Below are 140,423 nucleotides of genomic sequence, written 5' to 3' on the forward strand. Positions count from 1 at the left end.
CCGGCTCATCTGGTCAATGTCAGGAGGAGCCAATCCCTCTGAGCCACCAGCCCATTTGCCCACTTGGCTCGACCCCAGCTAACAGTCAGTGCAGGGGTTACTGCTGCTTGGGAGACTCAAGCTGTTTTTTTGGCCAGCGGCAAGCTTTTGTAATCTTCTATGTGACTGTATTCACTTCCATCTCTGACTCAGAACGAAAGGGAAAGGCGTTGCTGGAAGCTGACTTGCCTCAAAGCCAGCCGACCCTTTGAATAGTAATGAGAGCATTCATGGGCTCCTCCACACCTCACCTAAATAGGGAGGCCCATTTGTTGTCACTCTTTGGCAGATGAAAGTATTATTTTGCAGAGGTTAAGTGATTAGGTCTGGATAAGCAAGCGGATAGCCGAACCCATGGAACCTGACCCTGGGCCTGGCGCTGTTAGCCCTGAGGCTGCCTTAGGGGCCAGAAATTATGTTATCAGGCAAATACTAAATAAACTAAGTGCATTTAATTGCCTTCCTACCCCCAGAAAACAACGATGACTCAATCACTTTATTTATTTATTTATTTATTTATTTATTTATTTATTTATTTATTTATATCACTCCATTCTGCAGATAAAAACCGCCATTGAGAATCTCTCTCTCTCTTTTTTTCGAGACAGGATCTTGTTCTGTTGCCCAGGCTGGAGTGCAGTGGTGCAGTCATGGCTCACTGTAGCCTCCACCTCCTGAGCTCAAGCAATCCTCTCTCCTCAGCCTCTCAAGTAGCTTCAATGATTCTATTTTTAGTTCTTTCTGTGGTCACCCCACACCTCTAAAGGCAGGTTTGGGCCGAGTATGATGGCTCACGCCTGTAATCTCAGCCTTTGAAAATAAACTCACGCTCATAGCTCAGTAATTTGCCACTGCTGAGATGATTGAAGAGAATGAACCTTGAGTTCTAACTGTTCAGTCGTGGATGTCACTTAAAGGTCCAGCCTGCTGGGCTTTCTCTAGAGTGCCGAGGTAAGGGGTGCCCCGTCCTATCCAAAATTCGTGTTAGGAGTCAGAAGGCAGACGCCAGCAGTCCATGGGGCAATTCCCAGTAGGAGGGTTGCTCTGAGTGACATGTCCTCTTGCCTCTGTGAACTTCTCACCTAGAGGGAGCATCCAAAGACAGAATCCAGGATGGTCAGGCCCAATGAGGAGTTCCACTCATGGTGTGACAGTAAGATCCAACTAGACTGAGCTCCCTGCAGATTCCAACTATTAACTCAGGGAAAAATAAATCAGAAGCACTGGTGATTAAATAAAAGCAGGTAGATTCTGAAGAGGAGTCAACACTTGGAAGAAGGAAATGACACAGGATGAATTTCTCATTTTTTAATTTAATTTTTTTCTTTTCTTTTTAAAAAATGTTTATTTACTTTAAAAAACTTAAGATGGGGTCTCACTATGTTGCCCAGACTGGTCTCAAACTCCTGGGCTCAAGCGATCTCCTGCCTCAGCCTCCCAAAGTGCTGGGATTACAGATGTCAGCCACTGTGCTTGACCTGTCTTTTGATTTTTAAAACCTATCCTGAAAATTTTTCCATGTTGCTTCTTCTTTTTTTTTTTCACCTCTCTGTCACCCAGGCTGGCATGCAATGATACAATCTTGGCTCACTACAAACTCTGCCTCCTAAGTTCAAGCAATTCTCCTGCCTCAGCCTCCTGAGTAGCTGGGATTACAGGCATACACCACCACAACTGGTTAATTTTTGTATTTTTAGTAGAGATGGAGTTTCACCATGTTGGTCAAGCTGGTCTTGAACTCCTGGCTTGAAGTGATCTGCCCACCTCGACCTCCCAAAGTGCTGGGATTATAAGCGTGAGCCACTGAGCCCAGCCATTTTTTCCCCCATGCTTCTAAAATTTTTGCTCTCTCTCACTATATGTATATATACATATATATATAGCAATATACGTGTGTGTGTGTGTGTGTATATATATATATATATATATATATATATATATGTATAGCTTTTTTGAGACAGGATTTTGTTCTGTCGCCTAGCCTGGAGTGCAGTGGTGCAATCATGGCTCACTGTAGCCACGATAAAGAACTGGGATATCTTTATCACGAATTGCACTCCAGCCTGGGTGACAAGAGGGAAACTCTATCTCAGAAACCATATATATATATATGTTTTAGACAGGACCTCACTCTGCTGCCCAGGCTGGAGTGCAGTGGTGTGATCAAGGCTCACTGCAGCCTCAACCTCCTGGGCTCCAGCGATCCTCTCACCTCAGCCTCCTTAGTAGCTGGAACTACAGACATGCACCACCACACCTGGCTAATTAAAAAAATTTTTTTTGTAGAAACAGGGGCTCACTGTGTTGTCCAGGCTGATCTTGAACTCCTGGGATCACCTCCCAGAGTGCTGGGATTACAGGTGTAAGCCCCCATGCCCAGCCATGCAATATCATTGTTGGTGATTATATACCAGTCGCCATGTGATTAGATTGTAATTGATTATTAAGTGTGTTAGTCTTATATTTTCCACATGAACCACAAGCATTTTTCTCAGTTGGTTTCCACTTTTCAACTTTATGGTGAGCCTGTCCTTTCATCAGTTGGCTATGGTCCAATAAAACCCAACCCCCATCTCTCTGGGTAAACATCTGATAAATGGCATTTCTGATGTGGGCAGGATCCATGTCTTTTTTTGTTTACCACTGCATTGCCAGTGCCTAGCATAGTACCTGGAGCAAAAGAACTACTCACAGATTTGTAGCCAAGTGCGGTGGCTCAAGCTTGTAATCCCAGCATTTGGGAGGCCGAGGCAGGTGGATCGCTTGAGCCCAGGAGTCAGACCAGCCTGAACAATGTGGCAAAACCCCATGTCTATAAAAAATACAAAAATTAAGCTGGGCGTGGTGGTGCACAATCTGTAGTCCCAGCTTCCCAGGAGGCTGAGGTGGGAGGATTGCCTGAGTCCCAAGAGGTGGTAGCTGCAGTGAGCCAAGATTGCACCACTGCACTCCAGCCTGGGGGACAGAGTGAGACTCTGTCTGAAAAAATAAATAAATATAGGCTGAGTGTGGTGGCTCACGCCTGTAATCCAAACACTTTGGGAGGCCGAGGAAGGCAGATCACCTGAGGTCAGGAGTTTGAGACCAGCCTGGCCAACATGGTGAAGCCCTGTCTCTACTAAAAAAAAAAAAAAAAATACAAAAATTAGCCAGGCTTGGTGGTGGGTACCTGTCATCCCAGGAGGCTAAGTTAGGAGAATCACTTGAACGGGGAAGGTGGAGGCTGCAGTGAGCTGAGATATCTTTGTCGTGCCGTTGCACTTCCACCCGGGCAACAAGACCAAAACTCTGTCTAAATAAATAATAAATAAGCCGGGCGCGGTGGCTCACGCCTGTAATCCCAGCACTTTGGGAGGCCGAGGCGGGTGGATCACGAGGTCGAGAGATCGAGGCCATCCTGGTCAACATGGTGAAACCCCGTCTCTACTAAAAGTGCAAAAAATTAGCTGGGCACGGTGGCGCGTGCCTGTAATCCCAGCTACTCAGGAGGCTGAGGCAGGAGAATTGCCTGAACCCAGGACGCGGAGGTTGCGGTGAGCTGAGATCGCGCCATTGCACTCCAGCCTGGGTAACAAGAGCGAAACTCCGTCTCAAAAAAAAGAAAAATAATAATAATAAATAAATAAATAAATAAAATTTGTGTTAACATAAATTGATCGTGTTTGTTTGACTAACTTGTGACCTGTGTTTAAGGGGAAGGCTCAAGGTATCATCACTGGTTATTGGCCTCTGTAAGTCTGTTGAATAGCTTTTAATTTAGTAATTCGTGCTCTTTGACCTAGTAATTCCCCTTCTAGAATCTATCCTAAAGAAGTTTTCAGAGCTGCAGGCAAAATTTATATATAAGGATGATCATCCCAGTTTTACAGGGAAAAAATTTGAAATAATTTATAGAGATATGAAAATAATGCATAATTACAACACAAACACTAACATGGGGTTTTGGAATGTTTTAATGATGGGAGAAAGTTCTTTTTTTTTTTTTTTTTTTTTTTTTTTGAGACGGAGTTTCGCTCTTGTTTCCCAGGCTGGAGTGCAATGGCGCGATCTTGGCTCACCGCAACCTCCGCCTCCTGGGTTCAGGCAATTCTCCTGCCTCAGCCTCCCGAGTAGCTGGGATTACAGGCACGCGCCACCATGCCCAGCTAATTTTTTGTATTTTTAGTAGAGACGGGGTTTCACCATGTTGACCAGGATGGTCTCGATCTCTTGACCTCGTGATCCGCCCGCCTCGGCCTCCCAAAGTGCTGGGATTACAGGCTTGAGCCACCGCGCCCGGCTGGGAGAAAGTTCTTATGATGTCATGGCATATACAGAACCAGTGTTCAATTGTTCATAGGATTTTTCAACTCTGTTAAACTTAGCAGGAAATACACCAAACATGCTAACATGTGGTGTGTGAGTTGGGGACGATTTCAGCACCAAGGAACAGAAAACCTAACTCACAGTGGCTTAACATAGAGGGGTAAAGTTTTCTCTCATTGGCTGGGTGCAGTGGCTCACACCTCTAATCCCAGCACTTTGGGACGCTGAGGCAGGTGGATGACTTGAGACCAGGGGTTCAAGACCAGCCTGCCTCACATGGTGAAATCCCGTCTCTACTAAAAATACAAAAAATTAGCCAGGCATGGTGGCAGACGCTTGTAATTCCAGCTATTTGGGAGGCTGAGGCAGGAGAATCCTTGACCCCAGGAGGTGGAGGTTGCAGTGAGCCGAGCTCACACCATTGCACTCCAGCCTGGGTGACAAGAGTGAAATGTCATTTAAAAAAGAAAGTTTTCTCTCATGGGTAACCTGTACCCTGGAGGTGGGTGGTTGAGAGTCTGATGGCAGCAGTGTGGAGATGTCAGGGCTGGACTGCTGTGATTCTTTTTTTTTTTTCTGAGATGGAGTCTTGCTCTGTTGCCCAGGCTGTAGTGCAATGGCCTGATCTCTGCTCACTGCAACTTCCACCTCATGGTTCAAGCAATTCTTCTGCCTCAGCCTCCTGAGTAGCTAGGATTACAGGCATGTGCCACCATGCCTGGAGGATTTTTGTATTTCAAGTAGAGATGGGGTTTCACCATGCTGGACAGGCTGGTCTCGATCTCCTGACCTTGTGATCCACCCTCCTTGGCCTCCCAAAGTGCTGGGATTGCAGTATGAGCCACCGTGCCTGGCCTGCGATTTTCTTTTCTTTATAGTTGGGTTGCCATAAAGAAAAGTGAGGGCTGCCGCGGCTCCAGGACACCCACACTTGGGTCAGGAAGGAAGAAGGGGAATTGTATGGTACCTGCAGTTTCTGTCCATTTGATCAGGAACACCAAGAATCTACCAAGGTGCCCCAGCAGATGCTGGCTTATTTCTCTTTGATCAGAATTGTGTCCCTTGGCTACCCCCAGCCACAAGATAACTTGGGAAAGTGAGCGTTTAACGTCCCAGTCTCTGGAGTGGAAGTAGCAATGGGGAATTGGGAATATCTGTTAGGTTAGTTGATAAGTGATTTCATTTGCACTGTACTGCTTTCTGGCTGGTGGGTTTCTGGGTGTTTTTTCTTCTTTTCTGTCTCATCTAATTTTTCTGCAACAAGCATTTCTAATTTCTGTTGTTGAAAAACTATGACAGCTACTACTTTAAAAATCCCTTGTGAGGTTGTGGGCTTTCATTTCTGGAAGCGTTCATACTATCATCAGTCTAAATTGTGCAGAAGGAAGGAACTGTTGAATTCTGTGGGGGTTGGATTGACACCTCTGTCTTTCCCAGTCGACTGTGACATCCCCAGGGAATGGGTGGGTGGGGAAATCTATCATTTGTTTAGCTCCTATCAGGTACCCTGCTGGTTACTTGGCAAGCAAGCATCATCTCATCTAATTCTCTCTCTTTTTTTTTTTCCCATGAGCCCAAGACAATCTCATCTTGGATCATCTAATTCTCATAGCAGCCTTGCTTTTACAGATAAGAAGCAGACAGGCTAAATAAGTTAATCAAGTCATACATTGAGTAAAAGGAAGCTGGATCTCAGAATATAGTACCAGGCTTTAATTTTGTAGGTTTTGGAGACATAGTAATCTCTAGAAGGTGTGTGTTGAATGAATGTGGAGTCAGTGAGTGCCTTGGATGTGTAAGTTTCTAAAAGAAAACTGCAGCCATTACCTGATAATTATTTCTTGTAGAGCAGCCATTCATTTTAACTTGCGAAACTGAAAAATAACAGGTTATGTAAATTGCCTGTGGGAGAGGAACTCTGTGCACACTCTCCTGTATCTAGTATCTTTGACTAATTGCTGGATATAAATAACAAGCATGATGCCTGTATGAAAAGACTGTTGAAGATTTGTTTCTCATGGGGTCTCTAAAATTTTTTTACTATGAAAAAATTCCAAACATATTCATACATAGAATGGTAGTGTGAATTCCAAGGCACCCATCACCCAGCTTCAAGAGCATCACTATTTTGCTAACTTTTCCATTTATCTCCCCTCCTCCCACTTTTTTGTAGACTAAAGTATTTTAGACCAAACCCAAAGACTCATTTCACCATGAACATTTCTATAATTGGAATAAAAGGGATTTTGTGTGGCCCTGCGTTCTTCTTTCCTTAGATCTGCTAGTACAGGAAGTGATGACGTAAAAATCATCCCAGCACACGTGGATTTCTGGAGGCCCAGGCGAAAAGAGGCACATTCCTCACAGGCTATGCAATTCGTTTTGCCCTTAACTGAAACTCCGGCTCCAGCAGTAATACTTTTCTCAAATGCCAAAAATCAAATATCTGGCCTCTCTCAGCTAGAGATTTCTAGGGAGTGCTGCTTTTGAGACTATTTTTGGCATGAAAATATCACTCAAGTTGCTTGAAGTTATTTGGAATTTTTAAAGTATGGAAAGCATCTCACTAGAGCCATGGCTGAGGCTGAGTGGGTAAGTTATTACACAGGCTGTCATTTCCCGTCCACCTTCTTGCTTTCTGTGCCCTTCTGTTTAATGGTTTTTTTTTTTTAAATTGTATTTTAGGTTTTGGGGTACATGTGAAGAACATGCAAGATTGTTGCATAGGTGGGCCAGGCGCGGCGGCTCAAGCCTGTAATCCCAGCACTTTGGGAGGCCGAGGTAGGTGGATCACAAGGTCAAGAGATCGAGACCATCCTGGTCAACATGGTGAAACCCCGTCTCTGCTAAAAATATAAAAAATTAGCTGGGCATGGTGGCGCGTGCCTGTAATCCCAGCTACTCGGGAGGCTGAGGCAGGAGAATTGCCTGAACCCAGAAGGCGGAGGCTGCAGTGAGCCAAGATCACGCCATTGCACTCCAGCCTGGGTAACAAGAGCGAAACTCCATCTCAAAAAAAAAAAAAAGATTGTTGCATAGGTACACACATGGCAGTGTGATTTGCTGCCTTCCTCCCCTTCACCTATATCTGGCATTTCTCCCCATGCCATCCCCCTCCAACTCCCCACCCCCCCGCTGTCCCTCCTCTATTTCCCTCCAACAGACCCCAGTGTGTAGTGCTCTGTTTAACGGTTTTAATGCTTTAGGCCAATGTGGGAAGTAGAAAAGTTCCTTTTTAAAGTTTCCTTTCTTGTTAAATCGTAAGTGTGCTAAAAACTTTGTTAAGCCCTATCCTATGTAGCTGTTAGACATGCTGTGCATACAGGCACGTAGTACATTCTAGGTCCTTGTACTTAAACCAAGATATCTGTGCTGGACGTGCTCACAGTTATGCCCTAGCTCTCCATTGCTTTTACCCATTTAGAAAAGTTTTAAGTTGTTGCCAGTCGAGTTTTAGTTTAGATTGTGAGGTCTGGCTCCAGCCAACGGAGGTTAGGCACAGCAGTAAGGACAACCCCAAATGCATAAGAAATAAATTTGTGTGTATTCTCTTTGTTCTTTGTACTCTCGTGGCAAGATGGCTAGTGAGAGTACCTTTCCTGCAGTCCAGGAAATAAAAATTGTGTTGCTGAAAGATCTTTTGTCCCAGTACTAATTTTTCTTTGTGGCACCAAGCATCTATTTCCAACAGCGAAAGACTGCATCCTGGTTGGAATGCGAAAGGTGACCCAGGAGGTGTAGAGGAGGAGTGTAGGGGAAACTGCCTGGCTGGCCAGACTTCCTTCCAGCTGTGTGCCCTGCCTAGGCTCCAGCTGTGAGTCCAGCATGCTGGGATGTCCATGGCAAGTTTCTGAGAATGCTGGGATTACATGTGTCTTTTTTTTTTTTTTTTTTGACAAAGTTTCGCTCTTGAGGCCCAGGCTGGAGTGCAATGGCATGATCTCAGCTCACTGCAACCTCCACTTCCCGGGTTTAAGCAATTCTCCTGCCTCAGTCTCCCGAGTAGCTGGGGTTACAGGTATGTGCCACGATGCCTGGCTAATTTTGTATTTTTAGTAGAGACAGGATTTCTCCATGTTAGTCAGGCTGGTCTCAAACTCCCGACCTCAGGTGATCTGCCCTCCTTAGCCTCCCAAAGTGCTGGGATTACAGGTGTGAGCCACCGTGCCCAGTCTATATGTGTCTCTTAATCCATGTTGTGTTGCTATAACAGAATACCACAGACTGTGATTTATTTATTTATTTTGAGACCACGTCTCACTCTGTCACCCAGGCTGGAGTGCAGAGTGCAATGGTGCAATCTTGGCTCACTGCAACCTCTCTGCCTCTCAAGCTCAAGCAATTCTCTTGCCTTAGGCTCCCGAGTAGCTGGGATGACAGGTGTGCACCTACATGCCTGGCTAATTTTTGTATTTTCAGTGGAGACTGGGTTTCACCATGCTGGCCAGGCTAGTCTCAAACTCTTGACCTCAAGTGATCTGCCCACCTCAGCCTCCCAAAGTGCTGGGATTACAGGTGTGAACTACCACAACTGGCCCAGACTGGATGTTTGTAAATAAATTTAATTATTACAGTTCTGGAGGCTGGGAAGTCCCAGGTTAAGGGAACATATCTGGCAAGGGTCTTTGTGCTGCATCCCCACGTGGCAGAGGGCATCACATGGTGACAGAGTGTGGGAGAAGGGGGAAAAACTCATCCTTTTATCAAGGATCTATGATAGCTTACCCATTCCTAAGATCACTAACTCACACCCATGATAATAATCCATTATGGATCAGTAATTAATTAATGGCTGGGCATGGTGGCTCATGCCTATAATTCTAGCACCTTGGGAGGCCGAGGAGGGTGGATCACTTGAGATCAGGAATTCAAGACCAGCCTGGCCAACATGGTGAAACCCCACCTCTACTAAAAATTACAAATATTATTGAGGTGTGGTGGCAGGTGCCTGTAATCCCAGCTACTTGGAAGGCTGAAGCAGGAGAATCGCTTGAACCTGGGAGGTGGAGGTTGCAGTGAGCCGAGATGGTGCCACTGCACTCCAGCCTGGGCAACAGAGCAAGATAAAACAACAACAACAACAAAATTCAATCTTGAAGGCAGAGCCCTCATGACTTCATCACGTCTTCTAAGGCCCCGCCTCTCAACACTGTTGCACTGGGGATTAGGTTCTGACACATGAACTCTGGGGGACACATTCACATAGAGCGTTTGCCGAGACCTGGTCATAGACTCTAGAATGCTTCTCCTCCCGCACACCTCACTGCCATGTCACTAAAGCCCATTTACAGCCTTTCCTTTTTATGCTGTGCCTGCCTTTTAACAAGGAGTTACAAGGCATGCTGAAAGGTAAAACACACAGAAGAGAAAGATCAAACATTAAAACTAGACTGAGATACGCCAAGCGTCCTGGAATTATTAGGCCAGGATTGATTGATTGATTGACTTACATTTTTGAAATGGAGTCTCACTCTGCTGCCCAGGCTGGAAGTTTAGTGGTGCCATCACGACTCACTGCAGCCTCAACCTCCTGGGCCCAAGCAATACTCCCACCTCAGCTTCCCATGTGTCTGGGACCACAGGCACATGCCACCACGCCTGGCTAGTTTTTCTTTACTATTTGTAGAGACAGAGTCTCGCCATGCTGCCCAAGCTGGTCTTGAACTCCTAGGCTAAAGTAATCCTGTCGCCTCGGCCTCCCAAAGCGCTGGGATTACAGGCATGAGCCACCACGCCCAGCCACGTCAAGAATTTCAAAAAGTCATGATTCAGCTGGGTGTGGAGGCCAAGACGGGTGAATCATGAGGTCAACAGATGGACACTATCCTGGCCAACATGGTGAAACTCTGTCTCTACTAAAAATACAAAAAAAAAAAAAAAAAATAGCTGAGCGTAGTGGCGGAACCTGCAGTCCTAGCCACTCAGGAGGCTGAGGCAGGAGGATCACTTGAGGGCGAGTTTGCAGTGAGCTGAGATCACGCCACTGCACTCCAGCCTGGCGACAGAATGAGACTCCGTCTCAAAAAAATAAATAAATAAAATTGTGATTCATATGTTGAGGACTCTAATGCACCAGACCAGGGACTGGCTTCTGCCCCCAAACTGGCTTATCAGCAATCACAAAACTCATGGCATCTCCAGCCCCATGAAGTGCAGCTTGCAGCTTCTTAGAGTGTAAGTGCAACTTGCACCAACAGGGATGCTCACGTCATGTTCCACCAAGACCAACAGGTCATCCTATTTCATTGAAATTTGTGACATTTTCTCACTGGCACACCAAAGCAGCCAAGACCTTCCTCTGATGTTGGGAGTAGAAGAGTGGGAGGATGGATAGGATGGTGTCTTTTTGTTTACTACATATTCATAGGAAGAGAAAAGCAAAAGAGAATGGAGTTCTGGGAAGTAGTAAAATGATCTGGCTGGGCAAGGTAGCTAACGCCTGTAATCCCAGCACTTTGGGAGGCCAAGGCAGGTGGATTGCTTGAACTCATGAGTTTGAGACCAGCCTGGGTAACGGTGAAACTCCGTATCTACAAAAAATACAAAGCATAGCCAGGCACGGTGGCGTGTAGTCTCTGATACTCAGGAGATCGAGGTGGGAGGATCGCTTGAGCCTGGGAGGCAGAGGTTGCAGTGAGCGAGGATGGTGCCACTGCACTCCAAGCTGGGCAATTGAGCCAGGCCTTGTCTCAAAGAACAAAACGAAACAAAACAAAAAATTTGTGTCCATTGGAAGGGCCCTCAAAATGACCTTCCAGCCTGCTGGTTTTACAGATGGGAAACCGAGACCCAGAAAAAGCAAGAGTATTGTGCAAGGTCACACAGCTAGTGGGTGCTAGAGGGGTGCTTGGAACCAGCATCGTTTGCCTCCGTGATCTGCGTGAAGCCCCAGCTCCTGTCAGGTGACCCTGATCCCCGCTGCTCCCTGCAGAGGGCTCATCAAACACATCGCCTGCCTGCACCACGCAGCCTGGAAGGTGAGCTGCTGCGGGATATGTTACCCACCACGCCTTGATATGTGCAGAGGTTGGGGCTGTAGGGGTGATTCACTTATCCTTCAGTTCAGAAGCCATTTCAGAAATCAGAGGAGGTGTTACTTCCTGGTGTTGGGAGTGTAGGTTATGTTTATTTTCTCATCTGTAATTTCCAGGGTTTTCCAAAATTTTACAACAAACATCTATAATTTTATGAACCCTCCCCATCTAATTTTTAAAAAGAAGTTGAGAGGCAGAGACACGCCCAGCTCACTACTGAGATCCATCAAGTGAGACCAGCCGGTATCTGTCACACCAGGCAGAGGCCCCGCGCTGGAAGCCCTGGAGGTTACCAGCTCCGAGCCTGGTATCCAAGGCCACCTGGGCAGCCTCAGCCTCCTCCTTCCCTTTGCTCCCACCAAACCCTGCTCCTGAGATGTCCTTTCCCCATTACCACCACAAAATTGGACTAATTTTTCAGGGCCCAACACCAATTTTGCTAATTGATTGAAGGTGTGTGGTTTTTTTCTTTTTTCTTTTTTTTTTTTTTTTTGAGATGGAGTCTCACTTTATCATCCAGGCTGGCGTGCAGTGATGCAATCTTGGTTCACTGCAGCCTCTGCCTCCCAGGTTCAAGGGATTCTCCTGCCTTGGCCTCCTGAATAGCTGGGATTATAGGAGCCTGCCACCACCCCTGGCTAATTTTTGTGTTTTTAGTAGAGACAGGGTTTTGCCATGTTGGCCAGGCTGGTCTCGAACTCCTGACCTCAGGTGATCCACCGTCTAAGCCTCCCAAAGTGCTGAGATTACATATGTGAGCCACCTTGCCTGGCCTGGATGAAGATATTTTAAAAGCCCTACGTCCCCCTGCTGGGACGACCCTCTGTCTCCCTCCTTGGACCACTGGTGGCACTTTCCTTGAACACACTTTATCATGTCCTGCCCTGTCCTGGAATTGTTTGCACCCAGGTCTGTTTCTCCTACTGGACTAAGCCCTCTTTGCAAGTAGAGCCTGCTTATCAGTTACCTTTGTATTCCCAGTTCCATCCTCAGCCTGCCACATGCTAGACTTCAGATAAATGTCTATTGAACTTATGTGAATTGAAACTATGGTATACTAAAAGAGGGGTGTGTATCAGTATGTGGCAGGGCTCATGACCCTTGGCACTTTTGACATCTGGGTTGGGATAATTCTATGTGGTGGGAGCTACAGTGTTTAGAGTTTAGTGTTTGAGGTAGAGGTTGCAGTGAGCTGTGTTTAGTATCTGATTAGTCTTTAGTGTTTAGTACCTGATCTCTACTTTTTAAAATTAAAAAAAAAATTTTTTTAATAGAGGTGGGGTTTCACCATGTTGGCCAGGCTGGCCTTGAACTCCTGACTCGTGATCCACTGCCTCAGCCTCCCAAAGTGCTGGAATTACAGGCGTGCGCCACCACACCTGGCCCTGATCTCTACGTATTAGATGCCAATACCGGTAGATAGCACTAGTGAAGCCGGGTCTTCTATTCTGGTTCCAGGGTTCATCGGCTCTCCTGGAGGCCTCTCAGGACCCCAGAAGGATTTTTGCTTCATCGCTTTGTGCATCCGCTCCACCCCTACCCTCACATCCTGGGTTCTATCTTGTCCCCTTTCTTTCTGCCCCACCCCTGTAGCCTGTGCCAGGCTGTGACCCACTGGTTGTCCCTACTGGTCCATGCAGACTAGACTGAGACTGTGCCCAGACACACGCTTCACATGCTCTTCAACTCCTTGGGCTCATCTCCGTGCTTGAACACACTGATGGTGACCTGGCCCGTTTCAGAGCCATACTTGTTCTTGACGAAAACACCGTAGCGGCCGCTGTCATCACTGTTGACCTTCTCAATGGTGATGGTGACCTCCGTGCCCCTCACTTCCATGTGGTATCGGTCAAGGAAGGTGACAGGCTGGTCATTCTTCAGCCAAGAGATTTCAGGCGTGGGGTCTCCTGAGATGACGCAAGTCAAGCACAGGGTCTGTTTGAAAAGGCAGGAAGAGAATAGTCTCACTTCCTTGTAACTTGAACTTGGCATTCACTTTCATGCCCCCAGAGAGGTCCCAGTTTAGGTTGCTCCCTGTGATAATTTAATAAATGTGTTTTTTTTTTTTTTTTTTGAGACGGAGTTTCACTCTTGTTACCCAGGCTGGAGTGCAATGGCGCGATCTCAGCTCACCGCAACCTCCGCCTCCTGGGTTCAGGCAATTCTCCTGCCTCAGCCTCCTAAGTAGCTGGGATTACAGACATGCACCACCATGCCCAGCTAATTTTTTTTGTATTTTTAGTAGAGACGGGGTTTCACCATGTTGACCAGGATGGTCTCGATCTCTTGACCTCATGATCCACCCGCCTCGGCCTCCCCAAGTGCTGGGATTACAGGCTTGAGCCACCGCGCCCAGACAGTAAATGTGTTTTATTGTAATTTATAGAGGGGAGAGATTTTATTTTAACCCCACATCCTGCATCCTCAAACTTTTATTTTATTTGTTTGAAATGGAGTTTCGCTCCGTCACCCAGGCTGGAGTGCAGTGGCGCGATCTCAGCTCACTGCAACCTCCACCTCTCAGGATCAGGAGATTCTTGGGCCTTATCCTCCCGAGCAGCTGAGATTAGAGACACATGCCACTGCGCCTGGTTAATTTTTGTATTCTTAGTAGAGACAGAGTTTCACTATGTTGGCCAGGCTGGTCTTGAACTCTTGACCTCAAGTGATCTGCCTGCCTTGGCCTTCCAAAGTTTTGGGATTACAGGCGTGAGCCACTGCTCCTAGCCATCTTCATCCTTTCTACAGGAATACTTACAGTTAGAATCTCAGACCTGATTACTCTAGCAATTATCAGCCCTAAAATGGCCTTCACTTTGTTTTATTGCTTTTTTTTTTTTTTTTTTTTTTGAGACGGAGTTTCGCTCTTATTACCCAGGCTGGAGTGCAATGGCGTGATCTCGGCTCACCGCAACCCCCGCCTCCTGGGCTCAGGCAATTCTCCTGCCTCAGCCTCCTGAGTAGCTGGGATTACAGGCACGCGCCACCATGCCCAGCTAATTTTTTGCACTTTTAGTAGAGACGGGGTTTCACCATGTTGACCAGGATGGTCTCGATCTCTCGACCTCGTGATCCACCCGCCTCGGCCTCCCAAAGTGCTGGGATTACAGGCTTGAGCCACCGCACCCGGCGTGTTTTATTGCTTTTTAAGATATACATGTCACTGTGATTTTACTGTGCAAGTAAGATTATATTGCTTTAGTACATAGATTTATGAATTAAAATAGAAAATTATTGAACAAACAAGCTCTAATGCAGAGCACTGTAATATAATAATTAAACATACAGGCTCTGGAGTTCAGCTGTCTGGGTGTGAATCTCAGCTCTGCCCCTTCAAGCTGTGTGACCTTATGTTCCTCAACCTGGGTTAAGGGACTCTGGGTTTCCTCAGCTATAAAGTGTGATTAGTAATAAATATAACTCTATTTCTTTCATTTTTTTTTTAAAGATGGAATTTCGCTCTTATTGCCCAGGCTGGAGTGCAATGGCGTGATCTTGGCTTATTGCAACCTCCACCTTCTGGGTTCAGGAGATTCACCTGTCAGCCTCCCGAGTAGCTAGGATTACAGGGCGTGCCACCACGCCTGGCTAATTTTTGTATTTTTAGTAGAGAAAGGGTTTCATCATATTGGTCAGGCTGGTCTTGAACTCTTGACCTCAGGTGGTCTGACTGCCTTAGCCTCCCAAAATGTTGGGATTACAGGAATGAGCCACTGCGCCCTGCCGCCATAAAACCCTATTTCATGTGATTGCCTTGATGGTAAATAAGCTAAAATAGGTAACATACATGGAATCGTGCCTGGCACAAAGGAAGCACCACAAAAATGTCAGCAATTGTTTTCAGAAACACTAGCGTTGCATAAATAAGTTCGGTCCTAGGTGGGCTTTTAGGGATCATGCAGTAGACATTTCCTATGGGTGCTGAAAAGTTCACAGGCAAAAGTCTATGATGCCCAGGGCTGTCTAGACAGATGGAGATAGAACTGGGTCAAGTACCCACTGAGGGTGGACACCAGGCCCAATGGCTTTCCTTTGTACCACATGTAATCACTGAGGTGTGGTCACTTAGCCACGCTTTGGCTTCTAATCCATAGCACTGCATTGTTTCGTGGTCTGTGATGGGCGCATGAGGAAACACAGCAGGGGGCTGCTGGCTGTGGGCAGGGAAGGGTCAGTACCTTATCTTCCATGATTGTGGCCACATCCGGCAGACCCCTCACCACTTTGGCACGATCTGAAAGGGAAATGAGAGACCCCAGCAGTGAATCTTTTTCTGCCAGCTGCTTCCCAGAAGTTTCATAGAGTTGAGGGTTTATTTTTAAGCAAGTCTTCTTTTATTTCTTTTTCTTTTTTCTATTTTTATTATTTATTTATTTATTTATTTTTATTTTTGAGATGGAGTTTCTCTCTTGTTACCCAGGCTGGAGTGCAATGGTGCAATCTCGGCTCACCGCAATCTCTGCCTCCTGGGTTCAGGCAATTCTCCTGCCTCAGCCTCCTGAGTAGCTGGGATTACAGGCACGCGCCACCATGCCCAGCTAATTTTTTTTGTATTTTTTTTTAGTAGAGACTGGGTTTCACCATGTTGACCAGGATAGTCTCGATCTCTTGACCTCGTGATCTACCCGCCTCGGCCTCCCGAAGTGCTGGGATTACAGGCTTGAGCCACCGCGTCCAGCCTCTTTTTTCCATTTTCATCATTTTGGATAGAAATCTTTTTTTATTTTATTTTTTCAAAATTAATTTTTTGAGACAGGGTCTCACTCTGTTGCTCAGGGTGGAGTGTAGCAGTACAACCTCAGCTCACTGCAAACTGCCTTCTGGGCTCAAGCGATCCTCCCTCCTCAGCCTCCTGAGCAGCTGGGACTACAGGCATGTGCCACATGCCAGCTAATATTCGTATTTTTTGTAGAGATGGGGTTTTTCCATGTTGCCCAGGCTGGTCTTGAACTCCTGGCTCCAGCAGTCCTCCTGCCTTGGCCTCCCAAACTGCTAGGATTACAGGCATGAGCTGCCATACCTGGCCTTGGGTAGAAACCTCTAGAACTATATTACACACTTCCTCGTATTCCTAAGTAGAAGATATGGGACATAAAGTGTTTCTGTTACTGATCTGAGGTCCTCTGCTATGATTGGTGATACCTGGAGGAGACCATGCAATACCCCTGCCCTCAAGAGCCAGGAAGAAGGTAAATGGGACTACTCTGGGACTTCAACTGGCAAAATCCACACAATGGGCGTGACCAACAAGCTTAGGGAGAGAACCAAGAGGGGTCAGAGAAAGCCAGACAGAAGCTTTTGGGACACTTTGAATCTGATCAAGCAAAGGACCTTGTGGCCATTGTGGGTGGGCAGGAAGAGTGTGGCTGTCAATCACTAAGCAGAAAACCAGTCTACTTAGGGGAAGCTGAGGGAATAGGAGGAGTGGTCAGCATGGCCTGGACCAGGGATCAGGGATGTGTAAAGAGCCCGCCGCGGGTGGTGCCTTTCCAGTGGGTAAAAGGGGAGTGGGACCCTGGCTGGGGTGGGGAAGGCCCCACAGATGGATGCAGTGTTGGGCAGAAAGTATCACCAGCCCTCCACAGCTGGGCGAAATAATCATTTCCCTCTGCTCTGATTCCACACACCCCAGCAACCCAGTATTGGTGAATTCAGCTTTCTTCTATTAGGGTCCTGGATGGGGCTCCTGTTCAGGATGTGGCATTCCAGGAGGGACAGGGATATTGTCACTGGGTAAATGATTAGATTTATGATACAAGAGCCTCCTCCTGGCCTGAGGCTGAGCTGGTCTTGGGCTGTGCTGCCTCCACCAAGGCGCCCCCAGTCCCCTGCAGGAGCTTCTTACTCCATGGCCACTTACACCCTCAACTGCCCCTTCCCGGTAACATCTATGAGCCTGAGGCCTGCACTTGCTGTCAAGTGGAGACACTCAGGCACAATGATGCCATGCAGAGCAAATTCCCCCTCCCACAAGTGGCCTCAGGCTGGCCGTGCGAGTTTTCTTGTCTGTTCTTGGAGCTGTGCAGTCTCCTTCTATGGCCGCATCTGTGCTCTGTTGCCTGCCCGGGTCTTTCCCTCACTGGAATCCCTCCTCCTCATCTGCTGGGGAGTGAGAACGGACAGCCACACTCCTACCATTGGGCCACTTAGAACTGGCTTGGGTTGTAGGAGCTGATGAATGGGACAAGCTTGAGCTCGTGGACTTGGTGGTGGCTCCCCTGGTGGCCCTGAGGCTTTGGGTTTGGTGGTGCCATGTGCCTCTGGGTTTGGGGCTTCATCCTGGATTCAGTGAGGCTCCCATGCCTTGAGAGCCACAGCTGTTCAGCTATGAAGTATGATGCAATTGTGGGCAGAAAGCGATGACTCTTCAGCTTTAAAGTCACCCTGTCCCCACAGATCACTAGGGAAGGCCTGCCCAGCCTCATTCCTGTCTGTCCCCTCCTTTCGGGTCCCCCCAATGTAGTCCATGTGCCTGCAAGGACCAGGCTCGTGCTGGGCGCTTCCACAACACAATCCCAGGTGTCCTCGGACTCTGTATCTGTCCTGCCCAGGTCTCCCCTGCAGCTCTGTAAGACCCTAGAGCCCCACAGACCCCACTGCAGAATGAGGCCCTCAGCGGTCCCACCGAGAGCCTTAAGCTTCCAGGAAATGTGCCCCAAATTCAGAAAGAAAAACAACAGAAATATCGGCAGACTTACTCTTCTCGATGATGGCCAAGGCTCTGAAAGACAGAAATGAGAACAAGATGTGAAATTCCACTTGCTAAAGGACAGTCCTGCCCATGTGGAGGTGAGGGGTGATGAGGGAAAGGTGGAGCTGGCTGGGGCTCCCAGGAAGGGGTCCTGAGCCTAGTTCATACCACACCCTGGAGGGTCCTGTAATTCATACTGAGAAATGTGGAGGAAACTTACTTCAGTCTCTGGTGTTCAGCCATGGCATCATCAAAAGCTGTAAGAAGAACAGAGGAGAAAGGGGGACATCAGGGCCTCTGCTGTCCGATGGTGGGGACAGGGTGACCCCGGGAGCAGAGCTTATCCCTGACTGTCTTCCACTCTCTTCCTCATTCCGATGTTCCTTTGGTTGACTGCCCGGATTGGGTGGGAAGGTAGTCGTCACCTCAAAAGACCATGGGATTTTCTTTTTTCTTTTTATTTAGTCAAAAAAAAAAAAACAAAAAAACTTTCTTTTCTTAACACCTATCCCAGAGTAATCTTTGTTACTGTTCTTTTATTTTTTGAGACAAGGTCTCACTCTGTTGCCCAGGCTGGAGTGCAGTGGGTGATCTCAGCTCATTGGAGCCGCTATCTCCTGAGCGCAAGCAATCCTCCCACTTCAGCCTCCCGAGTAGCTGGGAATATAGGCACGTGTCACCATGATAAATTATTTTTATTTTTTGTAGAGATGTTTCCCCGGCTTGTCTCAAACTCCAGAACTCAAGCGATCCTCCCACTTCAGCCTCCCAAAGTGCTGGGATTACAGGTGTGAGCCGCTGTGCCCGGCCTAACCACGGGATTTTCTAAGCAGGTTTCTCTGCAGACATACATGGATGGCTCACCTTGCCCTGAGAGATCCGTCGAGAGCTGCCGGGCTTCCTTCCCTGCAGCTATTTCCAGAGTGTATTTGCCCTTGTCTGAGTCTTTGGGATCCAGGATGTGAAGCCAGATCTCATCCAGGGTGGTGCCCACCCTTATGCGATCACCACTCTCCAGGCGTCTGTCTCTGAATATGAGGGCAGAGCTATAGTTAAGGCTGCCTGTCTGCAGGTCAACAGACACCCCTGCCCCAAAATCCTCACCCGTGGTTTTGTTTCGAGATCCATGGGCTGTGGGTGGTGGCCATTAATGAGGCACTGGATAAATGTCTATTCACTTTCTCACTCATTATTCAACCTTCCATTCATCATTCAGTACTTCATTCATTCATTCATTCATTCATTCATCAGTTCTTGTGGCATGACAATTATGTGTGGGTGCTGAGTCTGCATGTGTGATGTGTACCGTAGGCAGGGACCCTAAGGAAATGATGCTTCAGGGTAAGTGGCTGCCACTTCTCTCACTCTCAGGAGCCAGTTCCTCACCTCTTTATTCTCCTCCTTTTAACCCTCCCAGGCTTTCCTCCCGCAAGCATTCTCCTCTAACCTTTAGAAACCATATAAGGTGAGACTTCTCCCCTTCTTTACTTAAATTTCATTCCTAGAGACACTGTCCTCTGTCTCCAGTGTTGTGTTGCAGAGGTGACACCTCTGTGCTTAGTCCCAGGGCTCAGAAACTCTGGCTGGGGAAGGAACCTATTGTCCTGAAATTCCATGTGTCCTTGGCTCTCACTCATTTGACAGCCTTGACCAAATCAGTCTTGCCTTCTCCATAGAATGGGTGTAGTAATGTCTGCTCCACAAGGCTGAGGCATGCCCATGATAAAAAGCACCGGGAAAACTCTGCTGCCGAATTATCTGGCGTCTCTCAGAGAGTGGCTGAGTCTCGGTAGGCACCTCGTCTATCCTGCCGTCAAGCCCTGACCCTCAGTGAGAGATCAGCCCCACACATCCTTCTCCTGCATGTTTCTCCTAAGCCTGGCTGACCAAGCTTGCTAAGGCTGCAGAGGCCCACAAAGGCGCCCCGACCTGCCTGACCACTTGCCCCTTCTTTGTCCCTTCATCCTTTCTCCCCCAGATGCTGCTCGGAGACTGGCCCTGCTGTAGCCATAGAGTTTCCAGAAACACGTTGTCCCAGCAAGGTTCCCATCTTCCCTGGGGGATCTCGGCAAAGCCTTTCCCCTCTTCCCACTGCTCATCTCTATCCTCAACTCCTCTGTAGATAGCAGGACCAGTGAGAGACCCTGTCTGCCAACCCCCTGGACTGGGCTTTGCTTGGAGGACCGGGCAGGGAGAAGGGATGGGAACCCTGTGGGGCAGGTGCGGAAACCTTTCCTGCCTGACTGGGGCTCTGGGGTAAGGCGGACCTACTTGTGGAACCACGTGGTTTTCATGTACTCCACGTTGTAGTACTTGACCTTGCTGAAGATCCGGATCCCTTCCTCAGTCCCCTGGATTTTCAGTGGCGTTGCAGAGAGGGCTGGGGAGACAGAAGAGAAGGGTGAGTCTTCCCTGAGTCCATTTGGGCATCACATTTTGGGACCAGCTTGTCTGCCTCTGCTCTTGGGGAGGGGCAGGTGCTATGTGTCGGGAGGGATGTAGGGCTGTGAAGAGGCAGGATTTTCTCCTCAATGTTTGAGGTTGGAAACTAAACCCACTCCCGATAGCCAAGGCGGGTGTTAGGCTGCTTGGAGGCTGCTGGGCATCAGGGCAGGGCTGGGCACAGAGGCAGGCTACTTACCACCAATCCTGCCCAGCTCGGTGAAGATGGCATCCAGGGCTGGAGGAAGACAGAGAGAAGGGTGAGTTGGCAGAGGGCTCCCCTAGGGATGTGCTAAGAGTGGGGACATCCTTGGAAAAGGCTGGTGGAGTCCATGAGCTGCTCTAGGGGTGGACAGGGACCTCTGAAGGATGACTGTCATGGCTTGGGGATAGGAAGGTTCAGGGTACTTGGAAGTGGGGTGGGGAGAAGGGCACTAGGTGTGGAGGACAAACATGCACACCTGACAGATTTTTGCAGGCTAAGCCGATCAGCCTGATGAGGAGCCTGGGCCTGCTGTGGGACGGAGGAGTGAACTCAGGCTTCAGGTCTCCAAGCCTGGGCTCACTGTGATATACTGTGGTGAACACAGGCATCAGAGTTACACAGACCTGGTTCCTGCCACTGACTAGCTCAGGAAACTTGGGCAAGTCACTTAATCTCTTTGTGCCTTAATTTCCCCAAGTGACATGGGGATCCCATAAATCTTACTGCACAGATCACACCACAGTCTGCTCCACTGCACTCCCTCTGCAGCCCCTGACCCAGCACCAGCTCCTACCGTCACCCGTGAGGTCCAATATAGTGTCGTCTTCCCCTCGATCGTCAGAAACCATCGCTCTGTAAATCCCCTTGTCCTTTTTGGACAACTGGAAAGAAAGATGAGCGATGGTGCTGTCAGCATGGGCTCCAGAAGGAGAGATAGATACCATATCAGGAGGCCTGGGCTCCAGGCGTGCCCCTAGCTGTCTGCATGACCTCAGGTAAGACCCTTCTCCTCCCGGGGCCTCCGTTTACTCATCTGGGCTGGGTGATCTCTAAGGCTCCTTTCAGCTCCAGAGCCCTTGGATTCCTAGCTTGGGGTTTGTCTGGGCCTGGGGAAGGGGTGGAGTAGGAGATGCTGAGTGTCGAACTAGACACCTTCGTGTGCATTCACAGGCAGCTTCTCTGAGCACTACAGTGAGCCTCACTTTGGGAGCTTGTCTGACCTGGCACGGCTTTGGCTCCCTGGTGGCTCCTGGATGGAGGGACCCCTACCGCCTGCAGCTCCCAAGGAGGAAGCAGGTTTTCTCTTGCCTAGGACAAGGGGGTCCTTTTGACCCGTGTTTGTCAGCCCCAAATTAAGTCTCAATCTCAGCAAAGCAAGAACTTGAGTTGTGCTTTCAAGGCAAGGTCCAGAGATCAGAAGTGACCTCTCATTACACAGCAGCTTCCTTGAGGCCTGGGAGTAATATTTGTCTTCCCAGCCCCTCATTTCTCTCTCTCTTTTCTTTTTTTTGAGACAGAGTCTTGTTCTGTCTCCCAGGCTGGAGTGGAGTGGCATGATCTCAACTCACTGCAACCTCTGCCTCCCAGATTCAAGTGATTCTCCTGCCTCAGCCTCCCGAGTAGCTGGGACTACAGGTGCATGCCACCACACCTGGCTAATTTTTTTTTTTTTTTCTGTATTTTTAGTAGAGAAGGGGTTTCACCATATTGGTCAGGCGGGTCTTGAACTCCTGACCTCGTGATCTACCCGCCTCAGCCTCCCAAAGTGCTGGGATTACAGGTGTACGCCACTGCACCTGGCCACTCATCTCTCAATACTTCCTACCGGGACCATCTCTACACAGTGGGTTTGGGGCAGGGTCCAAGACAGAGGCAGCTTTTAACCTGAGGATTGAGGTACTGAGCCCTGAAGTCCTTTCTTATGTCTCGCCAACCCATGAAGGCTCCAAGGTCTCAGCCAAATCCAGAGTGGGTGACTGGAGTGGCTTCTGACCCCACCCTCTAGGCTTGTGTCTTTGTACTGAAATCCTCTGAGCCTCAGTTTACTCATCTGTAAACTTAAAGCCTCATCCTTGCCCTGCCTTTGTGCTACAGGCCCTCAAGCCTGCACAGTCATTGGCAGGGTCAGTAATGGAGCTAAAGAAGAAAATCAGTAATACTGATTCTGTCTCTATTGAACATTTAGGGTTTTTGGCCGGGTACGGTGGCTCACACCTGAAATCCCAGCACTTAGGGAGGCTGAGCCGGGTAGATCATGAGGCCAACAGATGGAGAGCATCCTGGCCAACAAGGTGAAACCCCGTCTCTATTAAAAATGCAAAAACTAGCTGGACGTGGTGGCATGTGCCTGCTACTCAGGAGGCCGAGGCAGGAGAATTGCTTGAATCTGGGAGACGGAGGTTGCAGTGAGCTGAGATCGTGCCACTGCACTCTAGCCTGGGCAACAGAGCAAGACTCCATCTTAAAAAAAAAAAAAAAACTGAAAAGTTTAAACATAGGTTTTTGCATTAATTTTGATTTTTTAAAAGAATGTTGCATACAATATTATTTACCTTGATCACTGAGTTTTTTGGTGCCCCTTAAATTTTGTGCTCAGGGCCTCACTTGCATCAACCGAGCCTCGGCCCTGCTTCTGACTCCCAGCCCAGAGCTCTCGGCCTTCCCTGGCTCGCAGCCGAAGGAGAAGGTAAGCCCTGAAGCTGGAGCCACACTTGCCTCTTCAATGCAGAGAAGTCCCGTTCCCGTCTCTGGGTCATACTGACCATCTGGCATCTCTGCCCTCTGGAAGAACCACTGAAAGCGAGTCTCCTTCTTGGTGTTGGTCACCTGGGGAAGGTGGGGAGTGAGGAGACTCTGTCAGGCTTGCTCTCTTTTTGAGTAAAAACACACCTGTGTACCCTTTCGGGCATCTCGGCCGATTCTTTTCACATACCGTGTCTCCTCTGCTGGATTCTGGCTAAGAATTTTCCCTTTGCCTCTTGATGCCTGGCCTACTCTATTTTGCTTGTAAATGTCCATACGCTTCTTATCGACTCAGTTAAATGTCATCTCCAGGAAGCCTTTTTTGAAGCACCCCGTAGTCACCCCCCATCACGATTAATTTCCTGCCCCTCTCTGGATCACGCATGAGGCATGCTGTTTCCCAAGGATCCTGCCTTGACCCACAGAGACCAACCACTTCTTCATCTTTGTATGTTCAGTACCTTGCAGAGTGGCACGTAACAGATGCTCTGAGTTTACTGAATGAATACGCTCTGGGAGAGCACCCACCCTCCCCTTCCCCAGTTATCTAAAGGGACTGGAGGGTGCCAAGGAGGACCTTAGGCTTTGGGGTCAGATAGACTTGGATCAGACCTGGGCTCTACCTCTTACTGTGTGGTCTTGAGCTATTTCCCCGTTTGTTTTCTCATCTATAAAGTGGGGAGATAATAATGTCTAGCTCACAGATGATTGTGAGGCGATGAAATCATACTGTGAGTCTCTGAGCAAAGGCTGCTAATAAAAGGACAGGGACACTCTTCAACATATAAACCCTCGAAGTCTCCCATATCCCACGACCCCTCGGAACCCCTTCTGGCGCCACTAGGATCTAGTTCAAGGCTGGCCCATCTCACACTAATCCTATCCCATGGGTGCTGGGAAGGTGGGTTTGTTTTTGGGGTTAAATGTAGTCTCTTTGGGGGTACTTCCTGTGTGTGGGATCAGCCAAGCACAGAGTATGGAATTTAGGGGGAGGGGTGGGCAGGGACAGCCACTGGGCTTGGGGGACAAGCCACAGGTTGCCCCCACCCCGCCCCGCACTGGGCCTGGGGGCAGGGCAGGAGGAAGGGCAGGACTTGCCTTGCATGTCAGCTGCACTTGGCAGTCCTCCGTGATCTTCCATTGCAACGGCTGCTCAAAATAGGGGCCTGTGTGTGCAAAACAAATGTGCCCATTGTCAGAGAGCCAGGTGCCACTCGTGTCCAGGTGGTGGTGGGGGGAGCGGGCAGCTAATGGCCATGGGCTCCTTAGTGCTGCTCTGCCAGGGCTGGGACAGGGTTGAGGCCAGGGGGGTGCTCAGGGTGCAAATTTCTTTCTTTCTTTTTTTTTTTTTTGAGACACAGTCTCACTCTGTTGCCCAGACTGGAGTGTAATGGCACAGTCTCAGCTCATTGCAACCTCCGCCTCCTGGGCTCAAGGATTCTCGTGTCTTAGCCTCTTGTGTAGCTGGGATTACAGGGGTGTGCCACCATGCCCGGCCAATTTTTGTATTTTTTGTAGAGAGGGGGTTTCACCATGTTGATCAGGCTGGTCTTAAACTCCTGGCCTCAAGTGACCTGCCCGCCTCGGCCTCCCAAAGTACTGGGATTACAGGCATGGGCCACTGCACCTGGCCTCAGGTTGCAAAATTTAAGAGGGCTTGGCTCTCACCTTCAGGTTAGCCAAGAGCTGTTTTGATCTGGCACTGGGACAGAACTAGACTGAATGGCGGGCACTTCCCCTGGGGGCCCAGCAGGGCTGGGGGTCCCATTAACCCCTGGTCCAGCATCTTTAGCATGAACCAGTGGCCAGGGATTTTGAACTTCCTTTTTTTTTTTTTTTCACATTTTCGCCATTTTATTCGTTAATGTTGTCAGATGGTTTAGTGGGGCATGTGGGGAGAGAAGGGCAGGAACTGTGCCCCCACCCCCGTGCACAGGTTAGGACATGCTGGGGGCTCCTGGAGGGAGAGGATGATGGGGTCAGCCTAGCACCCCCTCCCCAGATTTGTGCGAGGACCCCCAGGATGGAGGGAGGTGGGGGGTGGGCAGACCCGTCAGCCCAGGATAGGGAAGGTGGGATTACAGGTTAGAAACCCACATCAGAAGCAAGTTACAAAGTTAGAAACCTGGGGTTAGGGGTCAGGGCTCAAGAAAATACAAAACAAGGGATTTGGCTGGGCCAAGATCCAGTGAGGATGAAGGGAAGGAAGGAGGGCCCCTCCCAGCTGGCGCTCAGCAGTAGCTTCGGGTCTGGCCCTCAGAGTGGAGGGACCAGCTGGGAGTGGGGTAAGGGGGTGGGGGACCAGCCCCCTCCCCTCTTTGTCCTCCACTTCTGTACAAGGACCCTCGGTGGAGCTCACCCCCCGTCCCGTAGGCTGGTGGGGCTGCCCTGTAGAGCAGGAGAGGCTCAGGGGGGCCCCAGGGACTGGGCACCCTGTGAGGGGTTCGGGGGCCCCAGGGTGCCCGTTGTTTCTGGGGAAGGCGGGGAACTGGGGGAGCGGGATCTGAACGGCTTCGCGGGTGGGCAGGAGGAGAAGAGGAGGAGGAAGAACTTCACCCCAGCAGCTCTTACCCTGTTTTCTCTTCCAGTCCCTTCTCTTAGCATCTGCCTTCCTCAGAAGTTGGTCAAAATCTGTGAACACAAAGGGAGGAACGGGCATGAGCCGAGAGGAGTGTGAGTCCAGAGAGGGAAGATGGCATGGACAGAAGGTGAGGGGTATGCCCAGCAGGCTGCAGAGCCGGGGGTTCAGGGCCACGGGGCAGGCCGGGTGTGCGGGACGGGCCGGTGCGGGCTGGGGCGGGGCTGACCGTCATCCACCAGTGTCAAGGTGATCTGGTTTTTGGCTTTTCCGTCTTGGAGTTGAGCGGTGTACGACCCTTTGTCCTCCTCACACAAGTTCTGGATGATCACTTCCACCAGGCCCTTCTCTCGCTCAAAATTGATTTTGCGGTTCTGAAAAGGACAGATTCCAAAGTCCTTTTTGCACTTTCCCTGTTCTGGGAACGTTGTTGTGGGGCACACATCAGGGTGTAGTGGGCTTGGGGTGGCAAGTGCAGAGCTGTCAGCCTTCAGAGACTAGGGCGGGGTGCTGGATAACCCTCTGTGGCTCCCCCCACACCCAGTCCCTGGATGCTTGAATCAGCTACAATTTTGTTGTTGGTTGTTTGTTTTGAGACCGTCTCACTCTGTTGCTCAGGCTGGGGTACAGTAGCGCAATCAGTTACAATTTAATCATAAGCCCCCAACTCCTGCTGTGCCATGATTTTGCATTTTCTTTTTTTGAGATGGAGTCTTGCTCCATCGTGAAGTCTCACTCCATTGCCCAGGCTGGAGTGCAGTTGCGCAATCTTGGCTCACTGCAGCCTCTACCTCCCGGGTTCAAGCACTTCTCCTGCCTCAGTCTCCCAAGTAGCTGGTACTACAAGCACATGCCAACACACCTGGCTAAGTTTTGTATTTTTAGTAGAGACAGGGTTTCACCATGTTGGCCAGGCTGGTCTTGAACTCCTGGCCTCAAGTGATCTGCCTGCCTTGGCCTCCCAAAGTGCTGGGATTACAGGCATGAGCCACCATGCCCAGCTACTTATTTTCTGCTTTTTTTTTCAAATAGGAAAAAAATCCCATCAACATGTGTAAAGGATAATGGAAAAAAATAGCCCTATAGTTGCTACCCAGAATTAACGCTCATTTACATTTTACCATATTCTAACAGTTATTAAAGTTTCATTATCCTCATCTAGGTTCTTTCTTCCTCTGGCTTTATTTGTATGTATGATTTGGGGGAGTGATCTAATTTTGTTTTCCTATAGGGACAACTGATGTTTCCACCACTGAATATAATGAGTCCTGACTTTGTAACACTTCCTATACCATTTGGTAAGGCCACTGCATAATCTTTATGCAGAACTTTCAAATCAGTTTTCTGACTCTCACCTTTTGATCCTGGGACAACCAGCCTCATTGCACAGATGCAGAAACAGAGGCACAAGACAGGTGAAGAGACCTGGCACGATCACATAACCCACAGGGGGTGGACATGAGTCTCCCGTCTGAACTAGCGCCCCCTTTCTATAAGGGGGCCTATATTATTATTTTTTGTCATTGGACCTTTGATATATATAACACACATTTTCTTTTCTTTTCTTTTTGTGACAGTCTCACCCTGTCGCCCAGGCTGGAGTGCAATGGCGTGATCCTGGCTCACTGCAACATCTGCCTTCCAGGTTCAAGTGATTCTCCTGCCTCAGCCTCCTAACTGGCTGGGAGTACAGGTGCATACCACCTTTTTTGTACTTTTAGTAGGGATGGGGTTTCATCATGTTGGCCAGGTTGGTCTTGAACTCCTGACCTCAGGTGATCCACCTGCCTCGGACTCCCAAAGTGCTGGGATTATAGGTGTGAGCCACCCCACCTGGCCACAACACACATTTTCTAATGGCTGCTTTGCCATTTGGAGATGAAATTCACAAGTAATGTGAGATTGGATCATGAATTTGAATCTCTCATGAGATTGAAATTGCCACATCAGCAGGCAAACAGTTGAATATCAACAAATCATGTGGTTCAATCTAATACAACATATTTACAGATATGATTTACAAAATAATATCAACTGTAATACTTATAAAATATTTACAAAATAATATCAACTGTAATATAAAGAAAAAATAAGTCATTTAAAATAAAATAAAAATATTTCAACATAGAGATGCTTGGATATGACCTCAATCATGCTGCACTGATATATAATGAATTGGTTTGACTTTAAGAGAAGAAAAGCAAAAAATCAGAAGCTCTTCTGCACAAAAGCAGGAAAATGAATGAGCATAGGGAAAGTGGCCAGCAGAATACACATTCTCCATTCAGTGTATAGTAACATTGCACACTTTCGGAGGCTGAGGCAGGAGGAGCGCCTGAGTTCAGGAGTTTGAAACCAGCCTGGGCAACAAGGCAAAACCCTGTCTCTACAAAAAAAAAAATACAAAAATTAACTGGTCGTGGTGGTGTGTGACTGTGGTCCCAACTACACAGGAGGCTGAGGTGGGAGGATTGCTTGAGTCCAGAATGTTGAGACTGCAGTGAGCTGAGATTGTGCCACTGCACTCCAGCCTGGATGACAAAGTGAGATTCTGTTTCAAAAACAAACAAAAACAGAAAACAAAAAATAAAATTGTTTGGGAGGCTGAGGCAGAAGGATTACTTGAGGCCAGGAGTTCAAGACCAACCTGGTCAACATAGTGAATCCCCATCTCTAATTTAAAAGATTAAAAAAAAAAAAAAAATTGGCTGGCCAGGGTGGCTCATGCCTGTAATCCCAGCACTTTGGGAGGTGGAGGCAGGTGGACGGAGGTTGCAGTGAGCGGGATCGAACCATTGCATGCCAGCCTGGGCAACAGAGCAATACTGTCTCAGAAAAAAAAAGAAAAGAGAAGAAAAAAAAGAAAGAAAGAGAGAGATAGAAAGAAAGGGCTGGTCGCGGTGGCTCACGCCTGTAATCCTATCACTTTGGGAGGCCGAGGTGGGTGGATCACCTGAGGTCAGGAGTTCAAGACCAGCTTGGCCATCATGGTGAAACCCCATAAAAAAAAATTAAAAAAAGAAAGAAAGAAAAATTTCAACCCGCTGAAACTAAAGAAGAAATAGAAAACCTGAATAGTCTGGCTGGGTGCAGTGGCTCACACCTGTAATCCCAGCACTTTGGGAGGCTGAGGCAGGCAGATCACAAGGTCAGGAGTTCGAGACCAGCCTGGACAACATGGTGAAACCCTCTCTCTACTAAAAATACAAAAATTAGCTGGGTGTGGTGGTGGGCACCCATAATCCCAGCTACTTGGGAGGCTGAGGCAGGAGAATTGCTTGAACCCAGGAGGTGGAGGTTGCAGTGAGCTGAGTTGGTGCCACTGCTCTCCAGCCTGGGCGACAGAGTGAGACTCTGTTTTAAAAAAAGAAAAAAAATTGTACAAAAATACTTTGTATTTATATCTAAAACGGAGTTAGGGTCTAGGCTTGGATACTTACAGGCATGAATACAGGTTTTTCATCTTAAGAATGTCTGGTGGGGTAATCAAAAATAGGGGACGTGGAAGTTCTTTGTTTGTGGGAGTGTCCCTTGCATTGGCCAGCCTCTAGTGTCCCTGCCAACCCCTGGCCCCAACAACAGCACCAATACTAAAAGCCAAACGTCCCCATCCCTCCCTCATCACTGGACAGCAAAAGCACACTGTCATTTCTGAAATGCCCACTAGGGGGAAGTATCAGCCCGTGCAGAATCACTGCCCGGAGAGGCCACCTCCCAGGCAGGGGAGCCTCACTTTAGGGGTTGTGAGCATCCATTTACCGGAGAGCTGAAGATCTCCTTCTTATTGAAGATTAGATGTAGCTCAGCGGCGGGAGATAACTTTTCTACTTCCAGCCAAAGCCGCACCTCCCCTCGCTCCAGGAGGTCAATGTTCCAGCCCGAGATCAGTTTGATCACTGTGGGAGGCACAGGACGGGAAGGGGGTGGGTTGAGCCCCCTTTCCCCTTTCCCCGTCCCTTCAGCCCCACCTCGAGTACACCCTTCGCATCTGACATGCAAAACACTTAGAGAACCCGAAGGAGACGCCAGTGGGTGGGGCTCAGAGGAAGGTTTTTCCGAATGCCCACTCTAGATTTAATTAATCTCAGCAAAGCGTTTCCTCTTCTAAGAGCTCTGGGGCTGAAGTTCTCACCCTGGCAGGGCATTGGATCCCCAGGGACTTTGAAAAACCCTGAGCTCCACCCTCAGAGATTCTGATTTGTCTGGCGCCTCGCCTAGGTATTGGGATTTGGACAGGGGTCAGCACGGTTCTGCTGTGCAGCCAAGTTTGTGACTTCCTCTGCTCTAGGGACTGCACACACTGTCCCTAGCCAACAGAGGAAAGCAGAGGTTTAGATGATCCCAAATCCTAATGGCTAAGGAGCCAGTGATAATAATTATAAAAAGAGGAACACGCCCACATTTCCCTGCCCGGAATCCCTTCCCTTTCCTGATGCTCTTTTCCTTCCGTGAGCTTCCTGGGTGGTCTCTGACCTTCTAGCCCCATGGCTCCCCCACGCTCCGTCCCTCTGGGATTGTTTCCTGGTCCTTGGCCTGATTCTGCTCTGCTCAGAACATGCCAATGGGCAGGGTGGGAGCTGCACAAGCAGGGCTGGCAGAGTGGACTGCTTACCTGGGTTTCTGATCTCATGACTCAGCTTCTTTAGCCTCTCCAGCTCTGGGATGGGGGGAGTAAGGAAGAAACCAGAGAGAATGAGACATCATGGTGGGGAGTGGGGGGCCCATGGGAGCCATCCTAGGATTCTGTGCTGGGTCAAAGTTCCAAGAGACACCTCCCCCCAACATGGGGTCCCTTGGCTTCTTAAGGGCCATGATGAGCTCTGTGGGCCTTTGCCCTGGGGCACCAAGGGTGATGCCAGCGCTACTGCTGGTCACCCTGAGATTGCGTCTTCTTTCTGTCCTTCAAGGCCTAGATCAATCCCAGCCCCCTGGAGGAGCATCTGGCATGTGCCTGGCTCTGCACACCTCATTAGTCCTCTGCAATGCTGTGGGCTGAGCGTTACCGTCCACCTCTGGTCACTCTAGGACCACTGGTGCCAGGGCCTCATTGCTCATCCCTGTCATATGCTGTCCCAGGGTCCCAGGGTCTAGACCACACACCAAGCATTGCAGCCCAGAAGTCTCGGACTGTTCTAGAATGCCGTCTCATTGGCTGACTGCTTCTTCTTTTTCTTCTTTTTTTTTTTTTTTTGAGACGGAGTTTTGCTCTTGTTGCCCAGGCTGGAGTGCTCACTGTAACCTCTGCCTCCCTGGTTCAAGCGAGTCTCCTGCCTCAGCCTCCCAGGTAGCCAGGATTACAGGGCATGTGCCACTGCACCTAGCTAATTTTTGTATTTTTAGTAGAGACAGGGTTTCACCATGTTGGCCAGGCTGGTCTTGAACTCCTGACTTCAGGTGAGCCACCCCGCTCAGCCTCCCAAAGTGCTGGGATTACAGGCGTGAGCCACTGTGCCCGGCCTGCTGACTGCTTCTGTGTGTTGCCTCTCCTGCTAAGGCGAGCTCTGAACCAACATGAGTGTCTTGTACACGGTAGGTGCTCAGGCAGTATGGACCATGTGAATGAATTGGCAAAGCCCATTCCTCATTTTCCCTAGTAAGCCCCAGAATCCTTAACACAATGAGTCTAGATTCATGGGAAGCACACAGCAAACAAAACCAAAAAAACGCCATCATTTTTGTGGATGGCTTTAGTTTGGGTAGGATGATCTGATTGTATCTGCAGAATAATATTGCTTCAGGTGGGGGCAGCCAGGGATTATAATCCCTCTTCACGCGTGACGCCCAGGAAGGTGGCATGACTTGCCTAAAATGAGCCAGCAGATTATGGAACTGGAATTGGAAACTGGGTTTCTCTGGCTTCTGATTCTTAAAATCAAAAGGCCTCATGTGCCGTGAGCAGGGCAGACAATGGGCAAGGGCCGTCCCAGGTGCTATGGAGGTAGCAGAGTGTGAGTCTCATCGGTCATGAGCACAGGCTTTGGTTCAGTTTAATTTATCAAATATGGATGGTCCTTTGGACATGCTATTCACTCTCTGGTTACCCACAGTCCCCCACGCTCCCTATTGTCACCCCATTTCTCAGACCAGCTGCTGTTTGCAATTTATCATCACACTTGCACTGTTGTTTTTGGGGCTATAGAAGGAAGCAAAACTAATTCTAGTACCTTCGCGTTTACTAAAAGTGGGAAAACAGGCCAGGAGCGGTGGCTCACTCCTGTAATCCCAGCACTTTGGGAGGCAAGGCGGGCAGATCACTTGAGGTCAGGAGTTTGAGACCAGCCTGGCCAACATGGTGAAACCCTGTCTCTACTAAAAATACCAAAATTATCTAGGACTGGTGGCACGTGCCTGTAATCCCAGTTACTCAGGAGGCCGAGGCAGGAGAATTGCTTGAACCCAAGAGACGGAGGTTGCAGTAAGCTGAGATTGTGCCATTGCACTCCAGCCTGGGTGACAGAGCGAGATTCTATCTCAAAAAAAAAAAAAAAAAAAAAGGAAAAAAAAGAGTGACCAAAAAAATGTGAATTTCACTGGATAGGGATTTTTGTCTGTTGAGTTCACTGATGTAATCTCCAGGGCTCAATAGGTATTTATTGATGGAAAAATGGGCGGCTGAGGGCCGACTTCTCTGTGGAAATTTCCACTTTATTCATTTGGGCTGCTTCTTGCTGACCTCTGTGGGCATTTGTGTTTGAGACTCTCTCTCTGGGGAGGTGGCAGGGAGCGGGGCAGGGGCATTACCTTCCTCGGTCAGCGTGTGGCTTGCTGAGATGTCTTCATCGGCATCAGTGACTATGACTGAGTAGGTGCCCAAATCCTCGAGGCCAGGTTCTTTCAGGATGACCTTGGACCTGGCAGAGAGAGGTGCGCAGAGGCTCTGAGAGGAGCTTCTCAGTCCTGTGCGCTTGAGGCCTGGGAGCCAGGGAGTCCGGGTTGCCTCTGGTGAGCCTGTACCCCACGCAGACCCTGGCCAAGTCAGGAAACAGGGGCAGCTGGCTCCTTCCACCTTCTCAGAGTCCCCTCTGGCCTGGCACTTCAATGGTGCCATAATCTGGGTTCTCTGGCACTGGGTCTGCACTGGCCACACCACCCTGACCTCCTCCAGGGCTTGAGGCCTAGGGTTTCTGCCTTGCTGAACACAGCTGAGGCCATGAGGTGCTGGGGGAGGAGTGAGACATGGGGCATTTGACAGGAGCCCTTGTGGTCATCTGGTCCAACTCTTCATGTTACAGATGAGGAACCCGAGTACTGACAACTTGCAACAGCAAGTCCCTGGCACTCAGACTAGAAACCAAGTCCTCCTTGAAGGTCTCCTTGAAGGTCCTGAGTTAGAGGCACATATAGTTCCCTGCAAAAAAGGAATCTCCAAAAGAATGGTGCCATTGACTGAGTGCAGTGGCTCATGCCTGTAATCCCAGCACTTTGGGAGGCTAAGAGGGGAGGATTGGTTGAGCTCGGGAGTTAGAGACCAGCCTGGACAACATAGTGAGACCCCATCTCTACAAAAAATACAAAAATTAGCTGGGCATGATGACACGTGCGTATAGTCATAGTCGTAGCTACTCAGGAGGCTGAGGCAGGAGGATTGCTTGAGCCTGGGAGGTCAAGGTTGCAGTGAGCCGAGATCATGCCATTGCACAGCCTGGGCAACAGAGCAAGACACTGTCTTGAACAACAACAACAACAAAAAAAAATAAGAAAAGAAAAAATAGCATCATTGCAGCCCCTTAAATGCGCCCTCCACTCTTCTCACTAAGGTGGCAGTCAGCATCTTCAGTGAAAGACCGGGCAGAGCCTTTCAACCATCGCCGATGAGTCCTGCCCTGTGGCCTCAGCCAGGAGCCTCTGCCAGCTCCTCTGACAGCGTTTGGGTCCCGCTGAGCGGTTGTATCTCCTCTCCCCTCACTTACTTGTTAACTTCATCCTCGATCTTGACCCTCTGGGGGTCCAGTGGACCCTTGTAGTCTTTGGACCACTGAAACTCTGAGGAATCTGGGGCTTCAGGGGCTTCGAAAGCCAAATAGATAAATCCCTCTTCATCCACACCAACCTCGATCTCATGGGCATCTAAGGGCGAGATCCAACAGAGGGCAGTGGGTGTTTACACATAATAAGCCAGGTCATACCCCTCCCGTGCTTAAACCTCCAGGGACTGCCCATTGCACTTAATAACAATAAACTTGGCTCCTTCCTGCAGCTGCCAAGGCCTTGCATGATCTGGCTCCTTCTCAGCACAAATGTCACCTCTTCAGAGAGGCCCTCCTTGACTGCCTTCGCTAAGCAGCCTTGCCCCTTTCTATCACCCTGTTTTATTTCTTTTATAATAAAGCACTTATTCCTATCTTAAATTGCTTTCCTCATGCAATAGTTGACTTGTTCACTGTCCTCCGCTCCCCTGACTCCTACACTTTCTCATTCACTTCTGTATTCCCAATGCAATGTGGGGATCATTAAATATTTGTTAAATGAATGAATAATTAAAAGAATGGAAAGAGAACGTGCTTTGTATAGTTGGGAGAGCTGAGTGATTCTGTCATATACCAGCGTGTGACCTGGTTAAACTTCTCCGACCTATAATAAGATCAGTGCCAACGTGGGATGACGACCCCTCCCTCAGGGGTTTGCTGGAGGGCCAGAGAAGGTGTGAGGACCTAGCACAGCATCAGGCTTCTCCCAACTTCCCTTGAACCCCACCCGTCCCGATGGCACAGCCCAGCGGCCGAGCTCTGGCCTCTCCGGCCACCCCTACCTGGCTTGTCCTCCAGGAGCACGGGATCAGTGGGCATGGACGGTTGCCCCAGACCGGCTGAATTCATGGCCTGTACCTGGAACACATAACTCTTTCCTGGCTGTAAGTCAGAAACCTAGGAGCAGAGGGCAAGAGCCAGCAGTGAGGACACCAGTGACTCTTCCTGAAACCCGGGACCCGGGGTGCAGGGAACCACTCAGGGAGCCGCTCTCAGCAAGAAAACCCTCTCTCTTCCTGTGCCCCTCGTCTTTCCGTGTGACACAGACGTCCGTTCAACATCCAGAGATTGCCTTTGCCATCCCTTTCTCAGGCCCTCCCTACAAATCACCAGGTTCCATCTGTTTTATTTTCCTAATGCTTCTTTTTCTTTTTTCTGAGGAGTTTCATTCTTGTCGCCGAGGCTGAAGTGCAGTGGCGCGATCGCTGCCCACTGCCACCTCCACTTCTCAGGTTCAGGTGATTCTCCTGCCTCAGCCTCCCAAGTAGCTGGGATTACAGGCTCCCGCCACCACCCTCGGCTAATTTTTGTATTTTTAGTAGAGACAGGGTTTCACCATGTTGGCCAGGCTGTCTTGAACTCCTCACTTCAGGTGATCCACCTGCCTTAGCCACCCAAAGTGCTGTGATCACAGGCGTGAGCCACTGTGCCTGGTCTTCCTAATGTTTCTTAAATGTGGCCACTTCCCTCCGGGTCCCAGCCACAGCTGTGATGAAAGCTTCATTTCTCCTCACCTGGGGTAATCCAACAGTTTCCTAAAGGACAGTTCTGCCATGGGACGCTTCTCCCCCTGTCTGTTTTCCCCTCTGCCAATCTGATGATGCTTACATCTTTTAGTGGCCTTCATGGTTGAGTTCAAATTTCAAGGTTGGGTACCTCTAGACTTCCTAACATGGCTTTCGCCTGTTGTCCTCTTGCCCCTCCATCTGTCCCCTTCACTCCACAGCTCTCTCAGCGTCCCCACATCCATCGCGTCATTTCACACCTCCCTGCCTTTGCCCTTGCTGAGTGCACTGCTGGAACGCCCTCCCGCCTCCCTCTCTGACTCACTCCAGTGCAGCCCGTGCTTCACCACCCAGTTTGGGCAGATGCATGGATTCCAGGAAGCCCCTTGCACCTTCTCCTTTGAGCATCCGGAATTCCTGAGACCCCCTCCATTGCAGCATTTGTCACATAGCATCGTCAGTGCCTGCTTCCCAACAACTGTGACTTATTTAGCGTCTCATGCCTAGGAATTGGTCCAGGCCTGGTATTAAAGCAGTGTGAAGAAGTGTTTAGCCAATAGCTTCCCGACCGAATGGCAGCCAACTGTCCACATGCAGAAGCTGGTGCCAGGTCACCTAGGCTGTCCAGCCCCGGCCTGGGCCAACCTACATGCAGACGGGACGAGACCTCTCATACAGGTGAAGACCTCAAGGTCTCAGCAGAGTCCCCTGGCTGAGACTCATCTTCCCTGATTCTGTCTGAGGCGACCTTATTTCATTGTTTTGTAAAATGAAAATATTTTAACTTTTTCCAATTATAAAAGAAATACACACTAGTTGGGAAAACTTTTAAGTAATAGACTAGAACATGAAATGAAGGGCTAAAGCTCCCCTGACAGGCCTTCCCCCAGACATGACCAGAATGAACAATTTGGTAAAAATTTTCGTAGACTTCTTTTTTTTTTTTTTAGACGGAGTCTTGCTCTGTCACCCAGGCTGGAGTGCAGTGGTGGGATCTTGGCTCAGTGCAACCTCCGCCTCCTGGGTTCAAGTGATTCTCCTGCTTCAGCCTCCTGTGTAGCTGGGATTACAGGTATGTGCCACCACACGTGGCTAATTTTGGTATTTTGTTTTTTTGTAGAGATGAGGTTTCACGATATTGGCCAGGCTGGTCTTGAACTCCTGACCTCAGGAGATCCGCCCGTCTCAACCTCCTAGAGTGCTGGGATTACAGGCATGAGGCCCCTGCACCTGGCCAAAATTTAGACTTTTACCAGCCCATAATCCGCCTAGAAACAGGACATGCATGATACCCTATTTGTGAATGTCTTATTCTTTCCTATTGTTTTGGGCTTCTTGAGCCAGCCTTCTTTCCTCTGGGTGCTCCCTAATGAAATGCTGACCAGTGAGCTTGGAAACTGCATATCCTCCTGCCAGCTGGGGAAAAGCACCCAGGAAAACAGGCTGGAGAAACGCTTTCCTTTTCCCTAGGGCTGCAGAAAATGGAACCTAATCCACATTACATTCTTACAAATGTTCCTCAAACAAAGGAGGTCTCTGAGACACACTGGCCTTAGGTGCAGACACTATGGCCTGTGAAAATGGCCTTTGGTCACCTGGAGGTCTCACTCTGACTGGCTAAGTTGGTCATTTGTGTCTGCTAATAATGCTTCAAATGACATCTTTGTTTCTTGACATGTGTAAGTATTTGTGAGCTGTCTTGGTGAGGCCAGAACACTATTTGTGATTTCCTTCCCTCCTGCATGTGTGGAAGTTAAAACCACCACCACTCCAGGAGAACAAAATCAGCGATTCTGCTAGACTTCCATTTACACAAAGACTGTAGAGTTTGTTTCACATTTAAATTAAGGAACATGTATCTGCATACATGTTTAGTTATCTATATGATATACAACATATTATATATATCATATACTATTAATATATAAATATCCTACTCTGTATTCTGCTTTGTTTTTCTTAGCCACATAGGATGGATATCTTTTTGTGTCAGTACATGCACAATACATGCAGGTCCACCTCATTCATTTTGGTTTTTTTTTTGAGACAGGGTCTTGTTCTGTCTCCCAGGCTGGAGTGTCATACAATCATGGCTCCCTGAAGCCTGGACCTTTCTGGGCTCAGGTGATCCTCCCACTTCAGTCTCCCAAGTAGCTGGGATTACAGGCATATACCACCATACTTGGCTAATTCTTAAACTTTTTTTTGTAGAGATGAGGTTTCTCCATGTTTCCCAGGCTGGTCTCGAACTCCTGAGCTTGAGCAATCCTCCCATCTTGGCCTCCTCAGAGTGTTGAGATTAAAGGAATGAGCCACCAAGCCCTGCCCATCTCCATTCTTTATACTGTTTTGTTCCTTTAACTGCCTTATTCTTTGTACTGCCTGGCACAGGATTCCACTTTTTTTTTTTTTTTTTTTTTTTGAGACGGAGTTTCGCTCTTGTTACCCAGGCTGGAGTGCAATGGCGCGATCTCGGCTCACCGCAACCTCCGCCTCCTGGGCTCAGGCAATTCTCCTGCCTCAGCCTCCTAAGTAGCTGGGATTACAGGCACACGCCACCATGCCCAGCTAATTTTTTGCACCTTTAGTAGAGACGGGGTTTCACCATGTTGACCAGGATGGTCTCGATCTCTCGACCTCGTGATCCACCCGCCTCGGCCTCCCAAAGTGCTGGGATTACAGGCTTGAGCCACCGCGCCCGGCCAGGATTCCACTTTTAAGGTGCACCGTGGTTAACTTAAGCAACCCCCCTACTAATGGCTGTTTAAGTTGTTTCCAGCTTGGGCCATTAGCAACAAGGTTCAAGAAGCATCCTAGTCCTTAGGTCTTTGCACATTTGCTAATTACTTCTCTATAATTCAGTCCCAGAATCGGAATTCCTGGATCAAGGGTATGCTTGTGCAAAGGCTGATATACCTGGCTGATAGCAAGTGAGTCTTTTTTTTTTTTTTTTTTTTTCCTGAGACAGAGTTTTGCTCTTATTGCTCAGGCTGGAGTGCAGTGGCGCGATCTCAGCACACCACAACCTCCGCCTCCCAGGTTCAAGCAATTCTCCTTTCTCAGCCTCCCGAGTAGCTGGGACTACAGATGTGCACCACCACGCCCACCTAATTTTTGTATTTTTAGTAGAGACGGGGTTTCACCATGTTGATGGGGATGGTCTCGATCTCCTGACCTTGTGATCCGCCTGCCTCGGCCTCCCAAAGTGCTGGGATTACAGGCGTGAGCCACTGCACCTGGCAGCAAGTGAATCTTTAGGGAGGTGTCTGCCTAGCATCAAGCAGGATATGGGCACCAGCTAGCCAGACCTACTACCAACTTGCTGTGTGACCCTAGGTAAATCGCTCTCCCACTCTGGTCCTCTGCTGCCATTAAGTGAGGGCAGTGATGTCTGGTGGTCATTCCATCTCTGATGCTCTAGCGGCAGGGCACGAAGGCACAAGAACTTACCCTCAGGTGGGTGCCAGAGATGGGGCCTGGGGTAACCGGCTTCCACTGCTCAGAGCCTTCCTCCTGGACGCTGATGTGGTAACCTGTGACAGGCCCAGCCCCTGTGTACAGTGGGGGTTCCCACTGCAGCAACAGGGATGTGGCCCGCACCTCGGAAGCCCGGACATCATACGGGGGACCTGTGAGAAATGAGAGATGGGCAGACATGTATGAGTTGGGCAGCCAGGCAGCCAGCCAGCCAGGTGGGCAGCAAGCCCAGTGGTCAGTCAGCAAGCTTGTCAATCCATCAGTCACAATCAAGCCTGGAAGGGCCTTCTCTGGGTGTCACCGAGCCCTGGTCAGCCTTGGCATCATGACAAAGCTTGGCTCTGGACCTGAAACGGGGTTAACTTTTCAAAATGTGCTCAGCCTCCCCTCCTCCCGGAAGCTTCCCTGACCTTCCCTGTCCCCATCCCAGACAGCATTAATCCTTCTAAAGTGCTTCTGTGTTTAGTGTCGGGGCCAAGGGTGTGACTTCCAGAGTCAGACCTCTGGGGTTCGTGTTGAAGCTCCACCTTTTCCAGATATGGGGGCTCTGGGTGAGTTAGCCTCTATGCTCCTGTCCCCTCATCTGTAAAATGGGCATAATAAGAGTTCTTATAATACAGTGCTTCTGTGAGCATTAGTGAGATAATTTATGAAAAGTGTCTGGTACCTAGTAAGTACCCAATAAATACTAGTTGTTTATAACTGTTGCTGTCGAAAGCATCATACGTTGTAATTATCTGTCACTCAGGTAGAGGTTTTGTGTAGAAAACAGAACTGAGCTGAACAAAGTGATGGAAGGGTATGGTTCTCCTTCCTCAGCGGGAGGTGAGGGGCTCATCTGTGAGAAGGCTTCCAGGGTGATGGGAGCAGGGGTAGGGTGGCCAACTGACCATCTGTCCAAGAGCAAGAGAGTTCCTGGGACACGGGATTTTCAGTAGTGAGCCGGAAGTCTCAGGTCAACCAGGACTAGCTGCTCACCCTGGCAGTGCGCTATGGCGATGGTCTATGGACCGAAGCAAAGCTCAGGCCGTGTCTCGAGTTAGGCAATAGTTTGTGCTGGGGATACAGGGCCAGTTGATGGCTCAGGTCAGGGGTCCTTTTCTTTCTCTTTTTTTGTGAGATGGAGACTTACTCTGTCACCCAGGCTGGAGTGCAGTGGCGCAATCTTGGCTCACTGCAAACTCTACCTCCAGGGTTCAAGCAATTCTCGTGCCTCAGCCACCCAAATAGATGGGATTACAGGCATGTGCCACCATGTCTGGCTAATTTTGTATTATTAGTAGAGATGGGGTTTCACCATGTTGGCCAGGCTGGTCTAGAACTCCTGACTTCAGGTGATCCACCTATCTCAGTCTCCCAAAATGCTAGGATTGCAGGTGTGAGCCACCACGCTCCGCCAATCAGGGATCTTTTAAGACAGGCTGAGGACTCTATCTGTGTCAGGAATTATAGAGTCAGTGTGTGGAAGGGCCAGGGGCCTGGGGTGGGGCGAAACAGTGCAAGCCTGAATGCACAGAGGAGTGCAGTGGCCTTCATCTCATCGGGTAGGTTTGGGCAGGGAGGTAAGGGCAGGCACTGGACTTCAGAGCTTCAGGCCTCTCACCTGGCTGGGGCATCGTCCACTCTTTGCACTCAAACAGGCTGCTGGGTGCTGACAGCTCGCCAACACCTGCCCAGTTGGCAGCCCGGGCACGGAACTCATAGAAGTGGCCTTCATGAAGGTCACTGACCTTGAGGAGCAGAAACACAGACTGTGAGGCTGAGGGTAGGGGAGGGATGGGGAGCAGGGGCAATGGTGGGGGGTCTGTGGGGACTTTGCTTTTATTTTTATTTTTTGAGACTTGGTCTCATTTTGTCACCCAGGCTAGAGTACCGTGGCATGAACATGGCTCACTGCAGCCTCAACCTTCTGAGCTCATGCAATCCTCCCATCTCAGCCTCTTGAGTAGCCAGGACTGCAGGGACACGCCACCACACTCAGCTAATTTTTGTATTTTTTTGTAGAGTCAGGGTTTGGAACATGTTGCTGGCTGGTCTCAGACTTTTGAGCTCAAACAATCCACCTGCCTCAACCTCCCAAAGTGCTGGGATTCTTTGTTTTTTGAGACAAGAGCTTTGTTCTTGCTGCCCAGGCTAGAGTGCAATGGTGCAATCTTGGCTCACCGCAACTTCTGCCTCCTGGGTTCAAGCAATTCTCCTGCCTCAGCCTCCTGAGTAGCTGGGAATATAGGCATGTGTCACCATGCCTGGCTAATTTTGTATTTTTAGTAGAGATGGGGTTTCTCCATGTTGGTCGGGCTGGTCTCGAACTCCCAACCTCAGGTGATCCTCCCACCTTGGCCTCCTGAAGTGCTGGGATTACAGGCGTGAGCCACTGCTCCCAGCAAAGTGTTGGGATTCTTGGGGACTCTAAACAGTTCTGTTCAAGGTGGGTCTGCACTGGAAAATGAGTTGGATGGCTGAGGCAGGGGAACTTGAGAACTCTGTCAGTCTCTGTCAGACTCCATGACTCAAACAGTGGCCTCCGGTTTCTGCTGAACAAGTCACGACACAGGCTGCGGACACCTTCCAGCCTCACCTTGCAGACCCGGGTGGGGATGGGCTGCTGATTGACCGCGTGCCAGTCCAGCTCCTCCGAGTCATGCTGGTCCAGGAAGTAGCCCAGGATCTTGCCACCTCCACGACGCGTGGGGGGTTTCCACCCAATGACCATTTCATTCTTCCCGCAGTTCAGGAGGACAAAGCCATATGGGGCAGACGGGGTAGCTACAGGGAGGTAAGGAGATGGGGACAGCTGCTCCCTGGGCGTGGCTGGATTGGACAGTGGAGTCCGAGGGAGCCAGTGAGCCTCCCCTAGCGGGTGCCCACCCTACTCCAGATGGGTTTCCCTGAGCCAGCAGTGTCTGTGCCCGGGGAGGGCATTGGAGCCTCAGGTTTCTGGGCCTGAGTGCTTCCCCACCCCCTGAAGCTACTAGGGCCTCATTCCATGGCCTCAAGCCAGGGTTACTTCCTCCCCAAAGGAAAGGGTGGCCAGGGCCAGCTCCAGTTCCCCTCAGAGGGCATATGCGCCAATGGCCACCAGGACTGGGCCCTCCAGGATGTGGTCTATGAGCCCCAGCTCCCTGCCCAGCCCAGGGAGGTTTGCAGGCTGGACCTGCCCTTGCACTCACCCAGAGCCTGCTTGACCCTGATGGGCTCCGTGGCGGCTGAGCTCTCGCCTACCCCAGCCTCGCTGACTGACCTGACACAAAACTCGTACTCCTTGCCCGTCCGCAGCCCAGGAACTGTAAACCTGGGAGAGAAATGGGCAGGTTTCACGGATGTACAAACAGCCTGGAGATAGTCCCAAACTTTCCAGAACAACTTTGTGGAATAAGACGTCCCCAGCGTGGTGGAATGTGAAGGTGCCAGGTCAATGCTTCCTGAAAGTATTGCCCTGGATCCCATGGCAATGCCCGAAATGGCACTGTGGAGGAGGTAGTCCTAAGGGTTTTAAAGGATGTTTGCTTTTCCAGATCCACCATTCAAATGCAAATACGCTAGGAAAGGTACTAATTTAAAGCAAAGGCAGCCAACTCCTGACCCAGTGCCACGTGGTACATCTTCAGGACTTTGGGCTTTGTCCTTGAAAAAGAAGTGGCTGTTAATACCTGCCACCCAGGCTGTGATGCGAAAACATAAGGGTCCTTTCAGAGCCCCTCAGAGAGTGCTGTCATCCAGAGACATGCAGGGGTGCTCTGGCCTAGAGAAAAGTGTCCTTCTCATCCTGTCCCTTTTTTGATAAAACCCAAATTGTGGCCCTCTTTCTCTCTCTTCACCTACCAACATTCTCTGAGAGCAAATCTGTACTCAGAACTCCTCTCAGCCAGTGGTCCCCGAGCAGTCCCCAGGACTTAAATCACATCGAGTGTGGACAACGGACAGAGCAGCAAGCTCTCTGCCTGGGGACGAGTGCATCGAAGCGGGGAACATGCCTTTACGGGATGGAGGGAGCACTGAAGGGGGTGATGGTCAGGGAGCACCTGAACAGGGAAGGCTGGGATGACACCCAGACCAGACCCTGTTGACAATAGATGACGATGATGATGACAATGGCAGCGTGCCCTTGTCTAGAACTCACTTTATGTCTATCCACCAGGTACTCCTCACAACACCCTCTGGGGAAGACGCTGTTACGTATCCCTCTTTTGGAGATGAGGGCAAAGTCTGGGGTGTTGGAGGGGCCCTTAGGGATGAAACGATCCAGTTTTTTCGTTTCGTGTAGGGAAGCATTCCCACATCAGGAGAGATGGCCGGGAGTACACAGCCAATTAGGGGCTCAGCCCAGAGGGTAGCCAGGTCTCCCGAGCACCAGTGCAGCACCTGCCCACTCGGCACTCATTCATTCACTCCTTCGGACATTTTTGTGAGCCAGGCTCTGTGGCGCCTGATGATTCCACAGTGACCTGGACCACCGCAGCCCAACTGAGCTCTCTTTCTGTTGTCGCCCAGGCTCCAACTCCCGGGCAGCACGGTGTAGCCTCTTTCCAGCCATGACACATGTAACAGATGACAGGCACTCATGGGACAAGTTCTCTGGACACGCCAGAGCAGCATGCCGCCTTCACCTCTGTGTGCTACTTCCCCGGGTCATGCTGCTCCATTCATGCCAACCCTCCTTCGACTCCAGGTCTCCCCTTCAGGGACGCACAGCTGAATGCAAGTAGGGGAAGAGGTCTTCTTCTAAGGATAAGGTTGACTCTGAGTTAATTAGTCCAAAACCTGATTATTCTCCAACTTGGGAATTTTAACTGCTTCTGGTAACAAAGTACAAGGGACTACTTGCCCCTGACCGTGAGGCACCAAAGACCAGTGGGGCACCGAGCCTGTTCCTTTTTCTTGGCCAGATGACCTTGGCTCATGGCCCAGGGTGAGGGCAGCCCGGCCAGGTGTGCTCAAGGCTTGGCCAGTTGTCTGATGGAAAGGGAAGGAAGAGGTATCATCACCTACGGTCCCTCTCCTACAGAGCTCCTAGATCAAGGGACGTTACCAGCCCAGAAGCCCCAAGACTCACTGTGCCTGCTAGGATGAGGGTCATTCCGTCCCAGGCTGAGGAGGGAACCTCAGAGTGGAGGGCGAGTTGGAATGTCAAGAGGCCAGGAATGCATCCCCACCCTCCCGGTTTACGGAGGAGGGAACTGAGGCTCAGAGGGTGATGGTTAATATTGAGTGTCGACTTGATTGGTTTAAGGATGCAAAGTGTTATTCCTGGGTGCGTCTGTGAGGGTGTTGCTAAAGGAGATTTAACATTTGAGTCAGCGGACTGGGAGAGGCAGACCTGCCCTCAATCTGGGTGGGTACCATCTAATCGGTGCCAGCATGGCTAGGATAAAGCAGGCAGGAGAATACGGAAGGACAAGACTGGATGAGTCTTCAGGCCTTCATCTCTCCGCCACGTTGGATGCTTCCTGCCCTTGCACATTGGATTCCAAGTTCTTCAGCTTTTTTACTCGGACTTACACCAGTGGTTTGCCAGGAGCTCTCAAGCTTTGGCCACAGACTGAAGGCTGCCCTATTGGCCTCCTTACTTTTGAGGTTTTGGGATTCAGACTAGCTTCGTTGCTCCTCAGCTTGCAGACAGATGGTTGTAGAACTTTACCTTGCGATTGTGTGAGTCAATACTCCTTAACAAACTCTCTTTCATATATACATCTATCCTATTAGTCTGTTCCTCTAGAGAACCCTAACTATTACAGAATGGGTGAGGCGTGGTGTGGAGCCTGAACCACGCCTCCCTGGCTCCAAAGCCCTCCACTGCTCTGCTCTCCCCACCTCTCTCTGGCTCTAAGCTCCTAGAGCAGGGGTCCCCAAACTTTTTACACAGGGGGCCAGTTCACTGTCCCTCAGACCATTGGAGGGCTGGACTATGCAAGGTGTGACACACTTCACAGCCAGCACTGCTGCCTCCACTATCCCAGACAGCGGTATACGGTGTCACAGGCCCAGCACCGCCTCCAGTGCCATATACAGGGATGGCGGTGATCAGCCTGTGACACTGTATACAGCATCCTGGACATCTGCAGCAGCGGTGGGCCTCTTCTGTGGGAAGCCCACTGCTGCATGTTTCCCCTACTATAAGACACCTCCTGAAAATAAGACAGCCCCCATCTTTTGGGGGTAAAATTAGTATAAGACAGGGTCTTATAATAGGGGGAACACAGTGTGTAGTAATGTGGGGGGAGACTTTTGGGCAAAGGGAGGTTATAGGGGCCATTATGTTGTTGTACATTTGGGGGAGTATGGGGGCCATTGTACTGTGTAGTAATGGTTAAAGTGCTTTGCCTTTCTTCCTACTTCTGCTGTTATTTCACACTGCTTCTGGTGATGTGGGGCTCCGCAGCTGTAGACCGGATGTGCGTCATATGATACGCTTCCGGAGCTGTGACACATGCGTCCCGCGTCACTGGAAGTTGTACTGTACGTGGGCGACGCTGTGCTTTGAGGCGCCGCCACATACAGTACTCCAGGAGCACAGGATGTGGATGCATCCTGTGCTCCTTTCACTGACCACCAATGAAAGAGGTGCCCCTTCCTGAAGTGTGGCGGGGGCCAGATAAATGGCCTCAGGGGGCCACATGCGGCCCGTGGGCCGTAGTTTGGGGACCCCTGTCCTAGAGGGATGAGACTAAGGCATGGTCATCTCTGTTCACGGAGTCCTACAAATAGCACATTCTCAGCAAGCGTTTGTTGACAAAGACCATCTGGGTTCAAGTCCCAGTCCTGCCACTTACTAAGCTACAGGAGCTTTGGCAAGTTACTCAAACGCTCCATGACTCAGTTTCTTCATCTGTAAAATGACTATAAAAATAATAGTCCTACACATATAGGCTTGCAGGTGGAACCAACTGAACCTCCCATATGAAAAATACTAGAACAGTACCTGGTGCAGGGGAAATACTGTGAAATGTGGGGCTTCATCATCATTATGGCACCCCCCCACTTCAAGGATGCTCTGGTGCAGAAAGCATGGTGATCTGGTTTGGCTCTGTGTCCCCTCCCAAATCTCATGTTGAATTGTAATCCCTAGTGTTGGGGGAGGGATGTCGTGGGAGGAGACTGGATCATGGGGGTGGGTTTCCCCTTTGCCACTCTCAAGACAGGGAGCAAGTTCTCATGAGACCTGGTGGTTTGGGAGTGTGTAGCACTTCCTGCTTTGCTCTTTCTCCCTTTCCTGCTCCCACCATGTAAGACATGCTTCCTTCCCCCTCACCTCGGCCATAATAGTTTTCTGAAGCTTCCCTAGAAGCAGAAGCCTGTACAGCTCACAGAACTGTGAGCTGATTAAACCTCTTTTCTTTATAAAAGACATTACCCAGTTTCAGGTATGTCTTTATAGCAGTGTGAGGACAGACTGATACAGGTGGGCAGACGTACCTGGTGTCTTGGATGGGTTTGTTGTTAACTGTTTGCCACTCAGATGACCCCACTTCCCGGGAGTAGATGTAATAACCCAGGAGTTCTGGGTCTTTCACGGGATCCCATGTCAGGGAGACAGAGGTCTGTGTGTCTCGGAAAGCTTGAACTTGAGCTGGAGGAGGGAGGGTAGCTAAAAAATAGAAACATGGGCCGAATTAGAAGGCTGAGTTATGTGGCTCTCAGGCTAGGGAAGGGGAGGAGCATGTGGGGAGGCTAGGAGGAGCTCCCATAGCAATCAAGGTGCATGAATTCCTGACCTGTTGGGGACTTTGGGCAGCTCATTCCTAGGCCCAGAAGTGTATCCTAAAAGTCCTCTCTCCTCTTACCTCTGAGCATCTCTGCTTTCCCCCTAAAGCACAAAAGCATACTCACTCATTCATCCTTACACACACACACTCTCTCTCACTTGAAAGTCACCAAATCTGACAGCTTCCTTCAGTCCTTACCTTTAATCTCAGTTTTCTTTTTTGAAACTTCTTTACTGATTTTCAGGCTCCCTGAAACTAAGCTCCTTGAGGTAGGGGCTGCTGTAACTTGTTCAATGGATAGATGGATGGTTGGTTGAATGAATGGATGGATGGATGGTTGGTTGGGTGGATGGATGGATGGTTGGTTGGATGAATGGATGGTTGGATGAATGGATGGTTGAATGAATGGATGGATGGATGGTTGGTTGGATGGGTGGATGGATGGGTGGTTGGTTGGGTGGATGGATGGGTGGTTGGTTGGGTGGATGGATGGTTGGTTGGATGAATGGATGAATGGATGGACGGTTGAATGAATAGATGGATGGTTGGTTGGTTGGATGAATGGATGGTTGGATGGATGGATGGATGGATGAATAGATGAACGGATGGATGAACAGGTGGATACATGGATGAATAAACGGATGGATAGATAGACGGATGGATGAATAGATGGATGGTTGGTTGGTTGGATGAATGGATGGTTGGATGGATGGATGGATGGATGAATAGATGAACGGATGGATGAACAGGTGGATACATGGATGAATAAACAGATGGATAGATAGACGGATGGATGAATAGATGGCTAGATGGACTGATGGATGGCAGGTGCATGCTCTTCCTAGTTCTCTTTTTACTTCTCAAACTCCTTACCCATCCTTTGGTGGTTCTCTATTTTCTTTTGGCCCTCAAACATTGGACTCCTCCAAGCTTCTGTTTCTTGACCTGCTCCGTTTTTCTTCCTCTCTTCTTTTTCCTAAGGTCCTGCCTCTCCCAGGCCTTCACCTCTCACCTCTTTGAAGGCTTTGCCTCTAGCTCTGCTCTCCCTTCCTTTCTTCCCTTCCTTATACCAGAGCCTTGCCTGGTGTAATTTAAGACTGGTTTATGGTCTAGGGACTGCCCACATCTAATGACAAACTGCTCACGGTCCAGGCCCAAATTAGATTCAAATGCTAACCAGAATTAAAGAAAAACACCACTGGCTCACCAACTTGTTCATATGTGCCGTGTGTGTGTGTGTGTGTGTGTGTATGTGTGTGTAGTGTTTTTCCCCTCTAAATTACTGAAGTAGAACAAATCTAGAACTTTGAAATCTTCCCCAAATGGGACCTGCAGCAAACCAGACTTTTCTTGCATAGGTGGCACTGTAGCAAATTTCCTTAAAGGGCTGGTTGGTGATGGCAGCTACAGGGAACCTTCTAATCTCATGGCAGGGTAAAGAACCTCAGAATCCAGAGGCCTCAGAGGTGGGAGCCCTGGGAAACTGGAGTCAGAATGGAGTTGTAATTGGGAAACTCAGGAAGGAGCCACAGGTGGGAGTAGTAATGAGGGTCTTTGGAACAGTGGGTTTGGCCACTGAGGACAGCAAAGTGTGCAGCTTGGAAATGACTCTCCCAGGTCCCCGTCATGCTGCAGATGAGTGGTGTCCTGCCTGGTAAGCCAGGGCTCAAGTGGGACAGCTCAGCCTCCACCAGGCAGTGAGCAGACGCCTGCTCGGGAGTGAGGTGCAGGATCTAGGGGCAGGCCAGAGACCTGTAGAACGGAGAGACCACTTGCTCGCACAGCCACTGTGCGGGACCCAGCTGCGCTCTGTAACCCATGCATTGCTGATCTGGAAAAAGGCAGAAGGCTCTGGCCAGGCACAGTGGCTCACACCTGTAATCCCAGCACTTTGGGAGGCCGAGGCAGGTGAATCATGAGGTCAGGAGTTCGAGACTAGCCTGGCCAGCATGGTGAAACCCCATCTCTACTAAAAATACAAAAATTATCAGGGCATGGTGGTGCATGCCTATAATCCCAGCTACTCGGGAGGCTGAGGCAGGAGAATCGCTTGAACTTGGGAGGTGGAGGTTGCAGTGAGCTGAGATCACACCACTGCACTCGAGCCTGGGTGACAGAGCGAGACTCCATGTCAAAAAAAAAAAAAAAAAAAAAAAAGGTCAGAAGGCTGTCTCCCTCCATGAACCTCCTACCCAGAGAAATGTGGTTTTTGATGTCATAAAACTCCCCAGGCCTGAGATTGAATTGCTTTTCAGCTTCCTGATGGGTAGAAGGGAGCGGGGACAGGGAAATGGGCAGGGCTTTGTCCCTGTAGCTTCGGGTCCTGAGCCTGACCTGGCCTGCCTCCTCCCCGACCCCCACCCTATGAGGGTACCTGGCTTGCCCCGCAAGGCGATGGGCTCGCTGGGCTCTGAGGGGTCACTCAGGCCATACCGGTTCATTGCTCGCACTCTGAAGACATACGACTTCCCTTTCTCCAGGTTCAGAAGGGCAAATCTCGGGGATTTCACAGGGCTTTCTGAGGTGATGGCTTCCCAGGTGCCGCTACCTATGACTGACTAAAGAAAAAGAGGAAATCGTATTGGCTAGGAGGTCGTGCTGACCAGCTCTGTGCTGGTCACCTCCCACGATCTCTGTCCCCAGCCCATGTGCTCTCATGATCCTCAATATTCAGCCTAGGCTGCCCTGAGCATGGGGCTGTGTCCCATCTGCACCCCCGCACCTCTCCACCTAGACGCCTACCGAGACCTCACGTCCAGCCTGTCCTGATGCAGCTCCTGAGCTTCCCATACCTACACTGCACTGGTGGCTGCCATCCTTCCAGCCCATCGCGTGAAACCCCTGGAGCCACCCTTGGCTCTTCCTCTCTTTCTCTCATGCCCTAAATGTGCTCCATCAATGAACCCAGATGGCTCACTCTTCAAAATGTACCCAGAGCCCAGCCATGCCTTACTGCCCTCCTGATCCCAACCATAACCTTGACGCATGCCGCCAGTGCCTCGAGGCCAAACGATCTGACTGGTCTCCCCGTTTCTGCCCATAACCCCCTTCCATCTTGTCTGAAATGGCCGTCAGGGGGATCCTTTTATGGCACGGGTCAGCCCAGGTCGCTGTCTGCCGAGAACACTCCCAAGCCCTGCATCTCCCTCAGAGCAAAAGCTTCCCCATGGCCTGACCCCTCGGCCTGTCTGGCCACCGTTCCCTCTGCCCTTTGTCTCTGTGCCTCTCTGCTGCTCCCTGAGAGCCCAAGTCCCACCTCCGGGCCTTTGTACTTGCCAGTCCTTCAGCCTGGAATGTTCTTCCCCCAGAAATCTCTTGACTGGCTTCCTGTAGGCCTTTATTTAAAACCCACCTTCCTGGGGAGTGGGGAGGCCCTCCCAGCCACTCCACCTAAAAACGTCAGCAGCCCCTCACCCCACACTTCAAGTTCTCCTCCCCACTCGATGTCTTTTTCCTTAGTGCCTACCACTCACTACTGTGCTTAATATTTTACTGATTTATCCCATTTATCGTCGGCACCCCCTCCTCTCTGACCACTGTGTCCCCAGGAGCAAGAACAGGACTGGCACGTGGCAGGTGCTCCATCTATGTTTCTGGGACAAATGAATGAACAAATGAATGAATGAATGCTCACAATAACCCTGCAGGGAAGGTGTTAATTTCCCTGCTGATGAGGAAACTCACATTCAGAGAGTGTCAGTAACGTGGCCAGAAGTCCTACATCTATGGTATTTAACTTCATTCAGGTGTGGGTAGGTGACTGCAAACCTGTTTACTTTCCACAGTGTCAGGGACCCAGAAGGCAGCCAGAAACCCCGAGTCTCTGGGCAGATGGAGGGTGAAGAGCCCAGGGTGGTAGAGATGAGTGAGGCACCCAGAGACTTTCTGGTGAGCCCAGGTGAGAGAGTTAAGACCTAGAAGCACCAGGGGACCCACTGATTCCATCCTCGGCGATCTTCCCCATCCAAGCCCATCTGGCTGTCAGTGGCCTAGAACCCAGGTAGCACAAGAAATCGCCATAAGGAACCATGAACACTGCTGAGCACCTACTATGTGCCAGGTTCTATGCTAAGTCTTTATGTGCTCTAATTAATTTGATCCTCAGATTAACCCTATAGGATGTGTATGATTATTATCATTATCATCATTTTATGGAAGAAGAAACAGAGGCACAGAGAGACTAAGTAACTTGCCTAAGGTCACACAGCTGGTAAATAGCAGAGATGGGATTTGAACTCAAGTAGTCTGACGCCAACATCTTCACCGTGATACACTACTACCTCGCAAAATCAGTCCTCAATTATCTGTAGCTTGCCTATGTCGGAGATAAAGGATTACCCATGAATGTGAAAAGAGGGTCTCGTTTGGATAACCGGAGACAGAGATTCCTCCCTGGAAATTTTAAATGCATTTATTCCCTAAACCTTCTCTGTCCACCCAGTTTGTGCCAGGCACTGTGCTGGGCACAGAAAGTATTGAGAAGATAAATGGAGTTTCTGGCTTCAGGGAGATCAGTCAAGGACAACTTCTCGGGAAGCACTGACAGATCGTGAGGGCTGGTCCTGGCTGGGGGCTGTTTTTTTTTTGACAGAGTCTTGGAGTCTAGCTCTGTTGCCCAGGCTGGAGTGCAATCGTGCAATCTTGGTTCACTGCAACCTCTGCCTCCTGGGTTAAAGTGATTCTCCTGCCTCAGCCTCTTAAGTAGCTGGGATTACAGGCACTCACCACCACACGCAACTAATTTTTGTATTTTTAGTAGTGAGATGGGGTTTCTCCATGTTGGTCAGTCTGGTCTTGAACTCCTGACCTCATGATCCGCCCACCTCGGCTTCCCAAAGTGCTGGGATTAAAGGCACGAGCCACCATGCCTGGCCTGGAGGCTGTGTTTTATTTCATCTTCACATTCATTCTACGCTGAAGGAAACTGAGGCTCAGAGAAGTTAGGACACTCACTCGGGGTCACACAGCAAAACCAGGATTTGAATAGATTGTGACATCCATGCTGTCTTCTGCTCCGCCATACCGCCTTCCCTCACTGTGAATTCCACTCCACAAGACCTGCCTCATCCCCAGCGGGTCCTCCCCTGCCCTCACTTGGTCCCCAGTGAGAACCACCTCCTTGTGCTAATCACTCCGTAGGCCCTGCAGTGCTGCTGGTGCCTGTCCCTGGCTGGAGGGTACCAGCCTCACTTCCCTCCCAATATAGTCCTACCCAGAAGTGTCCTACCCCAATGTGTGGCCTGATGCCAGCGGACTCGCGGGCAGGGAGGTACCCAGGGGGTGGTGGATCGTATTGTCATTGTTGTCTGTGCATTTCAGCCTCAGGAATGACCAGCAGCGACTGGCCTCCCAGGGCTAGAGGTAGCCTCAGAAGGTTGCTCAATCCATCCCCATGCCTCTGTGTAGAGCCATGCCTGCGCCCTTCCAGGCAGGGAATTCTCTTTTATTCTCCAACAGCCTCCCCAGGGGACACTGCCCAGGGTCCTGCCGCACATCTGTTTCTCAGGCTGGCCTGGGGCTGGGGCCTCGGGATCCCCTACCTTCTCCAGGGAGTATGTCAGCGGAGCTCTGCCCCGGGGTCTCGGCTCCTCCCAGGCCAGAACCACGTAGCCCTCTCGGATCTCGCTGGCATGGACATTGGTCGGTGGTGAGGGGATGGTCACAGTTTCTGGAATCAGAGTCACCTGGGGCTGAGAATGGCTGGGCCTTCAGAGACCCCCTAATCTCAGTGCCTCATTCCATGGAAGAGGGAATTGCACCCCCCACCCATCCCTGCGAGACGGGCAGTAATTGGCTCCGGGTCACCCAGGACTTTTCCCGCCCGGGACTTTTCCTGATGTGTTCCCTCCTTCAGGAGGGCCACAGCCAGATGGGCCACCGTGACCCAGCACTTTGGCTACCTCTGACTAGACCCCACCTGCCCTCACCCCCCACACCCTGCACAGGGACAACTTCTGCCCCCTTGCCAGTTTGAGTCCCAGAGTTTCCACAACTATGTAGGAGGCTCAGTGTGTGGGAGGGGCCCGAGTACCTTCAAAATCATCTGTGCTGATGGTGATCTTGTTTCCCAGATCAAATGGGATCTCTAGAATGAGAAGGGAGCATGGAGGACCGGAGGAGGTGGACCAGGGCCGACCCCACACCAGGCTCTGCGTCCTGCCCCCATCCCGGTCCCGGCCTGGCAGCCCTCGCTGTGTGACCGCAGGCAGGTGCCCTCTGGCCTCAGCACTCTCAGGAGTCCCAAGTGGAGCCCTGCTGCTCTCAGGCCCTGGGAGATGCTCTGTCTCTTGGGACACATGGAGACAGAGAGGAGGTGCCTGGGGCCAGGTACCCTGGCATGGTGGAGCTTCTGGCCCACCCAAGTCAGCGTGGCTTCAGAGGGCTGAGAGGCCATGTCCCCACACTCAAGCTTAAGGACATCTGAGAGGTGCTGGGGTGCTCCCTCAGACTGCTCTCTCCCATGGACAGGTTTGGTTTCTTCCATTAGATTAGCTGTATCTTCCTTCTCAGGCTAGGGGTTCCTAAGGACAGGATTGTGCCTCCTCCATCAGACTGGGGGCTCTCCGGCGCTGGCCTTTGTCTCCTTCATCAGACTAGCGTTTACTGAGGGCTGGGTTGTCTCCTGCGTGAGGTAGTCCTGAGGGTTCCCGGACTGATGCTCTAGAAAGTCGCTTAGGACCTCGGTACCCACCTGTCTGCCTCCGGGCTGCATCACGGTCGCCCATGACAACCACCTCTGAGGCTTTGGAGGGGAGGCTGCTGCCCGCCCTGCTGATGGCTCTCACCCGGAACCGATATCTCTGACCTTCGACGAGGCCTTGGATTGGGCACCGACAAGTCCCTCCGGGGGCCTCATGGCAGGGGACCCATTCCCCAGAGTCACCCTGGCACCTGTGGGAGACAGGTCCCCTTTTAGCCTTCAGCCCCTGCCTACATCTCACACCTTCCCAGTTTGAGCCTCTACGAGGGCCGTTCTCTGACCGGGGGGGAGGCTGCCCGGCTCATCTCTGCCAATGAAAGTCCTTCTCTCTGGCCTGGCACAGTGGCTCATGCCTGCAATCCCAGCACTTTGGGAGGCCAAGGTGCGCGAATCACGAGGTTAGGAGTTTGAGACCAGCCTGGCCAACATGGTGAAACCCCATCTCTACTAAAAATAGAAAAAATTAGCTGGGTGTGGTGGCGGGCGCCTGTAATCTCAGCTACGCGGGAGGCTGAGGCAGGGAATCACTTGAACTCGGAAGGTGGAGGTTGCAGTGAGCGGAGATTGAGCCACTGTACTCCAACCCAGGTGGCCCTGTCTCAAAAAAAAAAAAAATAAATAAATAAATAAAATGTCCTTCTTTCCTAGGGAAGAGCCTGGCTCCAACCTCGGACACCTAGGAGGCCTTCAGCATCTCCGACGCGCCCAGCAGCAGCGCCTTTCCCGGGGCATCGTGGTGAGCCTGCACACCCAGCCCTCGCTTCATCCGTGCTGTGCCCTCCACACCCAGCCCTCGCTTCATCTCCCTGCCAGTCCTGGGGGCACATGTGGCCACCTTCACTGTACACATGGAGAATCTGTGGCTCAGAGAGTGACAAGACCTGCCCAAGGCCACACAGTGTTAGGAATCACCTGAGATTGTCCCTTCCCTAAGTTAGCGTGCGTTCTAGGTTGATCCTCCAAGCCTGGGCTCACTGTGCCCTCTTGGTACTGATGTCCTAGGCAGTATGACAGTGCACATTATCCTTATTGTCACCGGCTAATTGGGGCAGTTGTCACATGTGGGTCCAAATCTTGTCTCTACCACTGATGACAAATGTGACTTTGGGCAAAGTCATCTCCCCGCATACCTCGGTTTCCCCATCTGCAGAAGGGGGCGTTAGATAGTGCCCCTCCCCTTTAGAGAGGAGGCATGCCGTTAGGACGGTCATGGGCCCATCTGTGGCAGCATTAGCTATTTTCTCAAGCTGGGCCTTCAGAGCGGGCAGCATGGGAAGGAGGCCGGAGGTTCTGGGCCCTCTACCTGTTCTGTCCTGTGTGCCTTCCCCACTGGGGTCAGTGCTATTCCATCTCTCTCTCTGTCATTCAGGAAGGAAAACGGCCCATGAATTCACTGTGCTCAGAGGTTTTGCCCCTCTGGGTCAGCTCATACCATAAAGGGTCCACAGGACAGGGGCCGACTCCAGCGTAGAATTCCAGGTGTCGGCATGACTTGGAGGCATGGATGTCCCTCTGTTACCCTTAAATTACACTGCACAGCCTGCTCCCTGTCCTGTTCTGAGGAGTAGGGGTTTGGGGGTTCCCTGAGGCCAGGTGTGGGGCCTCCTCTTTGCTGTGGCTCCCACAACCAGACAGAATTCTACCCCTAGGCCTTCCAGCCCCCCCAAGAGATCGACTCACCGCTCGATGGAGTAGGCGATGATGGGGTGGCCCCGGGTGTCGCTGGGCGGGGCCCAGGTGAGGATGAGGCAGTCTCTGTTCACATCCAGGCATCGGACGTTCAGCGGGGAGCCTGGGGCCCCGGGGTTCTCGGCCTCGGCATCTGAAACCGGGGGTGGGGTGAGAGCGGAGGTCCTTCTAGTCAGTGGCCATTTGGTGACAAGCCCTTCCCACTCCTACCCAGCATCCTCTTCTCATTCATCCTCCAGGGGCTCAGTTTTGATCTTGAGGACTGGGGTCTAAATATTAGGCCCCCACCCCCATAACAGTCTCTGAGGGACAGATGACAGTATTATTTTCTCGGGGGCCCATTTTACACCAAGTACCTGAACAAGTGGAATAGTTAATTCCAGCCCCAGAGCAGCCTTCTACTTTGTGAATGGGGAAACTGAGTCTCACAGAGGTGAGTGACCTGCCCAAGGTCACCCAGCTGGTGAAGTGACAAAGCCAGGATTCGAACCCAGACCCTAAGCAGTGGCCGGAATCACTCCAGCCTCACACTCAGTTCCCCGCCTCCCCGGCTCCAGCCGGGCTAACCCTCAGGCCATGTCCCTTTGGAGGGTCATAGGATGCCATGAGGATTCTTGGAGACACCAACCCGAAGCCCTGATTTTATGGTAGAGAAATTGAGGCCCCAAGAGAGCGGGGCCCTTGCCTAAGCTTCCACAGCAATGCAGGGCAGAGCCCTGGTCTCTGGGCTCCCGCTGCCACCCTGCGCCCACTCACGCCCTCACCTCTCACGAGCACGTAGGTGCTCTGTTCCCGGGGTCCGAAGGGTGAGGGCACTCGGACCATGTAGAGCCCCTCATCCTCCTTGTAGCTGCAGGACACCTTCAGGGACGCCTGGCGGTCTGTGTAGAGGATCTTCCGACGTCTCGAGGACCTCAGTAGCCTCCCTGTGGAGGGAAAGTGGGGTGCCACTGTGAATTTGTGGGGGGCCCTGGTCTCACCTGGGAAGCACGGAAACTCAAGGGATCTGGAGACCCTGGCCAGGCAGAGGGAGAGGCTGGTGAGGCTGCAGCCTGAGGCTCAGCTCGGGCCTGGGGTGGGGGTGGTGGCTTCCAGGACTTTGCCAAGGTGGCAGGGAACGCTCCTCTGCAGAGGGCTTGGGGAGTAGGGAAGGGCCAGTGTGGGGCTGGGGCTCAATGAAGAAGTGAAGGTTTAGGGACATAGCTGGGGACAAGGTGAGGAGTTGTAGGTTCTCTGAGGAAGTAGGAGCAGGAGAGATGGGACTCTGCGTGCGGTCAGGGGACTCGAAGAAGGGGGGCGTGGTTGGGTGGGTGGGAGCTCAGGAAGGGGCCCAGGTCTCATTGAGAGAGCTGGGGCCTCGGTGAGGTGGGCAGAGGACTTGTCGAGGGGTTGGGGTCAGGGAGGGGAGTGAGAACTCACGGGATGGGAGCTTAGGAGGTGGATGGGGACTCAGAAGGGGAGTCCAGGGCTCAGGGCCCTGCCCCGTGGCCACACTGTGGGGCCAGCTCTTCTCTTCCGCCCATGCGGAGGCCTTGCTCTCTGGTCAGCACCTCCGTTCTGGAAGATCTAGAGCAGGCGTCCCCAAACTTTTTACACAGCGGGCCAGTTCACTGTCCCTCAGACTGTCGGAAGGCCGCCACATACTGCGCTCCTCTCACTGACCACCAATGAAAGAGGTGCCCCTTCCTGAAGTGCGGCGGGGGGCGGGATAAATGGCCTCAGGGGGCCGCACGCAGCCCGCGGGCTGTAATTTGGGGACGCCTGATCTAGAGGTTTGGGAAAATGTCTGAGCCTTGTTACTGCAGCGGTCAGGGATCCTGACGGCTCCCCCACTCCCTGCTCCCAGCAGGTGCAGCCTCCCTGGGCTCAGAGCTGGGGGAGCCGGAGGCGCGCTGTGCTCTGGGTCCTTACGCTATAGGCCTGGTCACGGATGGGGTGGGAGGTTCAGCCATCCGCCTCCTCCCTCTCTAGGCCACGTCTTCCTGCCTTGGCTCTGACCAGGCCTCTCCAGGCCCCACCTGAGGCCTCCCCAGAGGCCTCCCAGCCCACGGGTCAGCAACTGTTTATCTGCACCTCCACCTGCCTCTGAAGAGCAGCCCGCTCCGAGAGCTTGTGGTGCCCTCCTGCCTCCTGGCCTTGGGCTCTGTTCCCATTGCTTTGGGTGCCCTCAAGCACTGCTCTTATTTTTTTTTTTTTTTTGAGATGAAGTTTCACTCTTGTTGCCCAAGTGGTAATGCAATGGAGTGATCTCAGCTCACCACAACGTCCACCTCCTCCCAAGTAACTAGGATTACAGGTGCCCACCACCAACCAAGCCCAGCTAATTTTTTGTATTTTTAGTAGTGATGGGGTTTCACCATGTTGGCCAGGCTGGTCTTGAACTGTTTTTTTTTTTTTTTTTGAGACGGAGTTTCACTTTTCTTACCCAGGCTGGAGTGCAATGGCGCGATCTCAGCTCACCACAACCTCCGCCTCCTGGGTTCAGGCAATTCTCCTGCCTCAGCCTCCTGAGTAGCTGGGATTACAGGCACGCACCACCATGCCCAGCTAATGTTTTGTATTTTTAGTAGAGATGGGGTTTCACCATGTTGACCAGGATGGTCTCGATCTCTTGACCTCATGATCCACCCGCCTCGGCCTCCCAAAGTGCTGGGATTACAGGCTTGAGCCGCCGCGCCCAGCCTTGGTCTTGAACTCTTGACTTCAGATGATCCCCCCGCCTCAGCCTCCCAGAGTGCTAGGATTACAGGGGTGAGTCACCACACCCGCCTCCTTCACTCATTCTTAAGGAGGTAACGATGCATGTAAATGGTTGAGCAGATGCCTGGTCACTGCCAGCGGCTATAACTGTCCCCTCTTCCCAGGTGGACACAGCCCCCAGGGCTCATGCATGTCTGCATCTACCCTTCACCCTAGCCCCAGCCAGGGCCTGGCAGCCCACAGATGCTTGGTGGCCATTTGTGAGTGGCATGGTCTGCCCACACCCGGCTGCACTCCCGCTCTCCTCTGCCTCTTCAGCGCTTTAGCTCAGCTGGTACTGGTTGGGGAAGGTCTCTATCTGCTAGGGGTCCTCTCTGGCTCTGAGTTGAGCTTCGGAGGGGCTAACTCTAGAGGCTGGGGGCCACAACTGGGGGTCCTCACCGTCTCGGAACCACTGGATGCTCTCAGCATCTAACACATCTTCCGAAAGCAAGCATGACAGGGAGAAGGGTTCCTTCTCACGAGCAAAGACTGGCTTCAGCACCGATGTGAACTCCACGTTGGGGCCAAACATTGATCCTGGGGTGGGATGAAATTTGGGGCAGAAGTTTTTGAGACAGCCAGCCTGGCCTGGGTCTTAGATGGGAGTGAGAATTTTTATGGGACATCCCCTCTCTTCTGGGTCTTGACTGAGAGAAGGGGACCTGGCCTTGGGGTAGGAGGGGAAGAGACTTATCTAGGAGGGGCCAGGGAAGCCGAATGACAAACATATGAAGGCCAAGCCCATTGGTTTTTCTGGCTTCTGGCTTTGCCTTTCTTTCTTTTTTTTTTTTTTTTTGAGACGGAGCTTGTCACCCAGGCTGGAGTGCAATGGCGCAATCTCGGCTCACTGCAACCTCTGCCTCCTGGGTTCAAGCGATTCTCTTGTCTCAGCCTCCTGAGAGGCCGGGATTACAGGTGCCACCCCGAACTCACCCATGCTCTCACATCTCACAAGCACATAGGTGCTCTGTTCCTGGGGTCCGAAGGGTGAGGGCACCTGGGTGAGGGTGCCCGCCACCATGCCAGGCTAATTTTTGTATTTTTAGTAGAGACGGGGTTTCTCCATGTCGGCCAGGCTGGTCTTGAACTCCTGACCTCAGGTGATCTGCCTGCCTCGGCCTCCCAAAGTGCTGGGATTATAGGTGTGAGCCACCGCACCCAGTACCCCCAGCTTTGCCTTTCTAGCCCAGTTTGGTCAGAGGACAGCTCAGTAGCTGGGGGACACCTCTGGGGTACCCTGGGGCCCTTAGAAATCAGGTGAAAGTGTTACCAGCTTGTAGATAAACCCCAGTGGACATCGTCTCATGGGCAGGAGATGGCTCTATTCTAAACAGGGACCATGGGGCTGGAGGAGCAAAGCCTGAACAAAGAGTCCAGGTCCTCTTCTGCTCCAGCCGACTTACTTTTGAAGATCTCTGAATCGAAGCCGGCGTCCTTCCCCAGGTAAGCTGAAAATCAAAGGCAAACGGAGTTGGCGAAGGTTCAGACTCCACATTCCTATGCTATTTTGGGGACATGGGCTTTGGATATGGGTTTGAGACCTGATCTGTCGATGGCTCCCCCTTGTGGTTTTGGGAAAGTTCCTTCACCTCTCTGTGCCTCAGTTTCTTCAGCAGTAAAATGGGACAGTAATTCCTACCTGTTGGTGGTGGGGCTAGGAATGAGTGGGTTCACATGAATCAAACCCCCAGCCATAGCCTGACACATGGAAGCTTCTCAATACGTGCTGGTTTTCTTTCCCTACCCAAACTTGCCCCCAGGATCACACACTGTCTTCACAGTGGTCAAGCCTGGTCAGAGACGCCGGGATTTCTGGTGGGATCAGGGAGAGCGGCGGGGGAGGGGCAGCACTGCGAGGCGTCCAGGGGCTGAAGGGTGAAATCCAAGGTACTGTTGCCACAGACCACCGGAGAACAGTACCACCAGCTCCGGCTCACACAGCGCTTGCCCCGTGCTGTGAGGATTAAATGAGCCAATTAAAACATAAACACATGGATTCATTTAATCTTCACAACAGCCTTGTTAGTCAGTACTATTATCATCCTCTCAAACAGATGGGGAAACTGAGGCACAGTCAAGAAACACCCCAGCAGTGGGAAGCTTTGACTTGATACTGGTCCCTGGAAAGGCTCTTCCTTGGCAAGGTCCAGAGAAGGGCAGGAGGCTGCCCGAGACCACGCAGGTCAGTGGAAGAGTCAGGATTGGAACCCAGAACTCCTGCCTCCCAGGCCACCAAAACCACCCAAATGGCCACAGAGATGAGAGCAGAGCGTGGTAGTGGTGATGAGTGGAGAAGGAGGAGTGAGAATTGGCTGGAGTCTGGGGCCAAGAGCAAGCCTGGTCGACTCAGGAGTTGCCAGCCTTGATGGAGGGAGGGACGAGGATCGTGAAGAAGTGGTGGGAAGGATGGTTGGGCAGAGGGAGGCAGGGCCCCAGTGCCTGACCTTGGGCTTGACTCTGGGCACGGTCTATGGAGACAGCTCAAATTTCCGCACAAGAGCTTGGCCTGGCAGCAGATCTGCCTCCTAAGAGCTATTTAGGGAACAGGGCAGTGGGTGGAGAGGGCTGTGCAGGACAGTTTAACGAGGTCTGATGAGAGGCAGGGAGGGTGGGCTGCGCTCCACCTGTCTACTGCCCAAGACAGCTGCCCTAGGAGTGTGTGTATGAGTGCACATACGTCTATGAGTGCACGTGTGTGTGTGTGTGTGTGTGTGTGTGTGTGTGTGCACGTGTGGGCTTCTCTTTCCTGGGGGTCCTGGAGCTCGGGGCATGACATTCTTCTGGGCACAAAGGTGTGATCCCCTTGGGCAGTGCCCTGCCCTGGACATGGGAGTGGGTACCATGTGCCAAGGCTTATATGTATCATCTCATTTAATTGATGTGAGCATCTGAAAGAGGTGGTAGGAAATTGATGTGAGCAGCTGAAAGAGGTGGTAGGATTGTTGGATTCTCCATTTCACAGATGAGGAAATAGAGGCTCAGAGAAGTGAGGTGGCTTCCCAGGATTACACAGCCAGTCAGCGGCAGGGGCAGGATGTGAACCTGGGTCTGGCTGACTCCTGAGTATCTCCCTGCTTTATGCTGTGACTTCAGATGCCCATGGGTAACCTCCAGGAGGGGCCCAAGCCCAACTGGAAAATGTGCACCAGAATCCACATGGGACAGTGGGGATCAGGTGGGGAGTTGCTGGGGTTTGGCCTTTGCCCTGAGGACCCCTCAGCAGGGTTGGCAGGACCAGACCGCCCTCCCAGAGGCCCTGAGATGGATCCCGACCTAAGTGCGATCTGGTGGGCCAAGCATGCTCTTTGGCATGGCAGGCAGGTGGGTTCACCTTGAACAGTTGTATAGGTTGTGCATTGTGCAAAGGTATCCCTGAGAGGGCAATTTGGGGGCTAAAATTCAGTCTGTTTTCATTTGCCAAGCCATGTGCCCTGGAGTGGAAGCTGCACCTGCCTGCAGAATTCAGGTGCAGCTAATTTTGCTAATTCATCCACTCAATTCACACCAAGGTGCCCACCATGCCAGTGATGACCCTGCAGAGAGAGCTGAATTCAAGTCCCAGCCCTGCTGAGGATAGAATCAGGCACTACCAACAGTGTCTGGCACACAGTGAGGACTCAGGAAAGGTCAGTTCCCTTCCCCTCTCCTGGTTGCTCTTGACACCAATCTACAGGGACAGGTGATCTGCCTCTCTCACCTTCCACCGCCAGCCCCTACCAGGCTGATGGAGGAGACTACCACTCACCCCCAGGGAAGTGGGGGTCTCTCGGGCTGCCCTGATCACCCAATGCCAGGCCAAACAGCCCTGTGCCAAGGGCCCTCCTCGGGTCTCACACAGACCCATGCCCTTGTCTGCTCAGCTCGGGTTTGTTGTGGCCCAGCCTGCCTGTTGTGGAGGGAGGACTCACTGCGGACGAGGACTTTGGCGAAGGAGGAGGCCTGGCCGTAGGCATTCTTCACTCGCACGGTGTAAGTGGCTGAGTCCTCAGTGGTGCATCTGAAAAGGAGGCAGGGAGAAGTCCCTTCCAAGGCTGCCGGCTCCATGGGAAACACAAGTCCCCATATGTGGGTGGGAAAGGCTGGAACTAAGGGAAGCCTCATGGTGCCAGGAAGAGACTTTGGCCACCGTGTCTGAAAAACCGTGTGTTTTCAGGTTGGCCACTGCACCTTTCCATGCTTTGGTGTCCTCTGAAAAACTGGGGATACGACACCACCTAAACCAGCTCAGGAGAAAGTGCTTTGAAAATATAATACGCTACATTGCAGTTATTGCTGACTCTGGAGGATCAGAGAGGTTAAGTGACTTTCCCGGAGTCACACAGCGAATGGAATTTAACTCTGCTTCAAACGAGAATTCTGAAGCAGGATCCTCTTCCTTTCTCAGAGAGCAGCAGACAAACTTGGTCAAGGCAGACTGCAATCTGGGTAGAACTGGGCCAGACACCAGGTAACTGCTTCGCCTTACATGTGTACGTCTGTGAATACAAGCACGTGTGTGCATATGTGCGTGGACGGGGCACATGTGTGCGTGTTATGGTGCTTCCTGTCCCCCACAGGGAGCCTTCCCAGCATGCCTAGCTCAGCATCCAGTCCTCACGGCTAGCCTCTGAGTTCAAACTTCTCACCGTGTATCCCAAGGCGCTGGAATCACCCAGTGGGTGTGTGTGTTCAAGATCGATTCCTGGAATCTGAATCTCTGGGGGCCAGGGGTCGGGCGTCTGTCCTGTCTCAGGAATCAGTATTTTGACCAGCACCCCAGACACTTCTGAAGAAGGTGAACTTGGGCCGCAGCTCCGAGGTTGGGTTTGGGATCCCGTTCTGGCCTTGGTGGTGGCAGGGCCCGGGGTCATGGGTCTCCCGGGTCCCCAGTCTCACCTTCTGATTTCTAAGGACAGCAGCCCGTAGTTGTTGGTGATTCGGTACTTTCCGGCAGGAAAGAGGCGGGGATCAATCCGTGTGTCATTTTTGTACCTGTGGACACACAGCAGTCTGTGGCAGAAGGTGTGGGTCCAGGCAGGAGGGGTCTGGGGCCTCTTGAGCTGGGATTCCAGCTGCAGGTTTTGTGTTGATTTTTTTTTTTTTTTTTTTTTTTTTTTTTTTTTTTTGAGACGGAGTCTTGCTCTATTGCCCAGGCTGGAGTGCAGTGCTGCGATCTCAGCTCACTGCAACCTCCGCCTCCTGGGTTCAGGCAATTCTCCCTGCCTTTGCCTCTCGAATAGCTGGGATTACAGGCGCCCGCCACCAGACCCAGCTAATTTTTGTATTTTGAGTAGAGATGGAGTTTCCCCGTGTTGTTTGGGCTGGTCTTGAACTTCTGACCTCAGATGATCCACCCGCTTCAGCCTCCCAAAGTGTTGGGATTATAGGCGTGAACCCCCACACCTGGCCTCCAGTTGCAGTTTTGTGTTGCTCACTTGCCCGTGTGATAGGAGCAGCACTTATGCCACTCTGAGCCTCAGTTGTCCTGACCCGTGAAATGGGGGTACAAGAGCACTGGCCTCACAGGGCCGCTGTGACTATTAAATGGGATGAGCATGTAAAGCCTTTCCCCCGTGCCCACACTGCAGGTGCTCAAGGGTTTGTTTCCCTTCTGGGGGCAGAGAAGAGGGAGCCTTTAATTAGGAGCAGGTGCCCCTCCCTCTGCCAAGCCATCCCCAGGGGTACCCTAGGACCAGGCCCCAGCTATTCCCTTCCTTCTGAAGGGGCTTGCCAGGGAAGGAACCCCCGACCCCTGCCTCTCTTCCCAGTCCCTCAGGTTGGCTGTTCTTTATTTTGGCTCTCATTACAGGAGCCGGAGGAGCTTTCAAAAATCTCCATGTCCAGTTTTTGAACAGAAACCTGTGGAAATTTGTGTTGGAAACTGCTAATTGTGCTCCAATAGCCATTTTCAGGCTATTGAATATGGAATTTACCCATGAGCCACCCAATATGTGACATATCTCCTTGCTTCTCTTTCTGCTAGGTGTGGCCGTATGACTTAGCATTGTCAACATCAAGCCAGGACGAGAGTCATGTGGCTGCTCCTGATGACACCCTTTGCCCCTTTTACGTCTTTCATGCCATTGTTCCCTCTGTCCTTGGTGGTGCTGGCGGCTGTCTCACACCCCAAAGCTCAGAGCCGCCCCTCCAGCAGCGATGCAGAGAAGCTGGGTCCCTGGGGAATCTGTGCAGCAGCCTGTGCCGTCTGCATTCAGAAGGAAGAAAATAAGCTTCTAGCTTATTTAAGCTGTTAAAAACCAAACCAAACTCCAGGCTGCATCTCAGACCAATGAAATCAGAACTTCTGCGAGTGAGACCCTGGGGATCAGTATTTTGAAAATCCCCTCATGAGGCTGGGTTCGGTCAAATGCCTGTAATCCCAACACTTTGGGAGGCCAAGGCTGGAGGATTGCTTGAGGCCAGGGGTTCAAGACCAGCCTGGGCAACACAGCAAGACCTCCATCTTTACAAAATATTCTTTAAAATAATTAGCTAGGCATGGTGGGGTGTGCCTGTCATCTTCACTACTCAGGAGGCTGAGGAAGGAGGATTGCTTGAGGCCAGGAGTTTGAGGCTGCAGTGAACCATGATTGTGCCACTGCACTCTAGCCTGGGTGATAGAGCAAAATCCTGTCTTGAAAAAAAAAAAAAAAAAAAAATATATATATATATATATATATATATATATATATATATATAGTTTTTCTTAATGTCCTTTGGTGATCCCCAAGGGTAGTCAAGCAGATCACCCTGTGCTGGATGCTGCCCTCTTTTCTGAGATCTCCGGTGTTGTTCCCCCTGCTGTGTGGACAGGGCAGGGGCGTGGCCTGGGGGCCTGGAGGCCTAAGGAGTAGGGGCTGAGGAGTGAGGGTGAGTGACACACTTAGGATGCCTGGGTTTTGACACAGCTTGCTGTGTGACCTTGGGCAACTCAGTACCCCTCTCTGGGCTCTGTGTCCAGAGTCTCACGGGGTGAATGCTTCTCTCTGTCCTGGGGCAGCGGCTGAGGCTGAGGAGGAGGTCTCCCAGAGAGAGGGCACCCCAGCCTCAGCCCGCTTCCTTCTGAACCTGGCCTCACCCACGCCCTGTTGGTCTCCAGGGCAACCAAACATAGCCATACCCACACCCTACCATGCAGCCCCCAGCCTGGCCCCCTCCTGAAAGGAGCCTGAACCTCCCAGAGGGAGGGTGCTGCCTAATCTCGGTGCCCAATCTCTCCAGCTCTCCCAGGCCTGGGGGCCAGAGGTCGGCCCCCGACTACACACCTGTCAGGAACCTTCCAGACACCTCAGCCTGGCCAGCTTTGCTTTTCCTGGAAAAAGCAGCTGCTGTAGCTCTGGCATGGCCGAGACGGCCGGGGACTTCAACGCTCCCCGCTCCCTCTCTCTGGGCCTCAGTCTCCGCCTGTGCAGTCAGGCTCTTGACGGCACGGGCAGAGGACCACCGAAGTGGCAGCCAGTGACAAAACAAGTGACTGAGACAGGGGAGGTGAGGGGCCTGCCCAGGGCCTGGCTCAGCAAGGACCCCCTGAAGGAGTGAGATTTCTGTTATTTACCTAGATCTTTGTTTTGGCCTTACATATTTTAGTGTTAGATTCTAGTTTTTGAGAATGCTTTAGGGAGGCCGAGGCAGGCAGATCACTTGAAGTCAGGAGTTCCAAACTAGCCTGTCCAAAATGGTGAAACCCTATCTCTACTAAAAATACACCAAACAAATTAGCTGGGTGTGCTGGTGGGCGCCTGTGATCCCAGTTACTTGGGAGGCTGAGGCAGGAGAATCATTTGAACGCAGGAGGCGGAGGCTGCAGTGAGCCGAGATTATGCCACGGCACTCCAGCCTGGGCAACAGGATGAGACTCCACTTAAAAAAAAAAATTTTTTTTTTTTTTTTTTTTTTAAAGAAAATAAGGCCAGGCATAGTGGCTCATGCCTGTATTCCCAGAGCTTTGGGTGACTGAGATGGGTGAAATACTTGAGGACGGGAGTTTGAGATCAACCTGGGCAACGTCACTGAGACTCTGTCTCTACAAAAAAATTAAAAAGTTAGCCGGTGTGGTGGCACATGCCTGTGGTCCCAGCTACTTGGAGGCTGAGGTGGGAGGATCACTTGAGCCCAGGAAGTTGAGGCTGTAGTGAGCTGTGATTGCACCCCTGCACTCTAGCCTGGGCTGCAGAGTGAGACCTTATCTCTAAGTAATAATGACAATTGTTGAATGAATACACTTGCCTACCTGAACACTCCAGGTGAGCTGGAATATTCCTCTAGTCCTGGGGCTGGACAGAATCTCTGGAGGTCAGTCCTGGGGCAACCTGTGGTCCTGCCTGATGTGATTGATGATGGAAAACCAGATCCTTCAAGCCAGGACTGCCAGGGGCCACCTGAGCTGCCCGGGTTGGAGGTAGGCCTGGGCTTGGCTTATGCCACTTGTCAAGAATGCTCAGCTCCCTGTTGTGGCAACGTCGTTGGCAGGGGTAGAAACAAGGTCCCCTCCCAAGAGGCTTCCAAGAATGCCTTCCATATGGGGCTCAGTGCCAGGGCCGAGCAGAGCTTGGCTGCGGGGCCAGGACAGCTGAGATGCTGATCTCTACTTAGCCCGGCCAGCACTGGGAGCAGGTCCTCCTAGCGGAACCAGCAACCTGCACTCAGGGACTGCCCAGTCCCCACAGAATCTCAGGGCCCAGCAAGGTACTTGGCATACTTTTTGGAATAAATGTCAGCTGGCAATGACCAGCCCTGATGCCAGCTCCCCCAAGATAGCTTTCTTGATTGCTCCTGGCCTGAGTGATTTCTATTTCTCTGCTTTCTGAAGCATTATATGTGCTTTAAGGAAAGTAACACCACTCTCCTACTCTCTAAGCCAGTGGAAAGCGTTATGGGCTTAGAGGCAGGAGACCTGAGTTTGAATCCTGACTCACATTGGCTGTGTGACCTTAGATAAGTCACACTACCTCTCTGAGCCTTGACATCCTTACCTGTGAAAGGGGCATAGTAGTTCCTACCTCATGAATGGCCCTGATACCTCAAATGAGAGTGAAGTTCTGAGTCCGTGTAATGTGGGTTCAAGTACAAGAGGCTGCTGTTTTCCATTATTTGTGCCTCTGTTCTCTCTCCTGCTAGACCATGAGCTGTTCCCCATCAAGATCTGACTTATATGCAACCTCTTCTGAGAAGCCTTCCTGGATTCTACAGGCTGAGGCAGCCACCTCTTCCTTTTCATCCAGACTCTTTGATCTCAAATATCACCCATGAATATACTTCTGTATATGTTTTTTTTTTTTTTTTTTTTTTTTTTTTTTTTTTTTTTTTTTGAGACAGAGTTTCGCTCTTGTTACCCAGGCTGGAGTGCAATGGCACGATCTCGGCTCACCGCAACTTCTGCCTCCTGGGTTCAGGCAATTCTCCCGCCTCAGCCTCCTGAGTAGCTGGGATTACAGGCACGTGCCACCATGCCCAGCTAATTTTTTGTATTTTTAGTAGAGACGGGGTTTCACCATGTTAACCAAGATGGTCTCGATCTCTTGACCTCGTGATCCACCCGTCTCGGCCTCCCAAAGTGCTGGGATTACAGGCGTGAGCCACCGCGCCCGGCTACTTCTGTATATGTTGATGTTTCTTTTCTGGGCTAAGAGTTAGTTCCTTGAGGGTGAGATTGTGTCCAGTTATTTCTTATTTTTTTTTTTTTTTTTGAGATGGAGTTTCCTTCTGTCACCCAGAGTACAGTGACGCAATCTCAGCTCACTGCAACCTCCACTTTCCGGGTTCAAGAGATTCTCCTGTCTCAACCTCCCAAGTAGCTGGGACTATAGGCATCCGCCACCATGCCCAGCTAATTTTTTGTATTTTTAGTAGAGAGGGGGTTTCACGATGTTGGCCCGGATGGTCTTGATCTCCTGACCTCGTGATCCGGCCGCCTTGGCCTCCCAAGTGCTGGGATTACAGGCGTGAGCCACCGCGCCCGGCCCCCAGCCCTTTTCAAGTTCTGAGGTTTCCATGTTGTGGGATTAAATCCTCATCATACACAAGCTGGACGGAAAGGTCTTCAATCCAGGCTTCAGAATAGGAAATTGAGGCAGGACAAGGTAGCTTAAGGGCATGGCTGAGACCTCACACGAGTTAGAAGAGAGAGAAGGCAAGGCTGGGAGCACGAGGCTCCTGCCCAGGCCTGAGCTCCTTCTCCATAGGCCCTGCCCCGCCCACCTCCTCCCTGCCCCTTTGCCCCTGTCCTGCCTCTCACCATCATCCGTAACCCTGGAGCCGCCCAGCTTGCAGCACCTGCCTTCTCATGAGACCAGAATCATATTTTTACAAGGGCTGGCTCCCCAGGGGTCCAGTCTTCCAGCCCCAGGCTGGCTGGGATGCAGCTAATAATAACCCAGGCCTAAGCTGGGCGTGGTGCCTTGTGCCTGTGGTCTCAGCTATTGGGAGGCTGAGGTGGGAGGATCACTTGATCCCAGGAGTGAAGACTGCAGTGAGCGATCATCACTCCACTGCACTGAGTGAGACCTTGTCTCTGAAAAAACTAACCCAGGCCTGGTTCCCCGGCAGCTGCTCTCTCCGGGGGCTGGGCCAAGCTCAGGGTTCATGAGTCTACAACAAGAAGTCCTGGTGGACGTGTGGGACGTACGGAACTTGCTTGTGACCCCAGAGGCCCAGACCCCACTCCTGCCCCAGCGACTTACCAGGTGACCTGGGGTGGTGGCGAGGCCTGGACGGTGCAGGTCAGCAGGACTGTAGTGTGCTCCCAGACGGCATGGGAGCGAAGAGGGATCCAGAACCAGGGCCCGCGGCCAGAGCACAGCTCCCTCAGCTCCCTGCCCTCCTGGACCTTCTCCTCTGTCTGGAGGCGGGAGGATGACGCTGTGAGCTAGGGACCACCTCTCTGCCGTCTTTGCATTCCCTCCCCGCTGACACCCAGTGTCTGCAGTCAGACCCATGTGGGCTGGAGTTCTCGGCCCCCTCAGCAGCTGAGCTGTGTGGCACAGGGGGCAGGGCATGGGCTTTGGAGCCAGCTGGCCTGGGGTCAAGGTATTGACTAGCTGCGGGACCACAGGCAGGTCCTCAGTGTCCTTATCTGTAAAATTTGGATGATAACAAAATCCCCCGCCCACTGTGGGGGTGTCGGGGTGAAAGACACAGCACTGAGAAAACCGTGTAAGTGGGAGCTGAGGAGGGGGTGTGGAGAGGGGCTCGAATCCTGAGACTCATCGGGGCTAGTGTTTCTTGAGGGTCTTCTGTGTTCTAGGCACTGGGAAAGCCACTTTCCAAACCCGGTCTCATTTAAATCCCACCTCAGCACTGAGAACTGTTACAATAACGTCTACTTTATTTTACGTATTTTGAGACAGGTCTCACTCTGTCACCCGGGCTGAAGTACAGTGGCGTGATCTTGGCTCACTGCAACCTCTGCCTCCCGGGTTCAAGTGATTCTCCTGCCTCAGCCTCCTAAGTGACTGGGATTATAGGTGTGCATCACCACGCCCGGCTAATTTTTGTATTTTTTGTAGAGACAGGATTTCACCATGTTGGCTAGGCTGGTCTCAAACTCCTGACCTCAGGTGATCCACCCACCTCAGCCTCCCAAAGTGCTGAGATTACAGGTGTGAGCCACCGGAGCTCGCCCTATGTTACAGATGAGAGCACTGAGGCTCAGGAACAGGGATGTGCATGGTGACACATGCTTGTAATCCCAGCTACTCAGGAGGCTGAGGCAGGAGAATCACTTGAACTGGGAGGCAGAGGTGACAGGGAGCCAAGATCACGCCACTGCACTCCAGTCCCGGTGACACAGTGAGACCTGTCTCAAAATAAATAAAATAAAATATTCGTTATTGTAACAATTCTCAGTGCTGAGGTGAGACTGGGTTTGCAAAGTGACTTTCCTAGTGCCTGGACCCTATAGGGTCACATCACGGAGCGTGTAGGAGCATAGATGCAAACCCAAAGCCTAGACTCTGCCCTGGGCGTCCTGCCTCTTGGGAAGTGGGTGAGGATGGCAGCAAGCAGTGCGTTGTGGGTCCCAGGCCCTGGGGGCTCCACAGCCCACCCCCTTACCCGCCGCCTCAGCATCTTCCAGTCCCGCCTCTGGCGCAGCAGCCGGTGGGTCCGCAGGAAGGCAACCTCCGTCCTCTCCCAGTCATTGCCGAAGCCCACCCGCTTCTGCCCTCGCTCCTCCAGCTCCACCGCGGAGGTCTGGCGTCTCAGCTGGGCTTCCCTGCCGTGACAGAGGCCATCGGAGCTCAGGCAGGGATGGGCGGCCAGGGGCATCCTGGCCAGGTCCATGCCCCATGCCGAGCAGTGCAGGGTGCTTTAAACCCTTGGAGGACACGCATGACTTTGCCCCTTCCCTCGCCTCCGAAACAGCCTGGAAGGGCCCTGCTTACAGCCGGTGCTTAATAAACAGTGGACTGTTTTCATCGTTTTGGAGGCTCTTTCAGAAACCTTTGTTCATCTCGTTTTCATGACAGCCAAGTGGCCAGGCCTTAGTGTCCCTGTTTGACAGGTTTACAGGGCAGGGACTGAGGCTCAGTGACTTGCTTCAGGCCAGCAAGGACCATGACCCAAGCCTCCTAGCCCAGGGTCCCGCCCCCAAGCTGGACGCTGCCTCTCGACGGCGTCACGCTCAGAGGTCTCGTGGGAAACGGGGACCTGGTTTGCTTGCTCCTTCTGTCCCATTCCCCCTCCCCTACCACGGGAAGCCTGGAAGCCTGTCACTGAGGGGTCCCCACCCTCTCCCTTGGGGATGGCTGCTGGCTATCTCCCTTCCCGAGGGTGGCATGGGGGCTTTGCGGGCAGGTAGCTCTGGGCTTAAATTTCTGTCTAGACCCTTATTCTAGAAGTGGGATGTTGGGCAGGTTCTTTAAATCAGGGTGAAAGCCCAGCAGGGAGGCCGGGGGCTGCACAGGACCCCCCCCCCCCCCCCGCCCCAAGCCAGGGCTCCCTGGGAAGGTCCTCTGACTCACCACGACAGCTCGGAGGAGGCCGTGAGAGCCAGGGCCGCTGCCAGGGCGTAGTCCGCCGCGCTGAACTCGTGCTCTTCCTCGCTGCTCCCGGGAGGAGGGGAGTGAATGGCTCCTGCCGGATTGGGCTGGGGGCTCCCTGAGATTAGGGCTGCAGCTGCCCACCTCAGCCTCAGGAACCGGCAGGCAGGGCTGTGCCTCCCCCCTTAGACTGTGGTCTCAGAAAGCAAGGCTGCACCCCCCCAACGCTGCCAGGGGCTTCGGAGGACGAGAATGTGCTTCCCTCCTCGGACAGGGTGTCCAGCGGACAGGGCTGGGCCTCTTCCATCACACAGGGGTCTCCAAAGAGCCGATTGTGTCTCCCCCCTCAGACAGGTGGCTCAGAAAGCAGGAATGTCCCTCCCCCCTCAGACTGGAGCCTCCAGAGGGCTAGGCTGGGCCTCCCTCCTCAGCGCGGGGGGCCCCGTGGGCAGAGCAGCGGCGGGGCGGGACCCCGGGCTCCCACCTGCTGCGGAAGGTCCTCCTGCGCACCGAGGAGCCCATGCGCAGGCTGTGCTGCCGCTCCTCCTTCCGCTCCTCCTCCTGCCGGTGCTCCAGCCTGTGGACCTCCACCGTTTGAGGGGGGCGGGGGCCCCCCGCGCTTCCCGAGCTGTGTGGCAGAGTCATGGCTCCGAGAGCAACAACCTGTCAAGGGAAGGTCCACGGTCATTTCGCCAGGCTTCCGCCGTGCCCTCCCAGGCAGGCTTCCCAACATCTCCAGGAGGCTGGCAGGATGGGGGGTGTCCTCTCTCTAGTGGGCAGACAGGGAAACTGAGGTCTGATAGGGAGAGGGACCTGCCTAAGGTGACAGAGGCAGGCTTCGGGCTCTGAGCCTGGCTTCTCCACCCCACGTGCTCCCGGACTGCGTGAGCAGCGCCGCACATTAGGGAGGAGGCCCCTGGCTCCCAGCTGCTTCCAGCCGCAGCCCTGCCCTTGTCTCGCTGTAAAGACATGGCACCGAGAAAGCCTGTGTAAGTGGGAGCTGGCTCTCCCTTCTCTGGGCATCAGCTTCCTAGACAATGAGTGATTGAAACTGTGATGTCCACGGCTGTGTCTGTGACCCAGGATGGGCAGGTGTCCCCATTCTTCCTGCATCGGCCACACTCAGTCCTACCTCTGAGCCTTTGCTGGCACTGGTTTCCTCTCCCGACTCCCACTTCCCTTCTGCCTGGCCCATTTAGCTCTAGTCATGCTTCAAACCCCAACTAAGGGCCCAGGTGGGGCTATCCCCCACGTCCCCACACACTGCCCCTCCTCTCAGCTGGGTCCATTCTTCCCAAACTGAGCCGCTGTTAAAGTGGAAAGGAGGCAATGACTCAGGACTGGGGAGAGCCCAAAAACTCTGGGTCCAGCCCACAGGGTGTGATCCCAGCTCCCCCATCCCAGCTTACAAGTGTGTGACCTTGGGAAAGACTCAATAACTTGGTTTCCTCATCTGTAAAATGGGTCTACCAACCTCCCAGTGTAGTTGTGAAGGTTAGATGAGTGCTTGGGGCTTAGTAAGTACAACACAGGTGTTCGACATCAGCACGATTTTTCTAAGAAGCCGTGCCGAAGGCTTCTATAGGCCACCTGGAATTTTCCCTCTTCTAATTTCTTTTGTACTTCTTTTCTAGCACTTCACAACTTGGGGTTGATTCAGACAATGCCTTCTCTATGGAATTATTTTGTATCTGTGCATCTTGACTCTTCAGCAAGATTACAAGTGAATTAAAAGTAATAATAGTGAGAACTCCCGAGGTGCCAGGCCCATGTTAGTTTTCAAATGCATTGTCCCCAGTCTTTGCAATCACCCAAATAAGAACAGCACCATTCTTATTCCGTTTTGCTGCTGAACAGGGGCAGTACTTGCCCGAGGTCACCCAGCAGGGTGTTGGGGCCATGATTGGCAGCCAATCCCTAGCCCAGCCCCTAGCCCTTCTAACCTCTATGTCCTATGTCCGCTCGAGGCCAGGCTGTCGCCGAGGCTGGGGCCACAGTGGGCCACAGGGCCTTTCTCCTCGTACGGGGCTTGCAATGTACATATCTCTTTTGCATTCCCGAGGATCAGCTCTAGGCCCCTGATGGCATCCATTGGGGCTGGATCGCATTGCTCTGGGGGAGGCTCAGGAAGTGAATCCCTGGACGCAGAGAGGCAAGCGAGGGATGAGGGAGGCCCGTGCGCCCGCTGGCAATGGGTTTTTGCACTAAGTTCTTTCTCGGATCTGGGCTTCAGTCACTGCTGGGTCTCTGAGGGCCCCTCTGATGCTAAAGCTGAAGTCTCTGGAATGGCTTTCACACCTCAGGTGGGAATGCTTGTCGGTAGGCTTCTGACATGGAAGGGTTCCTGCCCATGCGTGGGGACGGAAACAGAAAAGGGACAACTGCCTGCCTTGGCCTGCTCCTGTCTGCTTCTGTGTGGTTGGCTCTGTCTGGCCCCTGCCCCTCCAGAGGTGCCTGCTGGAGGTGGCTCTGTGTGTGTGTGTGTGTGTGTGTGTGTGTGTGTGTGTGTGCATGTGTGCGTGTGTGTGTGTGTAGACTGTCTTCTGCCTGGATGTGCACACAGTACCCATGTGATCATTTCTCTAAGTCCGTGACATGGGAGGTGAGCCCACTGGCTTCATCGGAGAGCCCTTGGCCTGGAAGGGGCATGTGGTGGGGGTGTCGGGGGCTCGGGCTGTGGAGGGTCAGTCTTAATGGGCTTTTATACTTACTTCCTAGAAGTTTGCTCCTTTTGGGTGTATGCAGTTGTAGGCATCAGAAAAGAATGGGTGGCTACAGGGTTAGCTGGGACCAAGGGCTGCCCCTAAAGCTCCCTGGGTTCCTGCTGACAATCCCAACTGAAAATAATGGCATGGTCAAGCTCTTTGACTTCCTATTACCCCTTCCTAATGGAAGAAGTTCTCCCTGCACCCAGAGTGGCCAGCCCTGCCCATTCTGCTCTTTCCTCCTCACGCGGCCCAGGAGGAGAGCTGCTGGGTACCACCCTAGGTGGAGCAAGGACCCACCCCCCAACCCCCAGCTTTCCTGGGACACAGTGGCCCTGGCTCCAGTGGCTGAGGGTTAACATTCCCTGGCACCAGCCACTGGCTCCCTTCCCCTGGATGCTCTGTTCCTGATTAGCACAGCGGGCAGGGGCCTGGCGCTCGTCCCTGACCTCAGGGCCTCCCGCAACCAGACCCCTGGATTTAGCGGATGAGCCACCAATTCTTTTTAAAGCACTGACTGATGCATGGGATTAAGCAGGGACAAGTTTGCGGCCTCCCTGCCCTTTTCCTAAGGACCGGGTGCCTCTTCCCAGAACACTGTGTGTGCCTGAGTGGAGGGGAAACCGCTCCCCTTTCCCTCTCCTGGGGTGCAAAAATCTGGCCCAGAGGTCCCACTGTGTGGCCTTCCCAGCTCCCCTCTGCTTTCCTTCCAAGCCTCCATATGCCGAGGAGGCCTCTCTCCTACTTCAGGAGGGAAAGAGAAATGCATAGCAGAAGACCCTCCGTGAACTGCCGGCAGGGGAGCTGCATTGGGTGGGTGGCTGGGAGCAGAGATACATCCTTCGGGCAGCAGGTGGCACAGGCTGGGACGTGTTCTCAGCTAGGGGCTGCACCAGCTTCCGTGAGGCTGAATCCTGCCCTTGCCAGTCATGAGCTGAGACAACTTTCCCATCTGGGCCTCGGTTTCCTGCCAGGTGCTGGATGAGATCCCTTTCGGCTCTAAGATTTGGGATCCGAGGGCCCACTCTCTTCCCGTGCCTGTGGGGTTGGCCAAGCAGGGCTCAGCCAGCTCCGTCCTAAGTTCGTGGAACTTGCCAGCTCAGCCTGGCTCCCACCGATCACTGCTCCATCGCAGGAAGCACTCCAGTTCCCAGGGCAGCCCCCAATTTTTTTTTTTTTTTTTTTTTTTTTTTTTTTGTGGCAGCTCCCACATCACAGAGATCTCAGCTCTCTGAACACCCAGGACCACACAGAACAGCGGGAGGAAGCAGGAGTTTCTGGAATCCCCTCCCATTTTTACTTGGGGGCTGCCTCAGCACACATTTCCCGGGCCCCTTTCACAACACACAACACACAACCACATATACACAAACACACACATGCACCCACAGAAATCACTCCCCAGTGGCTCACTCTCAGGAGGCATCCCTCCCCAGCCCTGATTTCTAGGGGTGACTCACAGAAGCAGTGTGCCCACTTAAGGGTCTCTGGGGAGAAGATTCCAGAGGTCGAGAGGGTCCTTGTTCTATTCTTGTTCTCGGCTCATTGGGCACCGGGAGAAGAATGCGATCTTGGAGCCTGCACTCCTTAAATATAGCAGCGCCGAGACAGTACGATGACAATGGATGAGAACTATGGCATGGGGGACGGGGGGGCCAAGGGGAGGGGCCATTCTGAGTCTCCAGCCTGCTGGGCAGCAGCGACAGGTGGAGCTGTCCCCCACGTCCCCCGACACTGCTCCTCCTCTCAGCTGGGTCCTTTCTACCCAACCCGAGCTCCTGTTACAGTGGAAAGGAGGTAACAGCTCAGGCCTGCTCATATGGAGGACAGATCCCGTGCGGAGTTCCCAGCTGTCGGGAGTTCTGATCTGAATTCTGCCCTGGCTGACTGGGTGCCCTGGGGAAGGCGCTCAGCTTCCCTGAACTGACTGCCTTCTGAAAAACGAAGACAGTGAGACTGGGCACCAGGACTTTACGAAGGCAGTGGAAGGAATATGACCTAAAAGTGGGTGTTTAGTGCTCGGAAGTTGTTACCAGCTAAAACAGCAACGTGTGGCTTCTGGTCCCTCCACCACCACAGCAGTTACTACACAGTCCCCACCCCGACCACACAGTTTGTGTGTGTGTGTTTGTGTGTGTGTGTGTGTGTGTGTGTGTGTGTGTGTGTGTGTGTGGGAAGTCCAAACTGCTCAGGCTGCCAGAGTGGCCACCTTGTTTTAAAAATGAATCAGTGGTTCATTTTTAAATGAAATGTAATCAATAGTTACTGTCTTAGTTCATTTGAGCTGCTACAAAAAAATACATTAGACTGGGTCATTTATAAATAATAGACGTTTATTTCTTAGTTCTGAAGACTAAGAAGTTCAAGATCAAGGTGATAGCAGATTCAGTGTTTGGTGAGGACTTGCTCTCTGCTTCACAGATGGCACCTCTTATGGAGTCCTCATGTGGTGGAAGGGGTGAGGGCACTCCCTTCAACTTTTTTTTTTTTTTTTTTTTTGAGACGGAGTCTTGCTCTGTTGCCAGGCTGGAGTACAGTGGCACAATCTCGGCTCACTGCAACCTCCACCTCCTGGGTTTAAGCAATTCTCCTGTCTCAGCTTCCTAAGTAGCTGGGATTACAGGCATGTGCCACCATGCCTGGCTAATTTTTTTGTATTTTTAGCAGAGACAGGGTTTCTCCATGTTGGTCAGGCTGGTCTTGAATTCCCGACCTCAGGTGATCTGCCGGCCTTGGCCTCTCAAAGTGCTGGGATTACAAGTGAGAGCCACCACACCCAGCCCCTTTCAATCTCTTTTATAAGGGCATTAATCCCATTCATTTTTTTTTTTTTTTTTGAGACAGGATCTTGCTCTGTTGCCCAGACTAGAGTGCAGTAGCACTATCATGGCTCACTGCAGCCTCAACCTCTTGGCCTTAAGTGATCTTTCTGCCTCAGCCTCCTGAGTAGTTGGGACTATAGGCACACGCCACTCCACCAGGCTAATTTTTGCACTTTTTGTAGAGACAGTGTCTCACTATGTGGCTCAGGCTGGTCTCAAACTCCTGGCCTCAAGGATCCTCCCACTTTGGCCTCCCAAAGTGCTGGGATTACTGGCATGAATCACCATGCTAGGCCTCTTCATCCCATTATCGAGGGCCTTCATGACCTTCCAAAAGCCCCACCTCTTACTACTATTACATAAAGTTTCTACATAAAATTTTAAGGACTCCAACATTCAGACTATAGCAATTGCCTGTCTTGCAGAATGGTTGGGAGACTCAGATGAGGTTAAATGTATAAAATGCCTGCTATTGTACCTGGCTTCTCTTTCCTCTTTCTCCCTTCCCCTTATCTCTTATTTCCTTTCCTGTACTTGTGACCGTTAAGAATAAACTGGCTGGGTGTGGTGGCTCACACCTGTAATCTCGGCACTTTGGGAGGCTGAGGCGGTTGGATCACCTGAGGTTAGGAGTTCAGGACCAGCCTGGCCAACATAGTGAAAATCCATCTCTACTAAAAATACGAAAGATTAGCCAGGCGTGGTGGCAAGCACCTGTCATTTCAGGTACGCACGAGTCTGAGGTAGGAGAATCGGGTGAACCCGGCAGGCAGAGGTTGCAGTGAGCCAAGATCGCACCATTGTATATTCCAGCCTGAGCGACAGAGTGAGACTCCATCTCAAAAAAAAAAAAAAAAAAGAAAGAAAAAGAAAAAAAAAAAAGGGAACAAAGCTGGTGAAATTCATATAAATCTGGATTTAATTGTTAAAATTGTTAATTGTTAAAAAATGCATTTCTGAGCTCATAAAAGTGGACAACATGCTTGAGATTGATTTAAAAAAAAAAAAAGGGAACAAACTGACTATTCTGTTCTGAACCTCCTCCAGACCGTTTCTCCGATAGCAACCAAGCCTGAGTCTTTCTTCCTTCCCTCTGTTGCTCTTGCACCCTAGTTAATTCCAACTGCTGTTCCTCTCATACAGACTGGCCAAGACTTACCTTTCTTATGCCCCCTTCCTCCGTAGAGTGGAAGGGAAAATGGGCTCCATCAGCCAAGGGGCTGAGCAGAAGGCTGGGGTCTCAGAGTTGTCCCGCCAGTGCCAGCACCAGCAGGGGAGTCGGGGGCTGCCTTCATCTCCCTGGCTATGCCTACCTCAGCTTATTGTTTCTGTCCCAGAGTCTGGAATGCAGGTGGGAACAGCAACAGGAGCCAAGCATTGGTGACATCAGGCCACAGCCTCCTTGTTCAGGTTGACATTCAGATTTGGGAGGGACACAGAGGTTCTGGCTGTCTGGGATTCTGGAGGAGCTCCAATCTCACTGGCCCAATTCTCTGGGTGGAAACTCAGGCAAGTGTTGGGGTTGGGGGCGGGTTCATGGCAACATATTCAAGCTTATGTACATGGCATTTGAGGTCGGGCATGGAAAAATACGGAAGCCCTGTTGTGTATGTTACTTGTGCATGGGATTGAAACTCCTGAACCCTGAAAACAGGATAGGAAGTGGAGTGTGTGGTGTGATAAGAACACTGAAAACAGCTTCCTGAGAAGTCAGCTTGGATGTTGTGCAAGGTCACAGGTGCTTCAGCAACTCACCTGAGATGACCATCTAGTGGATGTCTGCGGTTAATGCAATACTTTTTTTTTTTTTTTTTTTTTTCTGAGACAAAGTCTCGCCCTGTTGCCCAGGCTGGAGTGTAATGGTGTGATCTCGGCTCACTGCAACCGCCGGGTTCAAGTGATTCTCCTGCCTCAGCCACCTGAGTGGCTGGGATTACAGGTGGGTGCCACCACACCCGGCTAATTTTTAGTACCTTTAGTAGAGATGGTGTTTCACCATGTTGGCCAGGCTGGTCTCCTGACCTCATGATCCATCCGCCTCTGCCTCCCAAAGTGCTGGGATTACAGGTGTGAGCCACTGCGCCTGGCCCAAGCCATTTCAATAAATACTTGGTGGATGGATGCTGGGGCGGACTCTCTCAGAAGAGCTACTCCCTAGCCCTGGTCAGCTGGAATTGTCTGAGTACTTCATTCTTGGCATTCACTGCAAGCTATAAGCTCTGTAGCAAGCCCTGTATGCTCCTGGAGTTGGGAGCTTGGGAGGTCAGAGGTTCGCAGGCATCACAGCCATGCTCACCCTGAACTCTATTGCAACAGCGGATGTAACGGGGGTCCCTCTAGGTAGCTGATTTGAGGCTATGGAGAGAGAAAGTGTTGGTGTAAGGGCACCGTTCCCTCAGCTTGCTTGACAGGAATCACCAAACAAGTTTATGAAGAATACAGATTCCACCCAGCACTTTGGGAGGCCAAGGCGGAGGATCACTTGAGCCCTGGAGTTTGAGGCCAGCCTGGGCGACTTGGTGAAACCCCGTCTCTACAAACAATACAAAAGTTTGCCAGGCATGGTGGTGCATGCTTGTTGTAGTCCCAGCTACTTGGGGGTGCTGAGGTAGGAGGATCACCTGAGCCCAGGGAAGTGGAGGCTTCAGTGAGCTGTGATCATGCCACTGCAATCCAGCCTGGGTAACAAAGGGAGACTCTGCCTCAAAAACAAACAAACAAACAAACAAAAAAACAGATTCCACCAGGTGCCGTGGCTCACGCCTGTAATCCCAGCACTTTGGGAGGCCGAGGCGGGTGAATCACAAGGTCAAGAGATCGAGACCATCCTGGTCAACATGGTGAAACCCCATCTCTACTAAAAATAATACAAAAAATTAGCTGGGCATGGTGGTGCGTGCCTGTAATCCCAGCTACTCAGGAGGCTGAGGCAGGAGAATTGCCTGAACCCAGGAGGCGGAGGTTGTGGTGAGCCGAGATTGCGCCATTGCACTCCAGCCTGGGTAACAAGAGTGAAACTCGTCTCAAAAAAAACCACCAGATTCCTTAGAAACTATGAGTTTAGCAGGTCTGGGGTGGGGTTGGGGAAGCTGTATTTTTAGTAAGCTTCCCAGGGAATTTTCATGAACTAGGGCAAGTAATCTCTCTGAGCCACATTTTCCTCCTTTGCAAAATATCAGTAATATAACCTATCACGGAGAGAAGGTTACCAGCAGGACGAGTGATTAATACATAAACTGCCAAGCAACACAGCTGACTTCTTCCTTCTCTTTCTCATGACTTTTGACTACTGCTACTATTGTATTACTAGTAATTTATTCCTGGGTTTGACTCTGCCATCCCTTATAGGCAAGTGACAGCTTGGAGAATCACCTCTCTCACTGGGCAGGGTAGAGCTGTGGAAATTCCTGGAAATGGGACCAAGGACTCTCTGGAATGACAAGGACCCCAGCCAGCTCTGGGGTACGTGGACACTCTGCCCTCTGGCTGGTTTCAGCTCTATCTGCAGGCCTGGGCTGCCGGGAGGCAGGGGACCTCTGGGGTCAATGCAGCCTGGTCCCTGCCCCCACTGAGGAGGGATGAGTCACAGACTCGGAGCCATCCACTCCTCTCTTCAGACACTCAGACTCCACCCTCCCAGCATCATTTTTGAAATGCCACCCGGAGCAGGGCAGAGAGCTTCACGGCCCTGTGAGTGGAAGAGATATTTATGGCTCTTAATAAAAAGTTATTTATTTATTTATTTATTTATTTTTTTAAATAAGGTGGAGTTTCACTCTTGTTGCCCAGGCTGGAGTGCAATGGCTCAACCTTGGCTCACTGTAACCTCCACCTCCTGGGTTCAGGTGATCCTCCTGCCTCAGCCTCCTGAGTAGCTGGGATTACAGGTGCCTGCCACCACACCTGGCTCATTTTGTATTTTTAGTAGAGATGGGGTTTCATGATGTTAGCCAGGCTGGTCTCGAACTCCTGACCTCAGGTGATCCACCTGCCTCGGCCTCTCAAAGTGCTGGGATTAGAGGTGTGAGCCACAGTGTCTGGTCTTAATAAAATACTTCTGTAGCTCCCAGGTCTCACTTACCTGGTGAGAATAATCCACCTGTTAGGTTGTTTTTTACTAATAAACAAGGTGAAGACAGTTAACCTTTGGCCAAGTGTGACCCAAGCGACAGGAAGTGGACTTATTTGCAGTGGGTGGGGAGAGGCGTAGTAGTCATCGGCTGACTTGGCTGCGTGTTGGGGTGAACCAGCTGGGGGTGCTGTCCAGGGAGACCCGTGCCTCTGCACGGAGGTGTTGGGTCTAAACCAGTAACTCCAAGGAGATGTTAAACATTAATTACCAGCAGATAAGAACACCACCACCTGTCACTGTGTCCCGGGAACAGGGAAGGGTGGGGAAGAGAAGGGGAGACATAACCGGGAAGAGAAAGTGCACTGTCCACTCTGGGAAGGGTCCCTCTGAGGTGACTGGTGTTCCATCCTCTGTCTCAGAAATGTTCAGAAAAGGCTTTGGAGGCCAGGTGTGGTGGCTCACGCCTGTAATCCCAGCTCCTTAGGAGGCTGAGGCAGGAGGATCACTTGAGCCCACGAGTTCAAGACCAGCCTGGGCAACACGGCAAAACCCTGTCTACAAAAAATACCAAACATTATCTGGGCATGGTGGCAGGCACATGTAGTCCCAGCTACTTGGGAGGCTGAAGTAGGAGGATCACTTGAGTCTGGGAGGTGAAGGCCGCAGTGAGCCGTGTTCATGCCACTGCACTCCAGCCGAAGCCACAGAGTGAGACCCCCCCCCCCGCAAAAAAGGCTTTGGAGCAAGGTGGCCAGGGGCGCTTGTCTCTTGGGGACCCCATTAGAAGGTAGTCTCATCCTCCAAGAATCCAAACAGGTGTGGAAAGCTTCCTCTCTCAATGAGGACAAACAGCCCTAGGTTTGTGCCCCAACTTTGTCATAGCCTCAATAGTGGGGCCTTGGGTGGGTCCCCTCTCCCTCAGGGCCTTGGCTTCCTCATGGTGCTAGGGGTTATCTGAGATGCGATGATACAGAGGGAAGGCAGCACTCTGGGAGCAGAGAGCACAGGGCACTCTCCCTACCTGGGGAGGGGGACGGTGTGCCCAGTGCTGCCTCTGTGGGGGGTCATGGAGGCCAGATGGACAGAGGCCATCTGAGATCACCACTGCCACGCACAATGGCTTCTGCCTACAATCTCAGGGAGAAGGTTCTGTATCATTTGTCTCTGGACTCTGTCTCCAGAAGGCCATGCAGTCCCTCCTCTTTCCCACCCCAGAACCCTCTGGCTTGGCCTGTCCTGAGGAAATCCAGGTCATTTAAGCCCATGAGAAAATGCCAGGCGTGTCTGAAGCCAATCCAGACTGGGGGAGGGGGTCACTCCTCCTGTGGTTTAAAAAAAATCACAACAGGAAACAGCTACCATTTATTGGGCACTGCCCACGTACCAGACACTATTAAGCACTTTGACGACGACATAATTTCATCTTCGCCACAACCCGGTGAGGTAGGTGTTATGATCCCCATGTTACAGATGAGGAAACCAGGGTTCTGGGCACTGATTCATTTGTTGGATGTCACACCGCTTGTAAGCGGTGAGGCTGGAATTCGAGCCCAGATGGGCTGAACCCAGGCAGAGTTTCCAAAGCTGTGATATTAGTACAGTGTGTTACTGTACCTGTTCAGGGAAGACAGTCCTCACCTGCCTTTTAAACCGCATCAGCAGGATAGGGTCGGAAACTCCTGCCTGCAGAAAAGCCCTGTGTGTCTCCCTCCCTGGTGGACCTTCACTTTGCCTCTTTCTAGCAGAGGAATGAAGCTGAAATAGTGCAGCATCAGGCAGCTGCCCTGGCTGGGAATGAGCCCCAGGCTGCACCCCTCCCTAGAGTCTTGCCGTCCTGCCGGCTCTGGCCTTGGCAGAAGTGCAGGTTGTTCTGGTTCTGCCCAGCCTCCTGCAAGGTGTCCTTTGCCAGGCTCTCTTCTCACCTTTGAGCAATCACAGAAGAGGCAGGGGCCTCACACTCTGTCAAGCTAGATTGTGAAACTGGTCAGGAATGGGGCAAGGAGAGGCAGATTCCCTGAGAACTCTGAATCCAGGATGTTAGAAGGTGGGGCCCTGGATCTCGGGGGTTTCCCTGCATTTCCTCCTTGGTCTCTGTCATTTCTGCCCTATAGGCTCAGCTAGCACACACCTGTCTACATAGACTGCTCCCCAGAGCTTCTCCGCTGCAGCCCTTACCAGGCTGCTTTGCTCCAGTGGGGGGCTCACCATGAGGGGCCCTGCAGGCCATGCCCTCTGCTTCTCTCAAGGGTACCCGTTTGGGGCTGGGGCACAAAGTATGCAGCATGGTTAGGCATGGGATTGACAGCCAAAGATGTGACGCTGGGTAGGGACAAGGAGGAAGCCCCAGGCCTTTTGCGTTCCCCTCAGGGCTCCCACTGTACCGTGAGGGCCAGGCCTCTGAAAAGAGCATCCAGCTCTGTGGGCTGCTCCAGGTCTGCAGTCTCAGGGACTGGGCTCTTGGCTTCATCCCTGGGACACACAAGGGACTGCAGCAGGTCCCAGGGACTTGGACCCTGGTCAGAGGGGGAACAGGGGCGGGAAGGAGGATGCAAAGGGAGGGACATGGGGTGTCCCTCGATCTGGACTGAGGAGAGGAGGGGGAGCTGGCCCTTTAGGTACTGTGGTGTCCCTTCCTCCCCACTGTGTAGCACATTTGGGTCAGATGTTCTGTCTGTGCCAACCCCCAGGGGCTGGTGCAGTGATTTTGCTTCTTGGGATTCCTCCATAACCAGGGAGGTCACTTCTTGCAGAGAAAGGCGGCCTGGCAGGCAGCTTCCAGCTGGTGCCTCTTTCTGCAGCTGACCTTTAGGCCTAAGGTGTTTAGGACTAGAAAGTGTCACAGTGGGGGAGTCTTTGCCAGAACCTTCCATGCATACCCCATAGGAGGGAGGCCAGCTGTCCGGAGTGGCCTGAGGGGCATAGGAGGGAGGCTGGACCTTAGAGATGGCCTGTGGGGTATAGAATGGGGGTTGAGCTTCCGGGGTCACCTGAGGTGCATAGGACGGAGGCCCGACCTCAGGGGCAGTGTTTGGGGCATAGGGCAGTGGGGAGAAGATCTGGGGAGGTGGCATATTGGAGGGCTGGAGGATGATGTCCGGCTGTCCTAAGTAGGTGGTCTCAGGCAGGCTGTGCCGCTGTGGAGCTCCCGCGGGCTCCCTGGGCCCAGACACCCTGATCTGGGAGTACTGGACAGGCTGGGCCAGACTGCTGGGGCCACTGAGGTCGAAGACAGGGATCAGGACGTGCTCCTGGATGAAACGCAGCGGCTGGAAAGTCAGGACTCGCTGGACGTTCTGTGCAGGGAGACAACAGTGCCCCCCTCAGTTAGGGTATGTAACACGCTCCCTGCTGGTGATGTGGGTGGGTGAGGTCCTCTACGGGGAGGCATTTGGGGCTTTTTCAAGATGCATCTGTCCCATATCCCCTCTGCTTCCCAGAGACGACCCTAGGTGCCAGCAAACGGACAGGGTCTCTCAGCTCTTTGGTTCCAAAGTCTGGGTTATCTCAGGGAGAGAGACCCAGGCTCTGGTTTCTCCAGGAGGCATATAATCCAGGGAATGGATAACGGGGATTGGGGTTGCCTTGGGGCATGCTCTCGAGGTGGTGGCCCGCATGGTTGCCTGGCCCATGGGTCCCTGAGGGCCTAATACAGGGTCAGGGTAGGAAAGGAAGGAGCCAGGAGAGGTCAGGAGAGCTAGACAGAAAATGCTTCATCTGGACTTGCACGTTGAGCAAAACTCCCTCAGAGCTCTTCTGTCCCGTGGATGGGCGGGAGCAGGCTCCGGGTGCCCCAGGTGGCTCCACTCATGGCCTCTGCTGTGGGCCTGGCTGCTCTAGCAGAGGTGGCACTGCCATCAGGTGGGGGCTGCTGATGTGATTTGTGTGGCTGGTGCAGGGCTTTCCATTTTATTTTTGGGTAGGGGGTTCTGGTCTTCATGTGCTAGACAAATTCTAAAAGAGTGGTAACAAAGGGCTTTCCATTTAAAAATGAGTTGTGCCATTTAAAAATTTTCTGTTTAAAATGGCTGGGCATAGTGGCTCACGCCTGTAATCTTAGCACTTTGGGAGGCCCAGGTGGGCGGATCACCCAAGGTCAGGAGTTTGAGACCAGCCTGGCCAACATGGTGCAACCCATCTCCACTAAAAATATAAAAATTAGCTGGGTGTGGTGGCACATGCTTGTAATTCCAGCTACATGGGAGGCTGAGGCGGAATAATCACTTGGACCCGGGAGGCAAAGGTTGCGGTGAGCTGCGATCGCACCACTGCACTCCAGACAGAGTGAGACTCCATCTCAAAAAAAAGTTTAAAAAATTAGTTCTGAATACTTGAAAATTTGGAGATTTCATAATATAATCAGAAACTCTGACTTCTCTTGAAAAACATGAAGATCAGGCAGTGCTGGGCTTGAGTTCCCACATGGTGGTGCCCTGCTGCCAGTTAGACAGGGCATGAGTGCCATGGCTCTCCAGGCACCCACCACTCCTCCCTCGTTGCCTTGCTGCTCGCTGAAGTCCCATGCTACCCTCGTGATGCTCGACAATTCCAAGCCACGTGGGTCTTCTATCCCGTGTCCACTCTTCCTGATCACCCAGCCCTCTTCACTGCGTCCTAAGACCTGCTGGGCCACACGGCTGCTGACTTTAGGTGGGACTGCGAGCTCCATGAAGGGAGACAGCAGGCCCATCTCCTGCTTTGTCTGTGGATCTCTGCACTTTGGATCCCTCCCCTGGACCTCTCTCTCCCGCCCCAGGAGGATGGCTCACCAGGGAGTTGGGAGGTGCGGGTGGCTTGGTGACGTATCTGTAGCTCAGGTAGCAGAGCACTGCGACAAGGAAGCCCATGGAGAACAGGAAGGCTCCGGAGAAGGAGTAGGTCCATGTCCGGTCTGGGAGAGCAAAGGGGCCAGAGGAGGAAGCATGAGGCCGGCCGCTGCCTGGGCCCAGTTGGGTCCGGCCCCACATGTGGATGCTGAAAAGTCTCTCCAGCTGGGCTGGGAGGCCTCTTCTATACTCAGAATGCAAGATCACAAATGAAAGTCCATATACGGTATGTCTAAATAGAATTTACAAATTGTATGTTTACACTGTTAAATAAAATGTTCTGTTTTCACCTTGACAGAAAGACTTTTCACAACCACCTGGGATGCCGTAGTTTAATTCAGAGTTCTTGGACTTCTCTAGGTACTGTGCCGAAGTGGTGAGGTGGGGCAGGGAAAGCCCGCAGCGCACTGCAGGCCCCCAGCCCAGCCCACTCCAGCCTGGCCCAGCTCCGTCCCACATTGCCAGGGCCCTCATGCGCATGCGTATAGACGCCCCAGCCCTCACGGGTGACCTCATCAGGACCTCCCACAAATAGCCCCCTGTTGATCGTCCTTTGGGTCAAGGGTCTGCACTGCATGTCAGCAGTGTCTGTCCTCATGAGGAAGGACCCCCAAAAGAGGACTGCCTAAACAGATGCCAGGCTCTGGGCCGTTTGGATAGAGAGTTTCAGGGGCTTGGCTACTCACAATGTGGTCTAGAAAAAAGGCCACGGGATCTAGATGGACCTGTTCCCTGTGTTGTATGCAGTCTTCATCTTGCAAGGGGGAATATGGCCAGAGCAGAGCCAGAAGGGCCTTCTAAAGTGCTGGTGTAGGAAGGGCCCCTCTTGCCTGAGTGTAAGCGCGGTCCTGCCTCCCCGGCAGGGTAGAGGCAGAGGGAAGGGAGACGGGACAACAGGGAGGCCTGTCCCCTCGACCTCCCTACCAAGGTAGGGGGCTGGGCATCAGGGAAGATCTTGGTCAGGAGGGGAGCCTGGGAAGGCACTGTCCTGTCCAAAACAGACGGGAGGGGATGACTAGGCCTCTAGTGCCCGAGCCTCCGCCCGGTGTTCCAGCATCTGGGATGGGTGCAGCCGGTTCCAGGCATGACACATTTCCTGTCACTTGTCCAAGTGGGACTTGCGAAGGGCTTGGGGAGGAGAAGGTCATTGGAGTCTTTGGTAAAACTGACAGTTTGCCACAGAAGGAAGGCGACTTAAAGAGTCAAGACCCCTGCAGTCCAGGGGTTCGCTAATCACCCTCCCTCTGTTCCGGGCCCCTGTGTGGCCTCAGCTTGGAGAGTTATTCAATAGCTCCGATGACCTCGGCGATCACTGTGAACCCCGGGAACTGCTGGGTCCTCTGCTTCTGACCCACTCCTCGCTCCTCCCCTAGCCCACGAGCTTGAGCCTCTCTGGGTCAGCTTCCCGCTTTGGTGAGACCCTGTCCCCTGTCACATGTTACCCCATCCCTACTCCAGGAAAAAGACACAACCTGGATGTCTGAATGGCTATAACATTCCCGGAAAACCACTGCTCCTTGTCCCAGAACAGGATAGGGACATGGAATGGTCCTGGGCTTGACACTGTTCCCTTTTACATTGTGTGTGTATTTGATACATTGCCATTTCACCCACAGGAAGGCTCGATGGAATAAGAAGAACAGCATCCGCCTAGGAGTAAGGAATATGGAGTGTTCCAGGTCTGGCTCTGCCACACCTGGATGCTGAGCATCCTTCCTGCCTGCATGACCCTCTCTGGTCTACCCTTTAATAATAACAGTAGCCAGTGGTGGCTGTGCTCCTACTATGGGCAATGGGCTGTGCTGGGTGCTCTACCTACGTTATCTCACTACATCATGAAAACACAACACAGAATGATAGGCATGCTCCCTTCCCACAGATAACAGAGCTGAGTCCCAGGGAGGTTAAGAGATCTGACCAAGGTCACACAGCTACTCAGCGGAGTTACATGTGTAACTCCAAAACTTATCCTCCCTGCCACTCTGTAAGGAAGCCTCAGTTTCCTCATCTGTACGATTAGGATATGAGGTGAAATGGCCCTTAGAGCCTTTTCCATCATCAAGATGCTGGGGCAATGCTCTGTGGCCCTCCCTGTTTTATCTACTGAGAGGTAGATAAAGGGGATGCTGGGGGTAATGCAGACGTCAGGATACATGGTCAAGGGCAGGATGCATCCCTCTGAAATGGAAGGAGGGGGAAGAAGTATGCAGTAGAGGGGGCCCACTCTAAGCAAAGCTGTAAAGTGGTGGGTAGAGCCCAGGCTTCAGAACCAGATAATCAGCCAGGTTCCCCAAGCAGCTGTGTGGTCAGGGGCAAGTTGCTTAACCTCTCTGAGCCAGAGTTCCTCCTCTGTAAAATGGGATGATGCTACCCAACTTGCAGGGTTGTTCTAAAGATTAAATAATATATGTCACATTCAATAATAAAGATTAAATCATATATGTGAAGCGTTTGGCACAAATATTTGCTTGGCAATATAGCAGAGCCTAATAAATGCGGGAATTGTTTTTAATATATTTTGAAGAATAAGGTGCCTTCTATATGTCAGTAAGAAATAGCCAACAAGAAGTGGGATTTATATAAAAATAGCTACAGTCTTAGGAAAAAACGGTATCCCATTATGAGCAAGACCATGGGGCCGGGCACGGTGGCTCATGCCTATAATCCCAGCACTTTGAGACACCAATCACCTAAGGTTGGGAGTTTGAGACCAGCCTGACTAACATGCAGAAACCTTGTCTCTACTAAAAATACAAAATTAGCTGGGCGTGGTGGCACATGTCTGTAATCTCGGCTAGTCAGGAGGTTAAGGCAGGAGAATCCCTTTGAACCTGGGAGGCAGAGGTTGTGGTGAGCCGAGATCGCCCCATTGCACTGTAGCCTGGGCAACAAGAGCAAAACTCCATCTCAAAAACAAAAAACAACAACGAAAAAAACTACAAAAAAACCCAACTGTATCTATAGTAGCTCTGTGATAAAAATACGGCCTTTAGAATTAGGCTTTATTCCATCCTTCAGCACCTGTGTGACCTTGGGCAAATAGCTTTTTTTTTTGAGACACGATCTTGCTCTGTCATCCAGGCTGGAGTGCAGAGGTACAAACACAGCTCTTTGCAGCCTCAACCTCCTGGGCTCAAGTGATCCTCCTGTGTAGCTGAGACCACAGGTGCACACCACCATATCTAGCTAATTTTTTGATTTTTTTGTGGAGATGAGGTTTTGCCATGTTGCCCATGCTGGTCTCAAACTTCTGGGCTCAAGTGATCCTCCTGCTTTGGCCTCCCAAAGTGCTTAATTTATAGGTGTGAGCCACTGTGCCCAGCCATGGGCAAGTTACCTAACCACTCTGAACCTCAGGTTCTTCATCTGTAAAATGAGGATGAAAATAATACCTACCCCATAGACTGTTCATGAGGGTTGCACCTGGTTGTGCCTGGTCCCTGTTAGCACTACGGAAATGCTAGTTATCCTGATACCATTATTATTGTTTGACTTTGGAAGATATTGAGGGATATTTTTATCTTCTCTGCTTCCCCTCTGCGGATTTTCCCTCTGGTATATCTCACCTGGGTTAATATTAAGGTGAGTTTGCTTTGCCAAGGTACACACACAAGGCCTGTCAGAGAGGGGAAATCCAGACACAGGCTGGAGGGTGAGAATCAAACATTTGCTTTGATAACTCATCAGCCACCTCTTTTATGGATAAACAAAGACTGACTTCAATAACACACTGATAACCCCTCCATGGTTTTTTAGAGTGCTGCCAAGACTCACCTTGGTTACAGTGAGGAAAGAGAAGAGTCAAGACTTGGATTCAGGAGCCACACTCCCCTCTGGCTTCAGCTGAACTCACCTGGGAGCGTCTTCACTCGGCACACGTAGGGGGCACTCTCCTTGAACCAGGTGGTAACAAAGACTGTGATGGTGCCAAGGAACTCTGTGTCAGGCGTCAGGCCGAAGAACTCATACTGTCTCTGCTTCCCTTCAAGGCGCTGAATGGGACAGAGAACCCAGTGTGATTCCTGTTACATACCAGTCTCCACATGGATCCCAAGAAAGCTCAAACCAGAAGCTGATGGGTCTGTCTTCGGCCCTCTGTTCCCATTCCCCTCCCTTCTGCTTTATCCCCAAATCCAATCAATCAGTCTCCAAACTCATGTGTCTTTCACTTGCAACAGTATCTGGCCCATAGGAAGTGGTTACACACTCCAGCTGCTGCCATTATGACCTCCACCCGCCTCCCACCCTCCCACCATCCCTTCTCCTTCCAATTCTTCTCATCCCTCAACTTTTCTTTGTTAAACATCAAAAACTCTCTGAATCCTCATCCTTTCTTTCTTTCCTCATTGCTTCTGCCTTAATTGGGCCTCAAGCCTTCAGCCTGGACTCCAGCCTCTTGGAAGCTCACTCATCTCTGGGTTTGCCCCTGTTCACTTCCATATTCATCTTGGTGTCACAGGGATCTTTCTAAAAGATAACCTGATTATAATGCTCTTCTATTCAAAAGCCTTTGATGACCTCACCCATATTTACAGAATAGAGTCCTGGTCTCTGGCTTCTAGTCCAGACTCTTTCGTCTCTGCGGCCCACCTGGCTCTGCAGGCTCTTCAATGCTGGATACCTGTCACTCAGGTCAACAGCTGCCTTGTATAAGAAAGCCCTTCTTTGCATCTGCCGGTCCTTCTGCTGGACCTGGGCTTTGATTCTCATTCCTCTGTGTATCTCTCACCTCTTTGACACTGAACTCCTCTCCCACGGATGCCACATGTCATCCTGTCTGGCTCTCCTCCAGCCTCTCTGGTTGGTCTTTCACTGCTTTTAGCCCCTCTATGTTGTTCTGCAAGGTTTGCTCTTCAACCATTTCCTTCTCTTTCACATATTCTCTCGCCACTTAGTGATCTTATCTGAATCCATGGCTGCTGTGAGCACCAATGTGTGGATAACTCCCAAACTTACCTCAGGAAGAGCTGTTGAGTCTCTGATGGGCCCTGGCAGCTTCCCGATGGATGGTACCACGTGGGCGTCTCTAAGCCAACATGTCCAAACATGCTGCCCTCCTCTCTCTGGGCCTGCTGCTCCATCCCAAACTCCAAACCCACATCTGTTTTTAATTTTCTAATTTTGGTAATAGCATCACTCTTCCTCTAACATCCAGGGCCTAAACCTTGACACCATTTTGGACGACTTCCCTCTCATATCTTAGGTAGCTAATTGCCCTTAAAGGACCCAAAAAGCTTCCTTTAAAGGGCCAGAACCTGTTCTTGGGAGTTCAAAAACAGAATTTTCTCCTTTGGGTCTCTGTATTTCAGCTCTGCCTTCTCTTTTTTAGGCACATGGAGGCCAAGATTGAGGATAATTTATTGTTTTCTTTTGTGTGTGTGAATGGGGGTGGTGGTGAGAGTGGGTAATATATATAATATGCATACACTACCTGGCGTGCATCTATGCATACATTACCACGATGTCATTAACATTAATATATTACCAGGCTTGCCACAGAAATTGGTGTTGGCTTTCTGGAAGCCAATTAGATAGAATTAGATAGTGGTGATGGTTTCACAACTTTATGAATAAACAACATCTAAATTGTATGCTTTAAAAGAATGACTTTTGGTACTGTCTTTCTGGAAGCCAATACCAATTTCTGAGGCATGTCAGGTCATATATGCATATTACATCATTTTTGGCTTCCCAAAAGTTTTCTGGAAGTCTTCCAAATCTTGCTGCGCTGACATCCTGCCCCACCTCCCAATACCCGTATTTTCCTCTACTGATATCTATTGCATCTTGTTTTAACTCCCTCTTCACCCCCTAGATTATAAGCTCCTTGCAAGCAGGGAACAACAAAGTAGGAAATAAATATTCATTTAACTGAATTGTGGATTGGTGGCACGTGTTAGGGGTAGGGGCTGCCGAATATTTTCTGAATACAAAAAGAAAGAACTTCTGTATTATTTGACAATTTATGCCCTTGCCTTCCACCTCTTATTATTACTCATCTTACCACATTGAACCGTATATAGTTCCTGCAAATAGTGGGGAGCTAGTAAAAAGAACGGCGGCAGTAGAAATTGATCCTCGCATTTTCTAAAGTGAACATCTGCAGATATTAATAGAGGTTGTTCCCCAGGATGTGAGAAGGTATTAAACAAAAAATAATGTAGCCGGGCGCGGTGGCTCACGCCTGTAATCCCGGTATATTGGGAAGCTGAGGCAGGCAGATCACCTGAGGTTGGGAGTTTGAGACCAGCCTCAACAACATGGAGAAACCCCATCTCTACTAAAAATACAAAATTAGACGGGCATGGTGGCGAGCGCCTGTAATCCCAGTTAATCAGGAGCCTGAGGCAGCAGAAACTTGAACCCCGGAGGTGGAGGTTGCAGTAAGCAGAGGTTGCACCATTGCACTCCAGCCTGGTCAACAAGAGCAAAATTCCGTCTAAAAAAAAAAAAACCACAACCAACCAAACAAACAAAAAACAGTTTCTCTGGTCAAATAAATTTGAGAGAAGTTGTATTAAACAAATTGATAGTAGAGTCTTGGCTCTGCAGGACTTGTCAGAGCTTTTGGCTGGCTATTGTATGTGTGAATCTACAAGAGAGAGGTTGTCATTTGAGATGTTTTCCAGGTTTCAAGGAGCCTCTCAAGGGACATGTTTTGGGAATTGCTGATTTACATAACATGTCCCCTTTTTTCTTTCTTTCTTTCTTTTTTTTAAAGACGGGGTTTCACCATGATAGCCAGGCTGGTCTTGAACTCCTGACCTCAGTTGATCCACCCTCCTCGGCCTCCCAAAGTGCTAGGATTATAGGCGTGAGCCACTTCGCGTGGCCTGTCCCCTCTTTTCTTAAAGCAGCTCAGATCTAATTGAGAAGGAAGAGGCTTCCTAGGCAGAGAAAGACCAGGGTGCAACATACACTTACCATTTGGTAGGTGTGGTTGACTTGGAGCTCTAAGCGGTAAAACAGGTCTTGGAAGATTTCTTCCAGGGTTAGCCGGTGGCCATCCCCTGCACGGATGGGCGTGGCGGTAGGATGAACAATCATCTGGATTGATCTCACTTTGGGGATACAGGTCACATCAGGTGGTTTGAGGGTAGCTGGGGATAGGGAGAGAGAAAAGAGAAAAGAAAACGTCAGAATTGGTGCGTAGTGTCTGAGGCCACCCTGGGCAGTGGAAAATGACTGGACTCTCTCCTTCCACACCAATGCCAGCTAAACAGTGAAAAGAGAGACGTTTCTGCAAGCCCTGGTGTTTGGGTTTCAGGCTGGCGAAGGGATGGCCAAGGGTGGATGAGAAGAACCCAGGGTGAGGGGCACCAGCCCCCTCGCTTAGTCGTGCCTTTGGCTTGCCCCCACACATCCCAGCCCCCTGTGTCCCCACCTTAAGTCAGCCTGGAACACTCTTCCCCCGTCATCTATCGAGTATGACAGCTTTGGGGATGTCAATGACATCAACTACACATCCTAAATAATATCTGGGGCCCAATACTAAGATGCAGCCTCAAAGGTCTGGCTGAAGACTTCCGTCTCTCTCAAGATGGAATTTTCCAAATCACCAAATGACCTTTGCTGGTTTTACTCCTTTGAGAATGGGATGAAAGCTGTGGCTCTTCTCCCTGCCAAAATGTACACATAAAAAAACTTGCATCTAACTTCAGGGATTCATAGACCTTACTTCCCCTGAATCTAATTTGTAAAAATACCTCAATGATCCACTGGCCTTCAAGATTGAAAATAGCTGAGTCAGAACAATGTTTACTTTAGTGGTGCTAATAAAATTGAAAATCTGAGCTGTATGCTCTCAAAAAGGGAAATAGATAAGTAAATTAGAGTACCTCCCTAGAATAGATCATTTTGCACTGTGAAATACCACGTTGCACAAAAATGTTGAATGATATGAGCAAACATTCACGATACGAATAGATGGAGAAAAAGAACGCAGGACCAAAATGCAATGCCAGATTGCAAAATAGATACGGCTGCTAGTAACTGCAGTTATGTTTGAATGTTAAGGTCACTTTGGGTGACTTTTATTTTTCTTTGTGTATTTCTGCATTTCACAAATTCTCTACAATAAGCGTGAATTCATTGAAGAAGCCAGGTTAAAAATACAACACTTAATTTTATTTTTTATTTTCTTAAGAAGATGTGTGTGACTGTAAAGTCAGTTGGGGAACATCATCACACGCTCAGCTTGTGTGGGGAGTTTGGCAACTGTATTAGTCCGTTCTCACACTGCTCAGAAAGACACACCTGAAACTTGGTAATCTATAAAGGAAAGAGGCTTAATTGACTCACAGCTCCACATGGCTAGGGAGGCCTCAGGAAACTTACAATCATGGTGGAACAAGAGGCAAACATGTCCTTCTTCACATGGTGGCAGGAAGGAAAATGAGAACCAAGCAAAAGCAGAGACCCTTTATAAAACCATCAGATCTTGTGAGAATTTACTGTCAAGAGAATAGCATGGGGGAAACTGTCCCCATGATTCAGTTACCTCCCATGGGTCCTTCCCACAAGACAGGATTATGGGAACTAGAATTCAAGATAAGATTTGGGTGGGGACACAGCCAAATCATTTCAGCAACTGCTATCCACTCTTTCATTCATTTACTATCTTCGTTTTTTTTTTTTTTTTTTTTGTGAGACAGGATTTCACTGTATCATCTAAGCTGCAGTGCAGTGTTGCAATCCCAGCTTACTGCAGTCTTGACGTCCCGGATTCAAGCTACCCTCTCATTTCAACTTCCCGAGTAGCTGGGACTACAAGTGCATGCCACTGCATCGGGCTACTTTTAAATTTTTTTGTAGAGATAGAATCTCACTGTGTTCCCCAGGCTAGTTTTGAACTCCTGGGCTCAAATGATCCTCTTGGCTCAGCCTCCCAAAGTGTTGGGATTACAGGTGTGAGCCAACACGCCCAGCTATTGAGCTGGGCCAGGCACTATGCTGAGGGCTGGGAATGCGGTGGATTCTGCTGCCCACACGGGCCGTTCTCGAGCTCACATTTTAGAGGGGGAGGCAGATAACACATGTCAGCAAACACAGTAATTGCAGCGTGAGTGATGAAGACGATAAACTCTGTATTGCAATAGAGAATCACAGGCGGCAGCCTACCAAAATCAGGTGGTCAGGGCTGGAGGTGGGGACACTGACTTCAGCAGTGATGTTGAAGCTGAGCCCCGAGGACTGGAAAAGAGCCAGTCATGTGAAGAGCCCAGAAGTGCCCCCAGACAGTGGGAGCAGCAAGGACCCCGAGGCAGGAACTGTCAGAGGCCTGGCTGCCCCAGAAGACTTGTTCAAGATTAGGACCAGGATAGGCAGCGCCTCGAGGGCCATGGCAAGGAGCTGGATCTTATTTTAAGAGTCATGAGAAACTCCCAGAGGGTTTTAAGCTGAGAAGAGGTGGGATTTACGTGTTGAGATCTCTCTAAATGCTCTATGGAGAATGGGCTGGAAGAGGCGGTAAAGGGGGGAGCTGGGGAAACAAGTTAGGTGGCTTTGACCACAGTCGAGGGGTGAGATAAGCATAGTCTGAACTAGGGAGGTTGGGGTGGAGGAGGAGAAAATTGAACAAACCTGCTAGGGACACACTGTGACGGGGGGTGGGGGGGGTGCCTTCCCTAAAAGCCACACCCCCTCTGTCCCTCTCTCCTTGCAGAAAGCCCCTTCTGGGCCCTCCACTCCAGAGGGGAAGAGCCATCCCACCCCAAAACACCTGTGCTTTCCTCTCCCCTCCCCTGAAGCCCACAGGGGCTCCAACTCACTGTGTTGCAGAGCGCTGAACCTGTCAGTCATCTTGGTGGCTGTTCGGCCTCCCGCGCTGACAGCGATGACCCTGGCATAGTAGAGCTCCGTGAGGTTGCCCGTCTCCGCCGTCAAGTTGCAGGACTTCCGGGTGATCCGCTGGCAGCCCTTCTTTGCCACCCAGTCCCTCTCTCCGTATCTGCGGGCCAGGGAGGAGCCGGGTCACCGAGGTGATGGAAAGGCTGGCCCTAGGCCTGTGGCTTATTAAAACTGCCAAGGAGATCTAATTTACTTAGCACATTCAGTGGCCCAGGCCCTTTATATGAATATCTCATTTTGTTCTCACAATGACCCTCGGAGGCGTTTTTTCTTTCTTTCTCACTTTTCTTTCTTTCCTTCTCTTTTTCTTTCTCTCTCTTTCTTTCTCTTTCTCTCTCCCTCCCTTTTCCCCTCCCTCTCCCTCTCCCCCTCCATCCCTCTCTCCTTCTCGCCCTTGCCCTCTCTCTTTCTCTCGTTGAGACAGGGTCTCCCTCTGTCACCCAGGCTGGAGTGCAGTTGTGCAATGTTGGCTCACTGCAACCTCTGCTTCCCGGGTTCAAGTGATTCCCCTGCCTCAGCCTTGAGAAGAGCTGGGATTGCAGGAGTGCACCACCACGCCTGGCTAATTTTGGTGTTTTTAGTAGAGACAGTATGGCCAGCCTGATGGTCAGGCCGGTCTCGAACTCCTGACCTCAAGTGATCCACCTGCCTCGGCCTCCGAAAGTGCTGAGATTACAAGGGTGAGTCACTGTGCCCTGACTATTCTCTTTACTTTTCAAATAAAGAAGATGAGGCTCAAGGAAGTAAAGAGCCCACGTGTTTGAAGCCTGCATGCGGGGAGCCAGAGTTGAACCCAGCCAGTCTGAGTCCACATTCTGGGCTCATCATCACCATAACCCTTTGATGTGGGCCCTGTTATCCCCATATTACAGATGAGAGAAGTGAGGCTCAGAGACGGGGAAGTAACTTGCCACAGGACAGCATGGCATGACCAGGAGTGGAAGCCAGGTTTGAGGAGTCCTGAGTCCAGGCCACCCCTCCTCACTTGCATGGGAGGGAGAGGAGCAAAAACAGGAGCGTCGGCTAGAGGGGCTGGGTGCATCTTTAGTTGACTTGATCTCACTAATAATAATAAGACAATTATCGGTAGCTTATAATTTTCCAGGCACAAGTATTAATGACTTTATCTCATTTAATCCATCCAACAACCCTGTGATGAAGGTGCAATCATTCTCCTCACTTTGTGGGCAGAGAAACTGAGGCTTGATGTGATTACCTGGCTGCCCAAAGTTATACAGGCAAGAGCTGGCACTTAAGCCCAGACAGCCTGACCCTATCGCCTGTACTTTTCACCCTTATTTTATTCTCCCTCCTCAAAAGAAACATAAAGGAGCAAAGCTTTATCTGGGAGGGGCTGGGTGACACCAGTCCTGGGGACATGGGGACATACAGAGAGGAGGGAATTCCTTGGAGAGGGGCTGGCTTCAGAGCAAAGGAGAGAAGCATACGTCTTATACTCGATGCTGTAGATCGTGTCTGGGGTACCCTCTGGCCCGCTCTCCCAAGTCAGGATGTTTTCAAAGTTGCTGGACTGGAATTTCACGTTCTGGAGCAGATCTGAGAGGTCTTCAGGAGCATGAGCTGCAAGAGGGTGGGAGCATGGTGAGTAGGGGCTTTCCCAGGGTCACCCTGCCCACGTGTGGACTCAGAGTCCTGCTCCATATAAATTTCTTGCAAAGTGCCTTTGCTTTCAAGATGCCAGCCTGGTGGGTGAGCAGGCAGACCCCGGCCCCCAGTCTTCTATAAACAGGCCAGCGAGAGGGGACACTCCCCACACTGCTCTAAGCAACCATCCACACTGTCATTTTGCTCAACATTGAGCTGTGATTTACATTCCGTACATGTCACCACCTTAAGCGTTCAGTTCAATGGTTTCTTAGTATTTTCACAATGTTGTGCAACCATCACTACTATCTAATTACAGCACATAACATTTTCAGCACCACCCCAAAAAAACTGCATGCCTGTTAGTACTCACTCCCCATTCTTCTCCTCCCATAACCCCTGACAACCATGAATCTACTTCCTGTGTCTGTGCATTCGCCTACTGTAGACTTTTTATATAAATAGAACCCTGGCTTCTTTCACTTAGCATAATGTTTTCAAGTTTCACACATGTGGTTGCATGGATTAGTACTTCCTTTTTAGGGCTGAATATTATTCCATTGTGTGATACACCACATTTTGTTTATCCACTCATCAGGACATTTGGGTTGTTTTTACGTTTTGGCAACCATGAATAATGCTGCTGTGAACACTGCAATTTTATAAGTGGACATGTCTTCAGTTGTCTTGGTTATACATCTAAGAGTAGAATTTGGTAGGTTACATGGTAGCTCTATCTAACCTTTTGAAGAACTGTCAAACTATTTTCTAAAGTGGCTGCACCATCTTTTTTTTCTTTGAGACAGGGTCTTTCTCATTCCCACAGGATGGAGTGCAGTGGTATGATCATGGCTCACTGCTTCCTGGGCTCAAGCAATCCTTGCATCTCAGCCTCCCAAGTAGCTGGGACTACAGCTGTGCACCACCACATCTGGCTAATTTATTTTTTAATTTTTTTTCTAGAGATGGGGTCTCACTATGTCGTCCAGGCTGTTATGGCTGCACCATCTTAAATTCCCACCAGCATTGTTCAAAGGGTTCAATTTCTCCACATCCCCATCAATGCTTGGTATTGTCTCTCATTCACTTTTTAACACAACCTGAAGTTGGTGTCCTCACCCTTATTTTACAGGTATGTAACTAAAATGTGTAAGAAGTAACTTGCCCCAAGTCAGTCGTTTGAAGCAATGGCGGAGGAGGCGCTTGTGAATTCCGGTCTCTCCACTAGCTGAGCCCATCCCTGCCCACGCATCAGGCTGGCTTCTCGAAGGCAGAGTTATCTTGCACAAAATGTGTAGGGGGCAGGACTCTTGACTGAGCCTACACATGAGCAGGGTGACCTTAGGAAAGCTGTTTAAGCAACGAGAGCTTCAACTGCCTCATCGCTAGCATAGAGTTTGATACCAAAAGACAGACAATAATGACAGCGGCAGCCGCTGGCATTTGTGAAGTGCCCGACCTCTTACACGCAAGTCCCTTTCTTCATTCAATCCTCACGACAGTGTGCCCACGGTCACTATCCCCATTTGATGAATGAGGAAAACTGAGGCTCAGAGAGAGCTGCTGCCCAGCTTCACAGTCAGCATGTGAAGAGCCTGCAATGTTCATCCCGTGCTAGATGGGTTGCGGGGCGCACAGAGCAGGGCAGTGTCTGTGATGTGTTCAGTGTCCCCAGGTACCTGTGTGGAGTCCGAAGGGAGGAGGCCTGGGAAGGCCGGAAGTTCGCTGTGTAGGGACGGGGCTGTCTTGTTCACCCTTTTATATGAGGCTGGTGGGTTTCAGGGACCCGAGCACCTGATAAATGGATGAATTCAGGGAGGAGGAGAGGAGAGAGGAGGAGAGAAGCTGGCCCTTTAAGAGTCCTAAGCCGGCCGGGCGCGGTGGCTCAAGCCTGTAATCCCAGCACTTTGGGAGGCCGAGGCGGGTGGATCACGAGGTCAAGAGATCGAGACCATCCTGGTCAACATGGTGAAACCCCGTCTCTACTAAAAATACAAAAAATTAGCTGGGCATGGTGGCGCGTGCCTGTAATCCCAGCTACTCAGGAGGCTGAGGCAGGAGAATTGCCTGACCCCAGGAGGCGGAGGTTGCGGTGAGCCGAGATCGCGCCATTGCACTCCAGCCTGGGTAACAAGAGCGAAACTCCGTCTCAGAAAAAAAAAAAAAAAAAAAAAAAAAAAGAGTCCAAGCCTTCTCTTCTAGCTGAGGTCTTTGTGCAGCCCAGTTCTGCTTAAGCCAAGACAAGCGATGGCCTCAGCCTCAAGGAAGGGTCTGGGGAGGGGCCGAGGCCGCTGAAGCAGTCTCTGCTGTAAACAAAGAGCCCTTAACTTAGAAAACCCTTCTCTCAGCCCCACAGGCTTGGGCCGTGGACAGCAAGAGCCGGCGGGAAAATGGCGGCCCAGGCCGGCAGCCGGCTCCAAGCTCGGAGGCCCCTGTTGACCGGCCTGGGAAATAAACAGGTGGGAAAATGTTGAGCACCCCAGTTGGGTCAAGGCCTCGAGGCCTGAGCGTGTGTCTTTGATCCGTCCCTGCCTCTCCTTCCCCAGGCACGCCCGTGACTCCAGCAGGCCCGCGGGGCGAGGGGGCGCGCGGTCTCTGACTCCTGCGCGGAGGGGTGCTCGGGCGCGGCGGGGACCCCGGGGCGGGGAAGCGCGGTGCGCCCGGCCGGCCGCACGGCCTCTGTCCCACCTCGACGGCTTCCCTCGTCTCTGAATCCGGGTTCTGGCCCGGCAGCTGCGGAACGTCTTCAGGCTCCCTGGAGTCCCCGAATGGGGCCTTGGGGACGGCACGGGGAGGTGCCCACCGCCTCTACCCAGGACGACGCGGCGCCGCAGCGCCTCGGGCTGCGGCTGACACCCCGTTTGGAGGTGACACTGGGAGGACCTGGGTGGGTTCTGGAGGGGGCGGTGATGGACTCGGGGCTGAGCCTCAAGCTGGGGACAGGAGTCCAGTCAAGCGAGACCCGAACAGTGGCTCTGGTGGGGTGGCGCGTCAGGGCAGGAGGGCGAGGGTGGCACGGGAGAGGCCCCATAACGGCCTGGGGTAGAGTCTGCCGTGGGAGCGGTTGCTGGCCGAGGTCAGTGTTCTGGGTGGGAGCCAGAGGGCCCATCTGGGCTGAAGGCTGGTGGCGGAGGCGGGCACGCTGCCAAGGCCAGGGACCCTGGGCTCCGCGGAGCTGGCACCGCTCTTCAGGCGGGAACTGCCCTTGGCTTCCTGCAGTGGGGCGAGTGCACCTCGGCCCACCCCTCTCTTTTAGGGGTGTCAGGGGACTAACAAGATCTCCCCTCTCCTCCCGCCCCCCTCGCCCCTTCTCCACCTCAAACCCCTCATCCACGCCTCCGCCTGGGCTGCTCGGCCCTTCCCGGTTGAAAGTCTGTATTGTGAAACCGGGGGAGGCATGTGTTGTGTGGAGCCCGGCAGGCTGGCGGGTTTATAAAAGGCAACATGTGTTTTCACATTCTTGTGGAAGACGTTCTGTCCACCAGCTGGGAAGCTGCGGAAAAACACACCAACAAGAAACAATTCCACATGCTGTGGAGTCAGCCTACGATTCGGGGTGTGAGGGGCTGGGCGTGCTGCACGCAGGAGACAGCTGACCCTCGACAATCTCCTAAGGGCTGTTTCCTGTGGGTCCCCCATCTCAAAGGGCCAGGATCCGCTAGGATTTCTAACCAGTATGGCTGGGGTCTAAAGGAAAGGGGCTTGGGGCCTCGCGGGGGTGCCTCCCATCTTCCTGGGATGCCCAGCCTGATTCTGGGGAGCACAGACTGAAGGAACCCCACAGAGCTGGAAGCCCTGGGGGGCAGCGGCAGAGGGACGGGTAAGCTCTGCAGCTTTGTGGGCCTCCTCCTGCCCTGGAGCAGGGAGAGCCTGGCTGAGGCCGTACCTCCTCACCATCCTCAATCAGGACTATGCGTTGACTTCCTAAGGAAGTTCCCGGAATCGAGCAGAGACAGAGTCTAGGGGCTCATGGAACATTCTCCATCATGAGGAGCCCCCAACCCACTTGATTGGCTTTGAACACTATGGCCTTAAGCCCTGTTTCCAAACGGGTCCTGGGTCTTAAGACCTATTCATGTAGCAGACCTGGCCGCTCGAGGAGAAAATGCTTTCAGATCCATAATACAAAAGGGGCCAGAGAGGCCCTGCAGGGGCATGGAGGGCAGCAACGGCGGAACTCAACCTCCATTCCCCCCGTCCTTCCTCTGTCTCCCCTGTCAGGCCAGTGCCAGGTCAGAGGCAGAGGAAGGGATGGTACCACCTGTGCCAGCACCATTTGAGGGACCGAAGGATGTCTGCCTTCTCCAGGCCAATTCTCCATTCACTGAGGTGCAGTGATCCAGCACCCCAGTTCAGAGAGCTGGCTATATTCCCCAAGACCTGAGGGTCAGTTGGGTCCCTGGAAGAACCCAGGGTCTGAGGCACCCTCTCATGCCCCCAGCAATCCAAGCTGGGCATTTGCTTCTCCATGAACACCCAGCACCCTGCTCAGCCCTAGCAGGGAAGAAACGAAACTGACTATGCTGGGGTTGGGGAGGGTGCTGGGGAGATGACCCTGATCGCTGGCCCCTGGGATGGTGGAGGTCTGACAGGGTGAATGGGTACTCACCGGCCAGGGATCCCACAGCCAGGATGGTCAGCAGTGTCCTCATCGGGGCCGGCACAGAGCCCTCCCTTGGCCTCCACTCTGCTGTGCACAGAGGGAGTGCTGGGAGTCTTGGCACCCTGGCAGCTGGCTCCACCCGCTCCACTCAAGCGTGGGGCGGGGAGAAGGGGGCGGGCGGAGCCTGAGCTGGTGGGGAGCAGGGGTACAAAGGTGTCCTGGCCTGAGTGCTCTGGAATTCCAGGTTCTGGGCGGGATCCAAGGGAGTTCTCTTCCGTCTTGCAGAAAACAGCAACAGTAACAGGCTGGCTTGTTTATCTGGTCTGGTGGCTGATTCATCCTAAATGGTTTATCAGGGAGCTGAGGGGCAGAAAAGGCAAGAATAATCCACAATATGCAGCCTTATCAGAAAGCAGTTTGGCAATGTGGATCAAAAGCCTACACCACATGCCTATCTTTTGCTTTAATAGTTCTATTCCTAGGGGATTTACCCTGAGGAGAATAACTGAACAAGAGAGGGAAAAAAAAAAAAAGTCCCAGAAAGTTTCTTGCAGCAAAGGAAAAGCTGTGGCTCCTTTGTTTTCTCTGGCGGGAGGAGAGAGGGTGCCTGATGCTCCTCCTTGATCCTCCATTTCAAGGCAGGTCCCCACGCTTGCGGTGGGCTTGGGAACGGCTCTCCCCTAGAGAGGCTGTGGGGGTGAGGAAGCCCAGACACTCTTACCTTGAGCCGTTGGGTCTAGGATCTGCAAAAGGATAGAAAAAAAAAAATGGAACTTGAACTTCGGTGATACTTTTTGCTGTGCTAGACGTGAGAGGATATTCGTGAATGGGCTTTCTCAGGACAGTGAAGATTCAGGCTGCTCTCCCATGCTGTCATTCTGCCACGTGGGACGGGATCTACAGAGATGAACACGAGCTTCGCCTGAATGAAGGGACGGGTGTATAGGAAATGGTTTTCTCCTCCCTGAAGGGCCCCGGAGAAGGTTGAAGGGGCCTGGACTCTGGTCAGGGTGGACATGATCCGAGGGTCCTGCCCCTGGGAAAAGTTTCCTTGGCCCCAGGTCACAATGACAAACTGAGATTTTAGCGGGGTTCCTGCCAAGGGGTTGGATATAATGGGGTGTGATATCCTGGGATCCCCGTTTAAGTTTTTCTTTCCTGAATTGTCATTTGTTTGTTGTCAGCCCTGAGCCTTTGCTAAAGTTTGTTTGAGAAATCTAAGCTGTGCTTTGAAGAAATGAAGATAGGGCCCATGCCAGCCATTTTCTGTAATTGCAGGAAACTACATTTCCCAGACTCCTTTATCAGATGCTCTGATCTCTGCCTCCTCAGTCTTCTCCCAGGGGTTAAACCTGGAGGAAGACTGGGGAGGCAGAGATCAGAGCATTTCTCCCCATCTTTTCTGCTTTGAGTGGCTTCCCCAGCAATGGCCGTGTCTCCTCTGAAGCTCCCCCTCCCTCTGGACAGTCCACCAGCCAGGCAGCCCCCTCTGTCTCTCTTGTCCTGTCTGAAGGCCAGCTCCTGGCTCTGGCAACACCTTCTCCCTGCATCTTTCCCATCAGTTGGTAGGATGGCACAGCTTCCTGCTGTGGGGAAATCTCTGAGCTGTCTCCTTTTCCTGATTATAGAGTCCCAGCTCCTCCGTCATCTGGGTGACAAGCTCCTTTACATTCAAGTCCCTTGGTCTGAAAGACTGGTTTCTGTGCTGCTGAATGAACCATGATGGATATTGGGTTTTTGATGACTTTGATGACAAGGCGGTGTGGGGAGACTACAACCAGAGAAACAGGTTACAAGGAACCCTTAGAAAGAAGAGCAGGCTTTGGACTCAGGTGGCTGGGCAGGAGGACAAGACAGCCCCGCAGGTCTGTAGAACGTGAAAGCCTTCCTTGGGGTCTCTCAGAAGCCCTGGAGGAAGGAACTTGATAGAAGAACTGGATGTCCTGTAATTATGGGGGTCTGTGATTGTGTAGGAATTAATGGGAAGGAAGACACCTGGATTGCTAAGGAATGTGGGAACACCCAGACTTCACTTCTAGCAGTGTAAGAAAAAAAATAGGCTGGGTGTGGTGGCTGATGCCTGTAATCTCAGCACTTTGGGAGGCGGAAGTGGGTGGATCACCTGAGGTCAGGAGTTCGAGACCAGCCTGGCCAACATGGCAAAACCCTGTCTCTACTAAAAAAATTAGCCAGATGTGGTGGCAGGCATCTGTAATCCCAACTGCTTGGGAGGCTGAGGCAGGAGAATCACTTGAGCCCAGGAGGTGGAGGTTGAAGTGAGCTGAGATCATGCCATTGCACTCCAGCCTGGGTGACAGACCTAGACTCCATCTCAAAAAAAAAAAAAAAAAAAGAAGAAGAAGAAAAAAATGAAAACAACCTCCATGTCTGACAATTGAGGTTTGGTTAAAATAATATGTCCACCCAAAGCAAAACAAATGCAGCTTCCAAAATAATGCTGGAGAAAAATGTTTTGTGACCTGGTAAAGAGTCATTGTATTTTTTCAAGTGACTAGAAGCGTATCATAAACTATGTATCGTACCGCCCTGGCTAAAATGCATACCTGCACATGCAGAGCAAACGTCTTGATGGACATAGATGAACACACTAGGGGAGTTATCTCCAGGCAGTAGTGGAATTGTAGGCGATTTTTCTTTCTTCCCTTTGCTTATCTGCATTTCTTTTTTTCTTTTCTTTTCTTTTTTTTTTTTTGAGACGGAGTTTCGTTCTTGTTACCCAGGCTGGAGTGCAATGGCGCGATCTCAGCTCACTGCAACCTCTGGCTCCTGGGTTCGGGCAATTCTCCTGCCTCAGCCTCCTGAGTAGCTGGGATTACAGGCATGTGCCACCACGCCCAGCTAATTTTTTGTATTTTTAGTAGAGACGGGGTTTCACCATGTTGACCAGGATGGTCTCGATCTCTTGACCTTGTGATCCACCCGCCTCGGCCTCCCAAAGTGCTGGGATTGCAGGCTTGAGCCACCGCGCCAGGCCCGCTTATATGCATTTCTTAAAGTTTATATAGGAAATATACTAATTTATATTAAGGGAAAGCAAGGTTACTAAATGTAACAAATAGGCACTAAAGACAGGCCTTTGTCTGGGCTCTACCCTCCTCCTGGAATGCCATTTCCACTCCCTGAGCCAACTCCCTTCTCGAAGCTCACCAAGACCGTTTCTTCTTCTGCACTGTGGCCCCTCCTCATAACTGCAGCCCATAACATCTCACTTTGAAAGTCCTTCCAGAGGCCAGTCATGGTGGCGTATGCCTATAATCCCAGCACTTTGGGAGGCCAAAGAGGGAGTATCGCCTGAGTCCAGGAGTTGAAAAGCAGCCTGGACAACATAGTGAGACACTGTCTCCATAAATAATAAAAAATTAGCCAGGTGTGGTGGCACGTGCCTGTAGTCCCAGGTACTCAGGTGCTTGAGGGAGGAGAATTGCTTGAGCCCAGGAGATGGAGGCTGCGGTGAGCTGTGACTGCACCACAGCACTCAGCCTGGGCAGCAGAGTGAGACTCTGTCCCAAAAAACAAACAAAGAAACCAAGTCCTTCCAGAACGTGCTGCCTGGCCCCCATTTTGGCATTGTCCACTATGATGCTTCAGTTGTGTTATGTGTTCAAGAATGGAAAGGAGGCTGGGTGCTGTGGCTCATGCCTGTGATTCCAGCACTTTGGGAGGCTGAGGTGGGAGAATCCCTTGAGGACAAAAGTTTGAGACCAGCCTAGCCAACATAATGAAACCTCATCTCTACTAAAAATATAAAAATTAGCTGGGCATGGTGGCTCACGCCTGTAATACCAGCACTTCGGGAGGCCAGGGCCAGCGGATCACGAGGTCAAGAGATCGAGACCATCCTGGCCAATATGGTGAAACCCCATCTCTACTAAAAATACAAAAAATTAGCCAGATGTGGTGGCACGCGCACCTGTAGTCCCAGCTTCTCAGAAGGCTGAGGCAGGAGAATCCCGAGAACCCGGGAGGTGGAGGTTGCAGTGAGCCAAGATCACACCTCTGCACTCCAGCCTGGGCGACAGAATGAGTGAGACTACATCTCAAAAACAAACAGGCCGGGTGCAGTGGCTCATGCCTGTAATCCCAGCACTTTGGGAGGCTGAGGCTGGTGGATTGCCTGAGCCCAGGAGTTCAAGACCAGCCTGGGTGACATGGCAAAACCCCTTCTCTACTGAAAATAAAAATAAAATTAAAAATAGCCAGGAGTGGTGGTGAGCACCTGTAATCCCAGTGACTCAGGAGGCTGAGGCACAACAATGGCTTGAACCCTGGAGGTGGAGGCTGCAGTGAGCTGAGATTGAGCCAGTGCACTCCAGCCTGGGCAGCAGAGCAAGACGATGTCTCTAAACAAACAAAATAATGGGAAGGAGAGATTTGGGTTGGAGTGGAGGTGAGACATGAGCACTGTCTTCAAATATTTGCGGGGCTATTGCATGGAGAAGACTCTAGACCCTTTTTTGGTAACTGCCTCTGAAAGGAAAACTGGGGTGTTCATGGGAGACATTAGGGAGGCCGTTTTTTAAATTTAAAGACATCGCTCTGGCTATGATGGTGTGGCTGCCTTGGGAGGCAGAAAGTTCTTGGCTGCTGGAGCTATTCACAACGAAGTTGCCTCCAGTGGTAGCGGTTCCCCAGATAACCTCGTTTTCTAAGCTCTATAACTGGACGGTGCTTGTCACGCATTCTGAGTACAATGAGCTCCTGGCTATTCCTCTGTCCCCTCCACATGGCTGAACCTAGAGCAGGTATCCAACATCCACTTACAGCATTGACCTTTAGCGCAGCAGGTTCGCCTTGCTGATTCTCAGACCCAGGAAAAGCATTTGCTTTCTGTCTGACAGATTTCTCCAGTGCACGCATGCGCTGTCCTGCCTTCAAGAATCCCTTTCCACCTCCACTTTCCTGTCTCACTCCGATGCATTCTTCAGACCTCTTCTCAAATTCACTTCTACCAGGAAGCCCTCCCTGTGTGAGCTGCTCTCTCGGTGGGGTTGGGAACACCAGCTCTGTGTTCCCAGCTCCTGGTGTGTATTGCATGGTGCTTTCCCGTTCCCCATGGAACTGACTACAGGGACAAGGCCTGGAGCTCACTGTCCTGGGTGTCTTAGTGTCTAGTGGGAGCTGGCACAGAGCAGGTAGGTACTTGGTAAGATTTGCTGAATGAATGAGTGTGCCAGAGAAAAATGACCAGGGCTTTAAGACTGTAGGGAACATCCCTAAGCTATAGAAAAAGCCCATTTTATAATGAAACACTCAGGAATGTGACCTGTTCCTGTAGCTTCTCTCAACACCCAGGAATGCCAGAAGCAGAAACATCAAAAGGCAGTAGGCCGTTTCCTGGAAGTCTTCGGGGAGTGTGGGGTGCTGTCGTCATGGCTGAGGACTCTGCAGGGGGAGAGTGATCATTCCTGGAGAACAGGAGCCGGAGAGCCCATCTCACTCCGAGGCCTGGGCTGTGTCAGTGAGGGACGTTGACTACACGGCCCAGGTCAGGAGCCTGGGTCTGGTCCCAACCTTGCACCTGACTCCAGGTGACTATGAATAGCTCTTGTCCCCTCTTGAGGCCTCAGTTTCCCAGTCTGTAAAGGAGGCTTGGTCTAGAAGTCTCCTAAGGACCTCTGCAGCTTGCGTGGCCTCTGCTATGTCACTTTGAGGTTGGAAACCTCCCCTGACATCCCAGAATTCCCTTCATGACTACTGTCATTCACAGGAACATAAATTCATTGTAGAATTTCCTGACTCTACTTATAATTTCAGCTCTCTCTTGGGAGCTTGAAGTTCCAGAAGCTTATAAGGCATGTACAAGGCCAGGCTTCTTCATAAAAACATTAAGAAGACCATGCGCCTCCAACCAGAATGGGGGAACACTTTCACAGGCCCCCTATGAGAAAAAGCCAGGAGAAGTGAATGGAACATGGACTTCGAGGAGACAGACCTGGTCTGAATTCTAGCTCTGCCACTTCCCTGCTGTGTGAGGGCCCCACAACTTCTTGCCCTCAGCTTCCTCATCTAGAAATGAAAATAAGTGTGTGCTCCTTGGCCTTGCTGGGTTGCTGTCTCTGGACAGTTTCTGAGAAGGAGATCTTATGCAGCAAGCATCCTTTGTTACCAGATGAGGAACCCAAGGACCAGTGAGGTCCCTTAAAGACCTTTGCAAAACCCTAGACTGCTGGTGTGCAGGTGTGGCCATGAGGGCAATGCTAACATTCCTTTAGAAGTCTGAGGCTGGGCGCAGTGGCTCACGCCTGTAATCCCAGCACTTTGGGAGGCTGAAGTGGGTGGATTACCTGAGGTCAGGAGTTTAAGACTAGTCACGCCAACATGGCGAAACCCCATCTGTACTAAAAATACAAAAATTAACGGCGTGGTGGTGGGTGCCTGTAATTCCAGCTACTCTGGTGGCTGAGGCAGGAGAATTGTTTGAACCCAGGAGGCAGAGGTTGCAGTGAGCCAAGATTGCGCCACTGCACTCCAGCCTGGCGCCTGGTGACAGAGCGAGACTGTTTCAAAAAGAAAAAAAGTTTGAGTTGACCGTTATTGCTGAGGAGAAAGTAATGGTGTTGCATCCTGCAGGTTAGGCGTCCGGGCTGGGTTAGAGTTACTTAGAAGAAGGGGCTTTCATGATAGGGCCTGGAGCTCAGAGATGGGGGTGTGGAGGGTTCCAGGCTCCTGCTGGACTCTGGCTTCCCAGGTGGTCCATTGAGCACCCAGAGAAACAGGCTCAGAGTGGGGACACGCCTCACCCTGGAGGCACCACCGCCTAGAGGGGGCCTCCAGCCACACGCTGATGCGTTTGCCCACTCCTTGGGACCCCTGCCTTCTCCTCTTCATCCACTTAAAGAAGCAGTTAGGGTCAAAAGAGAAAAAAAGACTCAGCGTGAATAAAGCCATCACATCTCTGTGTCCTGTATTGTCACGCCAAGGGTGTGGCTCCCAGGGCTGGAACCCAACCAGTATCTCTTGAGGAACTGACTCATGGAGCTGACTCATGCATTTAGATATAAATTCTAGTCTGTTTTTCTAGAAAAAAAACACTCCCAACCCTCATTACTTCAGCCCCACTTTGTGCACACCAGAATGTGCTCAGGGAAGATGTCACAGGCAGCCATTGATCAAACCCAAATCACATGGGAAACAGTAAATTAGAGAATAATGAGTCCCAGCCTGAGCAGCACCAGTGCCCCTCAGAGCAAGATGCTGGGCAAGGTGAGGGAGGACAGGCGCCCACAGGCAACAGGAATTTGGGATTGGGATTGTACCATCGCATTCAAGATCTGCTGCAACCTTATACGTAAGTCAGCCACAGCCGTCCGCTTACTGACTCAAGTTCATACACCAGTTCACTCACTTATCCTTTCATTCACTTATTCAATCCCAAGCTTCCACTCTGTGCCAGGTGCTGGTGCCAAGAGGAAAAACAACTCCTGTCCTAAAGGAAGTTTTCAGGATGTCACGTCCATCACCCCAGCCCCTTCCTTTTCCAGGCTCCCTGAACCGAGTTCAGGTAAGAGCAAGCCCAGCAGCTATGCCATATCACCACTGTCCAGGAGGTGGCAGCAGACCGGCCCAGAGAAGCCCGAGGGTTGACAACCCAGCAGTGGGAGGAGGAGGGCAGGCGGGTTATCTGCAGAGGACGTCCTTCTCTGTTTTCTGGAAAGGACTAGATACCCGAAGCTGGCCACAAGGGAGCGTGATGGTGGGCGCTTGTAATCCTAGCTAGTTGGGAGGCTGAGGCAGGAGAATCATTTGAACCTGGGAGGTAGATTCACTGTCCCCTTGTCCTTGTGAATTAGCAAGGACATTTGGTTACAAGTAATAGAAGGCGAGCCAGGCGCGGTGGCTCAAGCCTGTAATCCCAGCACTTTGGGAGGCCGAGGCGGGTGGATCACCAGGTCAAGAGATCGAGACCATCCTGGTCAACAAGGTGAAACCCCGTCTCTACTAAAAATACAAAAAATTAGCTGGGCATGGTGGCGTGTGCCTGTAATCCCAGCTACTCAGGAGGCTGAGGCAGGAGAATTGCCTGAACCCAGGAGGCGGAGGTTGTGGTGAGCCGAGATCGCGCCATTGCACTCCAGCCTGGGTAACAAGAGTGAAACTCCGTCTCAAAAAACAAACAAACAAACAAACAAAAAAAACAAGTAATAGAAGGCCCTGGCTTAAATGCTGGGGGAGGAAATATAATTTCTCAACCCTCAAATGTTTATAGTAGGGACAGATCCCCCTGTAACAAAAGACAGATTAGCAAGAGAAAAACAAGCAACTCTATAACACGTACGGCTCAGATCATGAGGGAGAAACCTCAAAGAAAGCTGACGGAGCAGTGGCTTAGGACTCTGACTTAGACAGCATCTTCAATAAAGAACAATAAATTTTAGGTCGGATGCAGTGGCTCACGTCTGTAATCCCAGCATTTAGGCCGAGGCGGGCAGATCACTTGGTCAGGAGTTCGAGACCACCCTGACCAACGTGGTGAAACCTAGTCTCTTCTAAAAATACAAAAATTAGCTGGGCGTGCAGCTACTTGGGAGGCTGAGGCAGGAGAATTGCTTGAACCTGGGAGGCAGAGGTTGCTCGGAGCCAAGATCATGCCGCTGTACTCCAGCCTGGGTGACAGAGCAAGACTTATCTCAAAACAACAATAACAAAGTTGGCAGGGCATGGTAGCTCACACCCCAGCTTCTTGGGCGGCTGAGGTACGAGAATCACTTGGCCTGGGAAGTGGAGGTTGCAGTGAGCTGAGATCATGCCACTGCACTCTAGCTTGGGTGACAGAGAAAGAAAGAGACTCTATCTAGCAAAAAAGAATTTTAAAAGTGGGATGAAGCTGAGGCCTGGGGCGCGGCTGCACCTGGAGGAGGGGCCGGAAGCAGGGGTTACCGTTTCCCGTCTCGGCAGCCCATGTGGCAGTGGCTGCTTTCTTGTCTTGTCCCAGGACTTTCCTGTTCCTCAGACTGGGAAATGGGCCATAGCAGGTTGGAAGGTACCTGCTCCAGGCGGAGCCAGCCAGGGAGACTACTGAATTCCAGGGAGAGGGACTTGGTGGATCTGCTAGGCTTGGGTCTGGCGCCTGCCCTGGCACCAGTAAGTGTTGACAACTGCGGGGACAATGCTAGTCACCAGGTGGCCTTGAGAGAATCACTGGAAACTGGGAGACCCTCGATAACACAGGGCCACTGGAATGAGTTTGGGTGTGCAAGGCTAGGCACACAGAGGCTGTTTCTATACCCTTCCATGGACCACAGTTGCAGTTGGGTGACCTGTCAGCTCCAGCCTCACCGCAACAAGGGATATTGGTTGGAAACCCTGCCCTCAGCCCCATGGCATTCCCCTTTCTTGTGCAGTCAGCTTGATGGATTCCAGCTGCAAGTACCTGCAACTCTGCCTCGGGGAACAGCCTCCACATTGGACTGATGAGAGGGAGTAGCTAGAGTCCCTGGCTCCCGCCCCTCGCAGGGGGATCAAACCTGAAGTGCATCCGACGTGGAATTCCAGAGCTCTCCAGGGGCACTGAGGTCCAGCCGCCCACACCAGGGACCTGTTGATGACACACTTTGCTGGGGCTACCGCCCCCAACCCCCGCCCCATCTGGCCTCCATAGTGCCCTCCTGGCGTTACCTGGATCCCTGCTCTGCTTTCTAGATTTCTACCTTTTCTCTGGGTTTGCTTCTGGGGACTCAACTCAAGACCCTTGCCATCTTAACAGCTAGGTTTCCCAGAGGAGCGGTGAGGAACTTTTAAGAGACAAGAGCATAGGCCAGGCACGGTCACTCACACCTGTAATCCCAACCAACACTTCAGGAGGCCACGGCGGGAAGGATCGCTTGAGCCCAGGAGTTTGAGACCAGCCTGGGCAACATAGGGAGATTTCCATCTCTACAGAAATAAAAAAATTAACCAGGCTTGGTGGCACATGTGCGCACGACAGAGCGAGATCCGGTCTCAAAAAAAGATAAGCACATACACTTTTCCATTCAATTATCCCTTTTTCTCTAAAAATAGAGCTCTTTATTTAAACAATTTAGGGTAATACCAGCAAGCATTAGGATATCATTTAAATAGCATATAAACACAGAAAAATAGAAATAAATACAAATACGTAAGAACAGCCTACACAGCTCATCCTAAATTTACACCGGATGTCCCTCCAGTGCGGGCCCAGCCCACACCACGCAGCTGCGACCTGCTGTGCACGTGAGAGAGCTTTGTAACAGTTCCGTGCTGAGCACTCAAGGGAAGGTATTATACTGATTCTCATGTCCTTTCCTAATGCTTCTCATGGCTTTTTGTGAATGACTTAATGACGATAAAGGAGATGGAGTTGACAGTTACTAGAAAGCTCAAGCTATGGCAGAAAGTAAACTCTGGAAATAATTCTTTAAAAAAAAAATAGTAAGGTTTGGTCGGGCGCGGTGGCTCACACCTGTAGTCCCAGCACTTCGGGAGGCCGAGGTGGGCGGATTGCCTGAGGTCAGGAGTTCGAGACCAGACTGGCCAACATGGTAAAACCCTGTCTCCACTAAAAATACAAAAAAAATTAGCCAGGTGTGATGATGGGCACCTGTAATCACAGCTACTTGGGAGGCTGAGGCAGGAGAATCACTTGAATCCAGGAAGCGGAGGTTGCAGTGAGCAGAGACCGTGCCACTGCACTCCAGCCTGGGTAACAAGAACAAAACTCTGACTTAAAAAAACAAACAAATAGTAAGGTTTAAGAATAGAAACAGAGCGGTTATTTCATACAAGCCTAAGATGATGCTGATGATAGCTTTTACTTTTTTGAAATTACCTCCATGAAGTGGCTTGGCTGGATTCCAAAGAGAACATCATTACAGGTCTGGGAATTTCCCTGGGAGCTGGCCCTGAGCCACAGCCATCCCCAGCTCCGTGGTTGGTTTGTTTTTCCACTCCTGGGCTCAATGATGTGGACAAGCCTCACTGCAGGGAAAACCCCTGGGGAGACAGATGTGTGTGTGTCTGTCCATCTGTCCGTCACAGCAGTGGTGAAGGCCTTCTGACCCTTAGAAATTGTGGCTGTGACCTTCATATTTTGTTGACGTGGCCAAGGGGTCAGAGGTTGGCCTGGCTGTGCAGAGATCGAAGCTCTCTCCCTCGGAGATGTGCACAATAAGTCATCAGAGCAGCACTGCTGGGTGACCTTGGGTAAGTGCCTTTGCCACTCTTGACCTCAGCTCCTTTGAAACACGATAGGTGTTTGATTCAAAAAGTGGTTTGCTAACTGTTTTTTGGTCAGTGGAACCTCTCTAAACAAAACCTGATGTGGAAAGCCACAGTATGTAAATCAGGGCACAGTGAGGCTGCTCTGGTGAAAGTGCGAGGCTCCTAGAACCCCCGTAGCACCCCCTGCAACTGCCACCAAGGCCTTTGGGGGACATGGTTTGAGAACCCCTGGATAAGATGCCCTAAGAAGCTTTTCCAGTTCTGCCATTTAATGCTGTACTCTTGTGGCGGCTTTAAAACAACACAGCTCTGTGGCTTCAGTGGTTTCAGATCCCTTCTTCACAAATCCAGAGACGGTGGTCCTGGCAGGTTGAAAGGCCACAGAGCCAGGGTCGTTCAGATTCCCCACCACAAAACACTTTGGTCCTAAGGGTGAAAACGCAGCTATGCTCGTTTGTATTCAGGTGGGTGTAGGTTAGCTGAGGATGCATCACCACCCTCAGGTAAGGATAGTTAACTGAGGGTGGTGGTGCAACCAATAGAAGGCATTGGTTTCTTTTCTTTTCTTTTTTTTTTTTTAAGAAAGAGAGAAAGAAAAGAAAAAAAAGAGGAAAAAAAAAAAAGAATAAAGAAGAGGGAGAAAGAGAAAAAGGAAGAGGGAGAACGGGCGTGTTGCTTTATTGCCCGGGCTAGAATACAGTCTAAAAATGGGTATGCCTATAATTGTGCTTAATAATGGAGACATGAATAAATGAGGGAAGAAAATAACAAACAAGCAGCCAACCAATATTTCATTTAAACCTGTAAGTAGGTGTGATGTGGTGCTGATAAGAGTGTATATGTTGTGTATTTAAAGTGGAGAGTTCTGTAAGTGTTAATTAAGTCTACTTGTTCCAGATCTGAGTTCAAGTCCTGGATATCGTTGTTAACTTTCTGTCTCATTGATCTGTCTAATACTGATGTTGAAGTCTCCCACTATTATTGTGTGGGAGTCCAAGTCTCTTTATAAGTCTTATGTATTTGGGTATTTGTGCATTGGGTGCGTATATATTTAGGATCTTTAGCTCTTCTTGTTGCATTGATCCTTTTATCATTATATACTGTCTTTCTTTGCTTCTTTGATCTTTGTTGCTTTAAAGACTATTTTGTCAGAGGCAAAAATTGCAACTCCTGCTTTTTGTTTATTTATTTATTTTTGCTCTCCATTTGGTTGGTAAATCTTTCTCCATCCCTTTATTTTGAGACTTTGTGTATCCTTGCCTGTGAGATGGATCTGGATGCAGCATACCGATGGGTCTTGGCTTTTTATCCATTTTGCCTGCCTGTGTCTTTGGATTGGGGGATTTAGTCAATTTAAATAATAATAATATATGTCAGTTTAATACTGTCGTTTAACGTTAGCTGGCTGTTTTGCCCTTTAGTTGATATAAATTCTTCATTATGTTGATGCTCTTTACTTTTTGGTATTTTTTAGAAAGGCCGATACTGGTTGTTCCTTTCTATGTGTAGTGATTCTTTCAGAAGCTCTTGTAAAGCAGGCCTGGTGGTGATGAAATCTCTAAGTGCTTGCTTGTTCACAAAATATTTTATTTTTCCTTCACTTATGAAGCTTAGTTTGGCTGGATGTGAAATTCTGCGTTGAAAGTTCTTTTCTTTAAGGATGTTGAATATTGGTCCCCACTCTCTTCTGGCTTGTAGGGTTTCTGCTGGGAGATCTGCTGTGAGTCTGATAGGCTTCCCTTTGTGGGTAGCCTGACCTTTCTCTCTGGCTGCCCTTAGTATTTTCTCCTTCATTTCAACCCTGGTGAATCTGACAATTATGTGCCTTGAGGTTGGTCTTCTTGAGGAATATCTTTGTGGTGTTCTCTGTATTACCTGGAGTTGAATATTGTCCTGCTTTGCTGGGTTGGGAAAATTTTCCTGAATAATATCCTGAAGTGTATTTTCCAGCTTGGATTCATTCTCTTTGTCACATTCAGGTACACCTAGCAAACGTAGATTAGGTCTTTTCACATCGTCCAATATTCCTTGGAGACTTTGCTCATTCCTTTTTATCCTTTTTTCTCTAATCTTGTCTTCTTGTTTCATTTCACTGAGTTGGTCTTCGACCTCTGATATCCTTTCTTCTGCTTGATCAATTTGGCTGTTAAAACTTGTGCATACTTCGTGAAGTTCTCATATTGTATTTTTCAGCTCCATCAATTCACTTATATTCCTCTCTAAATTGTGTATGCTTGTTAACATTTCGTCAACCTTTTTTTCAAAGTTCTTAGTTTCCTTGCATTGGGTTAGAACAAGTTCTTTTAATTCCCAGAAGTTTCTTATCATCCACCTTTTGAAGCCTGCTTCTGTTAATGGAACACACTCGTTCTCCATCAGGCCTTGTTACGTTGCTGATGAGGAACTGTGATTCCCTATAGAGAGAGAGGCATTCTGATTTTGGGTATCAGCCTTTTTAGGCTGGTTTCTTCCCTTCGTTTTAGATTTATCCATCTGTGGTCTTTATAATTACCGTCTTTATAGTTGGGTTTCTGAGTGGACGTCCAACTTGCTGATTCCCAGCGCTAAAATCTGAGCAACCCACTGCGCTGGCCAAAACAGCGGTGTTAGATTGATGGTGCTTTTCTAACTCTGCACCAAGAACCGACGCTCCGAGGCAGCGGCAAAACTGCCTCGCCGGCCACAAGAGTCGTGCTGGCGACCCGTGGGGCTCCTCTGCTGGGAATCTCCTGGTGTGTGAGCAACAAGAATTCATCTGAAAGTGTGGCATCCTCTCGTTCTCTGTGCTTTCACTGGGAGCTACAATCCCGACCTGCTAGTGATCAGCCATCTTGGATCTCTCTCGAAGGCACTGATTTCTTATAAGGAGAATGAGACTTCTTAGGATCGCAATAGTCGACCAAGGGTCTAAAGTGCTGTCCAAACAGGGCTTATGGGCCTAGAAGTTCGATTCCTGCCATGTTACTGTCCTGCTCCAACAAACTGGGTCCCTAGAAGGTAGAGCACTTGGTTCCTTCCCTGGGAAGCAGGGTTCCCATTGCTGGGTAATAGCAGAGAGACCAGGGTCCCCTTGGGTGGGGCTCTGGCTTCTGAGAGCTTGATCTCCTGACAGGGAGGCAGTGAGGGTAGAAGGAAGGCAGTAGATGGGGGATGAGACAAGCCGAACAGTGAGTGCTGTCTGTCACTCTGGGTTTAGGGGCCACAGGTGGGAGATGCCCAGGGGTCTCCTGGAGCCTGGATGGATGGAGAATTTTACCAGCCACCACAGAGAGAGCACCAAGGACACAGGGGGCTCCGTGCTACACACATCTGAGATCCCCTAGAACCCTCACCACACCCAGGTGTAGCTGCAGATGAGGAAGCCGAGGTAGAGAAGGAAGGTGACTTCCCCAAGATCAACAATCAGTGAACAGCAGAGCTGGGATTTGAACCCCGGTCTGACACTGAAAACCATACAATGCCATGACTCCAAAGACCAGGATTTGAGGACAGCCACCTTTCCCTTTCCATCCAAAACCCTCGGCCAACTGATTTTAATCTGGGCCTAACCTAGGGGACCCATGAATCAAGAGGCTGAGCCCTGGGGTGGGGGAGCTCAGTGGCTGCTGGGAAAGGCATGAGGTATAGCGGGTGTGCTTCCAGAGGTCCCCAGTTCCAGAGGGCCCCTTGCTGGTGTCCGCCCTTGATGTCTGCTGTGACCTGACCTCACCTGTTTCGTGCTGTCCTGGGATAATTTTTCTACCTGGCCTGTCACCCCACCAACCTCTGACCTCAGCCCACCCTGTGTCCACCCCTCTTGTAGCTCTGCCTGAAGCGGTGGGTCACAGGAGGGAGGGGCCTCTTACTGCTGAGCCTGGCAGACAAACCGCCGCTAGGTGGACGTCCTGGAAGTGCGATGCCCCTCCGCCCTCTAGGGGTAGTATGGAGGCTTTCAAGTTTCTTGGGAAGCCCAGTAGTCCTCAAAAAGGCAGTGGCGTCAGAGTCGGTGGAAGCGGGGCGGGGGGACAGCTCACCTGGCCATGTAATGCCCCAGTGGCCTCTCCTCAGTCCTCTGGGTGCTCTCAGCCCCCCAGCTGCCCGGACCGTTGTCCTCAAGTTCTGATTCCCTCGCCTCCTCCTCTTCCTCTTCCTCCTCAGGGCTGCTGTCCCAGCAGACGGTCAGTGTCCGAAGAGAAACTGGGAGCTCCCCAGAGACCAGATTGGACACTGGTGGTAAGGTGCCCCAGGTGGCCCAGGAGGAGAGGTCGTCTTTTGGGAGCTCTTCCAGGAAACCCGAGTCCTTGGAGAATTCGAGCGATGGGAGAGGCGCTTGGTGCCCGTCTCCACTTGACCCTTGGCCTGGCCCCTTCTCAGACAAATAGCCAGAGGACCCAGCCCTGTCCCATGAGGAGTCCATAACGCTGGCCCAGCTTCCGTCTGAAGAATCCCAAGCAGAAGAGCCTTCGCCTGGGTCCAGAGGAGCCCTGGGCCTCCCTGAGTCCACCTCACCTGCCTCTGAGTGCTCTGGAACCTGGTGCTGTTGCCCCAGGAAAGAGGGTGGTTCAATGTAGGGCTGGAAGCTGACGCCATCTTCCGTGTCCTCCTCCTCTTCCTCCTCATCTTCCCCAAGTACCTTTGTCTGTCCTGCCTGCTGGGTGGCTGGGGCCCTGACTCTACGCGTGGGCCTGACCCCCCTGGTCCGTTCCTTTTGGGGACAGAGGAGCAAGTCATTCAGGGATTCTGGTCTGCTGCGCTGAAAGGTTGCCACAGGGTGTGTGTGTCCAGAAAAGTCCTGATTTGGGGAGGGGAGAGAAGAGCAGAAAATTTAGGCTTTCCTTCCTGAAGCACGATTATCTTCATTTAAATTTCCCTAGAAACAGACCTGAGAAAAGGATTCAAGTGTAAGTAGTTTCTTTGAGAGGTGATCCCAGGATGCACCAGATGGGAGTGCGGGGGCTGGGGGGGGGCAGCCCTAGGGCTCCTGGCACTTAATCCTGCTGGGACTCGGAACCACAGGGGCAGACGCACCTCAGAGCGATCCCACGAGGGGGGTGCTCCTGGGCTATTTACCCACAGCCCCTGTCCGTCATTGCTGAGGGATGGAAGAGCTGGTGGCAGTGTTAATTCTCTGCCACTTAATGCCTGCCATGTGCAGGGGCAGTGTGGGCTCCAGAGGCCAGAGAAAGCCCACTGGGTGCAGGTGTTGGGGGCTGCCAGTCCAGCGGATGTGCTTGTAACAGGAAGGCTGAGGGCACGGGGCAGGGCACAGATACTTCTACCCGAGCCTGTCATCTCGGCAGTTAGTGGGGTTCTCCCACAGGCCCTGGAGCCGGGAAATGTGGAAATGCTCCCCTTGCCACCCTGCCATGATGCAGGGACACTCAGAACCCATCTTCAAAGTCCCCATGCCCATCAGAGCCTTGCCTATGCCCAAGCTGTACCTGCCAGCCCTCATCTGAACAGGGCCAACCCATATCACCTCTGGGGATTCCCCTGCCCCAGCAGGCCCCTAGATTGTAAGGGAGAGACCCAGCCGAGCAGGGAGGAAGCGCCAGGGTCAGACAGGCACAGCTCATTCTGGGATAAACTGTGAACTAAAAATTGGGACCCTTTTAAGACATCCCCTTTGGTGCCCCCTCTCCTCCTCCCCTCTGGTTATCTCTTCTGAGGCCCAAGGCTGGGGGCTGTGCTCCCAGCACCTGACACGTCCCAGTAGAGGTGAAGTTATTTATCTTAAGGAACTTAAGGCACTCCTCCCTCCTGGGCCTATTTGCTGTTTTATTCAGGACTAAACGCATGCATTACTATTGGTGAAAATTCAGACACAAAGATAGATATTTTGGTCCAAGAGTCTGGACCATCTTGATATTCTATCTGAATAACTCATAGCTCCAGCCCCAGCCCCTTACTCTCAGCCCCTCCCCACCTGCTGCACACCCCCAGATTTGCTATACCAGGGCACGTGGCATCTTAGCCCGCTGAAACCAGGGATTCCCCATGAGGCTCTTCCAGATCACACCCCCTGTGGCAATTGCTAACAGCAGTAGCAGAAGTGATGGCAGCACCAGAAAAACCCAGTTGGTTTCTAAGGAAGGAAAAATAATAATGAGAGAAAGAACAATGGCTCTTGCCTACAACTGCATATGTGCTGAGTGCTTCGCGTTCATTACCGTATTTAATCCTCACAAGAATAAACCCATTCTACAGATTGTGCAAACAAAGGCTCGGGGCATTATGTAAGCCTCCCAAAGACACAGAATGAGTGTGGTTTTAATCCAGGTGAGTGTGTCTCTAGGCTCATGCTCGTAACCGTGGTGTCACGAAGCTTCCAAGGTCCAGAGGGAAAGTTCCCACTTCCACACCACTTAGTACCTACCTGGGACCTCCAGCAAGAAGCAGGTGGGCTGAGAGAACTCGCTGTATTTTGGGACACTGAAGGTGTAGATGGTTCTGGCACTTAGGCAGTGGCATTCACTGGCGGCTAGCTGGAGGGTGATCTGGACTGGCTGGCCATGGGGAGTGACTGGAAATAGGGTCTGTTTGGAAAAGACGCAGAGAGTGGCAGAATTGCTGTGGGGATTGGTTTCACAGCCAGGAGAGAGTGGGGTTGGCAGACATGGTAGTGTTTCTTTTTCTTTTCTTTTCTTTTTTTTTAGGCAATAGGGTCTGGCCCTGTTACCCAGGGCAAAGTGCAGTGGTGTGATCACAGCTCACTGCAGCCTCAAACTCCTGGGCTCTAGCGATCCTCCCACCTCAGTCCAAGTAGCTAGGGACTACAGGTTCACACCACCATACCTGGGTAATTTTTATTTAATTATTTTTTTTTGAGATAGAGTTTTGCCCTTGTTGCCCAGTCTGGAGTACAGTGGCGCAATCTTGGCTAACCACAATCTCTGCCTCCTGGGTTTGAGTGATTCTCCTGCTCCAGACTCCCGAGTAGCTGGGATTACAGGCATATGCCACCATGCCCAGCTAATTTTGTATTTTTAATAGAGATAGGTCTTCTCCATGTTGGTCAGGCTGGTCTTGAACTCTTGACCTCAGGTGATCCACCCGCCTTGGCCTCCCAGAGTGTTGGGATTACAGGCACTGTGCCACTGTGCCTGGATAATTTTTTAAAATTATTTTTGGTATAGGCAAGGTCTTGCTGTTGCCCAGGCTAGTCTTGAACTCCTGGCCTTAAGTGATCCTCCCTCCATGCCTGAACCTTCTATTCTTTTCCTGCATTAAAGTTTAAGCATTGAGGAAGCACCTCCCAACACTACCTGAGTTCTTTTCAGCTGATTCTCCAGGTAGGGATAGCCATGGTTGAAAAGCAGCCTGCTACTTGGGGTCACCCTGGCGTGCACCCCATTAGGGTCTGCCTGCGGGTCCCTACTTTGAGAAGCAGATTCCCTGGGCCTCCCATCTTGGGGTCTCCCAGTCTATCAGGAGTAGAGGAAACCTCTACAAATACTGCACCACTTGGTACAGAAGGCGCTGGCCACGTGTGGCTGCTGAGCTTGTGAAATGCATCTGGTCCACACTGAGAGGTGTTCCAAATACAAAACACACATCAGATTTCAAAGACACAGGGAAAAAGAACGTGAACGATCTCAATCATTCTTATCAGGATTGCACATTGAAATGATGCCATTCTATTGGATGAAGTAAAATCTGTTATTAAAATTTGATTTACCTGTCTCCTTTTACTTAATTTAACATGGAACACTTAAAACTGCACATGTGGCTTGCATTGTATTTCTTTCTATTGGTCAGTGCTGGTCTGGAGTATTTGTGAGGTTCTTGAAGGCAAGAACCACACTGGATTGAGATCTATATTCCCTGGAATCCGGAGGATGCAGGGGATCAGGAGTGTGAACACTGCCTTAGTGGAGGCAGGAATAAACTGGAGCAAGGGGCTGTGGACCAAATCTGGCTGGCCATTTGTTTATGTAAAAACGTTTATTTTTTATTTTTTTGAGACAAGGTCTCTCTCTGCTGCCCAGGCTGAACTGAAGTGCAGGGGTGTGATTATGGCTCACTGTAGCCTCTACTTCCTGGGCTCAAGAGATCCTCCTGCCTCAGCATCCCAAGTAGCTGGGACCACAAGCATTCTTCACCATCCTCTGCTTTTTTTTTTCCCCAAGTTTTTTTTAAGAGATGGTGTTTCACCATGTTGCCCAGGCTGCTCTTGAACTCCTGGACTAAGGTAAGCCTCCCACTGCAGTCTTCCAGAGTACTGGGATTACAGGCGTGAGCCACCGCACCTGGCCTGTAAACAGTTTTACTGGAACCCAGCGATGCCCATCCATTTACCGATGGCTACAGCTCCTTTTGTGCTATAACTGCAGCGTTGAGTCATCCTGAGAGAACCTAAGACCCACAAAGCCAAAAATATCCACTATCTGGTCTTCTTTGGGCAAGTTTGCCAGCCCTTGCTGTAAATAAATATAGATATACACGCATGCACACACAAAAAACAAATCTGAAACTGGATAAGCAGCGGAGCGATGTGTGGTCATCCCTGGGTACTTCTGGTTTGCTTCTTAGAGCTTATCTGTATTTTTTAGTTTTTCTCTACTGAATCTGTTGACTTGGCAAGCAGGCCTCTCGTAGGTCATCATACTTTGATCAGATTTTATTAGAAGAAAAAAAGGAAAGGTTAATGATTTTTTTTTAAATGGCCAGGTGCGGTGGCTCATGCCTGTAATCCCAGCACTTTGGGAGGCCAAGAAGGGCAGATCACTTGAGGTCGGCAGTTCAAGACCAGCCTGACCAACATGGTGAAACGCTGTTTCTACTAAAAATACAAAAATTAGCCTGGCATGGTGGTGCGTGCCTGTAATCCCAGCTACTCAGGAGGCTGAGGCAGGAGAATCACTTGAACCCGGAAGGCGGAGGTTGCAGTGAGCCGAGATCATGCCCCTGTACTCCAGCCTGGGCGACAGAGTAAGACTCCATCTCAAAATGATAACAATAATAATAATTTTTAAAACTATTCAGTAGCAAACTGCTGTGTTCTTGGCCTCTGTACTGTGCTGAGGCAGGATGCTCTCCCTGTTCTTAGTTTCTTCGGGGGACAAATGCAGGTGAGCCACAGGCCAGTCACACTGTGCACAAGTCAAGGGCTGACTGCCAGGAGTCAGGGGTGTACAGGGAAGGCTTCCTGGAGGAGGCGTGCAGGAGCAGGCTGGGAGGGTGAGGAGAACCTGAGTGTGAAGCATTGGAGGAGGGGGCCTAGCCTGGGGGCAGGAAAGGAGCTTCCTACCTTGTTTCCGGCCTCCTTCCAGAATGCCACCTCGTACTTCAGATCCAGTGGGGGCATGCAGGGGGGCAGCTGGTAGGTGGCATTGACACTCAGGATCTCCTCTGTCTGGTTGAGCACCAGGAGAGGTGGGGCCGGCTCCACTGCAGAAACAGAGCAGCGCCCATCAGTAATCCCGAGGGGCCACGCTGCCTCCATCCCCCAGACCGGAGAGCTCTCTTGGAAATGGAAAAGCAACCAGCATGTCCAAACACTTCCTGTGCACCTAGCACCTTATAATCTGTTATTTCAGACTTGCACTGACCCTGGGAGGGAGGTATCATCACTATTCTCATTTCATAGAGGGGAAAACTGAGTTTTAGAGAGGAGAGGTGACCCGGGCAGGCTCATCAGTGACCCGGCTTCACTCATGCCATCGCTTCCACCTGGATGCCCTCCACATGTCACTGGCCTGGCAGATCCTGCCCATCTGGGTACATTTCCTATTGCTGCCATGACAAATTACCATACACGCTGTAGCTTAAAAACCATACAGACTTAGGATCTCACAGTTCTCTAGGTCAGAAGGTCAGAATTCCAGGGGGGCTCGGCTGGTTCCTCTGCTCTGGGTCTCACATCTGGAACCACTGGGGGAGAAGACACTTCCAAGCTCCCTTGGGTTGTCAGCAAAACTTAGTTCTCTGTGGCTGTAGAGCTGTGGTCACTGTTTCCTGGCTGGTTGTTAGTGGGAGCCTCTCAGCTCTGGAAGGCACCTGCATTTCTCATCACATTGCCCTTCCATCGTCAAACCAGAAAAGGCACCATGGCCTGGCACTTTTCTTCTGCCTCCAGCTGGAGAAAGTTTCAAGGGCTCATGGGATTAGACTGGGCCCATCTGGATTACCCAGGATAACCTCACTATTTGAAGATCTATGTCTCAGTCCATTTTGTGTTGCTATTACAGACTATCACACACTGGGTAACTTATAATGAATGGAAATGTATTTGGCTCGTGGTTCTGGATATTTGGAAGTCCAAACACATGGCACCGGCATCTGGCGAGGGCCTTTATGCTGGCCTTCCCAAGGTGGAAGGTGGAGGGCAAGAGAGGGGGACAGTGAGCCAGGAAGAGAGGGCAGAACTCACTTTTCTTTTCTTTTCTTTTTTTTTGAGACAGAGTCTTGCTCTGTCACCCAGGCTGGAGTGCAATGGGGCAATACTGGCTCACTGCAACCTCTGCCTCCTGGATTCAGGAGATGCTTCTGCTTCAGCCTCCCGAGTAGCTGGGATCACAGGCATGCACCACCACTTGTGGATAATTTTTGTATTTTTTAGTAGAGACAGGGTTTTACCACATTGGCCGGGCTGGTCTCAAACTAATGACTTCAAGAGACCCACCAGCCTCGGCACCCCAACATGCTAGGATTATGGGCATGAGCCACTGCACCTGGCCAGAATTCACTTTTCTAACAATCCATTCTTGATAAACACACTCCCGCAAGACTGACATTAATCTGTTCATGGGGGCAGAGCTCTTAAGGACTAAGTCACCTTTTAATAGTGCTGCTTCTGAATGCAATCACAATGTTGATTAAATGTCAATATGAGTTTTCAGGGGACATTCAAACCATAGCAGTCTATAACCTTAATTAAGATTCCCTATTGCCATGCAATACTGACATCTGACGTATTCTCAGCTGCCAGGGACTAGGGCAGAGCACTTTTAGAGGCTCATTCTGCCTACCATAGTCCTCCCCCTGCCCCCCACCCCAAATCCATATCTCTTTCAAATGCAAAACCCATTCCCTCCATCCCAATGTCCCCCACGATCTCATTTCCTTATGGTATCAACTCAAATTCCCAAATCAACAGTATTTAAATCAGAGTCAAATAGACCCGGGGCATCGTCCGACAGTATAACTCCTGGGGCACAGTTTCTCTCCATCTGTGGGCCAGCAAAACTGCAGTTATCTGCTCCCAACCATAAAATGTGGGACAGGCACAGGACAGGCAGTTCCAGATAATCTGGTTCAAGCATGGGGAAATGGAAGGGACAATAAAGTCATGTTCCAACGCAGCTTGAAAATCCAGCCAAGAAAACTCCATTAGGTTTCAAGGCCCGGGAATAATTCTCTTTGGCTCTTAGCACTGCCCTCTAAACTTCCGGTTTCACTGTCTGAGTCATACTTCCTTTTTGCTAAAGGTAGCAGGTATTTGCATTTAAGTAGTTTTGCCAGTGTGCATTTCACCAGTAGAAACTGGACAGTCCAACAGCCTCCTTCGATTTCATACCTTCTGTGTTCCATTTAGCCCAAGATAACAGTGTTTCTGTGGATGTAAAGTTCTCAGGAACTTTATGGGTCTCCTATGAATGTCATGGGGGAATCCACTGCATTACTAGATAAATCCAGGTCCACAAATCTTTTTTTTTCAGATAAACCTTCTCTACTTTGGCTCCAGCTGACATGGCTGAGGGACAATGCTCTTCAGCTTCCTAGAAATCCCCTGGTTTGATTTAACGACACTGTGAGTTATACACTTAATCTCTTCACAGAGCCTTCTAAGTGACTGAGTACTTTGATCTTTTATCTTCCTGAGGTTTGGCTGTTTCTCTATGTCACACTTTTGGGAGCAATTTTTGTGTTTTATTGAGGTGGAGTCTTGCTCTGTCACCCAGGCTGGAGTGTAGTTGCGTGATCTTGGCTCACTGCAACCTCTGCCTGTTGGGTTCAAGTGATCCTCCTGCCTCAGCCTCCCGAGAAGCTGGGATTACCAGTGCCCACCACCACACCCAGCTAATTTTTGTATTTTTAGTAGAGGCAGGGTTTCACCGCATTGGCCAGGCTAGTCTCAAACTCCCGACCTCAGGTGGTCTGCCCAACTTGGCCTCCCAAATCGCTGGGATTACAGGCATGAGCCACCATACTTGGCTACACTCTTTTAATTTTATTGTTTTTTTTTTTTGCATATGTTGAGAACTTCAGAAATCCTCAAGTCCTAGTTCCTTTCTGTTTAAATTCTTCCCTCATTTTCTCTCTCTCCTCTTGCATTTTACTGTAAGTGGCAGGAAGAAACCAGGCTTTGCCTTCCACATTTTATTTGGAAACCTCCTCCGATAAGCACTCAAGTTCATCATGTATGAGCTCTGCTTCCCACATGACTGCAGGACACAGTTCTGCTAAGCTTTCTGCCAATACGGAACAAGTGTCTCCCTTCCTCGAGTTTTCAATACTGTGTTCCTTACCTTGTGAAGCAATGCCTTGAGTATCGGTGTGTCTACTAACAGGCTCTTCACGATGATTGAGGTAATCTCGGAGGGGATTTAGCTTTTCTCTATAATGCTGCTTGTTTCTTTCTGCACCCTGAGTCTTTAACTTCCATATTCCTACCGACAGTGTGTTGAGGGCCCTCTAGCCTTGCCCAATGGTTTAAAGATGGAGAGGGCAATGTGCCAAGGGATATGGCAGCCAGAGAAAACTAATACACCATCCTTCAAGTTCTAACTGAAATACCACTTCTTCCATGCAGCCTTCCCTGATTCCCAGGCAGCAGGGATCTCTGACAACACTAGTCACCTCTGTCCTCTGTTTGTGGTCAAGGTAAACACATGGCTTCCTCACAATGCCATTACTTACATGTTTAGGTAACATCTGCTGGGTACTGACCAGGTATCAAGCTTTGGGAAGGGAGCTGATGGGAATGGGGAGACGAGGCCTCCTTGGAGGTCAGGATAAGCTTTGGGGTAAATGAAATATGCAAACTACCATAAGAAAGTGACCAAGGCCACAAGGTGAGAGCAAGAAAAGTGTGGAAGGAGTGCAAAGGCAGGAAGAGTCACCCTGGCTTGGGATACGGGGCTGAAGAATCAGGAGAAATTCAGGGAGGAGGCAACAATTAAAACCTTTTAAATCTCTTTGTGTCTTTCCCTTTATTCTTCTAATGTCTTATTCCTAGCCATTCAATTACTGTGGTTTGTCCACCATACTTCTAGCCAGACAGCCTTCCTGTCTGCCTTCTCATCCTTCCTTTCCTTCCCGTCCGTCCATCCATCCGTCCATCCATCCATCCGTCCGTCCCTTCCTTTCCCCTCATTCACCCTTTCTAGCCAATATTTTTTCCTTCCTGTGCCTCATTTCTAATTATTCATCTAAACTTCCTCCCTTTTATCTAGCAGGTCAGCCTTCTTAGCTACTCTCCATTCTTCCCATCCATCCATTCTTCTTTTTTATCTTTCGACATATCCTTCCTTCTTGTCTCTCCTTCCTTCCTTTCTTCTCCTGCGCTCCAGCCTTCCTTCCCTTCCTGGATGTCCCACTTTTCTTCTACAGTATCTGCCCACCCACTCACACACCCATCTGGCTGTCTTTCTGCCTTCTGTGATGGTTGCATTTTTTTTCCTTTAAGACAAGGTGTTGCTCTGTCACCCAGGCTGGAGTGCAACAGAACAATTATGGCTCACTGCAGCCTTGACTTCCCAGGCTCAAGTCATCTTCCCATTTTGGCCTCCCAAATAGCTGGGACCACAGGTGTGCACCACCACATCCAGATAATTTATTCTTTTTTTTTTTTTTTTTTTTTTGTAGAGATGAGTTCTACTTATGTTGTCCAGGCTGGTCTTGAACTCCTGGGCTCAAGTGATCTGCCTGCCTTGGCCTCAAGGGACCCTCCCACCTTGACCTCCCAAAGTGCTGGGATTACGGGTGTGAACCACAGTGCCTGGCCGGTGATGGTTGATTTTATGTGTCAATTTGACTGGGCTAAGGAATACCCAGGTAGTTGGTAAAACATTATTTCTGGGCCCATTTGTGAGGACTTTTCCGGAAGACATCAACATTTGAATCCGTAGACTGGGTGAAGATGTGTCCTCACCAGTGTGGGCAGGCATCATCCAGTCCACTGAGGGCCCAAAGAGAACAAAAGATGGAGGAATGGCACATTCAAGCTGTCTCTTCCTGAGCTGGCACATCAACTTTCCTACCCTTGGACGTCGGAGCTTCCTGTTCTCAGACATTTGGGCTCTGGGACTTATACCAGTGGCCTTTCTGATTGTCGGGCCTGTGGCCTCGGATGCCACTGCTCCCCTGGTCTTGGGCCTTCAGACTCAGATGGAATCACACCACAAGCTTTCCTGGTTCTCCAGCATATGATCACATATTGTGGATGTTTTTGTGTCTATAATTGCAGGAGCCATTTCCCATAATACATCTCTTCTTATTATATCTTTTTTTGTTGGTTTTTTTGGAGATGGAGTCTTGCTCTGTCACCCAGGCTGGAGTGCAGTGACCTGATATTGGCTCGCAACCCCCGCCTCCCAGGTTCAAGTGACTCTCCTGCCTCAGCCTCCTGAGGAGCTGGGACTACGTGTGTGTGCCACCACGCCCAGCTAATTTTTGTATTTTTAGTAGAGATGGGGTTTCACCATGCTGGCCAGGCTGGTCTCGAACTCCTGGTCTCAAGTGATCCATCTGCCTTGGCCTCCCAAAGTGCTGGGATTACAGATGTGAGCCACCACGCCTGGCCTCCTCTTATTATATTTGTATACATCCCATTGGTTCGGTTTCTCTGGAGAACCTTAACGAATACACTTCCTATCCGCCACCTCTCCCTCCACATGCATTTCCTTGCTAACAGGCATCCATCCTTCCATCCAGCCTCCTTCTTTCCCATTTTCCATCGCTGCCTCCTCCATCCCCTCCATCCTCCCTTTCGTCTTACCCATCTGTCCTTCCCTCCTTTTATCCATCCGCCGAGCCAGCTTCTTCCCCCACGAATCATCTCTTCTTCCTTCTCTACCATCCTTTCCTGCTGCCCCGCCATCAGCCCCTCCCTCTTCTCTCTTAAAGCCTTATTTTGTCCTTGAACATTGTGAAAAGCCTGGGCAGCAAGTAACAGCTCTCAGCCCTCTGAGGACACTGTCTGGGCATTTATCTTCCCCTTGTTACCCGGGCCTGCCCAAGGTCAGAAAGATCTAATTGATATCTATGTACGCTGGTTACTAGTGCTGTATTCTGCCAGGTTTCTTAGCTTCTGTGTGTCTTGGGTTGATGGAAATGAACCTCACAAGACTGCTGTGAAGATTAAAAACAGACTGAAAAAAAGAAGTGCGTTCCTCACCCAAGGTCAACGCTTGCGATTTCTGGCAGTAAGCATAGGACATTTTTTCTGTCTTCTTTACCACCCCCCACCCAAATTTCTGCAGCCTACAGAAAATACTTTAGCATCCAGAATTTATTTATTTACTTATTTAAAGACAGAATCTCGTTCTGTTGCCCAGGCTGGAGTGCCATGGCGTGATCTTGGCTCACTGCAACCTCCGCCTCCTGGGTTCAAGTGAGTCTCCTGTCTCAGCCTCCCGAGTGGCTGGGATTATAGGCACCCACCATCATGCCCTGCTAATTTTTGTATTTTCAGTAAAGACGGGGTTTTACCATGTTGGCCAGGCTGGTCTCAAACTCCCGACCTCAGGTGATCCGCCCACCTCGGCCTCCCAGAGTGCTGGGATTACAGGCATGAGCCACTGTGCCTGCCCCCGAATTTGTTTTAAGCATTGATTTTAAGGAGAGAAGGTGGACATAAAAAATAGGAATAAGCATATCAAGTGCCTTGTGCGGTCCGTGACCAAATGGTGCTCAGCTGAAGATAATGGACACTGTTAGCAGAGGGTGCCTGTGAGATTGCTGGAGCTCCCCTCACTCCCTGACAGGCTGCCAGACACGGCCCCGGGCTGCTGCTGGTCCCACACCCCATCTCAAAGGGGCTGGCCCCAGGAGCTGCCCTCTGCTTTGAGGAAGTGGGAGACAGATGGTCAGGAGCGCAGCACCACTGAGCACAGCTCCTGGATGGGATGGAGAGCCTCCCACTCGGTCCCTTACAAACAGACTTACCTTCAAAAAGGTAATCCAGGTATTCGGACTCCACCCAGGGGGACTTGGAGCTGGGAGAAACCGTCCGCACGCGCCCTTTGAACTTGTTGTACAGATCCTGTTTCTTCAGGCACATCAGAGCACACACCAGCTCCTTGGTTCCTGCACACTTTTCAACTTTGCGCCACCGTCCAGGGGTGGGAGAGCTGGGGAAGGAGGCAGGAGAGCTTAGGCCATGGACTCAGCCTCTCAGGGTTGGGAACTTAGAGAACAGGTGATCACGTGTCCCTCCATTTGGCTGGACTGCCCATAGGTCCATCTGTCCAGACAGGCAGACACTGGCTGAGACAGGATGAGAGCAGCCGGGTCAGCAGCTCAGGTTCTGGAGCCAGATGGATGAGAGGGGGAATCCCAGCCCTGCCCCTCCCTAGCTTAGGGACTATGGGCAGGTCCCTGCTCCTAAGCCTCAGTTTCCTCATCTGTAATGCCTCCCTCACAGGGCTGTTGGGGTTGCTGCTATTCCTAGTACTAGTGACCATTACTATAAGTTTGTTCCTTCAGGCTTTTATGGGTCACCTGCTGCATGCCAAGCACCATGATGGGTACTCTGTGGATGTCGGAGGGGAACATGCAGGTCCTGACTCCAACCTGGAGGCTTCAGAGAGCTGCCTGGCCCTTCCATCTCTTCTGCCACGTGAGGACACAGTGTTTGCCCTTCCACTATGTGAAGATGGAGAGGAGGCACCATCTGGGAAGCAGAGAGCAGCCCTTACCAGAACGGAATCAGGTGCCACTGTGATCCTGGACTTCCCAGCCTCTAAAACTGTGAAAAGTAAATTGCTATTATTTATTAATAGCAATTACTAGAATTACCCCATTCTAAGGTATTTTGTTAAAGCAGCACAAATGGACTAAGCCAGAGACACAGGGGGTCTAACTCTAACATGCTTTTGTTTTGTTTTTTGAGATGGAGTCTCACTCTGTTGCCCAGGCTGGAGTGCAGTGGCGTGATCTTGGCTCACTGCAACCTCCACCTCCCAGGTTCAAGTGATTCTCCTGCCTCAGCCTCCCAAGTAGCTGTGATTACAAGTGCATGCCACCATGCCTGGCTGATTTTGTATTTGTAGTAGAGACAGGGTTTCACCATGTTGGCCAGGCTGGTCTCCAACTCCTGACCTCAGGTGATCCACCTACCTCGGCCTCTCAAAGTGCTGGGATTACAGGCGTGAGCCACTGTGCCCAGCCTAACATGTTTTTACAAGCTCACTCTGGTCAAACAGCAAGGAGGCCACAGCAGAAAATACGACTACGTACTCACCAGAATGGTTAAAATGAAAAAGACTGATAATACTAAGTGTTAACAAGCACGTGGAGTAACTAGAACTCTCATCGCATATTGTTGGTGGCAACGAACAATGGTACAGTCACTTTGGAAACAGGTCAACGGTCTCCTGTATACGTTCATTACCTAATCTCCTAGATTCTACTCCTACATCCATTTTCCTTCTCTCTCTCTCCCTCCCTTTCTTCTTTCCTTCCTCTCTTCTCTCTCTCTTTTTAGAGGTAGAGTCTCACTCTGTCACCCAGGCTGGGGTGCAGGGGTGCAATCATAGCTCACTGCAGCCTAAAACTCTTGAGCTCAAGGGATCCTCCCACCTCAGCCTCCCGAGATGCCAGGGCTACAGGTGTGAGCCACCATGCTGGCTAATTTTGAAAACTTCTGTGGAGATGGGGTCTCACTATGTGGTCTCACAGGCTGATACTCCTAGATCTTTAAGAGAAATGAAAACATATTCATACAAAGACTTACATACGAATGTTCACAACAGCTTAATTCATAATAGCCCTATTATGGACTGAATTGAGTTGCTCCAAAATTCATATGTTGAAGCCCTCATCCCCAAGGGTACTATACTTGGAGATAATTATGATTAAATGAAGTAATAAGGCTAGGGCCCTAATCCAGTAAGACTGATGTCCTTATGAGAAGAGGAAGAGACACCAGAGTGAACACACACAGAGAGAAATCCATGTGAGACCACAGCAAGAAGGCGCCATCTGCTAGCCAAGGAGAGAGGCTTCAGGAGAAACTAAACCCAGCAATGCCTTGACCTTGGACTTCCAACCTTCAGAACGGTGAGAAAATAAATTCTGTCGTTTACCCAGACTGTGGTAATAGGTTATGGCAGCCCTAGCCAACAAATGCAGATTTGGGCACCAGAAATGAGGTGCCGATGTAACAAATACCTAAAAATGTGGAAGTGGTTTTGGAACTGCGTAATGGGTAGAATCTAAAAGAGGTTTGACGTGCACGTTACAGAAAGCCTATATTGCCTTAAGGGGACTACTGGTAGGAATATAAACATTAAAGGTGTTTCTGGTGAGGTCTCAGATGGAAAAGAGGAACGTGTTATTAGAAACTGGAGGAAAAATGACCCTTGTTATAAAGTGGCAAAGAACTGGCTGAACTGTCTTCTAGAGTTTTGCAGAAATTCAAAGTTCAAGGATCATTGGCTAGCGTCTCAAAAATTATAACATAAAGTAAATGAACAAAAAAGAGAGAACTTGGCCGGGTGCAGTAGCTCAAGCCTGTAATCACAGCACTTTGGGAGGCCGAGGCGGGTGGATCACGAGGTCAAGAGATCGAGACCATCCTGGTCAACATGGTGAAACCCCGTCTCTACTAAAAATACAAAAAATTAGCTGGGCATGGTGGCGCGTGCCTGTAATCCCAGCTACTCAGGAGGCTGAGGCAGGAGAATTGCCTGAACCCAGGAGGCGGAGGTTGCGGTGAGCCGAGATGGCGCCATTGCACTCCAGCCTGGGTAATGAGAGCGAAACTCTGTCTCAAAAAAAAAAAAAAAAAAAGAGAGAACTTAAAAGAGATGAACTTGGACACTTAGCTGAAGAGATTGCTAAGCAAAGTGCTGTAGGTGCGACCTGGTTTCTTCTTACTGCTTGTAGTAAAATGTGAGAGAAGAGATACATGAAAGGACTTGGTAAGCAAAAAGGAACTAGAACTTGAAGACTTGGAAGATTTTCAGCCAATTCGCATTGCAGAAAAGAAAAAAAAAAAAAAAGAGTGAGGAGAGAGAAAGCGTGTTCTGGGGAGGACATCAAGGTTGCGACTAGAAAATCATTTGGTAAGGAGATCGGAGGTGCAACTCACAGAAATACTGATGGGATTATACCAGCCGAGGCTGCCAGCTTTGCCTAAAGGGGACGGAGATGGGACAGAATGAAGGAAGAGCTGGAGCTATTCGGCTGTGAACATGCATTATCCTTCAAGAACAGGGAAAAATTACCTGGAAGATGATTCAGAGCTCAGTAGGATTGTCACTGCCACCAAAGACCTAGAGGCAAGGCTGTCCCCTCCTCAGTTTCAGCAGGCTAGGCTGCTGCTAACCAGGGCCTCGAGAGTAGGGTCACCACCCAGGGCAAAGGGGTGGGGCTGCCACCCCAGTGGACCCAGAGGGCAGAGCACTGAGCCAGAGGGCTATTCTTGAGACTTAAAATCTAATGGAATTTGGCCTGCCAGATTTTAGACTTGCTTGGGACCTGTCACTCTTTCCTTCTTTCCTATTTTTCTCTTTTGGAACGGGAAAGTCTATTCCACATCTGTCCCACCACTTTATTTTCAAAGCACAAAACCAGCCGGGTTTCACAGGTTCGTAGGTGGAGAGGGATTTGGCCTCAGGATGAGTTAATACCTCCAGTCACACCCAGACCTGATTTAGATAAGACTTCGAATTTAGAGTAGATGCTGAAATGGGCTAAGAGTTTTGGGGCTGCTGGGATGGAGTGAATGTATTTTGCATATGAGAAGGACACAAATTTGGGAAGTCTGGAGGGCAGGGAAACAATCGGCATGTCCACTGACGGGGACATGGATGAACAAATGTCATACAGAGTCACACAATGGCATTACTACTCAGCAAGAAAAAGGAATTAATTACGAATACACCTAACAATGTGGGTGGATTTCAGAAACATTCTGCTGAGTGAAAAGCGCCAGACACAGAAGGGCATGTACTGTGGACATCCATTTACATGAAATTCTGGAACATGCAAAGTTCAATCCACAGTGTCAGAAAGCAGATCTGTAGGTGCCTGGATCTAGGAGGCCCCAGTGCAAAGTGGATGAGGAAACTTTCTGGGGTGATAGAGATGTCTCACATCTTGATTGTGGTAGTGGTTACACGGGTACATACTTTTGCCAAAACTCACCAAATTGTGTACTTTAAAATGGGAACATTTTATTCTATATATATTTTCATTCAATGTAAAAAGAAAATTGGAATGAATTCCACAAGGTAGTCTATAATAAGAAATGTACATTCTTAGTTGTGAACGTGTCAGCTAAAAGCAGACTAGAGTTTTAGGAAAAATAAATGTAACCAAGAGAAAGATTATAAATGATATGTTGAATAATCTCAAACATGAAAGCACTCAGTTTTTTAAAAAATCAAGAGTGAGGCCGGGGGCAGTGGTTCATGCCTGTAATCCTAGCACTTTGGGAGGCCCAGGCGGGTGGATCACCTGAGGTCAGGGTTTGCGACCAGCCTGGACAACGTGGTGAAACCCTGTCTCTACTAAAAATACAAAAATTAGCTGGGCGTGGTGGCATGTGCCTATAATCCCAACTACTCGAGAGGCTGAGGAAGGAGAATCGCTTGAAACCAGGAGGTGGAGGTTGCAGTGAGCCGAGATCACGCCACTACACTCCAGCCTACATGATGGGAGCGTGACTCCATCTCAAAAAATAAAAAATAAAATCAAGAGTGAAATCTAATTCATTTGGAGAACAGAATAGTAGCTAGATAGACAGATAAAAGGCGTTTGAAAGCAAAAGACAAATATTCTCTCCTTTTTCTTTAATTTGAGACAGGGTCTCACTATGTTGCTGAGGCTGGTCTCAAACTCCTGGGCTCAAGCGATCCTCCCACCTCTGCCTCACAAAGTCTTGGAATTATAGGTGTGAGTCACTGTGCTCAGTGGAAAGACAAATATGGAAAACAAAAAAAGAAGATTCAACATACAAATGATATGAGTCCCTAAACCAAAGCAAGAAAATAGAACAAATTCTAAAACTATAATTTAAGAAAACTTTCCTGAAATAAAAATGACTTGGAACTATGTATTAAATGGGAATATTGAGTACTTAAAAATATCAACCCAGAATGAATAAGCATTACCAACATACAGTCAAATAAACTTGCTAGATTTTAAGGAAAGAGCAACAACCCTTTATTAGTCAGGATTCTCCAGTGGAACAGAACTAATAGGATCTATGTATATATGAAAGCTTATTAAGGAGAATTGGCTCATACCATCACAAGGCGAAGTGTGATAGGCTGTCAGCAAGGTGGAAAGAAAGAAGCCAGTAGTGTGGCTCAGTCCGAATCTGAAACCCTCAAAACCAGGGAAGCCAAGAGTGCAGCCTTCAGAGAGCCCCAGCAAAAACCACTGATTTAAGTCCAAGAGTCCAAAGGCCAAAGAACCCAGAGTGTGCTGTCCAAGGGCAGGAGGAGCAGAAGGAAGTATACAGCACGGGAGGAAGAAGGAAGCTAGAAGACCCAGCACGCAAGGCTATCCCACCAGCTTTCACCTGCTTTCCAGCCACCCTGACAGCCAACTGGGTTGTGCCCCCCAACAGTGAGTGAGGGTGGGTCTTCCTGTCCCAGTCCCCTGACTCAAATATTGATCTCCTCTGGCAACACCCTCATAGGCACATGCAGAAACAAAATTTTAACAGCCGTCTAAGCATCCTTCAATCCAATTAAGTTGACACCTGGTATTATTAACCATCACAAACCCTGTGGGCAAAAAGAGCAAGAAACTATTAAGATGCAAGAATGTATGTTTTGGGATAAAGAAAATGAGTAAAGACGGGTCATTCTCGTTCTATCATCTCCCCTGTCCTTGAGAGCCAGGATTCTCAATGCGAAGAAAGAAAATACAGATATAATATAGAAGAAGTCAAGTAAAAATCGTAAGAAACTAAATTTAGATTGGAAGCACTAGTAGAAACTCATTAGGCATTTTATCTTAAAAATTATGTACATGTAGGCTGGGTGCGATGGCTCATGCCTGTAATCCCAGCATTTTGGGATGCTGAGGGGGGCAGATCACTTGAGGTCAGGAGTTGGAGACCAGCCCGGCCAACATGGTAAAACCCTGTCTCTACTAAAAATACAAAAAATTAGCTGAGCGTGGTGGCAGGTGGCTGTAATCCCAGCTACTTGGGAGGCTGAGGCAGGAGAATCTCTTGAACCCAGGAGGCAGAGGTTGCAGTGAGCCGAGATCATGCCACTGCACTCTATAGCCTGCGTGACAGGGTGAGACTCTGTCTCAAAAAAGAAACACACAAACAACTTACGTGCGTGTGTGTGTGTGTCTATGTGGTATGCACACATCAGTCTGTTTACTGAAAAGACCAAAAGCAATGGCTAAGTAGTGAGCACCATAGCTAGCATGCAGATTAGGGTCTTTACAACCATTTCTTACTAAGTGGAGAAATGGCTGACTGCAGGTTTTAGGTCAGGAATTGTACCAGAGGGGCCTGGAACATCTTGTTGTGACAGACAGCTGGCAAGGTATCAAAGACCACTAGAGTCAGGTTAAAAGGACTCAGGAGCAAGCTCGATGACACTCCCACTGGACAAAGACGGGGCAATTCAAGATTCAATGAGTGCGTCGAGTTCATATGATAATAATAAACTAGCGATCACCTTTGGGAGATGATAGGGAACCAATTCATTATTTTGAAAATTGGTAAAGGAAAAATCAAGCCTTTATCCTCTCCTGCCTATTTGAATAGTGTGACTGGATATCAAATACCAAATGAGAGGACACATCTCTTTATAAAATAATTTCAACTAACAAATGAAAAAAATTATATAATTAGAATATCACCATTTTACAACCCCCACAGGTTTTTAAAATATAAAAGAGATGAAAAATATCATAGAAGTTTAGAAGACAGATTTTCTTTCTTTTGAGGATCTTGCTTTGTTACTCAGGTTGGAGTGTAATGGTGTGATCTCAGCTCATTGCAACCTCTACCTCCAGGGCTCAAGTGATCTCCCCACTTCGGCCTCCTAAGTAGCTGAGAACACAGGCACACACCACTATGCCTCACTAATTGTGTGTGTGTGTGTGTGTGTGTGTATGTGTGTGTGTATGTGTATGTGTGTGTGTGTGTGTGTGTGTGTGTGTGTTTTGTAGAGACCAGGTTTCACTGTGTTGCCCAGGATGGTCTCGAACTCTTGGACTCAAGCAATCTGCCCACCTTGGCCTTCCAAAGTGCTGGGATTACAGGCGTAAACCACCATGCTTGGTCCCAGAGGACAGACTTTCAACTCCTAAATAAATTTATTCCAGCCACACTACACCTAGCTGTGTGACTTTGAGCAAAATACACCCTAGGCACTTCAGTTTCCTCCTCTGTAAAGAGACGTACTGAACTTGTCCTCACAGAGCTGTTGTGAGATCAAATTCATTTCATGCGTTGACACAGTGCCAGTCACACTGTAAATAGTAGGTGTTTTCTGCCGCCTGATAGAGCTCTTGCTTTTGAAAGCTCTCTTGTCCCTGCCCAAGCCAGGCCCCCATCACTCACATGTGGATCCCACAGATGGAGGGAAGACATGATGGAACAGGAAGGGCACAAGTTTTGGAGTCAGACTGGAGTTCCCCTTCTGGCTCCATGACGTCCTTCCTCAGACAAGACACAGCATCCCCCTGAGCTCCATCCCCTCACCTCTACAATGGAGAAAACACAGAGCCTGCCTGGTGACATTGGCAGGGGAAGTGAAATATTCACATAGGGCCCTTAGCCCTTGGCCTGGCACAGGATGAGTCCTGAGGACACAGTGCTTCCCTCTCCTTCCTGCTCTCCTGTCCTTACCAATTCCAGGTGAATCCTCCTGCGTTTCTGCTTCTATCATTCACTATCCTGCTAAAGAACTTCAAACGACTCCCATCTGTGTTCAGAGATGGTGGATCTGCTTCCACTGTCAGTTTCTGGATTCACAGTGGCTGCCTAGGCTTCCAAATTGAGAAGGATCCCATGGGGAAGTATGATCATTCAGCCAGTCGCAGTGGCTCACACCTGTAATCCCAGCACTCTAGGAGGCTGAGACGGGTGGATCACCTGAGGTCAGGAGTTCGAGACCAGCCTGGCCAACATGGCAAAACCCCCATCTCTACTAAAAATACAAAAATTAGGCAGGTGTCGTGGTGCATGCCTGTAATCCAGGCTACTTGGAGCTGAGGCAGGAGAATCCCTTGCACGAAGGAGAATCGATTCCATCCAGGAGGCAGAGGTTGCATGAGCTGAGATTGCACCACTGCACTCCTGCCTGGGCAACACAGCAAGACTCTGTCTCAAAAAAAAAAAAAAAAAGTGTGATCATTCAGGGATGCCTGATTGCTCAGGTAACAGCTCCTCTGCTGTGCATCTAGTTGCCTCACCTATCAGCTGGGACAGCTCCAAGCACTTCATCCAGCCACTTGAGAATTTCATCCTCTGGCCACATGGCTCCATCTGTGCTCCACACCACCATCAAAGACCCACCCCAGCCCTGGCAGGCTGGTCACCTGTATGCTGCTCTTCATTCAACATCTTCCCCACCTCCAGACCTTTATCAAAAGCCCCTCTCCAAATGCCTGCCACACACCATCTCCCGTGGGGCCCAGTGCACCAGCCAATGCTGCCCACACTGGGTGCAGCTGTCCCAGAGAAGCCCCTTCAGCCCCCACCCGCCCCCTCAGTCTCCTCATCCACTAGCCGAGAGAGTCCCCTCTACCTCTGATAGGCCACAACATAGGTCACATCCTGGGGGTTGCCAAGCCCTGGGAGCCACGTCAGGTACACACTGAAGTTCTGGGAGAGCAGCATCACGTTCTGGGGAGGGGCCAGATGGGGTCTCCCTGGGGGAAAGAGAGGGATCATGAAACGTCCGCTCCTGGCTGGTCTTGACTTGGGCCACCCCAAGCTGAGGGGCAGCATGAAGGGCAGGCAGGTGCTCACCGAGTTGTGGAACCAGGAGCCATTGACTGGCTGTACCGCTGCCCTTGTACCATGAGAGAAGCCCCTGTGCCAGGAGGGGAGGCTCCTGGACATGCTGGGACCTGAGGGTTCCAGCAGAATACCATGGAACAGGAAGCCGATGGCCTCCAGGAGGGAGTGTCCCTGTGGGTATCAAGGACCAGGAACTCTGTCCTGTTCTCAGCCATGTCCCCAGAGCCTGCCTGCCATGGCCGCAGCACGTAGTAGGTGTGCAATAAACGTCTGTTGAGTGAATGAATGAATATTACAATAACATGGGTTACACCAAAGTCTTCCTAACCGGTCACCCTGCTTCCAACCTTTCCAATGCAGCAAAGGTTGCTGCCTAGGCATTAGAAGTAGAAGCCACGTTCAGATGGCCCAAGTCAGTGTCCAGAGATAAGAACTTAGAGGCGTCTCTCCCTCCTGGCAAACTGGGCTCCCTATTTTCCACCCATTTCTTTAAAGGGGCCATTCAGGCATCTGCCCTTGAACTTAACCTGACCCACAGCCTTGTCCCTTATATAATGCACTTCTCACTGCCACAAGCTCTCTTTCTTTTTGCCTGACTCTTCATTCCTGCTTCACGTAGCCCAGGATGGAGGATGGCCCTCCCTACTCATTGCACCCTCCCTGCTCGGGATCTGTAAGTAATAAGCCTTTGAACTTGTTTCCCATTGAGGTGGTGTACTGAATTTGCACCTTCCATCTCAAGAACCTGGGCCCAGCCTGGGCCTGATTTTCCCTGCGTTACTGGGAACACAGGCTGGCTCCTAGCCCAGAGCAACGGTCAAACAGGCACAAACCTGGACACGGATCGGACAAGAGCCACAGGGACGTCTGCCAGTATAAACAAGTGTGAAGGACCCCCAGCCATGGGTTAGACAGTTAGGCATTAGGCTGTCCACCAGTAAGAAGTATTTCATGGGCTGGGCAAGATGGCTCATACCTTTACAGGTGTGAGCACTTTGGGAGGCCGAGGCGGGTGGATCATCTGAGGTCGGGAGTTCGAGACCAACCTGGGCAATGTGGTGAAACCCTGTTTCTACTAAAAATGCAAAAAATTACCCAAATTTGGTGGCACAGGCCTGTCATCTCACCTGCTCAGGAAGCTGAGGCATGAGAATTGCTTGAACCCAAAAGGCAGAGGTTGCAGTACTGAAATCGCGCCACTGTACTCCAGGCTGGGCGACAGAGCGAGACTCCATCTCAAAAAAACAAAAACAAAAACAAAAATCAAAGTATTCCCTGAAGGGCACACTGTAAATACCCTGCCCAGCTCCCCGGCATTGTACATTCGGGCAGGCTTGCCATCCGCTCTGCTACTGGAACCCTAATTTAGCTGGGGGCTCTCAAAAGCCCTTGTCTCCAGGTGGATGATCACTGCATCCACATTTGCAGGCATGCTGCTATGGAAGTTTAGGTGACACCTATATTCACTATTTATTTCACAGTTTCAGTTTTGCAATTTGTGAATGGCTTTTTTCCCTGAAAATTCATTTTAACTTAAAAGTATGTTTTTAATTCCCTCGATTTAATTAATGGACTATATGCATATTTATATCTAAGTGTGCTTACATGTTAATAATGTATTTGCATAGTTATGAGAATTTCACATTGGACTCCATGGTGGTAAAAACATAAATACAGGGTGGGCACGGAGGCTCATGCCTATAGCCCCAGCACTTTGGGAAGCTGAGGCGGGCAGATCATGAGGTCAGGAGTTCGAGACCAGCCTGACCAACAAGGTGAAACCCCGTCTCTACTAAATACACAAATTTAGTTGGGCATGGTGGCACGTGCCTCTAATCCTAGCTACTCAGGAGACTGAGGCAGGAGAGTCACTTAAACCCAGGCGGTGGTGGTTATAGTGAGCAGAGATCGTCTCACTGCACTCCAGCCTGGATGACAGAGCGAGACTCCTTCTCAAAAATAAATAAATACATACATACATACGCACATACAATATCTGCCATATACATTTTTTTTCTGTTGGTTTAAGAAAATATCTGACAGATTTACCTACTTCTGAAGGTTCATCCAAGCCCATACATTGGTGAGAGAGTGTACTGATGTGGAGTATGTGTGCTTTTGTTTTCAGTTCTGCTCTAGATCGTAACTGTGTAAAAAACACTGTCATAATCAGTTACACTAAAATTCATGAGCCCAAATGTAAGATGAAAGTCTGCACTGTAGTCCAAGATCACTGCCCTATCGATAATTATGTTCTCATTTTGATTTACAGAAGAGCTTTATGGTAGAAACACCAGAAAACATCTCATACTATTAAAAGGCTTTTTCTCCTTTTTAAGAAAACAAACAGGCGGGCATGGTGGCTCACACCTGTAATCCCAGCACTCTGGGAGATTGAGGTGGGAGAATCGCTTGAGACCAGGAATATAAGACTTGCCTGGGCAACACAGGGAGACCCCCATCTCTACAAAATACATTTTTAAAAAATGAGCAGGGCATAATGGTGAGACTCAGGAGGCTGAGGTGGGAGTATCGACTGAGCCCAGGAGTTCAAGGCTGCCGTGATTGTGCCACTGCACTTCAGTCTGGCCAACAGAGCAAGACCCTGTCTCAAGAAAACAAATGTACAAAACACCTTGCCTTCGGTCCATTCTCCACACAGCAGGAAGGGTTAAAATGAAAATCAGATCATGTTCCTCTTCTGCTTACACCCTCTAAAGGCTTCCATCTCGCTCCAGGTAAACTCCAAAGTCTTTATTATTTTTGCTGTATTTTATTTTGAGACAGAGTCTCACTCTGCTGCCCAGGCTGGAGTGTAGTGGCGCGATCTTGGCTCACCGCAACCTCCGCCTCCCGGGTTCAAGCAATTCTCCTGCCTCGGCCTCCAGAGTAGCTGGGATTACAAGCATGTGCCACCACACCTGGCTAATTTTTTTTTATCTTTAATAGAGACAGGGTTTCACCATGTTGGCCAGGCTGGTCTTGAACTTCTGACCTCAGGTAATCCACCAACCTTGGCCTCCCAAAGTGCTGGGATTACAGGCCTGAGCCACTGCGCCCGGTCTAAACTCCAAAGTCTTTACCATCATCACCAAG

At 50.7% G+C, this 140,423-nt stretch overlaps 3 protein-coding genes across 7 annotated transcripts in view; all 3 read right to left on the reverse strand.

Annotated features, from left to right (window-relative positions):
* Positions 1-11,463: 11,463 nt before the first annotated feature.
* MYOM3 (myomesin 3) lies at positions 11,464-74,925 on the reverse strand. Of its 2 annotated transcripts, none has more exons than XM_003934858.4 (37): positions 74,722-74,925; positions 71,041-71,219; positions 70,539-70,619; positions 69,631-69,790; positions 68,259-68,416; positions 62,476-62,571; positions 61,509-61,597; positions 59,004-59,048; positions 58,000-58,137; positions 55,623-55,784; positions 54,850-54,991; positions 53,161-53,360; positions 52,501-52,554; positions 52,010-52,137; positions 48,844-49,027; positions 46,180-46,351; positions 41,937-42,058; positions 41,345-41,532; positions 40,370-40,496; positions 38,740-38,918; positions 34,567-34,681; positions 33,728-33,884; positions 32,559-32,668; positions 30,430-30,474; positions 29,577-29,713; positions 26,047-26,191; positions 25,811-25,870; positions 24,338-24,405; positions 23,213-23,323; positions 21,291-21,378; positions 20,711-20,749; positions 20,341-20,449; positions 18,934-19,097; positions 18,290-18,326; positions 18,077-18,099; positions 15,557-15,612; positions 11,464-13,313 (listed from the first exon to the last, which is right to left on the reverse strand). In XM_003934858.4, the coding sequence occupies exons 2-37, from the start codon at positions 71,199-71,201 to the stop codon at positions 13,050-13,052; spliced, it is 4,314 nt and encodes a 1,437-aa protein (XP_003934907.3). In that variant the 5' UTR covers positions 71,202-71,219; positions 74,722-74,925; the 3' UTR covers positions 11,464-13,049. The 2 variants fall into 2 exon arrangements, with proteins under 2 accessions (XP_003934907.3, XP_074236387.1); XM_074380286.1 differs by lacking the exon at positions 74,722-74,925 and adding an exon at positions 72,500-74,425.
* A 6,580-nt stretch (positions 74,926-81,505) lies between these two features.
* IL22RA1 (interleukin 22 receptor subunit alpha 1) lies at positions 81,506-101,124 on the reverse strand. Of its 2 annotated transcripts, XM_003934857.4 has the most exons (7): positions 101,042-101,124; positions 96,276-96,408; positions 94,749-94,927; positions 91,903-92,078; positions 88,832-88,970; positions 84,922-85,043; positions 81,506-83,448 (listed from the first exon to the last, which is right to left on the reverse strand). In XM_003934857.4, exons 1-7 carry the CDS (start codon positions 101,082-101,084, stop codon positions 82,519-82,521), a joined length of 1,722 nt encoding a protein of 573 aa, XP_003934906.3. In that variant the 5' UTR covers positions 101,085-101,124; the 3' UTR covers positions 81,506-82,518. The 2 variants fall into 2 exon arrangements, with proteins under 2 accessions (XP_003934906.3, XP_010343747.1); XM_010345445.3 differs by lacking the exons at positions 96,276-96,408; positions 101,042-101,124 and adding an exon at positions 96,218-96,265.
* A 733-nt stretch (positions 101,125-101,857) lies between these two features.
* The window catches only part of IFNLR1 (interferon lambda receptor 1), a 42,060-nt gene continuing 3,494 nt past the window's right edge, over positions 101,858-140,423 (reverse strand). The window contains exons 2-9 of one of the 3 annotated variants that reach the window (XM_039474236.2): positions 137,113-137,236; positions 128,324-128,508; positions 121,464-121,603; positions 118,590-118,749; positions 118,168-118,298; positions 116,248-117,005; positions 110,427-110,591; positions 101,858-101,932 (exon numbers count right to left, since the gene is read on the reverse strand). In XM_039474236.2, coding sequence (XP_039330170.1) covers positions 101,872-101,932; positions 110,427-110,591; positions 116,248-117,005; positions 118,168-118,298; positions 118,590-118,749; positions 121,464-121,603; positions 128,324-128,508; positions 137,113-137,236 — 1,724 coding nt within the window. In that variant the 3' untranslated portion in view covers positions 101,858-101,871. Of the gene's footprint in view, positions 101,933-110,426; positions 110,592-111,295; positions 117,006-118,167; positions 118,299-118,589; positions 118,750-121,463; positions 121,604-128,323; positions 128,509-137,112; positions 137,237-140,423 lie in introns of those variants that run through there. The other 2 variants (XM_074380287.1, XM_039474238.2) reach the window with 2 other exon arrangements.

Source organism: Saimiri boliviensis, chromosome 11 (assembly GCF_048565385.1).
Source record: "Saimiri boliviensis isolate mSaiBol1 chromosome 11, mSaiBol1.pri, whole genome shotgun sequence".
Classification (NCBI taxonomy): domain Eukaryota; kingdom Metazoa; phylum Chordata; class Mammalia; order Primates; family Cebidae; genus Saimiri; species Saimiri boliviensis.

Bases quoted from the DNA above. Each gene is read 5' to 3' on its own strand.
- MYOM3 (XM_003934858.4), bottom strand. From the start codon at position 71,201: ATGACTCTGCCACACAGCTCGGGAAGCGCGGGGGGCCCCCGCCCCCCT. The intron at 41,533-41,936 runs GTGAGTGCAAGG...ACCTCCCTGTAG, and splicing joins CAGGGTCAAGCAGGCTCTGG to CTACCCCGTCTGCCCCATAT. The intron at 19,098-20,340 runs GTAGGTCCGCCT...CCTCATATTCAG, and splicing joins AAAACCACGTGGTTCCACAA to AGACAGACGCCTGGAGAGTG.
- IL22RA1 (XM_003934857.4), bottom strand. From the start codon at position 101,084: ATGAGGACACTGCTGACCATCCTGGCTGTGGGATCCCTGGCCG. The intron at 94,928-96,275 runs GTATGCTTCTCT...CCTGGCCCGCAG, and splicing joins TACAGCATCGAGTATAAGAC to ATACGGAGAGAGGGACTGGG. The intron at 92,079-94,748 runs GTGAGTTGGAGC...CCCTATCCCCAG, and splicing joins GTTCAGCGCTCTGCAACACA to CTACCCTCAAACCACCTGAT.